The sequence below is a fragment of the Populus trichocarpa genome, chromosome 16, assembly GCF_000002775.5.
Source record: "Populus trichocarpa isolate Nisqually-1 chromosome 16, P.trichocarpa_v4.1, whole genome shotgun sequence".
Classification (NCBI taxonomy): Eukaryota; Viridiplantae; Streptophyta; class Magnoliopsida; order Malpighiales; family Salicaceae; genus Populus; species Populus trichocarpa.
The window spans coordinates 4,823,527-4,943,056 of NC_037300.2; the positions used below are offsets into that span (position 1 = coordinate 4,823,527).

A 119,530-nucleotide genomic window follows, 5' to 3' on the forward strand; every position below is an offset into this window, starting at 1 on the left:
TTTCTCAAAATTGAGTTTATCTATGCTTTTTTCCAATTACTTATGCAAGAGGACTAAACGACATTTTTAAAGTTGATATTCGGAGCACTAATTCATAAGGTGTTATTTAATTCCAACTATGATGTTGGTACGTTAATTAATTGAAGGACTTTAGTCAACATCATAGGCCCTTACATTAAGTATTATTTACTCATATACCATTTCAGGTTCGGGCGGAGCCGCAAAATAAAATAATGGAGCTAAATTTAGAAAATTATTCTAGAAGTCAAAATTTCATTTGTTCCATGTTTTGAGCTAAAATTATAAATATTGTTAGGGGCTAGAAAAAAATTTATAATAATAACTAGTATTATTATCTATAACTTCGTATATGTTGCTAGAAGTAGATATTTAGCCAACAATCAGTTTTAATATAATTTTATAAGGAACATAGGGTTATCTGAGTGCAAATCAACATAACTATTTCTTTATAAAATATTTTTTTAAAATATGTATCATTATAACATCTGATTGATGGAAATTGTTATTTTTATACTTCACGCATGAACATCTAATTTCACCTCCACCAGTATTCTTTGGATTTGAAAGTGCAAAATTAATAAAACACTCAACACCTTTACAATAATCTTTCTTATACAACTCTTTTGGTGAATCTCGATACATCCAAGAACGATCATCCATTACTTAGAAAACATATATAGAACATCGATGACAACATTTATTAATAATGTAACCATCAATTCAAAATTCAACTTTGGGGAATAAAAATAATTCACGATCTAATAACCTATTATCATTTATACAAAAATTTAATGTTGCGTTAAAATATGAACTAAATCAATCAAATTAACAACAAGTAATCGGTCATTTCTTCAATTCAAACTTATTCAGTCTAAATTCGTACCATTTAATTTGTTATCAATTCCACAAAAAATTAATTTTCCTAAAATTTCCAACTTAAAAATAAAATTGATAAAATATGATTGATACGTATTAAATAACCTATTATTTCTTCCAGTATAACACACCTAAGTTATAAAATGATTGTTACCTATTAAATAACTTATCATTTCTTCCAGTGTAACACACATAAGTTATAAGATTAAACTCAATTTCATCAAATTATAAATAAATTTAATTTTTCTCAAATCCTAGACTAACCCTAACATACAAATCATACTTGAATATAACAAAATTATCTATGAAAAGGCTACAAAAAAAACATAAATAAACAAGCAAACTACAAATATTACCAAAAAAAAACCAATAAATTAACCTAAAATATAAATTGGTCGGTTTGTTTACTTGGTGTAGGGAATATTTAGACAGTGATGCTGACTCTATTAAATGTTGAGTGGCTGAATTTATAAGGATATGGCCTAAATTTATAATAAAATAAGGGGAGAGACAACTATCTTTCATAGTGAAAGAAAAAGAGGAAGAATAAGAAGAAAAAGGGGATATTGAAGCTGTTGTTGGTTACACCATTTCTAAATTTACCAATTGATTTTCAACATATATTGGTCATTGAATATTTCCCTTGATAATTACATCAGAAAATAATGACATTATTTTACCAATGTATTAAACCCATTCTGGTTACTGACAGGAATTGCTTCACTGTTTCTCAAGCATCGTCAAGATTCCTTACGTCCGAATGATTAATTAGTTATTATTATTATTATTATTTTTTTTGTATAAAGAATTGTAATGGTTGTTTTTTAAATTGTTTTTTGTTTAAAATATATTAAAATAATATTTTATTTTATTTTTTAAAATTTATTTTTTACATCAGCAGTTAAAAACGATTCAACAACACTAAAAAAAAAAATCACATTCAAATTTAAAAAAAAAAAAACATTAAAACTCAATGACAAACAACTACGTTGCCTACCTCCAAATGATTCGGCCATCACATATAGCTCAAGACAGTACACATTTGAGTTCAGAATTTTGTCTTCAATTTTAATTTATTTTTAATTTAATGGGATTCTATGGAAGTGCAAATATATTCGATTACTGTTAATGTCTGCTATTGCTAATGATATCCACCTATATGCAAATGTCACAGTTATCAAAGAATATTTATATATATGCATTAAGGTTATCGAGGTTTGATTATATATAATACTTGAAACAAAGAAGTCTGATCTCCACTTGTTCGATGGTGGCTCATTAGAATAAAGAATCTAATGGTGGTTATAAAGTAATTAGAGGAGATTCTTGTAAAGTTTTTCTCTAATTTAAATTAACCATCATTGAGTATAGTTAAGACAAAGAACAAGGAATGCTAATCCACTTGCTTAGTGGTAATCCCATTTATAACCCACCCTTGTTATCTCTATTAATAATATAATTAATTCTCTCTTTGGTCAAAATCGTTGATTCTTCCTCAATAATTTAAGTTATATAGTTAGATATTCCCGACCTCAACTAGTTGACTCGTTAATCACTTGCTGCGTAATGGTTTGGGAAGAAATTAATTTAGCATTAAAGTTTTAAACTTTAGGTGAAATGCTGTGACGAATATTTAGTATGCTCATAACTAAAATGAAGTGAATCTCGCAACGTTTTTAAGTTACAAAACCTAGAAATTAAATAACAGAAGCTATATATAGAGAGACAAAGGAGAAAACCACCAGAGAGAGAGGAAATAAAACAAATTTGTGTTGTAAGGATAAACTTCCTTGTTTTAGATATAAACAAATTGAAGAAATTCTCAGTTATATAAGAACATATTGAGTCATTAATTAGTCCTAACAAGGGCATTTTTAGAAGAAAAAAAAATAGTTATGAGCAAATCACATGACTAATTCCAATCACATTACCTGGAAAAACTCATTGGAAGCATAGATTAGACACTAGCTTTATACAAAAATAAAATTGACTGGATTAAAAATATAAAGAAAAATTAATGAATCACTCCATTATTCAAGATAGATGAAGTATTACCTTAAAAAGTTATAATTACGACTCTTAGATTTTCAACAAATTAAAATTGAATTAACTTCATATATATACTCCATATATATACTCCATTGTTATCCTGTAAAAAAGCTATAAATCAACTAACATTTTCCTAGCTAGGTACGTACGTAACATGCACCTATATACTCAAAGAAAAAAAACAATCGTTCGAGGGGTGTGATTTACTGGTTAGATTCTAAGTTTGTTCTTTGAAGATCATCAATTCAAGTCTCATAAAACTCAAGGCTACTGGAAGCTTACATGGTCATTAACTTCAAGGTCCGTTGAATTAATCAAAGTAACTACAAGCTGCTAGACGCCCACATTAAAAAAACAAAAAACCAATCACGATATATGTCCTGGAACCTTCACGTACTTGTGGGATCACTCTCTCTATTTTACTCGTTTCCTTTTTTTATTAAAGTCTTTGATAGATCGTGAATCCTAGCTGAGGTAAGTTATACACCTTTTAGTAATGCACATCTTTCCCACACACAAACAAAGAAAAAGTTTTTCTACATATCCGCACGAAACCATTGGTGGTGCTCTGGTAGCTCTAAAGAAAAGAAAAGAAAAGCAAGAGCCAAGCACAATCTGATGTGGATTTGCAAAATCCAACAGGAAGCCTGCTTTTTTCTACGTTGCACTTAGGAGAGATCATCTGATCTCCACTTGGAAAGATGAATGCGTGCCAACAGGATCCATTTCTGCCCTTGTAAAATGGACACGTGGCATACGTCACATCCCATAAGAGGAGGAGGAGGAGGAGGAGGAGGAGAGACCTTTTTCTGTGGTGAACATGAACAGTGCCCTAGAAAGAGATAAGGAAGGGGCCGCCGGAAAGAGAGAAGGAAAAAGATCAATCCGTGACTACGAGAGGCCTCAAAGAAGAATGAGTGGTGAGCTTGTTTGGACCACCTCGGTTTTTGCTTCGAGGAGAGGAGAGGAGAGGCAAAAGTTAAAATTGCCCCCACAACCCAAGTGACCCACCCGCCACCATTTTTTTCACTAGCCAAAAGTAAATTATATCTGTTTATTTGATGATTACTGAGGATATTATTTTGGTTAATCAGATCTGTTTGTGCTTTTATATACTCAAATAAGTCTACTAAATGGAGGAACTTGCATAGTTTAAAACTAATTATGTTGTTCGTCAACGGATTAAATTTATATTTTATAATAAAAATATTTATACGTTGCTAAGAGCATTTTTAATGGAAAAAATCATTTAGAATAGCCAAATTATTGACATGAAATTTTGCATAGTGTAAATATAATTTTTTATGTGCCCTTCAATGAAAAAAATCATTTTTAACAACTCATTTGTGTTTTAATATTTTTAATATTAATGCTTTTGATTTTCTTGAAGAAGTTTAATTAATGAAAGAATGAATCTTTATATAATCTATTTAATGTTTTGGCTCTTTTTATAGATATATAGAAATGATTTTTGTTTAATAGAAAAGTCATTTTAGCTTTCATGTGTCTATCTTATTGGAGCTGCAAAATCAACCCAGCATTAGAAATATAAATTAAAAAAAAAAAACCTCATTAAAAAATAGATAAAAAAAAAACAACTTGAACGGACTCGGGTTAATCCATCAAACTCATGATCCTAGTCATGAGACAATTATAACCTCATAGAAACAAACCGAAATAAATCGCAAAATCTAATTCTCAATTAATCTAATGTTAAATGATGAAATTGAGAAAAAAATATCTTTAAGAAAAGGAGGGGAAACTTGAGTCAACTGAGTTACCTCTTTAAACTCATAATCTGAGTCATGAGACTACAATAACTACATAAAAAAATAAAAAAAAATGTTCAGTCCCCAATAAACATAATGTTAAAGGATAAAATTAAAATTAAAAAATAAAACAAAGGAGAAATTTTTTTTTTCTAGTGAATAATGTTTAGTGAGGAAAGGTATAGTGAAATCTTCTTCTCTTTAATTTTTTACTAGATCATTGACTCACGTTACGCTGCGGGTCAGATTATTTTTTTAACATGAAAAAAATGTCTAGGCGTTGGTAATGTTTTTTTCTAGTAAATTTTTTTTTTAACCGTGTGAGAATTTATCTAATATAACCTGGTTGACTTAACAGGTTCAAATACAACTCAGACAACCAGTGTCAATGTCGTTTGAATCAAAATAAATATTAAAGATGATATTTTTTAATAAATATTAGGACAACAATATATTGGATCGATTCGAGTCAACTTGAGTTAACCTGTCAATCTTTATGTTGGGTTATGAGTTTATATTAACCTCATAGAAAACAAATCATAAGCCTAATTTCAAATAAATTCAATGTTAAATGATGAAATTAAAAAAAATCTATTAAAAAAAGGAAAAAAAATAACCCGAGTCAACTCGGGTTAACCTGCCAAACCCGCAACTTGGATCATGAGACCATAATAACCCAATAGAAAGAAAATTAAAACAAATTATGAAGTTTAATCCCTAATAAACCTAATATTGAAGGATGTAACTGAAATTGAAAAACTAATTAAAAAAAACACATAAAAATAACTCGAGTTAACCTGTATTAATTGTCAAACCCTTAACCTAAGCCATGATATGAGAATAACCTCATAAAAAGTAAATTAAAATAAATCACGAAGTCTAATTTTTAAATTAACTCAATTTTGAATGATGAAATTAAAAAAAAAAGAATTCATTAAAAATGAAAAAAAAACTTGAATCAACTAAGTTAATTAGTTAAACCCGTAATTTAGATAATAAGATTGAGATGACTTTATAAAAAGTAAATTATAAAATTTAATCTATGATAAATCTAATATTAAAAAAGATAAAATGTAAAATAAAAAAATTATTCAAGTAAATAATATTTTTTTTTTTAAAATGATAGAGTAAAACCTCGTTCTCTTTTGGTTTTTTTAGTTAATTAATAAAGCTAATAATTTAGGAGGGCAGTAAGGTTAAATTAATAAAGTAAAATATTTGGTACACAGCTAGCATTCCTCGACCCTAGCTAGAAAGGATCGTGTAGATTAAGGAAAATCACATGAAGATATGGACAGAGTCATAGAGATCTCAACTCACAAGAATTTTAACTCCTCACTGTCCACCAAAAAGAAAAGGGAAAATCTTGACGGCCAAAGCAAGTCAACATCTATATATATCTATACACACACACACACACGCATTTATATTAGCACTTCACTGAACTATTTTTAAATAAAAAATAATATTTATGTACTAAAAATAGGTAAAATAATATAAAAAATATTTATGATAAATATGTTAAAGCGTCCATCAAATTTACTGTTTAAATTATATGACTAGAATAATCTGGTTAAAAATAAAAATAATTATGAAACCTTTAAAAAAAATATGAATTTTTTAAACATGTGATCCGAGTCATTAAACTTGAAATACTCAATTTAGAAAAATCATGAAGTCTAATTCCTAAAAAAATTAAATATTAAAGGATGAAATTAAAAAATATATATAAACATACAAAAGAATTTTAAAAGATAGTAATTCAAAAAATAAGGATAAAAATTATTGTCACTACTATTATTAAAAAATAATATTATTACTATTACTATTATCATTATGACCACTATCATTATTTCTATTATTATTAAAATTATTGTTATTACTATCATTATCATCATCATCATAATCACAATTATTGCTAACATTATTATTATTAGTAATAATACTAGCATTTTTATTAATATTATTACTATTTTAACAATCATTACCATAATTGTTGTTGTTGTTGCTACTGTTACTACTGCTTCTTCTATTACTATTGTCATTATCACTATTTACACAACAACTATTATTAGTATTTTTATTATCATCACTATTTTTCTTCTCGCTCGTAATATTATTATTATTATTATTAGTAGTAGTAGTAGTAGTTGTTGTTGTTGTTGTAGCAACAACAATATTATTATCACCACCACCACAATAACAAATATTATTATTATTATTATCATTATCATCATTATCATCATTACTAATTTATTTATTGTTGTTGTTGTTGTCGCAATAATATTATTATTTTTATTAATATTTTTATAATAATTATTACTATTATTATTATTATTATCATCCTCATTATTAATATTATCATCATCATCAACAACAATAACAACAACAACAACATATTATTATTATTATTATAACTAACTCTATAATTACTACTAGTACTATTGAAAAAATAAAAACTACGAGCTTGATTTGAAGGATAAAATTAAAAACTTAAAAACTTTGACAAAAAGATAAGGAAAATAATAAGAAATCAAAAGAAAATGGACCAAATTAAAATCATTATTATCATTGAAAAAAATAAAAATCATAAACTTGATTTGAAGGATAAAAGTTAAATTCATAAAACTTTGACGAAAGGGCGAAGGTTAAAAAAAAAATTAAAAGTAGAAGGATTGAATCAAAATACCTCATATATACAAATTAAACACCGAGAGTTAAATTGAAAACAAATAAAACTTAAACAAAAGGAAAAATAATTAAAAAACAGTAATCAAAACTAAAAGTTCTAAATCTCAAATAACAATAACAATAAGGACCATAGTATATTTACCGGGGTAAGAGAGAGAGATGGAAGAAGGAAAAAAATATCATCGGCGATACACTAGCCACATTTGGAGAACACACGCCGCTTATAATGGAAGAGGAGACAACGAGGAATAAACTAAGACAACAAAAGCTCATTTTTGACCGCCAGAAACCACCATACACATCACATAAAGTGTGTGGCAGCTCCAGCGCGCTAACAGCTTATTAAATATAAAATAATTATCTTAATTTCAAATTAAATTATTACCCTCAACTAAACTTACAATTAACAAAAACATCGAGTCTAAAAGACTCAAACGCCCATGATTACAATGAATTCAATGTCTTCAAGGGTACGTGTGTAATTCTACTATGTGTAAAAAAAATAAAAATACCTAAATACCTCTACTCGAGACCACTTATTTTCTTACTCTTGGATGTGTTCTTATTATTTTACGGTTCATTATGAATAGACATAAATACCTCAAATAAGTCAATAATAACTAATGCACCTTATGAAAATACCAAAATAACCCTGAGAGCATTTATTTTTTTTATGAGAAGAATAAAATAGTCCTTAACACTATAATGGTGAATAAAACAAATGTGAGAAGGGCTTCCTCCATCTGTTTTAGTTGTTTTGCTATCACGAAAACAACCGAGTCAAAGGGTAGGTCATACAGGTAATAAATTTTCTTCTTGCCGGCAAAGTTTCAGCTTAACTTCTAGCTCTTGGTAGCTCATCAACTACGGCAAGAAAAAGTTAAAAGTTTTCGTAGATTAACAGTTTTGAAAGATAATTACGGTGTAGCAGTTAAGCTTGGAGCTTCAAATTTGAAGATTTTGAAATAATTTTTGTAGGTGTATACATAGGAATTTCATGAACATTTTATGGTTAATATATATATATATATATATTGAAAGCATTATGTAAAGATTATCATACCCTTGAAAACAAAAATTTTCGAACTTGTAACCGAAGTTTTTTTTTTTCAAACTGATTTTTTTAGTAATTAATAAGTTGACTTGGGGACAATTTAGTTTTTTTATAAATATAAATATTATTTTTAAAACTGGATGGTGCGGCGACACACGTGCTAGCGAGTAGGAGAAGGATAAGTCATCATCCCACATCCAATCGCCACCTTCCGCAGCGGTCTTAAAAGTGTCTCGTCATCATTTTTTCAATGGTGCACCTCATGTACTTGATAGCGTACTGGTTGAGCTTTGATAAACTTTTTTTCTTCTCTTCTCTTTTTTCTCTTTCATCTCCTTGTCAAAATATAAATTTATCATTTTATTTGTTTTTTATCTGATTTGGTTTTCATTCTTTTGATTGCTATTTGTTTTATTCTTTATGTTTTTTATCGATTTTTTTAATCAATTTCATCCCTCATCATTCGATTTTATATTTTTATATATTTTTTAAATTTTGTCCTCATTCTTTTAATTGTTGTTTTTTTTATCCTTTTTCTAATTGAATTTTGTTTTCAATTTCATCCCTCAACATTTAATTTCAAATTATTTTTATATCAAATTTAGTCTTCATTATTTTTATTGCTATTTTGATTTTTTTTGCCTTTTTTGCATTTTTTTTTCAATTTCATCCTTCTGTATTTTATTGATTTAGAATTTTACTTTGTTATTTTTTAGGGTTTATCTTCTATAAAGTTAGTCCCAAGGTCAGTGGTTTCAAAGGTTAACACGAGTTGACTTTGATCTTATTTTTAGGTTATATTTTTAATTTCATCCTTTAAACTTTGATTTATTGAGAAGTGAACTTTGTGCTTTTGTTTTCACTTTTCTTTCTATGAGATTGTTTCAATCTTGTTCCCATGGTTGTGATGTTAGCGGGTTTACTTGAAATCTTTTTTTTTTGCTTTTTAAATTAATTGTTTTCATTTTCGTCCTTGATTATTGAATTATTTGATAATTGAGTTTCATAGTTTTTATTTAATTTGCTTTCAATAAGATTATCTTGGTATCATGAATAGATCACAAAATTGGCATACTAACCTGGATGGACTCGAGTCAAGTTTTTTTTTACCTTTTTACTTTTTCAATTTTTTTGTCAGTTTATTTATTATCATTGTATTTTTTTTATTTAAATTAGTTAAATTAGTCAGGCTCATTAAACCCATTCGAGTTAATGACCCGAGTCTCATTTGTATTTTTGTTTTTTTTAGGAACGCTTATGTCACCTTAGCATATGTTCTTACGTTTAAAAAGATTTGGGTTGGCCCACGGCGTGGTATGGGCCCCCTATTTAGTAAAAGCTACACATGACCAAATAGAAACACCTTCAATATCGGGGGTGTTTATTTAAAAAAAAAACACTTTCCTGAAAACTACTTTACAAATTTTCTTATGTTTGTTTAACTTTAGGAAAGTTGGTCAATAGAAAATGGTTTTTAATCGAAGAAAAAACTTAAGCCTTTACAAAGAAAAATGTTTTCCTTCTCTCAACTCTAGAAAACACTTTCCGGATTTTTAACAAAAAATAAATAAAGTGAGAGGACTAAATTATCTTTAAAATAAAAATTTATTAAATTGGGATGCAATGGCTTTTTTGTATTTTCCATATTAGTTTTTAGTGATAATCAAGTTGACTGGGAGCAATTTGGTATTTTAATAAATATAAGATATAATTTTTTTTTTAAAATAGTTGGCATGTGCATTAGACACATCATGTCAGACATGCCATCACATTTAGGCGGCTCGTCAGATCGTATATAGTGTCTGAAGGAGACCTTCCTTAATATGGTTAGAATATTTGGCAACCCCTTCCTCTTTAGGTGGCGTACTAATTTCTCTTTTGGCGTTGACAATATTTCTTTTACTTTCTTTTTATTTTCTTCTTAATTTTCACGTTTGACTTTCTAAAATTTCAAAGCAGCTCTTCAATTTGTTTTTTCCTTTAAATTTCATCATTGTTTTTATTATTATTTTCTTTATTTGAAATAATTTACAAAATAAGAGATTGTTTTTCAATTTCATCCTCCTTCATCTTTTTTATTTATTAAATTTTATTTTTATTTTTTTTTATTGTTATTTGTTTAACTTATAAAACTATTCTTTTTGTCAATATCACTTTCCTTTGGCCTTTTCATGTATCATGTTTGGCCTTTATTTTTTTAATGAACTTAAAAAAAATTAAAACATCAAATTTTTTAGTTTATTTTCTATATAATAGTTAAATACTGAAAAATATTTTTCATTAAAATTTAATTTTTATAAAAATAACTTTTTTAAAAATAATTATTTTTGGGGAACAAAGTGTAATTAAATCATATTTTATTGGTTGGAGCGGATGCAAAATAAGACAAAGGCCCTTGTCCCATCTTTCAGATCATATTATGAGATGAAACCAACGCAAACCTACCCCAACATCCAAGGACAGAAAAAGAAGGACGTGACCTTAATTAGACATCTTGTGCCCCACATTACGAACTGGAAATATCTAGGTCTACCAACAGAAAAACCACATGAACCGTCAGAATTTAAATAAATAAAATAACAATGCCTCGTATTATTTCTTTTCATTATTTATTTAATTTCTTTTTGTTGAGGGTACCTTCTAGAATTTGAGTTCCATGGAGTTTTTAAAGTTTTTTTTGTTTGAAAAAAAAAATATAAAAAATATAATTAATTTATTATTAATATCAAACATCAAAATAATCTAAAAAATCAATTTAAAGCTGAAAAAATAAATTTTAAAATGGTTCAAAAGCTTTATTATAATACCAAACAAGATCTAAGATATCTTCCTATAAAAGACCAATTGTCTGTCAAGACTTATGAGAAGTCATATACATTGCTCTTGCGAACACTCGCTTAGTTGTTTGTTTTTATATTTGAAATTATATTTATAAATTAATATTTTTTTAATATATTTTAAATCCGGTCCGTGACAGAGCTCGAAAGGATATTAGTTGAAAAGTGAGAAGAAAACAGGGATCAAATTGTAGAAGCTTTGGCGGCTATGCAAGCCAACTATTTATAGGAATTTCAATCCAACAAAGAAATGGGAGACACATGCATCGCCAGAAAAAGAAAAAAAAGGGACAAGAATACGAACCGGCATTTGTCCAAAAGCAAACCTTAATGCATCTTGATTCGTTCCAAAAGCAAACTTGGGCTAATTACTTTTCTAATTACATTACAACCTAATGATTAAGACTTCAGAACTGACCTTCGGTAGTAAACAATAGACTTCAGAACTGACCACATATATATATATATATATATATATATATAGCAATATTTACTTATCTAGCTAGCTCTACCTTAAAGCCAATGATCATGAACATGGCTGCCAGGATATGAATGGCATGGAAAAAACAGTAACAACAGAAAGATAATAATTGATGAATGTGATCTATTATTATTATTATTATTATCATATGTAATTTAGTTTTTAAATATTAAATTTTTTATATTTAGTTATCACACTCTTATGACACGAATCTCAGGTTTGACGAGTTAACTTGGTTTGGTGGATTAGCTCAGTTGACTCGGATTTTTTCTTTTTCTTAATTAGTTTTTTTTTTCAATTTCATCTTTTAATATTAATTTGATTGAGAATTAAACTTCATGATTTGTTTTGTTTACTTTTCATTAGATTTTCATGATCTCATGATACGAGAATAATGTTTAACGGATTAACCCGAGTAGTTTTTTGTTAACTTGGGTTGTTTTTTGTATCTTTTATTTAATTGATTTTTTTAAATTTTATTATTCAACATTGGATCGGTTAATAATTGAGTTTCGTAATCTATTTTTAACCTAATTGACTTATTTTTTCTCTCTTTTTTTAATTGACTCCCCCCCCAAAATTTTATCAATTAATATTGTGTTTAATTGAGAATTAGGCTTCATGATTTGTTTCAGTTTGTTTTTCATTAGGTTATCATGTCTCATGACTCGGTAATAGTGTTTAATGGTTAACTTTGCTTATTTTTCTATGTCATTTTTTTATTAATATTTTTACAATTTTCATCGTTCAACATTAAGTCCGACAATGACGATTAAGAATCGAGCTTTATAATTTAATTTGACTTTCTCTTTATGATATTATATTAGTCTCAAGACCAAAGTCACAGATTTGACAGGTTAAACCGGGTTAAATTAGGTCATTTTTTTATTTTTTTTAATAAGGTTATCTCAATCTGATGATTCGGGTCATGAGTTTGGTGGATTGACTCAAGTTGTTTTTATGTTATTTTTTTAATTGGTTTCTTTTTTTTAATCTTATCCTTCAATATTGGGCTGGTTAGGGATTGAAATTTGTAATTTGTTTCTTATGACCTGAGTTGCAAGTTTAACACGTTAACTTGAGTCGTTTTTTAGGTCCTTTTTTAATTGATTTTTTTTTCAATTTCATCCTTTAATATTGGGTTGATTGAGAATTAGGCTTAACAATTTATTTTGATTTGCTTTCTATAAAGCTATCATAGTCTCATAACCCGGGTCATGAATTTAACACGTTAAGTCGGGTTGTTCAAGGTCAATCCAATATATTGTTATTTTAATATTAAGAAAAGATATCATCTTGAAATTTTATTTAGTCAAAATTTGTTTTCACAGGTTGTACGAGTTGTTTTTGGACCAATAAAGTCAATCGGGTTACATTGAGTAAATCCTCACACGATTTAATTTTTTTCCGTTAGGAAAAAAATATTAGCAACATTTAAATATATTTTTTTACATTCAAGAAAAATTTGACTTGACTTGCAGCATAGCACAAGTCAATCATCTAGTAAAAACTAATTGGCCTCGGTGATTTACTATTTCAATTACTATATATTCACAAGTTTTTTTCTTTTTAATTCAGTCATTTCACTTTTTTTTTTAGAATTGGCTTTATAGTTTTCAATTAGCTTATTGTCGAGTTCTTATTGTATTAAAGAAACATTGTGATGTTGGGGCAACACTTGAGTTGCAAAAAATATTTTTGACTTTTTGTTTAACAAATGATTGGAAATAAAAGGACTATAGTTCAACTTGAGTCTTTTTTAGTACTCTTTTGTAACAAAGAGGAAAAACATAAGTTAACATGGATATAAAAGGAATAAAGTCTTAAAGGCCGTGTAGTTTGCAAGAATTAAAGGAGATGTAATGATTAGAAACTTAACAAGGAGAAGAATATGCACTGAGAAATCTGGAATTGGGACTTCACTTGATGGTTTATGGATATTTATATACCTATTAACCACACCAACTTATATAAAGAGACAATGATAGAATTGGGAAAATATTGTAATACCTATTTTAGTGATAATCATTTAAGATAACAGTCCCTTATGATTAATGATGCACTATTAAGTGGAAATGGTGATGTTATTGTTAGTGTATATATCATATAGCCAATCGGTTGGTTATATATGACTCTGACTTTGTTCATGTAAAAACATGTTTATTATTCATTAAGACATTTTTTATTTTTAATATTTATTTATGTTTGATTAATTAGTCTACAATAAATGTAAAGTTATTGAGATAAAAATACTTTGTAAAGAAAATTATAAAGTTGTTATAATTATGAGATTTCTATTGTATCAACACAATGTTTCTAAATGTTCATGGTTGATGTTCTATCAAAACTATATATTAATTGAAGTCGTTAAGATTAATATATATTATGTTTATTCATTTATCAAAGGAAACAATTATTCTCATAAGCTGAGATATGAAGAATACCTAGAACAATATGTAAGTAATTGTTAATTGACATGTACAATAAATTAACTCGCATGAGGATTCTATATGAAGAGATTACATGTGTCTATAGAAAGACTCGTGTGACAATTATGTAAGTGATTATTAAACTTAAGATCACTAAGTTATCTTATATAGAAAATGTTATGTTTTGATCTTGACTACACATTGTCATAATCAATAGTAACAAATAGGTTGATATGATGCATAACATTAAATATATGAAAGTATATGAATGATCAAGAGATGAATCATTGCCCTAGGTGAATTAAGGGTAATGTTTCACCTGTTCTCGAATAATAATAATTATAAAATTATTGCGTAAGATGAAATAAGATTTGAAAAGAGTTTAAGATTTTATTTAATTTGATAGAGTATAATATTCCTGATGAAGGGATAATAATTACACTGAGAAACTAGTCACTAAAAGGTTAAGTCAAACCATGTATGACTTTTCTAGTATTAGGGGAATCAACTTGATGTTCAAATATAAATTAATTAATTTGTTGAATTGATAAAAAAAATTATTTAATTTATTTAATCATTTTTTTATTTAAGATTGTGATTTATATTTGGACCACTTTATTAGGAACCTCATGGGGCGCATACATTAAGAACCATTGATAAAAAATTAAACTGGAATGATCAAATTAGTCAAGTGTGACTTAATTGAAAATAAGCTTTATAAATTGAAGACTAAATTGTAATTAATACATGGATTACAATCTAGACCTAGAAAAATCAATTAGGAACTTGATTGAATAATTTTTAAAATTATCTTAAATAATATATGTGATATTTTTTAGGGGAGTAAAGTAATGTTTTATATTTAAAAGGGTTATTATATTTTCGCTATAAATAAACTACTATGCCTCATATTCTTTGATGTAAGCTTTGATGTGATAAGGTAGAGAAGTATGTTATAGAACATACGGTACATAAACATATGAAAACACAAAAACAAAGAGTGAGAACTCAAAGGCGTAGTGACCCTCTCTCCTAGATGGATTTTAGAAGATTTTTCACTAGTAGTTCATGTGAATTACTGTTAAAAATCAAATACATGGATAACTTGTGATTTGCGACAACTTAGCATTGAAAAAGTGGATCAAATCTCAAAAAGAAAAATCTAATCTTAAGGTAATCTTCGCATAAATCCTAAACGGTCCTAAATTGTCTAAAAAAATTCTTGAAACTCCTGAAAAATATTTAAAATTATTGTTTCCGTTGCGTCTAAAAGTTTTGAAAAACCCAACAATTACATAGGTCATCCACTAAACATAGACATACTCTAACATGGTTTTGTGAGCCTAATTATGATAAATAAAAAAAACTGTAAGCATTTAACATTCAATATTAAGCATAAGAGTGGATGAAATAGTTTAGGGTCAAGGTATGTCTATTCAGACGTGTGCCTTCAGGTGTGTCTATCCTTCTACCAAGTTATGTTGTCTTGTTGGGCTATATAGACACCTCAAACTCAATTTGAAGATTATTGTGTTATTGGCTAGTTAGGTCAATTAGGTATTTGAGGAGTTGAATCACCTTTTTGGATTTAATGGAGCAATAAGCTACTTGACATGCCCGGACCCAAAAATATATAATATATATTCAGGTTTGGGGAATTAATATAAATAAATTTGAATCAATCCAATATATTATTATTTTAGTATTGAAAAAAATGATTTTCAATGAAATTAAATAGCTCCCAACAATACATGATTATCTATCTTTATATATAATTATATAGATAGCCTGGGTTTTACCAAAAACACCACTTAAACCTATTTCTAAACATATTTGTAACCCACTTTGTATCAGCCGGGGAAAAAATTGTGCAGTTACAATGTTACCACAAATAGATGGCACCTAGCAGTTATATAACGCTCACTACAGACCCCCTTTTGGACTAAAAAAAGAAGTGGAAATGAGATCTTCGATGTTGGATTATTTATAGTAATTGAAAAAAAAAACCTAAGAAAAACAAGGTTAAAAAGTGAGTGAGAGACTGAGAGAGAGATGAATAAATTATTGCAATAATATTCTTGTACGTACAGTGAGTGTCCAAAAGATTTGCATGAAAGCTAGTGCTTATTGGTTACTGGCGTGTAAATCCATTACACTTGGATGCATTTATTGCCCCCCCTCCCCCCCCCTCCCCCGCCTCTCTCTGTTTGCTTTCTTTTTGTTTGTTGCTTGAGATTTTACAGAAATGGCTCTTAACAAATGGGGTTTCTTTGCTTCTGTCTGAGACCTAAGTTGTTGCTTGCTTCCACTTCTGAGTATGGATACCATCTTCTCTGTCTCTCAAAGTTTGTATTTTTATCAGGATATTCCAGTTTTGACTCTGTTTTTTTTTTTTATCTGTTTTTTTATCTTGGTTTCTTCGCTGTGTATATATGTGGTTTATTTGGTCACTATCTTTGTACTCTAAGATGGGGCTCATTTTATGCCTTGTTTATTTTTTTATTTTTTATGCATAGAAACTCTCTTCTGTTTATGTATTTTCACTTCCTTTTCTTGTATTTTCCCTTTATTTGGTTGGTGTTTAATTGATCTTTATAGTAATATGATGATGATGATGATCTGATTCTAGGATTTGATATTTGGCAATTTCAAGTTTTTCTTAAAAGAAAAGAAAAGAAAAGAAAGTATCTTTTCTGCTTCATTTTTTCTGAGAAGATTTGGTTGACGAAGCTGAGATTTTTATGTTGGGGGATTGTGTTTTACGATGGAAAAGTATTTGGTGATATATAATTTATAGGAGTTCTGTCCTTGTATATTTTTTTGTATTTTTATGGAGTTGAATTCAGCAGAAATCTTGGAGAGAATTTTGATTAAAAATTTCAACTTGCAGGAATTAGTTTGAACTACTGTTGGGATAAAGACGATTAACGCAATCACAAAGGTCATTGCAGAGGGAATTTAATGACAATGAAAATCAAAGAACATGAAGGAATTGTCCATAATCCAAGTGGGCAGTTGTCAACAGTGCCATGGTGGTCTGCATTTGGGTCTCAAACTGTTACTGGTGAATCGTGTGGCCTATTGAAGGCTTTACCTGTAGAACAGTTTGCCATTGGAGGTGAAGCTGCGACTAAGCAGGCCAGGATGAGCACTGACCAAAGGCTAGATAAAGGGAATATTACTCAATTCACTATATTTCCAGGCAAATCTTTCTCCTTTTTTATGGTTTAGAATTTTTCATAGATGTATTTCTGATTGATTTGTTACATTTCTTTTGTCACTAGTTACAAATTTACAGCTTCAAAAGGCATAGAAAAACTGTGTTCTGTGTAACCTTTGGATTACAGCTGTATGCACCAGAAAGTTTTAGATACTATCTTGAATTACAAAATTAAGCAAATTTATAATGATTTTTTTCCAAAATTGATTGATATAAGAGTAACAGTAGAGTTAATAAAGTTGTTTCCCAAATGAGGACATAGAGCTTAGCCAGTAATTAAATGTCAAGTAGGATATAAGGTTAACTTTCAGTTTTCATTCACAGTAATGGGTGTGTGCCAAAATGTTGGAAGCAAGTAGTGGCAAGTTTGTTTGGAATCATCGTACGAGTCAAATTAGATAAAGTAGAGTGATGAGTGATATGGTAGATTGATCCATATTTTTGTAAAGAATGGCAGTTGTTAGTTTCTGTCTAGGCATGGCACATAAGGCATATCTATGTGAAAACAATGAACATTCGTACTAGGATCCAGCCAAAAAAACACCCGAGAAAGATAGATTATGAACAAGCTGGAAAATTTTCTGGTCAAATGTGTCGCAGCCATATAGCTCTGAACGGTGCCCAAAACTTGCAATATTTTTGGAGGATTTTCATAATGAAATGGATAAAATCATAAAAGTAGTTCATGTACAATTTAGGAGGCAGCAATGTCTTTGCTATGCTAGATGCTAGATGAACTTAGGGATAAAAGAATAACCTAAAGAAGATTTCTTTCTCCTATGATAAGGAATAAACTGAGGTAACATGAAAACAAGATAGATGATAAACTAATCAAATGCGTGCCAGGAAATAAATGGACTGTGTCCTGATGCATTTAGTTCTGTTTGCATCGACAAATACATGTATCACCAATGGGAAGAAATCATGATCAATGATGATTGCATCTCAAAGCCATTTTTTGGCATGGAGATGCGGAAAGCAGCACAGAAATGTTAACTTGAAATAGGAAGTGCTCGACTGGTCTAACATGTCTTCATCTTTCATGCCCAAAAGACAAGGTGGTATCACAAGTTAGAGCATAATTTCTCTTATTCTCTGTCTAGTAGTCCTCATTTGATGAAGTAATGGATAAGTTCTTCCTGAAGGATTAGATATTTCTTCCTAGCGTTTATATTTTCCAGAACCTGTTCAAAGACTATCTTCTTCCCATTTGATATCAGATATCTTTAGTGCGTATCTAGAACTTCGGCTGAGTTTTTTTGATCCATTAATAAGAAATAAAGCATCACAGATGGCAGTTCTGGTCCCTAGTTGATGCATCAGCCAATTAGGTTCCAATCTATCTACGAATTTTTTTCTAGGTACTTCCAATATGACTATCTGTTAACCAACCAGGTAATTTCTCATTCAGGTGACTGCAAAACTTCTGGTTATGGACAGAAAAATCTTCAGGCAGCCATTTCATTGCAAACAGCTCTGCCAGAGTATCGTGCTCATTTTGACCTAGGATTTGGTCAGCCTGTGGTGAGAATTTTATTTCCGTTTAGGTTTTATATTGCCAGTATTCAAACCTGATCTATAGTAGCTGATGGCTAATGGTTTGCACGTTGATAAAACTGTAGATTTGCACAAAGTATCCTCTTGTGGATCAATGTTACGGAGTATTCTCAACTTTTGGACCTCAAATTTCGGTTTGTGTTTCTTCTCACGAGTGAAAATATATCTTTTGCAATCATTTACTCATGTGAAGCAAAATACCTGGCATACTAATCTGTAATCTACTGATAGTAATGTGGTCCACCACTCCCATCATACCCCTAAGAAAAATCAGAAAAAAACCTGTGCCATAGATTATAGTGACAATATACCCTTTTCATATTTGAGTTCTCTTTTATTGTTGAAGACAACCAGCAACAATTAGAATTCTTGGAAATCAACTAATTCTATGCTTATTCATAATAATGTAGGGCCGAATTATGCTGCCAATGAGCATGACCGCAGATGATGGACCTATATATGTAAATGCTAAGCAGTATCATGGAATTATGAGGCGTAGGAAGTCCCGTGCAAAAGCTGTGCTGGAGAATAAATCGACCAACAGTCGTAAGGTATGATCTCTTGATTTGGTAGCTCAATCTTGCACTTCCTATAGGACTTGAAACTTGACATCATATGAGACTGACATGGTCAGACAAATAAAATCTTTCAAGTAACCAATGTCCCAATTCTTGCCCCTTGTACGTTAGTTCAAGTTTGCAATTCAAGGCAGGCTTTGGTATCTTCCCTTTGGAAAACATTTGACTCAATCTGACAGGTTTGTCAATGCAATACATTAGTATATCTCTAAATTAGCGACCACATTTAATCCATATATGAGATATTATGTTGGCTTAAAATGAGTGTCTGATTAATTCATTAGCCTGGTTCTTATTATGGTTTTGTATTGGAGATTCAACCATGCTCTCAATCTGCCACTTAAGGCTAGTGGAAAGACTCTTGTCTCTTGAAAGAAATCCCTCTCCACATTCTGGATCAATAATCAAGTATTTTTTTCTGCTGACAGCCCTATATGCACTATTCACGCCATCTCCATGCAATGCGCCGACCAAGGGGATGTGGTGGCCGTTTCTTGAATACAAAAGAGTTGAATGAAGGAAAAGGGACAATGGAGGCAAAGAAAGCTGGTGATTTTCAACCTTCTCAGGCAACTGGTTCTCAGAATTCTGAAGTCTTGGAATCAGGTGGAGCAACTTTGAACTCCTCAATGGAAGCAAATGGTGGTGGATCGATTTTCTCAGGATCAGAAGTGACTAGCATGTACAATAGGGGAGAACTTGACCTCCTTCAGATCAATCGTCTTGGGCCAACTTTCCATAGTTTCTCAGGCATGATGGACAGAGGACATGGCATTGTTATGCCCAGTAAGTGGGTTGCAGCAGCTGACAACTGCTGCAACTTAAAATAGCAAGGGAACAAAAATCGGGTTGGTGCTTGTTTCTTGAACTAGACCAGACCCCACCTTTGCAGGAACCTGCAACCTGATTATGGCTTGAAGTTGGACTTCACCATTTGGTTGTTAGGGCAAGTCGTTCTTGGCTCTAGTGCATTAATGGCATCTTTTCCATTCCATACAACCTTGCTGTCATGGGCTGGTTAGAGGTGCTAAATCCTTAATGCACTGTAAAATTTTTAGCAAATGGACAAGATAATAAACGGGTGTGTTTCCATCAATGAAACAAAGACTCTACCCAAAATTATGTTTAAGAATGATTGATGCTCTTGAAGCTTGATATCTACTCCATGGATTCCTAATTGTAAGAAATAACTAAGTATTTGTGTTATCTTCAGTATTTCTATTATTATAAATTTCATCTCATTTTGTATCTGCAAATTGATGGAACAGTACTATCGAAACAAAAGCATATAATAGCATTTAGTACCTTTTCTTGGCATGGCAATCTTGTCAGATGAAATTGCTACAGTGATACCGATAGGAACGAAAGTGGGCAGCTGAGGAAGAATTCTGGTCCATGCCCAATAACAAGAAGGCCCAAACCCAAAGGACCGAAACCAATAAATGCAAATCAAAAACCTTATCTTTCTTACTACTCCAAAAATATCATCAAAACATATTTCAAACCCTCCATTCCTTGTCAATTTGTCTCACAGAATAAAAATGTCAGCTTTCTCCGTGGCAGCTTCAACTATAACTTCCTCTCCATTACACACAAAGCTCTCAAAACTCTCCTTCACTCACTCACAGCTTCTAATCCCATCCTACTTCTTATCAAAACCCTTCCTTAAACCTCTAAAACCCCTCAAACTCAACAGCCAAAACTCCAATTCCCTCCCTCATTCCCATGGCACTTTTGCTGCCACTTTTGACAATTTTGAAGTTGAAACAGATGAAAACATCGCAGCTCAAGATGACCCACAAAGTGAAACAGACGAATTTGACCAGGAAATTGTAGAAGAAGAAGAAGAAGAAGAAGATGTGGTGGCGATCAAAGCAAGAGAAGAAGGGAAGCTTTATGTGGGCAATTTACCATATTCTATGACCTCTTCGGAATTGGCTGAGGTTTTTGAGGAAGCTGGTCGTGTTTTTGGTGCTGAGGTCTGACTTCTTTTGTCTTCTTATTACGTTCTGAATGTTCTTCTTTTCTTCTTTTTTTCCTTTTTCTCTGTCTATGGAGTATTAGACAAAGGAATAATGCTTATGATTCTTCTTTTTTTTGGGGGGGATTTTAAGGTTATTTGTGATCGAGTTACGGATAGGAGCAGGGGCTTTGGGTTTGTTACAATGGAAAGTGTTGAAGAAGCTAAAGAAGCTATTCGGATGTTCAATGGATCAGTAAGTGACTTCCATTTTTTTGGGTTGAGCTTTGTCTATGATTTCGAGTGCCAAAACCATGCCAAATTTTTAGTTTTGCACTGATATGATCTGTTATGAGGTTGTTTAAGTATATGTTGGGGAGGTGGATGATGCTTATTTCTCTAATCGATCGTGGTTAGAGTTAATTGTGTTTTTTGTCAATGAAATTAGAAGTCCATTTTGTTCACTTACCAGTTGTCTGCATTTCGACTTCTGTTGTCATTGCATTGAGCTGGTGCAAAACCGATCATGTGTTTATTGCCATCTCTGCGAACTGCTAAAAACGAAATGTAGGTTGGCTTCAAATTAATTTTCAGATGGTTAGCAACTTGTTCTGAGATGTGGTCCAATTCTGATAATGATTTTAGCTGTCAACTGCATCTGTGTTCGGTCTTTATCTGAATAGAAAGAATCCAAGCTCTGATTGGTGGTGTTAGAAAATGCTTTGTCAACTAAAGAGTTTCTTTATGGAAGTTTTGTCCTGAACTTGGTACTTAGCATAACTGAGCTCCTATCCTTGTCCCAAACAATGTTTTTTAATTCCTCATGTGTGTGCTTTTCTAGATGCGTGTTATCAAAGGTGAGAATCATGTTTATATTTGACTGCTGCTAATCGAGTACTATATGAGAAGATGAAAAATGGTGACAATGATGTTGGTGATGGTTGACAGCAAGTTGGAGGTCGAACTTTGAGGGTTAACTTTCCAGAAGTACCAAGGGGAGGTGAGAGGGAGGTAATGGAGCCAAGGATACGGAGTGGCTACAAGGGCTTTATAGACAGTGAGCACAAGATATATGCAGGAAACCTTGGATGGCGCCTCACTTCTGAAGGTCTTGGAGATGCATTTGCCAACCAGCCAGGCTTATTAAGTGCCAAAGTCATCTACGAGAGAGACACGGGGAGATCTCGCGGTTTTGGCTTTGTGTCCTTTGACTCTGCAGAGAATGCAGAAGCTGCTTTAGAAGCCATGAACGGAGAGGTAAGACCTGAACTGGCTGCTGTTGCTTTTGCATGCATGAATTATTTTGCTTGTCATTCAGTGTTTTGATCAGCTGATATGTAATTGTAATAGGAGGTTGATGGGCGGCCTTTGCGATTGAATTTGGCTGGAGAAAGATCCTACCCTCCTCCAGCTAAGGAAAACAACACAGAAGACAATCTTGAGAGCAGTGAATTGTTGTCCAGCATTGGAGCCTGAGAGAACCATGGTAATTCTGCGGGTGCTTAAATTTTCTGTTAGATGGAGCACTCTGAGAAGATATAGCCATCAACTTCCAAATCTTTGACTATATGGACCTCTTTTGATCTTGTTTTTCCTCCACAACTGTAGACAAGCCAGTTGGTACAAAATCCGTAGAATTTGATTAGGGCTGCAGTCCTTTGCTGTGCAATTTGAGTATTGTGGCTTGGATAGTAAAAATTTTAAATAGTGCAAATTAACCTATAAGACTAAAAGAACGGGTTACTTATCGAGTTTTACTATTTATATGAAAAATAAAACATCTTAATATATTTTTTAATTATTTTAGAACAAATTCAAGTCTTCATTTAAGCGCGTGACAAACAAACAAAAGGTTATAAGTTTGAGAGCTCTAAGACATGTCTATTTTCTAAATTCTAAATATTCTAAATTGTGATAGATGGCATTTCATCTATTTTTTTTAAAAATAAAAGGTGGGGCCAGGGTTGACCCTTTACTGCCTTTTTTTTCTTTATTTTTTTTATACTCTAAAAAAATATTTATCAAATTTATTTACTCTTTAATTTTGATATAGTATTTAAATATTATTATAAGTTTTAATTTTAATAATTTTTTAATAATCATATATTTTATTTAAAAATGTGAAAATTCAATTGAAATCGGTTATTTATTATTAGAATATTTAAATAGATTTAAAATATAATTTTATTATATTTATGATTTTTTAAGTTTTTAGTCACATAAGATGTGGATATATATTTTTTATTTTAACTTATTTTAATAATCATAAATTTTTTTAAACAAAATTAACACGTTAATAAAAAAAAATTGTAACTATACTTGGATTTAATAATAATATTAAAAATTTCCAATAAAAATAAAAATAGATCCTCTCCGTGTAGAGTAGAGCGGGCATAGAAGCTCGTGTGGCGTCTGCACTCTGCAGTGCTTTATGGTGAAACAAAAAAACAAGCGTCACCACGAGTTTTTGTTAAATTATGTATCTTTTAAATGGTCTGGATCCCTCAGTTGTTTTTGTTTTTTGGATAGCAGCAAATCCCCTTCAAGCATCCACCAAGTCAAAATCTGAACAAATATCGCTGAGGAGTCTGCAATAGAAACAACTCTTTGAGTTTATTTGCTGATCAAATTAAGCCATTTCCACCCTTCGTTAATAAGATATTGTGTTTGATTAGTTTCTTGAGATAAAAGAGATGCAGATAGAGAAGACAAATCAGAAAATAAGAAATGAATGTTTTTATATTTTGTTTGGTTATGGTGGATAAAACATAATAAAATAAAATAAAATCTATTTTATTTTTAATATGTATTGTTATCAAACTTACATGTGTAAAAAAATTGATATATATATATATATTTTTATTTTATTTTATATTGAGTATTGAAATTAATAATATTATAATAACTTTAATTATAGAACCAAGATTGACTTGACGAGTTAATCCTGGATCTAAACTAGTTCGAGTTTAAAAACAAATAGAGAAAAAATTAACTTGATTTGGGTAAGTCAAAAATCTAGGTTAACTCAAGATAAAACACAGGTCAAAAACACGTTGACTTCTTTGAAAAAAAAAAATATTTTTGACCAACCAAGTTAACCCTCCCAACCCATAACTTGAACCTTGCCTCAATCAACTCTTGAGTCAAATTTTAAAACTATAACAACAATCATTTTTATCTATACATTGACTCGAGTCAACCCGTATTAACCCTCCCAACCTTTGATCTGAGTTTTGCTCCGAATAGACCCCAAGTTGAGTTTTAAAACTTTAATAATAATCATTTTTATTCTTAAAATTTTAAAATTAAAAGTTTTTTATAAGAATATTTTAGAAAATAAAAAATAAAATAAATTATCTCTAAAAACATGTCTCATATGCTTCCGGTTTTAAAAATACATAAATTCACTATAAAATTATCTCAAAAAAATTTTCTTTTATATCTCATTCTCTTTAATCACAATAAATAATTTCAAGGGTCGCTATTGGCAACGTGAACCGCGACAGTATCCACCCATCTATAGAATCTCACGTGCGTTGTTGTTTCGGTACAAGTCAATGTGTATTGTCACATGTACAAGTGAATTTGCTGATCAACAGTTAACTGAAAAGTATGCAAGGAGAAATCCTCCCCATCCTAAACCGCTGGGCAGTTCAAAAAAAAAAACCGGAGAAACAAAAAACAGACACCTGGCAGATATGTAACCTTCATAAGATGATGCCAATGCTGTCGCTACAACAAGATATCATGAGATGGAAGCACTAATGGGAATTTTTCTTTTTATGGCTCAAGTAAAACCACTAGAAGTTCATTGAGAATCAAGATGACCTGAAAGAAGAGCATCTGCAGCAGAATCCAAATCTTGGGGAAAGAAAACCCTGCAAAACAACATATGTTTTACATAGAAAAATCTTTAAATCTAAAATAACTGTAGAAAGTAATTCGCCAGGCCCTGAATTTCCATTAACCTGGCTGCATTCACTATGTTCAAATCTTAATATTCCCAGAGAAAAGAATTATCGATTAACCATGATAGGAAAATAGCAAAAGATCATCCCATGATTAGTTCCATCGCTTAGTGAGTACTTTATTTGATGCCTAAATCAACAGCAGCGAATCCAGGAACTTCAGAAGGTGCTTACCTGCAGGTGTTGTGGTAAATGGTCCTGCTCATTTGTTCTATTTCAGTGATGCCTTTGCATCCAGCCACAACCTCAAGAACTTGCCTGGAAAATACACCCGTTTTGTTTCAAGAAACAGATGAAAAATAGTGAATCCAACTAAAAAACCACGAAGAAACTTTACTACCACAATTTCTTAATTGCTGTCCAGGATGAAACTTAGGTTGACTAGTATAAAAGCCACAATAAACAATCCCAACCTAAAGAAGCATGCATTTTTCATTTTTTTAAGGGCTACAGGTTTGAAGAAGAATGAGTACCAGATTCCAGGATTTTATCAAAATGCATCTGTGTGCACCATGGAAATACTTGTGCCAGCTGAGATTTCTGACCCAGAAGGATAATCTTTATATTGTCAGAGAATTCAGCTTATATATATCATCAGCCTTAAAGTAATTATAACTGATTTGATGTCAAGACTGCAATAATATTTGAAAACAGTTTCCATAACTAAATTGCAAGCCTCCCATTCTAAACACTCCGTCTATCCAACATATATAAACTCCTTTATATAAATGTTAAGAAAAGGCTTCTCATCTTTAGAAACAAAAACAAAAACATGAAATAATAATGTCGGATATGCCATTGAACAGCATGTTTCACTTACCGAACTAAACAAGGCTCATTACGACCTTTGACAATGCAATCCTGCTCATGCTTCTCTTTCTTCTTAGAAGGCCAAGTAGATTTTACAAACTTAATCCCAGCATGACTATTCTTGATTTCACAATATGGAGAATCCGTTTCAATCATCATTTTCTCAACAGGGATACCGCTCACAACATCAAGATTCTCAGGAGTTTTCAGAGAGCAACCATTTACACCTGTTGGTAGAACGCTAGTAAAGAACTATTCATGTAGTCATTGATAACTTGAAAACCAAACACCAAGAAATTCTAGCTAGTTAGTGACTAGGAAATAAGTAATAAATTCTCTTAAGCATTTAGTGCAGAACAGAAAAACTTAACTTTTAGATATTGTTTTTGAGACAACCTAGACAATGAATGCCTAAATTCCATCATGAGCATCTTTTTAATTTGGATAATTATAATATTAAATTGTATCTAAAGATTAAGAGTGGATGCCTAAGGAAAAAGGGCAGAAAAATATTGCACCCCAGTTTTTGTCATATTTGTTCTCTGATGACCACTGAATCTATATAATCGATGTATGGTAAACCCAAACCAGCAAGTCATAACTCTACATCTTACATAAACAAACCCATCAGAATCTTTGCAGCAAAAAAGGAGCATCCATCACATCTCTATCAGGTAAGTCAAGCAAGCTCCATTATTCCACATCTCTGACCAATTTGTTTGAAGAGAAAGCCAAACAATCTCCACAAGATACACTGCATCCCCTTTTCTAAGTCACCAAACACCATCTATCTACTCAGACTACCTAATATTTTACTTGTGCTATTTATGCCTCCTTATCTTCTTAGCATGTGTGTTACTGCCAAAAATGATCAGTTTCAAAGAACATGGAAAAGTAATCGTATTCCAGTCTTTAAAACCCTTCGGAATTCCAGTAACATTTTGGCCTCTGCAAGCAATGTCAAAATTTCAAACCAGGAATTTCTAGGGCCTTAACTGCATCCTCTGTAACTGCAATACCAATCCTGGTGAGGACACCAAACTCACACCACATATTACACGAGTAATGAACGGAGACGATAAAAGATGGCCTAGCCTGTCACTTTTTGGTTTGGGAGATTGAGCCCATCTAGGCCTATTCATTGTTTTGTTTTATTTATTTGAGTTATTTATGTTAATGGTTTCAATTAATGAGTCAAGCCCGGCAGTTGGATGTTTTAGGGTTATGCTACATCTTATGATACAAATAACTTTTCTAAATTCTCTCTTTTTCCTAGCTTTTCTTTCCTTACTTTTAATTCTAGGCTTCTTTATTTCTTTCTCTACTTTTATTTCTTTTATTTCTTGTCCCGCATCAACTTAAGTATCAGAGTCAAGTTCTTTTAATTGTTTTCACAATTAAACGATCTATGAGCTTGTTTAAATTCCTGACATTCAATCTGGTCAGTAAATTCTATATTTTGTGGGAAGCTTTCATCAATAGTATAAAACAAAAGTAGCAATCCATAAAATTTATTTCTTTTAGCCTTTCATTTACAATAGCAGATCTGAATATATATATATATATTGTTCATCTTCAACACAAGCCCATTCATCCCTAAACCCACACCTACCAGCCATCACCCGCAGAGCACACTTCTGACACCACAGTCGCTGCAGAGTCAACCACATCACAAACTCGATCTGATCATCTTCTCCAAATCAGAGCTACACTTGACAGGGTTAAGTTTCTCCAACCATGGGAGAGATGGTGGAGACATCAGACCCACACCGCAGATTACACGAGTACATAGACGAAAATGACGAAGAATGGTCTAGCCTGTTACTCTTTGGTTGGGAGATTGAGCCCCATCTAGGCCTGTCATTATTTGTTTTGTTTTATTTTGATTTGTTTTGATTTGGGTTATTTATGTTAGACAATTTTAATTGAAAGGCCAAGCTCAATAGTTGGATGTTTTAGTATTATACTATTTATATGTTTCTTTTTCATCTCATGAGACAGTTTTTTATGAATTGAATATATATCACATATTATTCCTCCTCTAAATTATCTTCTCTTTGTAGCTTTTCTTTCTTTCCCTGCTTTTTTTTTTATTGTCCCACATCAAATCCACCTAAAACCATTACAATCTTTTCTTTCTTCCCCTAATAAGCAGCACTTTATACAAAATTTGCATTTACAAAGATAAATGCATCTACCACGAATTTAGCTTCTTAAGAAGATGGCTTATAAATTTATCTTGCGAAATAATTCCTCATGTCACTATGTCGAAGACTCAAGCACCAAAAAGAAAAATCTAATGAAAAGCAGGGTAACAGAAACTAGCAGATGCAAAAAGTGTATGCTCACCTATATACATATTATTAAATGAAAGAAGTTTTCCGCAATCTTCTGCACTACCAGTAAATGAATGAGTGACCCCACCACTGAATCTGTAAATTACAATTTACTATGGAAATCAGTTCACTCCACATACATCAACCTGGACATATGCCATCAAAGGAAACCAGTTATAAATAAGTGAAATTTATTTATGTCCGAACCACATTTTAAACTATGCCTTTCATTTTTCACTCAACATCAACACATTTGGAGCATGAAATGGTTTTCCCTAAAAAGCATATTCAAGTTGAACCATTAACATGCAAATGATTGGGTGGTCATTTTTTAGAACAATGGTTGATATTTATGGATATAATTGATGCAGAACCACATAATAGAGTTTTTCGGACTGCTTATTTTAGAAAGAAATATAGGGTTTAATTTTAATATTTAGTTTCCTCATGTTTCCTACTTTTATGAGGACCTTTTATTTTATTAAGGTGCCTATAAATAAACACCATAGACAGATACAGCTTAACATTTTCAGTCTGTATGGCAACTAAGAAACTCTAGAGAATAAAAGAGAAACTAAACTGGTGATAAAAGGGAGGAGGAAAAGAAGGGAAATCAAATTTCTTTTGTTTGGATTTAGAGAAGTGAGAGAAATGAAGTTTTCAATATATTGATGGAAAAGAAAGGAAAACAGTTTTTTAGAGGTTACAATGAGCAAAATTCCGTCAATTTTTTCATTTCCTTCGCTATCCTCCCAATTTAGGCGAAAACTTTTAGTAAGTCAAAGGTCAGATTTTCCCCTCTTTTCCCTTCTCTTCCCTTCTTTTCTATTGATAATTTTAGCATCCAAACAAAGGAAAGTGGCTTAAGTTCCTTTACATTATTCTCCTTTCAACTCCTTTCACTCAAAACATATGCACTGTTTATTGATTGAAATAAAAAACCTAAAATTTTCTTCATGATTGAGTGTTTCTCTCTTGTTTTAGTTATCTCTTGATTTGGTGATGTTGTTGTGGTTCTACAACAATAATTTATGCAAAAGGCTACCGGGCAGCCTGAAAGAAAGGTGATAAAACAAAATTTGAGTGATGCAAGATTTTAGCCACCATTATCTGGTTCCTTCATCTACAAATAGAGCAAACTAACCTTTCTTTGTTACGTTCTACAATTTCACAGAAATCTGCCGCAGCCGCACGCATATGTAGAAACATTGGTAGCTTTGTGGCATGTGCTAATTCAAACTGCTTCTCAAAGTACCTGCTTGTTGATATGGAATTATGGATAAATAAAGTGCCCACATGTAATAGGAGTAGATGAGAATGACGCGCAACTAAATAACGAGGAGAAAAGAAATCCACAAGGAACATTTTTGTCAGCAATGACTTACTTCTTTTGAATATCTGGTGGGCAAAAATGAAGCCTGTCATAATCCAGTCCACACTCACCAATAGCCACCACCTTACATTCAACATCCAAGAACAAAGTGCATCATAAAGAACACTACCGATGAAAGTAGAATAGTATTACAGACAAGTTTTGAAATGTGGAAAATCAATGACAAAATTAAGACTAGAGATCAAAGTAGCAGAAAGTTTTCAAATTAATAGTATCATTAGAATCACTCTCGAAGAACAAGAGGCTACATAATGACACAGGATAACTCTTCTATGTATAGAATTTTCCATCATATTTAAGTCAAGAATAAATAAGTTTTGATGACTTGCTATTAATATCAACAATGGAAGGCCACATGCACAATTAACATGCAAATTTGTTTTTTTTTTTTTAAATAGGCATCATTATTCGGAGAATAATAAAATTCAGTGGATATGTGTTGGGATTATAGCATTTTGCATCACTCTCTTCTTAGAAAGAATTAAGTTAAAAATTAAAAATAAAATAAAAAAATCAGGCATCATTATTCGGAGAATAACAAAATTCATTGGATAGGTGTTGGGATTGTAGGATTCTGCATCACTCTCTTCTTAGAAGGAATTAAGTTAAACGTTAATTTAATATCTTTTGTGATCTAATTATATTAATATTTCACACATTCTCAAAATTTGTGATGCCTTATCATTGTCCTGTGAGGAAGACCAATAAAAGCATACCTTTCCTTTTTGCATTCCCTCTTTGGCCAATGACAAGAGAGCCTGAAAATGCTTTTCTGGATCCCCACTCTCTTCAAACTCCTGAATAGATTAAAAGAAAAGGAAAAAAAAAAAGAGCACCGTCAGGAACTGGAACATCTCCAAGACTCCAACAAAATCACAGTTTATAGATAAATTTAGAGCACATGAAATCACTACAAGTAACCAAACTTCAAGAATAGTAATCAACCTTACACCTTGTTGGGTGGACTCCAACCGTACAAAAAAGCCTTCCTGTGATAAACAACAAACTTTCAGATAAACAAAAACCAGAAACCCTTCTAATAAATAAGCAAAAGAAACATGTATTGATAAGAAGATAACAATTGCAAGACCATCAGTCTCGGAAATGGCAAGAGCTTCCTTCGATTCCTCAAGGGACCCACCAGTCACCTATGAACACAAACCCAGATCAATTAACATCATCTTAAAGCAAACTATTTCATTATCTACTAAAGGTTTCTGGTAAAATTTTCCCGTTTTGTTTTTTAACCATTTTTTAACATTTGATAATCTAAAACAAGTCAAAACGCACAAACGGCAATTTGATAATTAAAAACCAATAATACCAAAACTACTTCATTTAAGTTCTTAAAATTATCAAAAACGCATAAATAGAACTTCATTAGACCAATTAAGTTATTAAAATGATTAAAAGACCAAAGATGGTAAGGGTAACGAAAAAGAGAGTGCCGGAGGCATACAATGATTCGATCTACACCAGCGTTCCAAGCCCTGCTCAACACATTGGCTATATCAGCTACATGGTACTGCTTCCCATTGTAGATTCCTTTGAACATTCCATCTGCACGGCATTTTACACACGCACTGTTCAGTTTAAGAAGAAGAGAATAAGAGAGAGTGGAGTTAAAAAATATGTTAACAATGTGTTTGATGAAATGTCTGACTGACCTGTGAAGTTCACAGCTATATCTGCTTTTAGAGAAAACAACAAAAGAACACAGGGAAAAAAAAGGGAATGAATTGAGTAAAATTAGGTTTTTCGAGATTAGAGATAAAAGAAAAGAAAAGAGAGGGAATTATAGTTAGTATCACTCGCCTATCATTCGTATGGTTGCCATTGCTATTCAGAGACGGAACTTCCTGTTTGGTGGTGTCTCTGAAGGAGCACTTATTACTTCCCCTTCGTAAGCGACGTCGTTCACTGGCTGTCAAAATGGACCACTATTATACCAACAGGCTCTGTAGTTTAGGGCCCATGGCCCTGTTTAGCAAAGTTCTGATCTGTTCATCCAAATGTTTCGAGACTGGTTTTCCTGGCCCAATTTCTAAAAAGGTTGTTCGCATTCCAGAGAAATTATGGATAACAAGAGAAAGAACCTGGTCCGTTGGATCATAATCTTTTTTATTTTATTTTATTAACGGGTGTCTGAATCTTGTGCGCACCTCAACTAATCTCACGGGTCTTGAAGTTAACAATCATGAAAGCCTTCAGTGACCCTGGGGCTTGTAAGATTTGAACTGGTGATCTTTAAAAAACAAATTTAGAACTTGATCAGTTGAGCTACACCTTTCAAAGTTATTCAGATGATAATTTTAATATCACATCAAATGACGGGTCATTAATAGACAACTTGGATCCATGTTAAAATAAGAAAGTAACATTGATTACTGTACAATTAATTAGATTTAGAAATAGATCTAACATATACATATTTCAATCCGAAATAAATATTATACGAAACAATTTCCAAAGCCAACCCTTCAAGGCCTGTGGTCAAAAGAAAATGAAAATTTCCACTATCGTAAAAGACAATTTTTATGCCTATTGCTCGTTATGATGTGTATTTCTACCAGTAGTTTCAATTATTAATTGTTGCTTTCTTTGTTAAATTATTTAACTGTAGTAGTATTGTGATCAAGTGGTGTTGTTGAAAATTGGTATAATGGGCCTAAAGCATATAGTGATTTGTGGTTTGTCGATGAGTTCATCGGTAATAATTTTATAAATAGATTTATTGACGGACAAAGCGTGTAAAAATAAAAAACTTTACCCACTTCATTTTGTTAGCACATCTATCATTGAATATAACATATCACCGACATAAAAATAATATGTCATTCTATCGGTGATTTTTTTTTATCCGGTGGTGAATTTGACATGTAACCATCAAACAGACCGTTTGTTATTCTGTCGGTGAGTAAATAGTGGCAATTGTATTTGTAGTAATTCCTTTTCAATTTTCTGGAATATACCGACATACTATGTTCGTCGGTAATTCCGTCAGTAATAATGTAAAAATATATATATTTTAAAAAATCTATTAAATAGAAACATAAAATAATTCAAAAAATAAATTAATATAAAATTCAAATAGTTATTACAAATTTAAACATTTATGAGTTCAAATACAATTAATCTAGAATAAAAGCACTGGAGGAGGCGGGTCTTCACCTGGACCGTGGAGCAAATAAGAGGGAGTACATGTACTACCCATCTGTGATCTCATCTCCATTACCAATCGGCAGAGTTTGATTGTCTCAGCACTAAGTCGTTCATAATCAGTAGCAAGATGGGCCATCTGATCTTTAACTCGTTGGTCTAAAATCGCCTAAAACTCTTGAGTTTGAGTGCTCGGAACCGATTGCGAGCATCGAACTATTGAAACAGTATGGACGATCAGTAAGAACTCGGTCGTGGTGTTAGAGAGATCGTACACCCGATTTCTATTGGGTTCGCTAAATGATCCTACCTCCAACCACAATCTAGATCGAGATTTAGAGTGTGTTTGGTATTGCGGTAGCTGTTGTGGTTGTGGTTTGAAAAAAGTTGTTTTATAAAAAGTACTTTTAGTTGAGGTTGGTTTGAAAAAATAGGTGTTTGGTAAAAACTGTGGTTGAAATTGAGGTTGAAGAAAAAGTAGTTTAATGTGTTTGGTTAAAAGAATGCTTTTCAAATTATATATATTGATGGTTTTTAATTTAAATATTGTAGATTTAATTACTGTTATTACATTATGAAATAAATAATATTGATATCAAATATTTTTTATTATTCCATTAAACTATGTGCAATTTCATCACGTACGAAATATATCCAACAAGGACTATATTTTCCATGGTTTCTTAAGTGCGCAACAACAAAAACTGAATTTTTTGTTACGTCATCAAACGATCTCCTTCTAATTTTTTGAATAAAACACAATTACAAATAAAAATAAAAACTGAATTTTTTTAACTGGGTCGGACCCGGCAAGAACATAATTGGGCTTGCGATCAAATTCTGTAAATGTTATGTCATCAATTGATCTCCCTTTTAATTTATGTAGTGTTACTAAATAATATAAAACACTAGTTTTTCGAGTAAAATATATTTTTTTAAAAAAATAATTTTTTTTAAAATAAGTAGATATTCACCTGGCACTGTTCACGTGAACAGTGCCAAGGTGACTTATATTTAGCTGGACACCCAGGTGAATATAATTCACCTGGACACTGTTCACTTATATTTAGCTGGACACTGCAGACGTGAGAAGTAGCTCCCAGCTGCTTCTCACGAAACGGTGTTTCACCAAAAAATGTCCATGGGTCCCACATGAAAAGCAGGTGAGTTTTTATGTTACCAAACGTAATGTTTACGCGGTGAGCTTTAAAAGCAGAAGCTACCGCGTAAACAAACACCCTCTTAGATGGGTCGAAGGATCATCACTGTATCTCTCCTTCAACCTGATGTTATGTGTATCATAAAAAAAAAAAGTTAACAAATTCAAAAATATAATAACTTAAGAAAAAAATGATTGAAAACAACATACCATAAAGTGTTGAACTCAGCTATCCACGAGTTGTTATACCTTTTTTTGGTGGTCATTAATCTACACATGCATTTCCACAAAAAGCTCCATCAAGCTTAGTTCGTTTTCAAGAACCGTAGACTGCAAGAGAAAATCGTTGCTAGTTAAATATATTTATAAAAAAACAACAAATTAAAAAAAATCTTATCATCCACTTCACATGTGAAATGAACAGAATGGAACCGTTAGTGTGCGTGGTAACAGAACCGTGAACACTCTGTTTCTGGTTCTTTGCACTGGAGTATGATCGTCACACGGAACAATTGGACATCACATGCTGAATATATTCTGCCCACACGGCCTTTGAGACATATGGAAGTCTAAAATCCTTCCAAACCGATCTTTTTCCAACCTAGAAGCTCTCTTTCTTTCGTATATTTTTTGGTTTGTTTTTGCGCACTGTACCAAAAATCACACAACCTATATGTTGCAAATGAATTATCTGTTAGTAAATGAATAATAAAATTGAATAAAAGGATTAAATTTTTTTTATCTTCATTTCAATCTTACCTAGTTGCAATGTGATTCTCCCAAACCTTTATTGCAATAGCATTGTCAGCTCTATCTCATTCAAAATTTTCCTTATAGTTAAGATTTATACAAGAAAAATTTCATTAATAAGTTAATAAACTAACCGAATTAATATAATAAAAAAATATTTAAGTTAATATTAACCTTAAACCTTCTGAATTATGCATCAATCATATGTTTCCATTCAGGATATTTAAAAACCTGACACCATGAAACAATGAAATTTTCATCGATGATTTCATCGTTAATGTTATGATTCTGACAACCTTCATGTTTGTAAACCTGAAATTGCATTTATTAATTAAAATTAATTTTTCAAAAATTATTAGCATGTCAATGTAAAGGGAAAACAAACCTACATTGAAAGGTCGTTCTTCAACTAAGCCTAGTACATCCAGTTAAATGGATCCTATATGAAGGGTCCCCCCTTTGACATGGTGGCATCGCATTTGATGAGCCCGCATCGTGAGTGGATGCCTGTGTCTTAGGTACCTGTTCTTGGTCAGCACCTAACAACTCTAAGTCGTCAAAAGAGCTGCTAGAAAAACTAGCAGCTATCATGTCCGCACAACGTGTTATTGACTTTTTCTAGGCATCTACACAAATTAAAGGAATAAGGTATTGTAAACCATTCCTTCTTAAAAAACAATTGGCACCGCCTCCTCTATACGAGAAATTACTCAATTTCTAAACTGCAAATACACAACAATTTAAATTAGATTGCTACAAATTAGTTGATTTTATTTCTATCTATGTCAATCGAATAATTTCAATTATGTTAATTAACCAAATTTTCAATTAATTTTGCTACGACCATTTACGAAATGATCATATGAGGTTAATATAAACACATGAAAGGATATGTAGTATCAATATTTCACATTAAAAACTATTAACCAAAATTTCAATTAATTTTGCTACGACCATTTACGAAATGATCATATGAGGTTAATATAAACATATGAAAGGATATGTAGTATCAATATTTCACATTAAAAACTATTCAATTATCTTAGCTATTTTAAAATTTATTTATTTATGATGACTACTATTTTTTTAATTTTTAAATATTTTTTATTTTTCATGAAATTAAAAATTGTTTGTTAACACCAACAAATCAATTAGTTAACCATATTAATAAGAGAAAATTAAAATTTTTTCAACAATCTATATAAAATCATAAAATAACATAAACCAACAATCTATATACAATCATTAAAGAGCATAAAATTTTAAAAAAAAATTAAAAATTTCCAATAACATTTATACAATTATTAATAATAGAAAAAACTAAAAAAATTAAAAAAATCACCATTTACATTTATGCAATTATTTATATTAGAAAGATTTAAGAAAAAAAATTGCCATCAACATTTATACAATTATTTATAACAGAAAAATTACAAAAAAAAATTCCATTACCAGTTATACAATTATTAATAATAGAAAAATAAAAAAAAAACTCTCATTAACATTTATACAATTATTAATAATAGAAAATATAAAAAATATAAAAAAGAAAAGGAAAAAGAAGAATCTTACCTTAAAGTTTTCCCGAGCTTGAAAAGAGAACAAAAAAATCTGAACAAATCATTAAATAAATAGAGAAGAAAAAGAAAGGAGAAGACATACCTGAGCATGAAGAAGAAGAGAAGAGAAAATAATGGGCTGGGGATAAAAAGAGAGAGAGAAAAGAAAGGAAGATGAAGATCTAGGAGGAGAGAAGAAGAGAAATGTGCTCGTCTGTTATGATTTTAGGGATTTTGGTCTTTTAATTTGGGGCTTTTAACCGATGGTTTTACTGACAAATAATTAAATATTAATTTTTTTAATTTTTTGATTGGTGTATTCGTTTGTAAAGTCTAATTGAGATTTTCAATTTAATAAATTTTTTTTAGAAATCCACCAACTATTACTGACTACTTTTTTTTCTGTCAATGATTTTGTATGTATTGATCAGTAATAAACAGTGTAGTGAGAAGTGAACAGTACCTTAGCTTTCAGGAAAATATCGATGTACATTAACCATTGGTGATTCCATATAGTTGAACAATAATAAATTAGTGCAAGTGAGAAGCAAAAAGTATCTTAGTTCTTAGGAAAATATCGACGTACATTAATTGTCGGTGATTCCATATGTACTGAACAATAATAAACAATACAAGTGAGAAGTGAACAATACCTTAGCTCTCGGGAAAATATCAATGTACATTAACCGTTGGTGATTCCATATATGTTGAACAATAATAAAATAGTGCAAGTGAGAAGTGAATAACACATTAGTTCTCAAGAAAATACCGATGTACATTAACCGTCAGTGATTCTTTATGTACTGAACAATAATAAATAATACAAGTGAGAAGTGAACAATACATTAGCTCTAAGAAAAATACCGACGGACATTAATTGTCAGTGATCCCGTATCTATTGAACATAATGAAAAGTGCCAGTGAGAAGGGAACATTAATTTCTAATGCTCTATGAAATATATTGACGGACTTAATCCATCGTTGCATCAGTTTGTATTTTACAATTTTGTTGGTATTTCCATCAGTGCAAAACGATTTTATGTTATCAGATTGTATTTGTATTTCTTATATATCTATCATACAAATACTTAAAATCACAGCAGCACACACAATACAATAACACACCAGTTTTGTGTATAATAATAAAATCACATAAAATAAATGTTTTATTATAATTTAATAATTAATAAACATAATTGTCATTACATTAAAGTTAATTTCATCTAGAAATATTACATTACAGTTTATGGCATTACACATTCGTGTTGTGCAAATTAATCAGAATTGTCTTCTTCTTCAATTTCATCATCATCATATCCATCACAGTCTTCTACATTGATTTGATCACTATCATCATCTTCATTAACTTGTGTATGTCCACTAGTTCTCAAAATATCATTTAACTCCTCAATGTCAACATCAACAAAAGTATTCTTGGCAACGTGAAAAATTGAATTTTCTTCTAAGTCTTTAGACGGATCAACTCGATATGGATCAACTGACTCATCAAGTTGAAAAACATCATCTCCCATGGTTAATTCACAGTTGCCATCCTGAACAACTTGAACACGACCTCTAGGTTTGATTTTTAATACGGATAACCAATAAGCTCTTGAATGATTCTTTTTAAAGAAATGATTGTATATGTAATAAACTTGCTGGCATTGCTTGGCAAAAACAAAGACATCCCTTCAGGTAAAATGATTTTCACCTATTAGATAATTGTGTTGTGATTGGCTTTACTTAACCCATAATTTGACTTAATGGTGAACACTTGTGCAATGACCAATAATTTACTATGATTTGTGCACTCATCTCATAATGGTTCGTTAGAGTCTTTCAAAAGATAATAAAACCTGGCCGCGTCTACATTAAGTTCTTCATCTACTATTGGACATTGACCGGTATAACTTCGATTCATTATCATCGCATCCATAACCATATTCCTATAAGGATTATTATTGTTATATATAGCTCCATGCATGTTGCTAGAGCTAAAAGTTGACATAACCACCCTTTCTACCATGGTCTCATGAGGAACATATGATTCTTTGTGTGTAAACCAATACATGTATCTCTCCATGAACCTTTTTTTTTATATATAGAGGATGCATTGTTACAATATTTAGATTGAGAAACTTTTTATTTTTACACCTCTTACATGAACATCTAATATCGCCTTCACTAATATCTCTCGGGTTATATAGTGCGCAATTAATAAAATTCTAAACCCTGTTATGATAATTTATCTTACGCAACTCTTCGGATGAATCTCGATATATCCATGAACGATCATCCATTACTTATGTCAAACCTATATAGAATATTGATGACAACATGTAATAATTACGCAAACTAAATAAATAACAGAACATTAGTTTAAATCAAACCTATTCAAATTATTCTAATAGTACAACTAGATCATTATCAATTATATATCTATATAAATTCAAATTTTTATACATTTATCAAAAAATTCAACTCAACAATACAATTGACAAAATATAAAACGGACTCGTTAAATAAACCATTATTTATTTCATCACAAAACACCTAAGTCACAAATTGAAATTAAATTTAAAAAATTTACAAATAAAAATAATTTTACAAAATCTTAAACAAACTCTAACATGTCCAAATCATACATTCATACAATAAATTTATATGGAAAAAAAAGCTATAGTACAAGTAAACACTCAAACAAAATACATATACTACAAAAATATGCAATAAAAATCAACATTTTAAAATCGAGTTAAAATAAAAAAACGGGTAGTTTTGCTTACTTGAAATGGGGGTTCAATAAAATCTGAATAAGAACAAGGATGCTGGTAAACTGAGTTTTAGGGTGGTTGAATTTATAGTGGGAGGTTGATTTTTGATAAAATATGGGGTGTTTGTTGTTGAGAAAAATGGAGGAAGAGGAATGGGAAAGAGAGAGGGGTCGCTTGTCAGGTTATAAATTTAATTGAAGGATTTAAATTTGTCGTTAATTTTGTCTGTAAAAATAACATGTCATCGTATTTTTTAGTTTTTTTAATTTTTTTTCACTGTAATTCCCTCAATATATACAGATGGAATATTTTTATGAGTGTTTATTAAGGTCATATTTAGTCAGAAAAATTCACGCAAATTATCGACATAATATTTCCAATTGGTGTGTCTATGTGTATTTGGTAATTTTATGGTAGTGATTCTAGCCTTTGCCCAAAAATGAATATAGGACTCTTTCACTCCTTAACACCCTTGAACACATAAACATCTTCGTTGTGGGTCAGTCAACACTTGAAGCAATAGTTGAAACCTATTTTTTTATGGGATTATCATATGAGATTGTGCAAAAACAATAAGAGCATACCACATATATAGTTCACCAACATAACAAGGAACTTGGTTAATTAGCATGAACTTCAACCTTGGGAATAAACATATAAAAGCAGCTGTATGATTATCCTCCCATCAACATTGTAACCACTAGTATCTAGACCTTGCCTATTAATTCCCTATTGTTCCCTCAACACAGGCAAAGAGTGATCGTCTAATTAAACAAGAGCACAGAAAAAGATTGATATTCTTATAACTAAAGGAATATGAATACGATGTCCTCCCACACTAATAACAACTGCCTGCAGCTGGTACAGTAGTAGTACTGGATGCATACTGCCTGTCCACAACCTCAATCAGTCTGTTGGCTATGGCACTAGCATAAACACATGATCCTTCATTTATCTGCAACATTACAAGTACATGTCTCCATCAAAACCCCTCCTTTTTTAATTAATTGTGTGCTTATTAAACCAAGCAATTAAAATTTAAAGATGGAGGCTGATACATAAAAACTGACCTTGGTGTTGAACAGAAAGCTGTAGTAATCACCGATGAGGCCACCAGCAGCATGGTGGAGATCAAGCTGAAGCTCGTCAAGGACTTTGGAGACATATAACAAGCAATTAACTCTCTTTCTCTGAACCAGTTTGATTGTAACTTCGTCTTCGATTAGGCGGACATCTACCTCAGTGTCCTTGGACTTCCTCTGAAGCCAAGAACTTCTTAATGATCCGTTACTGTATGCTGACTGATCTGGTTCAACCTTGATGTCAGAATTATCAAGAACTTCTACCCCACCATCGTCTTCAGTCTTGCGCCATTTGCTTCTCTCTCGACCGCATCTCTTCTTCTCCACTAGTAATTTTAGCTCCTGAACCGTCCGAAGAAGTTCTTTGATATAATCAATTGCTTCTCCCACCACAGATGCCCTATCGTTCTACCACACCAAATAATGGATATTTAGCATCCAAAAATACGAACAGGGTCATTAAGAAGCAAATGACACCAAATAACAATGATCAATTAATATATATATATGGTAATTAAGCAAATGTAATAGAGCTCATAATGTGATATTAAGTAGTACCTTGGAAGGATTTGGAACCAAGTTCCTCAAGGCAGTGTACTTTCCATTCAAGTGTTCTCTCCTTTGGCGTTCCGTAGCGAAATGCTTAGTAACTTTGCCAGTCTTCTTAATTCCCTTACCAATGCAAGCCATTTCATCAGTAAACTCAAAAACCCCATCTCCATGATCCCCATCTTGGTAACTAAGGCCTCCACCACTTTGTCCATCCACATGATCATCCCCTTGGCCTCCACCAAACAAGGGCGTGGGCAAAGTATAACCATGCGGGGGTAAAGACTGAACCAATTCCCTAAACAAATGAGGCTGTGGAGCAAGTGTGTATGGGTCGAAACGCGCAGATGTGTTGTCCACCCCCATGAAGCCCAAAGGAGCCTTATGGGCAGGGTTTGTAAAGGAAATTGATGAATTAGGAAGCAAAGTAGATGTTGATGTGCATCTGGGCAAGTTGAAAAGATTAAGAAGATCAGGTGGCAAGGAGGATTGTGTATTAGCAGTAGCATCAAAGCTGCTATTTTGATCAAGTACTTGGTGCATCTCTTGGAATTGAATGATATTGGGATCCCAATTGGAGGAGTGGTCATATGATAGGAGTTGAGTAGGGTACTGTTGCATTAAATGGTGGTTGGTGTTGTTATTGCTGAAAGCCATGTGATGTTGAAGTTGGATTTCTTCCATGGAGGCAGCAGCAGCAGATTCTTCTTGGGGGTAATGACTGGAAAACTCTTCCATGGATAGTTTGAGATGCTCTTCAAAGCTATTTGTGGTACTGTTACCTGCCATGAGTGGTATAGCATGGCAAAACCCATCATCAGTAACATCTTCTACCATGGAGTTGTTGGGTTCAAAGCAAGCTGTCTCTACATACATGTTTAGGATGACAATATACCTTGGTTACCCTTTGGTCTCCTGCAATATATATTAGTTAGAACAAAAAATGAGACCCCCAGAAAGAAAGAAATGAAATGAAATGAAATTTATGAGTTCATGATGGAAAACAAAAACCCAAAAAGAAATCAAAGAAGTTGACACAGCTCGCTAGCTAGTACTCCATTGAAGAACTTACAAAGAAAAAGCTTGCTTTCTTGCTTAGCTAGTTTTGAGAGAGAGAGAGAGAGAGAGAGAGATGGAATTTTATACTCCTCCTATATAGGAAGGGGAAAGGAGGAGGTAGGAGGAGAAAGCGAATTGAAAGGTGTAACTGAATACTGTGTATTATATACAAATATTAATAAAATAATATATATTATATATTATATATTATTCTTTAGTGTAGGAATTCATATGAATTAGTTGGGGAGGGCGGTGTTCTTCAAGAAAAAATCTTCATCAGGATTGTTAACTATTTTTCATGTGATGATTTCCTTCCTTTTCTGTCACAGAAGGAAGGCAGCAGGTTGTTACTAAGATTCCCTGCAAATGGGTCCTACTCATTATCTGAACATGATTTTCAGTTTTTTTTATTTTATATATATATATAATAAGATAGATGGTTTTCTTTTACTCCTTTTTTACCCTTGCAAAGAGCAGCAGCTCAATGACAGGTTAGAAGTTGCCGTATTGCTATAATTTTTTTTAAATTTAATTTCAATTTATTTTTTATTAAAATTTAATTTTTTTATTTTAAAATATTTTTTTTTAGTTTTTGATATAAAAAATTAATTTTTTTAAAAATTAAATATATTATTTTTAATACACTTTCAAGTTAAAAAAACTTTGAAAATTAATCTCTATTACACTTCAAAACACCCCTTTATTTTTTAATTTAATTTTTTTAATGTTTTTAAATCATTTTAATTTGTTGATATTAAAAATAAATTTTTTTAAAAAAATATTATATCAATGTATTTATAAAATAAAATTTAAAAAACATATTTTTAAATAATCATGGAAAGTTTGTGGGATATTTGCAGGTGCTAATACGCTTATTGATTGCCTAGAAAAATACCCATAATTAAGAATCAATCGGGGGCCATACTTTGGAGTGCATATCTCTGTTCATCTGCAAGGCATGTACAAATTGATCACCCAAATCCATTCCATAATTTGTCCACCTCTCTCCTTAAAACGAAAGAGAAAGAGGACAGAAAAGGGTGCCTGCGTTATTATAACTGACCTCTTTTCATGTATTAAATTGACAGAAAGAATTAATTACTAAGAGCTAGGATTGATATTTTGATGATAGGTATTTTTTATTTAAAAATATATATTTAAAAAACACATCTAAAACACAAAAACAAGACACTGAGTCTCTTTTCCTCTAATTCTTTGTTTTTTAAATTTCAATTCCGTGGTTAACAAGGGATTGATCACTAAAAATGGTGATTTGTGTTTTTGTTGGTGGTCAGAAAGGAGGCAAAAGGCTAATAAATCATATGACGGTGGGGGGGTTCTGAGAATTGCAAGGGCTGAGCAACTGATAAAGGTGGAAATGTCAGGCAGGTTCTTCTGTTCTGTAGCTGTGTCAGGACACTTTTCTTTTTTGTAATCAGAGTCTGATGAGGAGGAGGACAGTGGTGTCCATCTCCTCCGCAGTTCACAGTACACTTTACACATGACCAGTTCATGGCTTCTACTCGGGAGCGTTGTGTACCTTATTTTAATGCAAGACATATACACGCACTAAAACTACTTAGAGAGTGTTTGACAGTGTGGTAGTGGTTGTTTTTTAAATAATTTTTTGTATTAAAATATATGCAAATGATGTTTTTTATTTTTTAAAAATCATTTTTGACATCAGCACATCAAAACGATCCAAAACATACAAACCATATTAAATTATAGCAAAAAAAAAAATTTTGAATTTTGTGGGAACGCGGTTTCAACCGCGTTCCCAAACGAGTTCTTAATCTGCGATTCAGCATGAGTTTTTTTTTTCATTAAAAAAAGCAGGTTCTTGAAAAAACTTTTTTTATATAAAAAAGTATAAATATAAATTAAAAAAACTTAATTATATTTTATAAATATAGGTAATAAACCATCCTATCAAAGCCTTAATAGGAAGAGCATGCCGTGATAATTTCAATGACACAACAAAATAGTATTTTTAACTATCAAGAGGTGCTATACGCGTCCCCTGAGAAACATCAGTCTCTCACATGTTAGAGTGTGTATTGCACGCATTAATCATTTTTTTTATTATATTTTATATTCATGAAACAGAATAAAAATACAAAAAATTCATCCAATTTTTAAAATGTAAAAAGATTTATTTGTTTTAACAATCTAATAATAACTACTACCCACAGTAACCAACTTGATAATTTGTATGGGAAGGCCAAAATTATCGTTATGTTGTTCAAGTAAATAGTGCCTATGAGTCTGTATGTAAAGATTTTTTCCAAAGCCTTTAATTCTACACGAGTCTCCTAACATATCTATGTTTTATTATTTCATTTATATATATATATATATAAATAAAGTTTTGGGTTTGACATAAATGTGATAATTTAAAGTGTGAAGAATATAATATTTTTATTGGATACACACACGTGTTCGATATATTTATGATTTTTTTTTATTATCATATAAAAAGCCAAATGGTAAGAAAAAACATGAGGTTGGACCTGCAAAGGTGGCATAACTGAGATGCTTATTGGCTAGAAAGGGTGCAAGCTAATTAATATAAAGGCCCAAGTTGGTCGGCGAATTATGGATAATTAAATTGTTTCATGGATGAATATATTTAGGTCAAATATAAAATATATATATATATATATATATTCACGCGAATTGTGGGTATTGAAGCGAAAGGATGGTAGTTTAGGTCGGAGGGGTAGATCGAAGGTGTGTTTACTCCATGTATGTGTGGTCCCCTCCACGATTCAATAAACATTCCACCTCTTCCATGCAAATTGCTACCTCAAGCTAACCCCTTATTTATCCTTCAATTTTGGGTCCATAAATTCATTAATCTTAAAATATATTTAATTTGATTAACGTATGAATTGGTTCGAAAGTATTAATTTTACACAAGAAAAATCCCAATCTCTTGTGTGTGTGTGTCTATAAATTGCAACCAAAGTAGGGACATATTCTGGAGCTCGTCTCTCTGTTCAACTGCAAGGCATATACAAATTGATCACCCAAATCATGCGCACCAAACAAAAACAGGACATGCTCTGTCTCCATTCAATAATTTGTCCGCCTCGCCTTTTTAAAACCAATGAGAAGGACGACGACAGAAAAGTGGACCTACTTTATTAATTATAACTTCCCTCTTTTCATGTTTTAAACTAGGATCGGTAATGTTACCTTTGGGTCGGAATTGCAATATGGCATCTGAACCCGATTTCAAACCAAACCCGAACCGATCAAGTATAAACTAAACCTGGTTCAATCAGATTTTGGATATCTATTGTCCATCTGTTGAGTATTCATTGGATATCCATACTTCAATTTTAATAGAAAACCAAAATATAATATATTGACTCGTATATAAAAGTAGGTGGATCCATCTTTTTATCTAATGATTTAAATATATCAATTTAAAAACCGCTCAAATTTGCATCAATCATATAAATTAACAACATAAATAAATAATAGAAATTCAGACATTAATATGCTAGTTGAGGAGGATGCATTTCAAATACCAAATAAAACAATATAGCAAGTAAACCTGTTAAAGAAATAAAAAAGAAACATTTAACAACAAATTCTTTAAATAAAACAGGTTCAATTTCAAGAAAACATTTCCTCATGACCACAAGTGTTTTGCAAGGGTGCTTGTTTCTTCTACAAAATCTATAACTTGCATAATTTTCCAATAAATAACCTCCAATTTCTAGAGATTGCATTTTCAATTAATAACATGCATTATATCTAATTTGTTATATAGATAATTGAACAGTAAACTAAAGCTTCAACGCACACCCATCAACTTCATCCAACATTAGTGACATGGTTTATATGAACAAAAATTCATATGAGAAGCAAAACATTATGTCAAAATTATAAAATACAAAATTTTTATTAGTATTAGTACCAATACTTGTAATAAACTCATTTATACCACCAACCAACTTTCAAGATGTAGTTTATTAGATCTGTAACTATTTAAGCCAATTTTAGAGCAACTAAATTTAAGCAAACCCTAGTCTCAATTTCTAAACTAATTCAAATCAGCTACATGGACTTTGCTTCTCTATTAAATATTTATTAAATGACATGGTACTTGAGCTTTTAAAAAGGAAGTTCAATAGAATTCAACAAACACATTAGATTCTAAAGTCGGATAGGTAAAGAATTAAATGTATTCAAATATAGACAGACTTTAACAACATCTGGGCCTTGATAATCTAGACTCAAATAGTTAGAAGAGAGTTATAAACCCACCTAAAGAATCAAAGACGTTAAAAATAACTAAAAGCAAAACTAGAAAAATCAAAAGATAAATATAGATCAAAATATTTGATCCCGCAACATATAACATTTACTCGGTTGTATTTAGTGAGTTTGTTTATTAATTTTTTTTAATTTAATCAAACGATAATAGAAATATATACACACATGAAACTAATTGAATAAAATAAAAGAGAAAAGAATATTATGCAAGGCTGTACTTATTAGAAATATTATCTAAAAAAAATATTATTTTATTCTTAAAAATAAAATCCATATATATATATATAAAATAAAAAAATTATATATGAATCATAATACTATCTTAAAAAAATAAATACGTACAAAAAAATTTCTTAAAAATAAAAATCTCGATTCAAAAAATGGCTAAATAAGAAAATAAAAAATCATAGAGGAGAGATATTAATTGAAACATAAATTAAAAAGTTATTAAAAAAAAGTATCACTTAAATTAGAAGTATAAAATTGGATAAAACAAACAAACAAACAAAACGACCCGAGTCAACCTGAGTTAACATGATAGACATGTAACCTTGATAATAACAGGCGAGCAAACTCAGGTTAACTTGCAAAACTCGTGGCTCAAGTCATGAGACTTGTATAACCAGATTTAAAAGAAATTGAATAAAACCACAAAGACAATGTTTTTTTTTTAAAAACAAATGTCAAATGATTAAATAAAAAAAGAAAATAAGCCAAAAAAAGAATGTCAACATGAATTAACTTTTCAAACATGTGACTTGGGTGATTAGACTGCAAATTCCATAAATGGAAAAACTGTGATATCCAATCCCCAACAAATTTAACGCTTAAAGATGAAACCAGGAAAAAAAATCAATTACACAAAATGATCTAAAACAAAATATTGTAATTAAAAAAATAAGAGTGAAAATCAAAATAAAAAAAAAATTAGAGGGCAACACAAATTTGTTGATTGAATAGTTAAACTAAAAAGAAAAATAAATTTAACAAAAAAAAGAAAATCAAAAGAATGAGTACCAAATTGAAAAAAGTAAAACGCCATAAAATTTGATTGAATGATGAAATTGAAAACCAATAAAACTTTAACCAAAGGGTTAAGGAAAAATGAATATAATAAATAACAAATTGTAATTGAAGAAATAAATTGAAAACAAACAAATTTTTTTATAAAAGGACTAAGAAAAAAAATTACAAATAAAAAAATAAGGGCTGAAATTAAAAAACCGAAAATAAAAAGGACCAACATGTAATTTTTCAGAGAGGAGAGAGGAAAAAAAAGAAACGACCATCAACGATAAACCACCCATCATCCGTATTCATGTGTTGCACCTGGAGGAAGCAGATGCAATGGAGCTTCCAAGGACACGACAAAAAGACAGGTTTGACCACCAGGAGATGCCACACAAGCTACCTAAAGGCCGCGGGTGCCTTCTATGCGTTGTTCATAGAGAACATGCGCCATCAGCTTTTTAAATATAAAAATTGATTATTCAATGTAAAAAGACCAAAATGGCCTCCATCAATCTAGAATTAACAAAAAAAAATCTATGTAAAAGGAAGAAATGCCCTGGGGCGAATGTCTCTTTTTTTCCCCTTATGAATCCAAGGGAAAAAAAATGTTTTTTTACTAAATTCTAAAAGGTCAAAAGATAGAAATACCCTTGATCCACAGTTCTAATTTTTGTTTACTTGGAGGTTAAATTATTCATTTTAATGTTTTGAAAAGTAAAAAAGATACATATGCCCCTGACAATCTTTTAATGACTGATGGGCCGTTGAAAAATACTGCATTACCCCCAACACCAAGGCATCCTATTTTTTGTTTAAATGGTAAAAAATGTAATTTCAATATAGCAATAAATAGTTTTTTGTATTTATGTGTACACTGATTTTCCTACATGTTTTAGAGTTTTGTTAACATTTTTTATGTTGAGGTGTGTGTGTTTATGTGTATTAATGTCAATGTATATTTTCAAGTCAATTTTTATGTCAATTAAGAATGTAACTTTTTATAAGTTCATTTTAAAAATACATCTCCATATAAGTCTATAACATGTAAAAAAAACAAAATCTCTTAGTTTTAAATTGAAAAATTTATAAATAAAAAAAAAATATTTTTTTCCACCAAACTAAGCACAAATAGTTTAGTTAGTCATATCACTCGCGCTATGTTGTGGATAGAAATTTAAGTTAATTTCTAATATAAGAGAAGAAGGTGTTGATATTATTGGTCATAGATGTGTTTTCTAGTATTATGATTTTTCTTGATTGAGAAATGGAAAGACGGTATTTAAGCTTACTATCATAATTGTTTTTTAAAAATATGAACTAGAAAAAAAGAGTTGTTAAAATCAATATTTGGATAATAAAACTGGAAGATGATCTTCTTAGTAAAAGTAAAAGATTGATTCACATTCAAATATATTACTCCGGTTATCCTTTTTAATTTATACATTTTCATTTATTTTATCTTAGATGTTAATTTTGATTACAAAAAACAAATGATTTTTTATTTTCTTATAAACATGTCATGTAAATACAAACTTATCTATATAAAATATAAGAGAAAAAAATTAATACAATAATCTTTTTGGAGTATTATGAAATTGAAAAATAATTAAAAATACTAATTACTATTTAAAAAATCACTAAAGTTTAATCACTAAATGAATAAAAAAAACTTATATTTATCCTGGTCTATTTTTTTCTAGCATACTTAATGGACAATTCCATCTTCATTGAACGCCCTCGCAAAGATAAACCTATTGATACCAAGACCGGTATTTTTTATGGTCGGCCAAACACTTTCTTACTCCATCTATTTTTCAATGACTTTCTATCTCTTATCTCAAAACTCAAATTGAATCGTTAAAAAAATGAACTTTAGAATCGAAACATAAAATCTTAAAATTATAGGTACCAAATAATGCATAAATTAAAACGTTTTGAGACAAAACTAAAGTTGGCCAACTCTTAACAATGGGCTTTGGTTTTCTTTATTGTTTATTTTGATCATTGTTCTTTTTATTTTTATTTTACTATAGTCTAAAATTATATTTATTAAAATTAATTTTTAATTTTACATCGAATAATTTTTGGACACTTTGTATACATGAGAGCATGCAAATTGAAAAAATCTTCATACATAACACTATGCTAATTTAACTTGGAAGTATGAAATAGCAAAAAAATAATAAAAAATCGCAAAGTATAAATAAACAGTAATATCCATTAAGGGTGATCAAAAAACCGATAAACCGATTAAACCGAGAAAAGCGAGAAAAAATTAACCGAAAAAACCGAATTGAAAAAAAAACCGATTAAACCGATTAGAATATTTAGAAAAAATTCCGGTTCGGTTTGGTTTCGGTTTTGTAAGGCAGAAACCGGTTAACTCAAACCGAACCGAACCGGTTAAAAAAAAGGTACTATAAATAGAAAAAATGATTTGCCCCCCAGTACCCCTAGCTACCAGCAACCCCCTCTCGCCTCTCCCTCTCCCTAGACTTAGAAACACAAAGTGACAGAGATCCAAAACAACCAGCCAATCAATTGAAATTTGAAACCAATCAAGCCTCTCAAAAACAAATTGATCCACTATCTAGTTGGCCTTTCCTCTTCATTTACACAAGATCACATGGTACTCCACTACTCCTCTATAGCGTTTTAGCATATGCATCTTGTCAACATTCTTTTATTGTCATTTTTTTCAGCCCCTTCTACAGCAAGACCATAATGATTAATGACCTTGCTGAGTTTTTTCTGGCTTTTTTTTTATGGTTGCAGACAAGATGTTGGGTCTAAAACGGACTGTAGATTCGAGAAGAAAGTTCTGTTGAATCAGTTTTATAGCAGATTGTTGTTGGTGGTGATGGGGGCACAGGTATGTGCATTTGTTTTGGTTAAATCTATCATGAGTTTTTTTTTATCTGGGTTCTGTGTTTCCTGTTGATTTTTAGTGTTGTTTGGGTTTGGGTTTTGATATTTTTTATATAAAAAAAACATGGGTTTTGTTTTTCAGCTTCTGGGTATTCTTTTAAATGCAGAGAAGATAAGATTTATTTGTTTAAGAAGATTTGGGGTTTAGATTTTAAAAAATCAGGTTTGGATTTTTAGCATCTGGGTATTTGAAAAATATAGGAAAAACCATGTTTATTTTGCAAGAAATTTAGGGTTTTGATTTATAGCAGAGTTTTGGATTTGGGATGTTGATTTTATTTTTATTTTTTAATTGAAATCAGTGGTGTTGATTTTTGGCTTTTGGTTGTTTGCACAATGCAGGGAAACCAACATTTGTAAAAAAGGCATGTTACTGACGAGTTCGAGATGAAATATAAGCGTATAGGTTTTCTCGGTTTTTTGAAATCAAGAACCGAACCGAAACCGGTTGGTTTGACTCGGTTTCGGTTCAGTTTCAGTTTTTTTTCAAAAAAATAAAAAACCGGTTTGGTTGTTTTTTATAGATAAAAACCAAACCAAACCGAAAATAATCACCCCTAATATCCATAGTATTATGGGTTAGGGTGAACAGCGATGGAAAATGTTCAATTCCCAAACAGTTTCTTGTGTAATAATGTAACAGTAATCGTATGTTAATTAACAACTAAGGCACAGATAGTGATATATATATATATATATATATATATATATATATATATATATATATATATATATATATATATATATATTTTTATGTGTGTAACCAAATTTCGATGAAGATTGGGAATTTTTTTCTGCGGGGGTCCTAATAATGATCTTTCGCTGGTGTTTTTGTACGACTTTTTTAAGGAACAGGAAATCCTGCAAAAGAGGAACAGCTAGTTCTTTGCCATGTTCCTGAAAGTTTTGGAAATTTTCTGTACAGATTATTATTTTCTTTTTTAAAGAAAAGACATCTCATAAACATAAAGACAAATTAATTTTCAGCTATATATATTTTATGAAATTTTTTATATTTTTTATTTAAAAATACATCAAAATAGTAATAATAAAAAGAACGTTCTTGATATCAAAACAATTAAAAAATATAAAAAAATTAATTTTAAATTAAAAAAATTCAAATTTTAATGAAATGTTATTTGATATTTGGACCGCATTCTCAAGATCACCATAAATAATTTCAGGTAAAATACTCTTAAAAAAAACAAAACAAAGAAAGCAAGTATAGGCTTGCCATAATGCAAGTACTGCCACTAGGTAACTAACCCAAAACAGATCAATACACAATCCCTTCAACAACCTCCACTTTATATATATATATATATATATATATATATAGCTAGGTTGGAAATCCAGGCAGGCTATACTCTATCTCTTCCACTTTGCGTGGAAAAAAGCTATAAAGGCAGAGTTGGATAATAACCCAAGAAAACTCCAATCTAGCCAGGATGTTTTACTTGACTTAAAACTGGCTTGTTCATGTACAATAAGCAATTAAATTCGTAATTGGTTCCCAATACCTAAGAAGTTTGTCGTAAATACGTTTCTCTGTCGGGGAAAGCTGGTAATAATTAATCTCTAAAAGCCAGTTCTATAGGCATCAAACTGGATAGTTTGTAGGAGGCAAGCTTGTTGCGTGCTGCCACTCCTCATATATATCTTTCTACCTGGCAGTTTCCCGGAGATATTATCTAAGACATTATTAACAAGGGCTGATGCCAAACCGTCGGAATCCCAGGAGAAATTCACAGGCTTTCACTGTTGCACACAACTGTACAAGCTCGGTACCGATAAGGAATCAAATAGCATCCATTAGATTTGGTTCTCTTAATGCACATCGTTGGATCAAGATAACAATGCATAACTTGTTAATTTCCCACTTAAACCTGAAGGTTGGCTGTTCTTCTTCTTCTCCCTCCAGCAGCTCGACCGTGAATAACCTGTTAACAGTGCAGGTGCACAGGATTTTAATACTTTTGCAGCATAGAATGACCCAGACTCACAGCTCAGCCCATTAGAAGGGATCTTTCTTTATGTCTGTGTTGGATTTTCTATCAAATGAACCGGCAAGTCTAGAGTACAATTACATGAGCCCAGTTCATATAGAGCCATGAAATTATTAGGCCCGTTGAAGGACCCTGGATTGGAAAGGCTATCTTAGTCTTAAGCCCCCAGCACTGCATAGTTCTCAGTATTGCATGTTTTAGCTAGTACATGGATTATGACTGTAGTTTGATAAACAACTTCAAAGGAGGAGGCCTCATTTTATATGCTGACGTAGCTAAGTTTATTAGGAAACTTAATTCAGGTGAGATTTCCACCCTTATTTACTGTAGTTTCGTGAGCCTTATTTCCAGAAGAATGAAAAATCAAAGTCTCCCTTGCATCTCGAACACGTGCCTTCTCGCATGATTTTATATCCTTCCATTTCTTTTATTCTAGTCAAGTCCCTATTGCCAAGTGGAAGTCGTTGAAAATCCGAAGCCACCTTTGTTGAAGCAGAAGATTACAAGTCCAACGCACCAAATATTTGATAAGAAGTTGCCAGCAACATAGAATAAAGGGAAAGGGAGCATTTTTCTATGACTAGTTACAAGCATATATATATATATATACATGATGTAGAGGCATGGCCCATGATCAACAAAACGCGTATAAACATGCCAGGAAGAACAGAAGATTTATAAGCTAAAATCCAAAATATTAGTTACAGAAAAGAATCTAAATACGAAAAGGGGTTGCTTGTCTCCAATATGGCAATGCCTGCCTAGACCCAAAAGGGAATCCATGGCTTTCCCAATCTGGATGCACTCACACGCATAAATTACACTCGATATCCTATGATTTCCCATCTCTCTGCCTCTAATAATCCGCTAAAGGCAGAGAGTAATAAATAAACCACACGCCAAAAAATAAAATAAAATGCTCATCGTAACAAGCTGGAATGAAGGACAGCTGATAGGTATAGACATATCGATCTCTAGACAACATCACCTCTACTTCCAAGGCCGCAAAATGAGCAGCACAACAAGTATGATGATCAGCAATATAATAATGGCATAACAAGTCCATTTCCTTGTATTTTTCTGTAGTTTCCTGGCAGTCTGCAGCTGCTGGGTGCCGCCTCGCACGAAAGAATTAGCTCTTTGCATGTTGCTCTCAATGTCATCCAATTGTTCACCTTGATGTTCAACCAATACTGCCATGTCCAAGAACACTTGGTGAAGCTCCTTTAGATTATTTTCCAAATCTTTCACAGCATCATGTCTTTCCTGAATTTCATTAATAGTGTCCAAAATCCTCCCTCTCCCTTGTTGTTGAATTGCTTTCTGGAGAAATGTCTCGCTCTCACCTGTATAGTGACAAAATTTTCAAATCATTAGACCATTGCAACAAATCTATCCCAATCTTGAAGGTCTCGAATTCAAAAACTCCCAGAACCAGAAACCACTGTAAATTTATTTGAATGGACTCCATTCATTAGCTGGTAGAGTAATTTAGTGCCGACCCAAGTGATGACTAGCTAGAATCTAATCCCACGAACACCATAGACAAAACTAAATGAAAAGATTTGCAGATTGAGTTTGTATGTACAAAAGGGAAAGGCTGCCAACGATCACCAACCAGTCCCCACTCATCATGGGTTGCTGCCACCTATATGAGATGAACAAACATCATCCCCTCGCACATGCGTGAACACTAGTCTAAATTCTCCCTCGTTCCAATTATCGCAAATCGTTTTTATACCAAGAAGAAAAAAAAAGTTGAGATCAATTTTACCATGCAAATAAATTTTGTCTCTTTAGCCGTATATCTAAAGTCAACGCTTTTAGGTTCTTTTATCGAATACCAAAATCGGTCCAAGAATTAACAACTAACCTGTAGAGATCAAGAGATCAATAGTCTTTTCATCAGGATTTTCCCCAGTCACTGTAAAATACCTCCTCTGCACAGTCTCTCTATACTCAGTCGATATCTTCTGCCTCAACCCGTTAAAACCATCCATCAAATCCTTCAACTTCTTCCTCAACCCATTCACCACCGAAGTCCTAGTCCTGTCCGAAGAAGACCCCGCTCCACACCCAGGAAGAGTCCGGTTCGCTGCGTTAGACCGGTCCAAGGCCTCTAACCGGACCTTGATCAGCTTTGCCTTCTTCAATGCCAGAGCAACATCGGCATCCATCTTGGACCTCAAGTCCTTGACAGCCCTAGAGTTGTGCAGAGTCTTACTTTGCTCATGTGCAGACTGAAGATTCCCATTAAGCCTCTCTAGCTCTTTCAGCTCATCTTTGATGGACTCTACATCTTCAAAGAACTTGTCAAGGTTAACCCCTCCAGTGGATGGCGCTTCAGACATCTGAATTACATGGTGAGCTGGGGGGGCTTCTTCGCTGCTAAAGCGAGAGAAGGAGCTGGAGAAGAGATCATTCATGTTTTACAGAGAGGATTTCAAGATTAGTATGAACTCAAGATATCAAGATGAGAGAAAAGAGAGAATTTTTATAGAAAGAATGGCTTTGCACAAGGTTTTTACGGGGTATGCATAAATTGTAGGCTGGCTGGCTGGGGAAGGCGGGACTGGTCAAAAGGTCGCTAGTTGAAGTTCAACAACGACTTTCACTCTTCTAAGGTGGAGAAGAAGCTGAAAAATGTACAATTTAATTTATTAGTGATATAGAAATGGAGTAAGGGAAGGGTTATCATGCCTATAGGAATTTTCTTTGTTGGTAGCTTTCCTGGAAAGTGAAATAGGAAGGAAAAAAAACAACTAGAAGAAAAAGACAGAGAGAATGGGTCTCACGGAGTAAAGGGTTTAAAGATTGATAGTGCAAAACGTGTGGATTTTTCGTTCTTGGATTATTTTTTGGAGTGTTTAAATGAGGGAGGGTTTTTTGAAGTAAAGAGGAGACTTGGTCGCATTGATTTGTAGTTTATCTGTCTCTTTCTTTTCATATGGTCATTCCTTTCGGATTCATTTTAGTGACGGGGAATTGGATTTGGTAGTTGGATAGAGATGTTTTCTACATTTTCTTTTTGATGTGGAAAATTAACGGAAGATGAACTTGTTTTTGATAGCTTGAATGGTAAAAGCAGGATGAGTTGTTTGAATTACCTCGAAATTTTTGTTGGGACATGAAAATGATTATAAAGTGTTCCTCTATTTTTACAATATTACATATTATAATAATATATAGTTGATTTTCAAAATATTTTTTATCTAAAAATATATTAAAATAATATTTTTTATTTTATTTTTTAAAATTTATTTTTAATATCAATACAATAAAACAATCTAAAATCTTAAAAAATAGTTTGACGCAAAAAACAAATCAATTTCTTTTTAAGAAAACACAAAAACAAACACTTTTAATGACATTCTGAATAGAATATTTTGTATGAAGTGAATGAATTGTAGATTTAAATCAAACTCCATTTTAAATTAAAAAAAAATATATAGCGTGTTTTTTCCCATCAAATAATGCCAAATATTATTTGTTTGTAATGGTTCCAAATAAAATGACCTAAAAAAGCTCTCAAAATAGAACAAAAAAACCCTCCAAAATAATATAAAAAAAAACTTCTTGAGCCCAGGTTTGGTAGCTTAGGCCTAATGTACAGCAGGTGGCCTAAAGAGACCACGCCCAACCCATGCAAGGCATTCACCCAAAATGGGTGCACACCCAGTGTGGCTAGCACCCTGTGGGCTCGGGCTCGAGAGCACACCCCGAGCCCAACATGCATGGGTTCTAGCAGCACGCCTAGACTCGTTTCCCACCTCTAATAGGCCCGAGCCCAACATTCGCCAGGAATTTTTCTGAGATCCTATGTATGTCCCTCAGTATTTTATATTGATCCAATACATATTATATTGAGTAGAATACAATTCAAAATATTACAAGGGTGAAATTATATTTCAGCCCCTCCTCTCCACAAAAAGACGAAATTCATAGGCTATAAATACATCATGAATCCTTCAAGTCAAGGGTTCATAATCTATTTCTTCTTAATATTTTCAGCATACATATTTTCAGAGTCTGTTTCTAAAATATCATTACACTTTCTTTCTATAAAGTTACTGACTTTACCACCGAAGAGTCTCCACCTCCATAAATAGAGACCTTTTGCAGGTACCAATTAATAACCACCTGACTTATCAGGCACTATCTGTTACTACTACATCTATCGATCATCTGACTTATCAGGCATCACCTACCATTACCACAACTATCGATCATCTAGCTTACCAGGCATCACTTGCTACTAGTTACCAACCATGTGGCTTTCCATATCAAGTCACCATATACATTAACTATGAAGAATGAATCAAATTGCTTGAACTAAAAGATCAATCAATTATCCAACACATCAGTCTTATTCCTAAGCATCTTGGATTTTGAAACTTATCAATTGATGTTGTTTATAAGAAACTGATCAAAAAGCCTTTAATTTCTAAAACTTATTTTTGACATTTACAAGTCATTTCACGGCATACAACAAAGACACACATGGGTCGGGAAGCACGATATATCTACATGTTACCACGAACATTTCTACCCAGCAAAACCTTCAATAACTCATCAATCAGGTACATCTCTTAACTCAAACCATGTTGGCAACCCAAGGTCAAAATCAGACCTTGTCACCCTAACAAGTGTTGGCAATTATGATAACACACTCGATCTCATCATCATCACTGTTGTAACACACTTGACCTCAGCACCATCATCATCAGCCATTCCTAACGCTTGTAGCTTGTTGCATTACCCAAAAAAGCTTGGGCAGAATGACCTTCAGAGAAATATTTTGCCTCCATGCTCGACAAGTTCCTCTAGGGATCACTCATGCCATTGCAATACCCGTGTCTATAGTAAGTGCACCAGACATCCTCCCCCTATTATCGCGGGATGAACCTCAGTTACCAATCCTGTTGTTTCACGCCAAACTTTTCAAACTCCTTGAAGCCTAACAAATCACCTCACGATGCATAATCTTCAATGGGAACAGTTTCTGTAGATTGATGGCACCTAGAACATATGGAACAGGGATCCGATCGAGTTACGCTAAATTGAGCTTTCATTTGTCAATAATCTATTCCATGTTGCTGGCAACATAAACAATTTATGTTTCTGAGCAATAGGCATTCTCTAAATATGCTGCCAGAAGTAGGACTGTATAAGAAACATCCGAAGAAGAAGACCATATTCTCCTAATCCCCCATACAATCATACATGGGAAGATGAGTAGCTAGCTTTGATGGTATCTAGTACGAAAGCTAGCAGGAAACAAAAACGTGAAGCAGGAACAAATTCCAACCTCCAGAATCAGAAATAACATCACTAACCTAAGTGCGGCTGACTTGGAACGCGCTCAATCCCATAACATAAAGGTCTTCCAACACACCAACTATCAAACCAGAGAGATATGCTCATCGATCCCATCACCATCTCGCCAGCAATAACCCTCCTTAAGCATGTCAAGACCTTTAATAATGCCTTTCCATGTAGAAGAAGCACCACGAGGAGCACTGTGAGAAAAAAAAATATCAGTGGCATGCAGATACTTTGCATGCAAAACCTTAACCCCAATGTGCCAGGCTCATAATTAAGAATACTCAAGCTTAACTCCATGGCAGTATTACACTCACGAGCTTGTATGATACCCAAGTCTCCCACTAGATTTCGACAAAGTGACCTGCAGGTCCCAATCGATCAAATGAGCCCCTTGCTTTCCATCTCTATGAGCCCAAGAAATTGGTGAGCACATTAAGCTATTTCATCACAAACCACCCTAGGCAACCATGTAGTCTACATGGAATACATAGGATTTGTACCCAGAAAGTAATGTAGCAGCCCAAGGGTTAAAACCATGGCACGAGCCTGATCAATAGTTGCTTTCCTAAAGAACATCACATCATCTGCGAATAATAAATTGAAGGCCCATTTGTACCCAGAAAGATCGGACGCCGTTCACCCCTTCCAAACCTCTTCTCATTTAACGAATACAGCTTCTCCATGCATAAAACAAAAGATATATGGACACAAGAGTCTCTTCTCCATGCATAAAACAAAAGATATATGGACACAAGAGTCTCCCTGACGAAGACCCCTCTTCGGTTAAAAAGGTTCGAGCTTTTGACCATTCCAAATAATTGAAAAATATGAATTAGTAACGCACTTCATAATCAGAGAAACCTTAAAGATCAGGAAAGCCAAAGTCTATAAGAATTTGTTGAAGAAATCTCCAATCAACTCGGTCGTAGGCTTTAGCTAATCTATCTTCAGAACCCTTCCTTTCTGACGTTTTCTACTCTCCCGAATAGTGTGAAGGGAACTCGAACCACAAAAATGTTATCAGAAGCAAGCCGGTCTGGAAAAAAGCTAGTTTGAGTTGGAGAAATTAAATCCCCAGACAGAGCAAAATCAACACAAGAGAGACCTCAGCTAAAGTTTACAGGAAATGGCCTGTTGTAAAGGCATGTTGAACCACAGAATAAACAGTCCCCCACCACATCCCTAAAGGTCTTATAAAAAATTGTTTACAACCCAACAGCACCTGCATTCTTATAAGAATTCGTAGCCTTTAGAGCGTTATTGACCTCATCTTTGGAAACTGGCCTTAGAAGAGATTGCATCATCTGAAGATAATTTCGCAGAATTTAGATCATTACAGCCATGAAGAGTGATACCTTCGTTACTGCAAAACAAGTCTTGAAAATAATAAGAAACTTGAGATTTAAGGCTGAACAGTGGTTTCCTAGAAATTATTCCCTTTTTATTTTGGGTAAAACTCACTTTCCATATGTTATAAAAATTTTAAAAAAAATTATTATATTATTTGTTGATTATATCATGTATTTTTAATCGTATTGATATGTTGATATAAAAAATAAATATAAAACAAATATTATTTTAATATATTTTTAAATAAAAAATATTTTACAAAATAATTATTACTACAATATCAAATAAACTCTTAAAAAAAAACTGGTGGTCTGCTAACACTAGTAGGTCATTGTAGTGGAATTCAAATGCATCTAAAAAAGAGAATAAAGGTGTATCTATATAGTACTAGAGAGTGTTTAAAAATATGATAATAGTTATTTTTTAAAATATTTTGTGCTCAGAAATACATCAAAATAATATTTTTTTTATTTTTAACATCAGCACATTAAAATTATCTAAAAACACTAAAACAATATTAATTTAAAACATTAAAAAATAAATTAAATTTTTTCAAAAATATTTTAAAAATACAAAAACAAACAATACTATCATAAACAGCAGTGAGGATAAAAAGAAAACCAAGATTACCAAATCTAAAACACAAAGCATTTGGCAAACCACAAGTTCCGCGGCAAATATAAAATTAAAAAGGGAAAATACATGATCACATGGCGGCACATGTCCTGCACGTAAGAAAAGTATCTCTTAATTTTGTTTTATTACTCTAAAAAGAATATACATTATGTATTAGGACATTACATCTATGTGCCCTATCATGTAATTGCAACCATGGCTGTGCCTGTACATGTCCCATATGACAAAATCGCTGCATTTACTACTACATGGGCGACCAACTCGCTCTGTAACTCAGATTTTGCTCTGTCTTTGATGTACTGTTAGTTTGACTTCTCTCTTATGATTAGTGGCAAAAAGAAAAGTACGTCTACAAGATATTGCAGTTAACCATCCTCAACCCAATAAGAAATTGTCTGCCAGCTACAACTTACAATGAATCATTGTTGCTTTTGCATGATGTTAGCGGAAGTGGGATACATTAGCAAATGGTTCAGCAATTGCCTTTGGTGCAGGTTTAGCCGCTTTTGGATTCCCAAACACATTCCAAAATCTCAATGTTTCATCACCTGCTGCAGATGCCACTGTGTATCCATCTGGGCTCTGAAAAAAAAATAACAGCAATGAAGAAGGTTATAAATTAATATGATCATAGTTTCATACTCTAACAGGCAACATAAATTTTTATAGAAATCTATGATTTAAAATCAGTTCATTATCAATACCTGAGTCATAAAGAGGACTGGAGAAGTGTGACCACTGAGCTCTGCCATCTTTACCATGGATGGATATTTCCATAGAATGAGTTGGTTCTCTGTAAATCCATGAGAGCTAAGCAATTCCCGCTCATGCTTGTTCCACTGAAGAGCGCAAACCTGTGAGCCGGTGTCCACTGAGTTCAAGCATGTGCCAGTCTGGGTGTTCCAAAATTTAATGTGCCTATCATTCCCACCTCCACCCGAGGCTAGCAGATTGCTCTGAAAGGGACACCAAGCAAGGGCTTTCACAGCTGCTGTGTGGTCCTCGAGCTTGTGAAGCCAATGCCTTGGTGAATTTGAAGAGGCCATAAATCTATCCCATATGAAAAGAAGGTTATCATTCCCTCCACTTGCTAATTGCTGGCCTGAAGCTGACCATTTCAATCCACAAACTTCCTGTCGGTGTCCCTCATATGATTCAACAATGTGTTCTCTTATTCTCACATCATTATTGATGACTTTAGCATCCTTTCCTCCAGTTGTAAGTAAGTGATGATTCCAGGCCAGTGACGTCACTCGCAATCGATGACCTCCTCGGAGTGTTCTTAGCTGCATTAATGACACGTTAATAAGAAATTATCAGTCAGATTATATCACAACTAAAAAAGAAATAAATGACTTCCAAAATAAATGGAAGAGTTACAAACCATTTGATTAGTTGCAGAGTCCCATAGCTGGACATTAGAATTGTCCAAGCCTACAGCAAGGTGACGTCCATCAGGTGCCCAGCTAATGCTAGTGACAGGACCATCTTCCTCATCAACAGTGACTACTTCTGAGATAGAACTATTTGAAGCGTTCCAAAGATACACGGTTGTCCCAAGAGCTATTGCAAGCACATTATTGTTGCCCCAATCTAACAAATTCAAGTAGAAATCATCCACTATGTCAGGGGCATCCAATGTCATTTCTGGTCTCTGCAAAATCAATTCCAAACATTCAATCAATTTAGACACAAAATTAGTCAAAGACAGGATATCACAAATAACAGAAACAATCAGCAACTACATCTGTAAACTATAAAAAAATCCCTATCAACTTATGCTATTGAAAGCCAAGCCCGTGATTCTAAAGCATAAAAAAGATGAGAACATGCATGAACCTGAGGAATGTGCCGCTGGGGCTTGACAGGTTTAGAAGAATGAACTGATGATGATGAAAACAACGGGATAGGGTCCACCAGGGTGGGTGGTTTGTTCTTGAAGGCTAAAATTCGCCTTCCGTTCATATTGAACGCCTCTGCCAAAAGCTTCTGGTATAGCGATTGTGAAGGTGGGCTTTCCTTGGCTTTCCTCCCTTCAGTGAGCATGTAATGCGCAAAATCCATGTCCATAGCTGACCTATTTGGTATAAATCGATCCAACTGTCCAGAACAAGAAAATCTGAATTAGAACCCAAAAAGAATATAATCATTCGAAACTGTAAGATTTAGTAATCTTCGACTTAATAAGAATAACAAAATAAATCAATTAAACCCAGAATCCCTTCTTTCTACGAAGCAATTCATCAAACAGATAGGCACAAAGAACCCACATACAGAATCACACACAAAAAAGAAAAAGAAAACCCTAACCCTAACCCTAACCCTAATTCTCAAATCACTTAATCAATTAATTGAGAGACACAAAACAACTCAACTGCAATAATCAGTGAAATTAAACAAAAGAAAAGGAACCGCATAATTAAATCCTTCATATATAGTTTTGTAGACTCACGTTTTCATACGATTTTTTCCGTTGAGGGTTTTCTCGAAGTGCGCTTCGAGGATGAAACATTCTAGTTGTGGTCGAAGAAGAAGAAGAATCCATGGTTCACAGAGAGAACAAGAAACACAAACAGAGCGAAAGAGTAAAACAAACGGAGTGACAGAGAGAGCAGATTAAGAGATGACGATGATGGTAACGAAAAGAAAGAAAGAAAAAGGGAATTAGCAGTGAGAGAAACAAAAAACAAAAGCAATTAAAATCTAATTGTAGCAAAGGAGAAATTAGAATGAGGGGAGGGGTGGAGGACAAGCAATTCATAGCGCGTAAATATCTATTTCTGGTAAGCCGGTGGCGCTAAACGGTCACTAAAATTTTGAATGCTTATTCTGTTTTATCGATTAAAATGACAAAACTGTCCTCTATCCTTTTCTTTCTTCATGGTCGTCTCGCTTCTTATTATTATTATTATTATTATTAGTACTGCTAGTAATGTTACTAACAGAAACTAAATTATGTGTAGAAATTATTGTATTTTTTTATTATTTATCCTTTTACAAATCATCATAGATTATAACATTAATTTTTTTGAAATTTTATTTTAGTTTTTTTTTCATCATTAAACCTTTTAAACCAAAATTAAAACATAATTTTTTTGAAAAAAAAGTTTGATTGAAAGTCACATAACCAAAGTAAAAATGATAAGTATAATAGGTGATGACTCCAAACTTCATACAAAAACTTTATTTTGATCCATCAATTTTTTCAGTTTATAGGTTATCGATTTTTTTAACTGTCAAAAATTTAATTTTGATATTAAAGTTCGTTTCCCTCATTTCTCAATTTTTTTGTGAGAGGAGAGAGAGGATTCAGATTCCATTATAGACAAGAAAAAATGATTGTTGACGATGATTTTGACCATCAAAAAAATTGAAATTGGTGTCAATGGGTTTCATTTCATAAAGGTAGTTTCACCTAGGTGTTTTTTTCCTTCTCCTTGCCCAAGGAGACAGATCTTACCGCATGAATGTTTTTGGGTTCGAGTTAAATTTTGTTTTTTAAGTTGTTTTTTAAGTTTTTTTGGAGCCATATATAGGTTTATCAAGGTGTTTTCTAGGTGTTTTGGTTGAAAAATAAGTTTTAAAGCCAAAACAAATCGAAGCCTTGTTTTTTCAGCAATCTCTTGTCACTAGATTCTTCAAAATATAGACGACAGGTTGTTTGTTGTCGTTTTTTTTTTTAACAAATGGGGCGGACAATCATCTGCCCTTATGGGAAATTAAAAGAAAAAATAAAAACATGACCCAGCATGCCTAGGTTGTTTTCTTAAGTCCCAGGCACGTTGGGCCACCAGGCCCACACACTTGACTCCTTTTAGTTTTTTTTTCTATTTTTATTTGGGTTAAAAAAATTTATTAAAACCAATTGAATTCATGAGTCGGGTCACATGATTGATGAATTAATCAACAACATCTAGGTTATTATTTGTTTTTTTGTTTAATGCCTTTTCTTCCCCTCAATTTAAAAAATATATATATAATTTCATTATTTGTTATCGATGATTTATTTTTTATTTTGCTCAAACCTAAAAAAATACAATATCATCATTTGTTATCAATTATTAACTTTTACTATCTCGGCATCACGTGCTTATCATGGTTTTTTTTACTTCTAAAAAAGTTGTTTCATATAAAAAATTATCATGCATTTTATTATTATATAATCAAATGAAAAATAATATCTGGAATAAGAAATTTATTGAATCCAAAGAAGTGTATGACTTCAATTGTGAGTTTGCTTGGTTGAATTAAGTTCAATTAGGTTCTTTTTAATTAAATTTTATTTTTTATTGATTTTATATTTTAATATTGAGTTAATTCAGAATTGAGCTTTCTGATTTTTTTTCAAGATTATCCTCGTACATTTTGCTAGTCAACTCATGTTTATTTTTTCTATCTCAATATTAGATAAATATGTTGTTCAATTCATGATTGAAATCTATTTTTTTTTAGAAGATATATCACCAATACCTGGATATTGTTTTTTGCACTTTAATTTTATTTTATTTTTGCTTTGATCCGCAAGATAGCATGGACCAATGAATTAGTAACTTATATATTAAATAACCTAGGACATTTATTGTAGCAAGTTCTTTTTGTTCTCAATTTTTTTTTAGTGTCTTTCTATGCCTAAATTGGGTTATAATTTGATAAAATTTATTAAGTTTCAAGCAAATTAAAATATAGGGGACTAAATTGTAAAACACACTAAAATTTCATTATCCATCTATTTTTTTATTTGAAAATTTATTTTTATCCTTCTACTTTCTCTTTTCAACCTTCATAATCCTTATAATTTTTAAAATCTAATTTTGATGCAAAGATCCATTTTTCTTATTTTTCAATCCCTGAGTTTGAGATATAAGAGAGAAAATTATCAATTTTCATTAATTCCAAACCCTAAAAATATCAACTTTAATGTCAAAAAGTTTCATTCTACAAGAGAAGTTTGATTGTGATTGTTTTGAACCTCAATATTGCTTGAAGAATCAATATTGCTTGAAGAATAGATTGAAGCCAAGAAAGAAAATTTTTATTGGGTTGATTTTGTGTTCTTAGACCATTTTCTCAATTTTTAACTTGATAAATTAGTTTTTTTAATGTTACAAGGGTGTTATTTAGGGGTTTATTGGCAAAAAGAAATTTTAAAAATAGGGTTTTGACCCAAAAACCAACTCATGACTTTTCAGCCACCATTGGCGGCTAAAATGTGAATAAAAGCAAATAACGTGTCATCTGTCTTTTTTTTATCCTTCAATTGTTTTTGCTGACAATCACATCTTTTAATTATTTTTAAGAAAAAATTTCTCTATTGTTGTTATCATATATTTAGCTAAAAATAAAATTTAAAAATAAAATTATTAAACTCAATAAAGTTCATAACCTAGGTTACGGGTTTTAAAGATTAAACCATTAAAAACGGGTCAATTCAATATGTTCTCATCTCCCTTTTTATCATTAATTTTTTTATTTCAATCTTTTCTTTTAATTCTTTTTTTTTAAATCTCTATTTTTTTATCATATATTTAAGTAAAATAAATAAATTAAAAAAAAAACAAAATTATTTAACCTAATGAAGTTTATGACTCATGTCACAATTTTAGCAGGTTAAGCCACAAAATAAAGCTTGATCCAATATATTATTATCTCAATATTTTTTTTAAAGCTACTTTGAATTTGTCTTCATTACATGTTTTGTGTTGGTTTTGATTTGCTTTTTAAAGGGTTATCACGGTCTCTAGATCTGGGTCGTAAGTTTAACAAGTTAATTATGTTTGACCCGAATTGATTTAATTGTCAACGTATCAAAAAAAAAAAAAAGGAGTTTGTAATCCACATTCTTGGATTATTATTTTTTTGGTTATCTAGGTTTTTTTGTGTTAAAAAAAATTGTTTGACTTGTAACGTGTCATAGGGCATTAACCGAGTAATGACATAATACCCTTTAAATTTATGAAAATGACAAAACTGACCTTTATCCTTTTCTTTCTAGTTTATACTCCTAGCTAAACACAAATTTCAGGGATTCTTTCTTTCCTTAAGCATAGTCATCCAAAAAATAACACTCGCACTTTGTTCCTGTAAATTCATGTGAACTTTTTAACAATTACCTATAGCCTTCTTGAAATAATAAATAAATAGGCTCCTCCAACTCGATATTAAATTAAATGAATTGAAAAAAATAAAATGTTAGGAAATAATTGTAAACTTTAATATTTTAAGGTATAAAATTACATTATAAAGTATATAGTCGGGTATTAAAGATACAAAATAGAAAAACACCGTTAAAATTTTATGATTAATCTTAACACATTTAAAATTCCATTGATCTAGGAGGTAGATTCGTTATTTGGCATCGTACACACCACAATAACCTATAAAAGGTCATCAACTATATAGTCATTATAGACAAGCCATGAAAATATTTTAAGACATTATTAAGAACCTCTAATAAATTAGTCATTATATTGTCACAACTACGATCACCATCATATAGGAGTGTTTATATTTCTTTAGTTTCAAATTCTAGCCATTCTTTTATATGTTCATCCCTTTAAATCATTCCAATATAACATGTTTCAAACTTCTTCCAGGTCCTTGATATATCTTTTCTAATATTCTCTTCAACGCCACATCTTTGAACCTTATATTAAAGTTATTGAAAAAGTATCACGAACAATGATGATGATACCCAATTAGCTCAAGCCATGTATGTGCCATTGAATTTTTAATTGTTACATATTTATCTGATATTATACATAATTTGATATGCCCACCTATGACATATTAGCGAAGTAAATCTAAAAGTCATGTTTAGTTAATCTTTGTCTCTTATTTGACCAAAGCATAACATCACAAAAAAATACCTATTTTTCTCGTTATAAGCAACTTCAATCAATAATTTTGTCTTGTATTTCTTATAAAAGTGAGTCATCAATACTTATCAATGGACAACAATATTTAAACCCTTTAATTGAAACTCCAAATGCCTAAAATACTCTTATAAATAATGTTTTATTGTCATTAATCATTTTATGATCCCACTTGACAACTATACTTGGATTTGATTCTATAATAGCTAATAAAACTCTAAGCAACATTTGAAAGGACTCCTTATATGAACCAAATAATTGTTTTAATACTTTTTGTTTAGTTGTTCATGCCTTATGGTATAAGACATCACACAAAAAATCCTTATATATGGCAGCTTGAATGGTAGAGATGTAAATACTTATTTCATCTTTGACAGTGGTCATCATCACATTATTGATAAGTCTTAGTCAATTTGATGATGACCTCGCATAACAATTGAGTTGATACATGTATGAGGTTCTTTGAATCAGAATTCTTGTGATGCCCCCATGTAAATACAATTGGCATGTCGGTTCATATGTATACTATAATTGCATATAAGTTATGGTTGAACGTTGCATCTTATATTGTAATGAATTCTTTATATGTCACCGCTTAACTACAGAAATTAATTCATACTTGGTTTGAAAAGTTTGTCTAACCTCCAACTGATTAGTTAAGCTTGAATTCTTACAACTTAAAGCCTAATCATTACATATCGTTTGAGCAAACCCACTAACATCCTCAAATTCAACAATGCCCAACTAACTCATCATCCCCAACTATGTCGTCACATTATTGTCATCTTCGTCATCACTTAGTTCAGAGTTATCATAACAATATAAAACAATTGGCATACCCAATCGCACTTTCATATCTATAATTTCTTATGTCAATGTTAGATTCACTGCATCACCATTGATCCTATCGATACTAGACAAACTAACTGCATGTGATGCTTATATAGTCCTTTGAGTGTAACTTGGGTTCAAATTGAACTCCATAGTAGAAGGGTTTTCTTGTTAAGTATATTATTCAAGTAGAGCTTTAAAATTTGCAACTCATTTTCTATGGCCAACTCAACCATTGAATTTAAATTTTCATCATTAGAACTTGGCACACCAACATAATGATTTAGACACACCCTCGTATTACATCCTCAAAATAATGTCAACTTCAATTTCAAAACAAATCCCACTCAAAGCCTTCATATATTAACTTTTTTAGTTCATTACAAGTGATACCAATAGAAATATCGACATTAGTACCGCTATAATAACATAATAATTTCTAAACCCTAACATAATCAACAAGATCATAATTCATAAAAATTTATTCCTAAATAACATTATTTATCAACTCAATTGGTATAATTTTAAGCTAATTAAAATAATTTATAGTTAATTTAACTAAAATCATCAAATTCCTAAACTAACAAAAAAAAAAACCAAAATCCATATCATAATCAACAAAAACCTAACTCATCAATTTCTCCCCAATAATGTAATTTATCAACCAATTGATGTATTTTATAATTAATTAACATAATTTATAGTAAATTTAATTAAAACCAACAAAAGCCTAAACTAACACAAAAAAAACTCTAACCTAACCCCTAACATAATCACAAATTAGCACAAAAAAATTAAATTAATAAAGGAGGAAGGTAGATTATACCTGAAATTATTGAAGCAAAGAAGATGTGAGTAGTGGTGGTGGCAGTGGTACTTGTTATCAGGAGTAAAGGAAGAGGGGGATGGGATGCAATGGGAAGAGAGGTGTTCTGTCACGCGCATGCAACCCACACTATATGCTATTTTGCCAGATCATTTTACAAAAACAAAATCTCTTGCCATAAAAACTAAAAAAAAGCAAATAGTTCAAAACAAACTGACGGTACTCCTTGAAAACACATAACCAAGGAATAGTAGATAACAATCAATGCAATTGTTGAGGTAATAATTCCAACTAGATTCAAAAGCCTGTTTGTCATGCATTCAATTTTCTTGCTACAGACTAGTAATGGTTGTTAATGGATCATCCAAAGACTGAACCGGTGAGAGCTGTTTAATGGTACACACTAGTTAGCTGATCCAGCAGCTTACCAACTCAATCAGTGGGCACATCCGTTATATTTTTTACATGTACTTTTTCTATTTTTTAGCAAAATAAATTCATAAAATACAAAAATATGAAAAGTCAACAGTCCAATGGATTCTCATTTCCATTCCCTCTGTTATTTTCAATGGTCAAAACAATGTCGCATGTTTAGTACATGACTAATTCCTTTTTTCTATTTCTATTTTGTGAAAAAAAATAATAATAACAAATACATTGATGGAATAATATACATGCCGAGGTTGCAAAAATAACTACAAGAGGGACCATCCTCTGTAACACCTAAAAACAACAAAGCTAGGCACACAAACCAGAATCAATCTGATGGGAGAACAGTAAGGTAGTAGGGATATCCCAGGCTTGTCCCTGAAGACTGTATTCTCTCTCCTACACTTTCATGATCGTTAACTGGTATAAGATTCCAATTCAAAACATAGTTTGACAAATCATATGTACCAGGGGAGAACACGCATATTTGAAGAGGAATTTCAGTTGTGGATAGCGGCTTGATTTGGACTCCGGTTGAGCTTGACCCAGACCAGATGAATGGAGAGACACTTTCTGGTAATAGTGACTTTCGAACATGGTTTCTGAGTGCATCAGATTCGATTTTACTGTCCTTCGCTAGAGACACATCATGCCACCCAACTTGGTTTCCAGAAGCTTCATCACTCAGCTGATCACTAATGCTGGTGGAATCAAGGGTCTTTAAGATTATAGATGCAAGAGCATTCGATGAGTTGTAGATAGTCATCCTAAAATTTATTTCGCAAAATGAAGAAGAAAAGTCGTGATGTCTGGTTCGAGGTCCATCAACTACCCATGATATTGGACTTGTGCTCGCAGTGCTGTAAATGGAAATAATAATTAACAACTAGATGATTGAAGAACGTACAGAAAAAACAGAACAGCCACTGCAAACCAGAAGCGCTTTTGTATATTCTTGCCTGCAATGACATGCATGATGAGAAAAGACATGATGTGCGTCTGCAACTCCAGGCTGAGAATTGCTTTTTAGTGGCCGAGAGATCAAAATAAAGTCCACTGCATTTTCAGCTTCCTGATACATACAAAAACAGAAGGCTCAAAATGACCAATAAAGAAACAAAGGCAGTGCAAGGAAATGAGATGACTGATCACAACCGAACATAAAATATTAACTGCCACTATTGTTGCTTACCTGCAACTTTGATTAAACAGAGCACCCAAAACAAAATAACAAAATCCTAGGCTTGACACTTACTACAGCTTGTAAAGGATGTCCAAAGTTGTCACTCAGAATTTTGACCAAAAAAAAACAAGGTGGCTGTGCAGCTGTGTTGGTGGTCTAGGTGGTGATAGTGATGAAAATGCTGACAGTACCAAAAACAGCCACCGCATTTGATTGTCATTCGGATATTACCAACCTGATTAGAAATTCCATGCTGCAACCTTTCATAATCGTGGAAACCAGCCAAAGGTGATTTGGATGTATCAAAAGGAGCTCCTTTGCTACCATCAGGAACCAAACTTACATTGCTTCCAATGTGAGGGAAAAGAGATGAGGTACTTTCTTCAGTACTTAATGATTTCCTACAACTCTGAAGACGAAGAATAATTTAATTGATCAGCTTAAAATGCGTAGCATAATTAGGTGAAATTTAAAGGGCCATGAAAATGAATTTACAGGGCATTGGCAAAACACAATAGGAAATATTATCCATGTACAAGTTAGCAGTAAGCACATCAAGCTTCGCACTAAACAACAGAACAAGGAAATAGAAGAAGATAGGAAGAAAGAAACGTTTAATCTGAGAGAAAGGAAGAGGTAAAAGGTCAAAAGGCAAGGGAAGGGCAATTTCAAAAATGCTTAACCTGAAAATGCAGATTCTTGTACCAACCTTGAGCACAAAGAAACATGAAAATGCTTGGCCAGCAATTAGAGATTGTGAAGGGAAGATTGTATCGATGGGTTGAAGCAGAGAAATTTCCCAGTGGCTTCCAATGGTTGATAGCTGATTAACCTGGATGCTCTCTGAGTTAGTTTTGTTGACAACATCCATGTGCACAAGGAACTCTTGCAATCTTGACGGATAGGGACTGATTTTAAATGACACATCCAATGATGGTAGTACCTATTGGAAAAGATTTTTAATGAATCACATTAGATAAGTAAAAAGTGTTTGATCAACAAAGAGAAATCACATGCATCACCAACTTAATGATAGTTGGTTCTTAACAATTGAAAGACGAACAAGAACAGTATCAGTATTATAATATCTATATAGCACAAGTATAAATTATTCTGAATTCATCCATGACAATATTTATCTTGATATCAGAAAACCCATTCAATATTTCGCACTGATAGCTCTAGAAGCTTGGTATGATCTCAAGCTATTATCGGGATTATAAATAGTATGAAGTATGAAGAAAAGCAACAAATCCCCATCATATTCAAGCACATACCTGCAAATTATAATGCATGCGTAGAATTCGGTATCTCATGGCACTTGATTGATCTCCCATCTCATAGTATATTACTACTTGCAAGGAGATGTTTCCAGGAACAGCAGCCCGAAACCAAAGAGGCCACAATAGTGGATTTTCCCCTTGCACTGAGAGATCCTGAAATACAAAGGCAACAGCAAGTATATAACTAAAAATGGCAAGATACCAATTTTATGTTAAATGCCACAAACCAATGCATAAGGTGAACTTCTGACCTCTGGAAATAGAAAAACACCATGAGATGCTATTTTTGGATTAGCAGGTGGGCTAACATTTGTTTTCTTCTCTAAGCATGCAGGAAATTCTAAATCCAAATCTTCTTGTTTCCCAATATTTAGGAATCTAGGATGGCTGGTCTTCATTTTCAAATTCTGCCAAAAAAGATTATAAACAAAGTTAAAACAGAAAAGACACTAGAAGCACCCGTTCATTAATGCATCTTACTAATAGACAGTATTTATGCTAGCATTTGCAGGAAAAATTAACAAAGCCTGACATATAGGCAAGTTGGGTTCTTCCTTTCACTCAAAGTTACCATGGTAACTTGTGGCAGTCTAAGAGATTAAGAAACTCTTTTAAAAAAATAATAATAAATTGTGGCAGTCTAGTAGATTAAGAAACTTTCAAACATAAATATTCTTTAAAAAAAAGGCCATTATCCAATTCGGGCACCATCAACTGAGGTCTTGGAATGAAAAATTTGGAAACCATCCTAACCTTTAACATTTTTGGATGAAGTGGGTATTCATAAGAATCAAATTTGTGCCTCTACAGCTGTAGATCCAAAACATTTACCAAGTATAATATTAAGACATTGAAATCATCAAATCAATCTTTAAAAGGTCAACATGATTCAATTTTCCAAATCACAAGGTTGCAATACAATAGCCAGTGGGGTCACAAATACAAGAAGCATGCTACCCAATGGCACACAAAGTACATTATTCATTAGGACACTAGAATGATGGGAAAAAAGCATACCTTTACAGAAACTTCTGATCGGTTCCTCAACTCTAAAACAAGATTCTGTAAATGTCCTGCATATGCCTTCTCAGGTAGAGCATGAATGAAGCCCTCAAGCTTGGGTAGACTCTGGACAAGAATGAATATTTTTAAAAATTGATATTCCAACTTAATCTAAATAAATAAAAAATCCAAAGGAGCAGTGTGGGGGGGCAGGATGTCGGTACCTGGATCACTATAAACTTCAAGTAATTGCCGGGTGATTGCTTAGCTTTCCTTCTTCCCTTTGCAATTTTCTTTTTCACATAATTAGACCCAAAACTATAAAAACCAACCACAGAACCTGACAATTTCCATCTGACACCAACAATTTTTAGAATGCCTTCTACTTTGGGAGTAACTGTTAGTTGCACCTGAAAGGGAAAATAGGATTGTCAAAACATGACTTCCAAAAATGACGGTGACTATTGAGCAAAATATATTAGGAGAGCATTGTATCAAAGAGAAGTATCTATGATCATCGACAAGAGGACAGTAACTATGACTATTGAGATAGAGAAACCAACTGGACTCTTACAGAGATAGAAGAACCAACTAGACTCTTATAGAGATAGAAAAACATCCACATGGAGAAATGTCAATATACTAAGTTTTGGTTACACTATCTTCAGTGCTATATTCTGGTTTGAAGTATTTTCCATATGGACTGCCTATGACAAATAATCCATTTTGGTTTGCACTATTAAAGTTTTGGTTTATCAAACTACAGAAAATGCGGGTGGACAAAGAAACAAATTCAAAGATTCAGGCCTTCCTCCAATGGCAGAACCTGAGATAAATTTTGGGGTGTGGGTGCCATTTATTATGTACTTGTGCTTACATAAAATTTTCATTGATTTGTACATTAATAGAGCATAGAAATGCATAAAAATATTATAATCTAACTTGGGACCATATCATATCCAATTTGTCATTCAAAGAAATTAAAACCAAGAAAGAGGACTAGCTCCATCCAAAATTGAAATTCAGTACAATATATTATAATTAGAATTGCAAAATCATTCATTCTTGAAAAAATCAAGAAGAAAGGAAAGAAATAAGAATTGCAACATTATTATATTTCTATTAGGGAAATAATTGCAAAAAAAGAAAGATTAGTAAATCAACTACAGCTTCGAATAGAAGTGAGAATGTTTAATTTGAATTCATTTGTTTGAAGAAAAGATACGAATCTATAAGAAAACTGAAAGTAGCGACTAGTTCTTGCATGCCTCAACGTCATTACTAGTTCTTATACCTTCTTACACAAATGGTCATTTTTGTCAAATATATTTTCCAAAACAAAATTATTATTTGGAAATCATCATTACGACACATTTGTTAACTTGATTTCTTCACGAATTTTTAAAGTGAGCAGCACACACTAATATTTGATTAACTGGCGACAATACCACTTACAAAATCCATGCAGTGAAATATCGCACAGAGGTATCGTACATATAGTGATGCACTTAATTCTCTCTTTCACACGCACCAGAAAACAGGGATAACACACCATGACTCTAAAAAGTTCAGAAAATTTCAAATGTGTTAAGTCACTGCAAATTCATTCCACAGTTCAAAGAAAGCACTCACCAAATTGGCTTCACCCCCTCCCAGTGAGATGTTGACCTCGGACAAGGAAAATGAGGAAGTGTCTGATATTATCTCTCTGCAGTAAGCGAGCAAAATTAAGTTAGCAGTTGTAAGAATGACACTGAATCCAGGAGCACCATAGGAGGAAACTGGCTTGAAAACAAACAAAATTTAGGTAAAGATTGTGAAAAGGTTTGCACAAATACCTCAAGTTTTCATGTTCTTCATTATTCCAGATTCCAGCAGTTGAGCAACTTGCATCTGCGTCAACATTAAAATTGTGATCACCTGTTTTCTTTTTCCTATGAATTTACCCTCATCCAAATTGACAAAAGAAGAAAGAGAAGGAAAGAAAATTTAGAGATAAACTGCTTGTAACTCACCAGAATTCGTTTCATCTGATGTTGCAGAAAGCTCGCATATCAAAGAAACACTAGAGATTGAAATAGGGATTTCCAGGGGGTTCTTAAATTCAATAGCGATCTTTATTGCTTCTGCAGTCACAAAATAAAAGAATGTTATACCACTAAAGGCAATACAACGGATGAGGCCCCTTAGTCCCTTCTTTTTTTTTGTGCACCTGGTACTGATTAACAATCTTACATAATAAATAAGCAATCAAAACCCTTTTTTTCCAATATTTCCTGTTCTCGGTAACAAACAAAACTAGACATGGACTCTCAAATTATTTTTCATGTATTGCTGACAGAACAAAACTCTTAAATAACTTGTATGCATTATGAATCTGAGTCTTCATCAAAATTCAAGTTCAAAACTAACATGCAGTCTCAAAATATTCTTCATGCACTGCAAGTATTATTCCCGACAAAACAAAACTCTCAATAACAAAATTCAAATCCAAACACCACATGAAGTGTCAGTGACAGAATTTCACAAGCTGTGTGCTCTTAATGACCCGTATTAAAAGAAAACCTCCAAATAATATTATGCATAGAAACTAAGAAACATTCAGTTTTGCTGCTGTACATAGCAAAAATAACCCTGAGTTGAACATAGGCAAAAATTAAGCAAGATCAAAAATTTTCATTCCTAACATATAGAATAGTGTATTTTATAAATTAAAGAAGATTTACACAATTTTCCATAGAACAATATCACCTTCATACCTCCAGCCACACAGATGTTTGATTCTTTATATTTCGGTAAAAGCTTTGATTGTAGTTCCAGCCAATTAGTCCTGACAGTAGGCAATGACGGGATCATGTCTTCCTCCAATGAACGCCAGACACTTTCTTTAACACTAGTCTGGTATGTTTAAAAGGAAAGGTAGCATCAGCTATAGTTGATCATCTAAACCACTTTCAGAATTCAGACAGTCTTCCAATTGAAGAGACAATAAAACTACAACTATGACAATCATAATCATAAATATATTGATAGCAGCAATACAAGATTTTGATATCTTCAAGAGATACTTTATATGAGCATTCATTAGGATATTTGGTGATGCTTACACCACCAACACACTTGATTTAGGTTAGGAAAACCTAAAAAGGATAGATAACAACAATACAAGATATTTGATATGTTAAAAGATGCTTTGCACGTTCTAGTGAAATTTTAATTAGTACTTGTGGCCATGCTTACAGCACCAACAAACTTGACTTCAAGTTATTTCTTAACCAACTTCATAAATCCAAAAGGTTTAGTGATAAAACCATGAGGTCATGTGCACATCAGGCTTAAGATACATAATGCACAGAATCAAAGATTCATGGAATCCCCTCCTGATAAATAGCATCATTTTTCAATGTCTTCCAGAGAGTCGGAGAGAGAGAGAGAGAGAGAGAGAGGATCTGTGTTCGGTGTATAAATATAGCAAATGCTAGGGCTGATGCATGTATGCACCCTAACAAATTTAATGATATCAATAAAACAAAGCGGAGAGCAGGAGAGGCATCTTAAAAAGCTATTAGGGAAAAGTGACATTTATAGATTACAGAGTAGTAGAACAACATACTGATCCAGGCAATGCATAGGTTCGATGGTCTTCAAAATCAACCTTAAGCGATGAGATGTTGATAACAGGCAACTGAAGTCTTAATACCTCAAATGTTTTCCCTGCTTTCTACATCATCCAAGATGAATTGTCAAACTCAGGGAAATGGGAAATGGGAAAAATAAATACCACCTATATCAAATTAGGGTTAGAGTCTACCATTTAGAAATAGCAGTCACCTGAACAATTTGAAGAAATTCTCTGAGGAATAACTCCTGTGTTGCCTTGGACTGATGGCTACAGGCCAGGACTTCCAACATATGTGTGAAAGCAACATCATACATCCCAAGAAAACCATAACACCTATGTTAAATAAGCCCTGTTAAAAAATTGTGCTTTGCAAATTTTGCAGGCCCAGCTTGTTAAACTTCAGTTGGATCAATTTGAAATAACTTACTGGCCGATATGGAAATGAACATGATCTTTGATGTAGCTCCATGGGGTTCCCTTATATACTGAGACAGCGTTTCTATATGTACGAATTGCATGTTTAATCTACAAGAGGAAGCGGCAAATATCTTCAGAAGCCGCATCATGCAATTTGCTATAATCAGATTTGTGCGTAAATAAAATAAGTACCTGGTCACATTTTTTATACCGATCACCAGAAAGAACAAGATGAAACCCATACTTGTGCAACATAGGTGGTTGGGACAACAAGTAGCAATAAGATGCTTGCTCAAGCATGACAGCTGAATGTAACAGTTCCTGCAAAAAGAAAATTCTCAGTAAAAAATAAATCCACCCTCATTCATTTTTTATTTCATAAACAGTGGGCAGTACCTCACTGCAAATGCGAAAGTAAACAGTGGCAGCCTCTTTAAATTGATCTTTCATCTTCAACATTTCTATCCACCAAAGACCACAGCGTGTAGCATTTTGTCGACCAGAAGACCCAAGTTTCTGTAGTAAACCAAATTCGATATACTTAGACAAAGTTGAAAGAGTACATAACTAGGTGGCATTTGTTGTTTGATTCACTTGACCGGAATAAGTTGCCAGATTAATAGCATCATGTGTAAATAACCAGCTCCATTGTGTTAGGCCAGTGGTCATATAAAGCTAAGTTAGCAAACTAACCACCCTTTCTCTGCCAAGTTACAAGGCCTAAAAACGAGTTGCATGTGCGTCATTTTAAATAGAGCAAAATGCAACCAAGAGGATTTATCCACAATGATGAAATAGCGTTCTTCCTTATATTGCAAGATCAAGGATGAAGCAAGAAAAAACACACATACTAAATAAGTGTTAAAAGCATTTTCCATGCAATTATCTGCTTCTTTTCTTGATTGATCCAACATAAAGTACGTAAGCCCCATCATTTCCTGCATGGAACCAATGAAACAAATGAAGAATGTCGCTAGAGGAGATGATTCACATGTTGAGATAATATAGTTTGAAGAAATATCAAGAAGCAAATAAAGGAACTTCTGGTAGGCAGGCAAAACACAAAGAATTTTCCAGGCAATGACAGACTAACCAAGCATTTCCCAAAACATATATGATACACATGCCATATAAAAGTTACAAGAGCTAGAGATGCTTCAAAAGCATGGATTTGCACTCAAACGTTCTGGTAAAGAAAAGTTTGTTTGGTACATTCACCAATTATCACACAGAATAGGACCCCAAAACAACAAAAAGCTAGAGTAAGGAACAAAAAGGCATAAATATAAATAAACCACTCCATGTTTTTCCAACAATAATCACACTACTATCCCAGATCCACCATATGAAATCACATAGTATTATTACAGCCTAGAAAATGGTCATCAAGAGTAGCAAACAGCAAATAATTATAGAAACAAAATTTGAAGATACCTGCACACCAGCATAGCGCTTCCAAGCTTTATCAATCTTATAATCTGTGGAAATAAGGCGATAGTTTGATAATGCCAGTTCATAATCTCCTAACATGAATGCATAGTCACCCAAAACTCTGATCTGAGACTCGACGGAGCTATAGGTATACCTTCAACAGTGAATGTAGAAACCTATATTAGGGAAAATTTGCGTAAAATATGGAGAAAGCTTTGGCATGAAAAAAAAAGAAGGTATTTTTTAAACATACATAGGTCCATTGGAGGAATCTGGTGTGTCTTCTTTCCCTTTTCTCCACCATAAGTTTTTAATTTGGTTTTTAAAGCCTTTCCTTGTAGCAGAAATCTAGCCATGATAAATTATGATTTGAGAAAGAAAGGGAAAGGAATCATAGAGACAATAAAAAAAATTGTATTAATAGCTTAGATTTCAGAGTAGTGCAAGTGAAAGCAAGCAAGCCCCCTCGTGAGAAGACTCGAAGCACAAAGGAATGCTGGAGATTCCCTACCTGCTGATTGAGCACACGAACTTTCTGCTCCATGTAAGGAATGATATGTTTAGATGATAATTCTTGTATTAAATCCTTTATCTGTTGCCAATTTGTAGGGTATATTTGTTAAAAGCTCTACAATAATTCACCCCAAAATAAAAGATAAGGAAACAAAAGAAAATATATAGTTTACACCATATGCTAACAGTGATAAAAGCAATTTACCTCATTAAAATCATCAATGTTAAGATAACAACCAAGATCCTGACTAGGTGAAGAATCAAATTTCTGCCAATGTCACAAAAGTAGATAAGGCCACCACCTTAATCTTGCTCATTGTGTCCAATAACTCAAGACAGAGAAACAAATCACGTGGTAAAATATTTCAAAGCATGAAAAGAATATATGATACAAGAAAGTAACTTACATAAGGAACCCAAGGATTATCTTGATGTTCTATCTGCTCATCTTGAGAAGAATTAATGCAAAGTAAATGACAGCCATTAAAGCCAAACGTATTTTTCATCTCTGTTAGTATTTTAGTTGCCCTGAAATCAAACAAATAAAATTTTAAAACCCATCAAAAAACATTCAGAGTTGTAAAGACTTGCCTAAAAGAGAGAAGAAAAAAATCTTAGCAGAGTGAAATGTAGTTAAAATGTTATTTAAAGGAATAAAATGCAGGATACAATACCAAATTAACAAATTGATATTACAAGTAACAAATATAAAGTTTGGCCCCTAGAGATATGCTTTTTAGCAGAAAATGGATTGAAACGGAAGATTCTGTTAAATGCACCGAGTCAAAAACAGGACAAGGCATTGACTCAGAATAATAACCACAAAGATTTAATTATACAACCAAACACTTGCCCCTATCTATTGTTCTTGTATCGTATACTTAGATAATACCTTCCAACATAAAAAGAAAGGAAAGAAAACCATACTTCTCTGAGGGACCATCTTTATTATCATGCACCAATACATAATGTTTCAAAATCTTTGGGTCCATTGCACCGTCATTGAGAAGGGAAGGCAACTTGTTAGTGTTGAAAAGGTCCACAAATTTGTTGATAGGCTGTTCATCCTTTGAAGAAACAACTGAAACACCTACATATCAAATTAGAAATAAATTCAGGAATAAAACCCAAAATGGTTTTATGATTACAGTAACCAAAACCTTGAAGAACTATCATCCCATTAGCCAAATAACCCATGTATCATGAGTGTGCATGTGTAGCCCAAAGAAAAAGGGGGAAATAAATAACAACCCCTCTTCCTATCAATTTTCAAAGCTTACATGCCACAGGGTGGTCAAAAGCCTCGTGCTCGGAAAAAGAGACAGTACGTACAAGCTCTTTATTGAAAATCTCAAACCAAGATGGTGAAATTTCAGATTTGGAGCCTGCACAAATCACAATTCAAATGCACCAAAATGATTCGATAAGTTAAAATCTTAAATAAATTTCATTAGTTAAAAGCATCTAAACTAAAAAAATTAAGTAGATGCAAAGGAGCAGAAAAATAGAATATAAATTCGCATCAAAGTCGATAAAAACATTCACCTCTGCAGAAAACAATTCAAATGAATAAGAAAAAAACAAGTTAAATGAAATCGTACACAATTGATAAAATAGCTACGTGTTGACAAATTTACATTCTCATACAGTGAACTTACTTGCAAGTACATTGCTAATATCTAGAGGATCAGTGGACAAATCCGATCTATCCTTCTCTCCTGCCTCAGTAATAACCTGCTTTAATCGCTCCTTCGCTACCTAGTTCAACAAGAACATAATCAAAATGCCAAAATTGCAGTTTAGTTTCATCGAGAATAAAATTGGACCTAATCTAAATTGTAAATCCAAAATTTAATTTTTTTAAACTACCAAACAAAACGACTACCACGATATCCGGCTGCTTAATATCAGACTCATAAAATAATCTCAATTTGAACTTCTGTAGCCTGTATGGCTGATCACTCGAAGTCCGTACAGGCACTGCATTTAACAAAACCAAAGGAAAAATCTCAACTTTTACTCTCAATTAGCTTCAAAAATTGGAGCATGAAATAGATAGCGGAGAGAGCGAGAGCTAACCGTCGATGTTATTGAAGTCGCAAAAGGGACTAAGCATTTCGATGAAGGAGAGGCTGTTTTTGAGGCAAGATTCTTCTACCAGGGGTGTACGGAGGACCATGACCACCGGAGTGATCTCCTCCAATAGCATTTTACCAAGTGAAGTCTTCGCCGGATCCATGCCGTCAAAATTACCGGGTGGCTCCCTCGCTGAGTTGACTCGGATTTGGTTTCGATCAGATCTCTTAATTCTTCTCTGCGTCTGGTGCTTGTGGAGAAGGAGGGAGCTGGTTAGCGTAAAGAGAATGACGGTGGCCCGTTTTGTTTATTAATGGACTGGACTTTTGGCTTGATGATCCACGGACTGTGCATCGACTTATTTGGATCCCCGTTTCACTCTCTTTCTCTTCTTTACTTAGGGTAGGGTGCCATGGTATTTTCATTCTCTTTTTAGTAAATAAAACGTATTACAGTTACAAACTTACAATTACAAATTACATTATATTACAATTAAAATTACAAATTACATTACAATTGCAGAAAAACAAACCTAAATAAATTCTTTTTTGGATCAAAAAATTTATTTTTCAGTTTTTTTTTTATTTAAGAGATAAAGTCATCAGATTCTAGTTGTATAAAAAAAAATATTGGCTAACACCGATTCTGACCACTAAGATGATCAATCTTAGTGTAAATAGGTTTCATTCAATGAATATAGCTCTATTGGGTTGTTATATCACCTTGAAATTGCATGGGATAATAAATCTTATCTCAAAAAGTTTTTAGTTTTTGGGTTGATTCTTCATTATTTTTTTTTATCATTTTTTGGGTTTTGAAGATAAAAAGGGGTTTATTTAGATTTATAGTGTGTTTTTTAGGTTTTTTTTTGTCAAAATAGTTTAAAATGAATTTTTAAGTATGAAACACCCATTGATTTATAAGCGACATGTCACATGATTTATATAAAGAAAAAATGGGGCGGACGACATGTTATCTTCCTCTTATAAAAAATATTATCAAAGCCCAGGCACATGGACCTAAGATGGTAGACCCGCGCACCTTGGCTATTCTTATTAAGGTCGAGGCGCACTGAATCACCCAAGCCTGTGCGCCTAGGATTTTTTTTCTAGGTACTTTGTTTTTTTATTATTATTAGCTTAATTTCATCCTTCAATTTTTTTATTTTTTTTTATATTACCTACTTGTCTATAAAATAAAATTAAGAACTATCAAATATTTGTACTTGTTGGATTATAAATTTTATTTAATTATTTTTATAAATTTTAAGATGCTATAATTATAATTTTTTTTTTTGTAACTATTGCAAGACAGAGTAATACATTAAAATATTTTCATTGAAAATTACAATTATTTTTAATCAAATTGAATTATAGTGATTTCATTATTTTTTCGATCATGGTAATTATTTTTAGAATTATATGAGATTGTTAGCATGTGCTATGTTGCGGATCATATCAGTTTTTTTTAGGAAAAAAAAATAAAGAGGTAGACATTGCTAACATATTCTATAGTAGGGAAAAAAAATTAAATAATGTGGGGATTAACCTAATGTGACCTGATCAACTTGATTAGTTTAAAGACAACTTGAATAATTAAAATAAATAAATAAAAATAAATGTTTTCAAAATCAAACACCAACAAAATGATAAAAAGTTTATGCGAGACCGTGAAAACTAATTTAAAATAAACCAAAATATTGAATGCTAAAAATGAAAAAAAAATCAATTGAAATTGAAAAAAAAAAACTAAATGCCATCAATGTTTCATTGTGTCATATGAGAAAGAACAATGTAGATTCACACATTTTTCTTTATTTTTTTGTTTCAAAATTGTTTTCCACTTTAATGCCTCGATTTGTTTTTCTTTTATTTTTTTCATTTAACATTGCTTTTCTATGGGATTGGTTATAGTGATTTTTTTTTTGTTTGGGAATATTTTGTTGCTCGGTTTAGCAAATTAAAATTCAATTTTATTGAATTATAAGAATTAGAGTTTCAATGATCAAATTTAAAACTTGAACAAATATTAAGTCCTTTTTGTTTGCCAACACCAGAGGCTGATTTGTATGGTCAAGGTAAGTTTTTTTTCCGGTCCCTCAACTTTTTTTTAATTAGATCCTCTCAAATTGAATTTATTTGGGAATTGACTCAATAGTTTATTTTATTTACCTTGATACGGGGATCTTGTATTATCAAAGGAAAAAATTGGTGCTCCATTTTGCAAAATAAAATAAAATTTAGCTAATTTAAAACAACTAAGTGTCAGGGGACCAAAATTGAAACTAAAATAAATATAAGGACTTGATAAATAAGTTGCACAAAGAGGCTATTAGGTGCAACGCACGTGCTAGCATGTGGGAAGGCTTTGTTATCTTCCAATGGCGTGTGAGGCTTTAGACGACGGCCTAACACCTCCTTTCATGGCGACATTCGAAGTGTCTTGACGTGATCTTCCTGGTAGTCACGCATGTGTACACAACAGCATGACAATTGGGTTCTCGTGAACTTTTTCTTTCCCTCTATTTTTTATCTCTTCTCATCAGGTTTTCGTTGCTCTGTAAAAAAATTAAAGGTGTCTTATCATTTGTTTTTTGTATCAAATTTAGTACTCGTTCTTTTGATTATTATTTGTTTTTTTTTTACTATCCTTTTTAGTATTGATTTTTTTCCTTCAATTTTGTCCCTCATCAGTTGGTTTTAATTAGTTTTTATATCAAATTTAATCTTCATTCTTTCGATTGCTATTTTTTTATCTTTTTCTTCATTGATTTGTTTTTTCAATTTTATCACTCAACATTTAATTTAAGTTTATTTTTATATCAATTATGGTCTTTATTTTTTTTATTGGTATTTGTTTTGTTTTAGATCCTTTTTTTATTGATTTTTTTTTCAATTGCATTTATTAGCATTTGGTTAATTAGAAATTTTGCTCCGTGATCTTTTAGGGCTTTCCTTCTATATGGTTACTCCTAAGCTTATGACTAAGGTCATTGATTTCGCAGAATATCGCAAGTTGACCATGGTTTTTTTAGGTTCTTTTCTAAAATTGATTGTTTTTTTAATGTTATCATTCAGAATTTCATTGGTTTGGAATTGGTCTTAGTATTGCTTTTTCACTTTTTTTTATAGGCTCATCCTGAACATATATCCTAGGATGCGGGTTAACCCGAGTCTTTTTTTTTCTTTTCAATTTTGCCCTTCAACTTTAGGTTGTTTGATGATTGAGCTTCATGGTTTCATTTAATTTGTTTTCAATGGGGTTACCCTGATATCACAACCAAGTCACGAATTTGGCATACTAACCTAAATGGGCTCAGGTCATTTTTTTTACGATTTTAAAATTTCTTCATTTTTATCCTGCAACATTTGACTTGCTTTAAATTGGCTTTAAATTATTTTTTTTATTTTGCTTTCTATGAGGTTATTCCAACCTCATTTAATTTTTGCTTTATTATCAAATAAGATCATGGAGATATTTTAAGAATATGTGGAGGATATCTTTTTGTGATACTAACAAACGTTCATTTTTTTAGTTCATCATTATTAATTTCTTTTGTTGTTTTATTTATTATTGTTGCACTTTTTGTTTATATTATTAAATTAGTTGAGTTTATTAAATTTAGTTGAGTCAATTTAGTCAAATCTTTTTTTTTTCATTGGAAAACATATGGCTTGGCCTTGGCATAGAGTAAGCCACCTATCTAGTTTCTTTTTCTGTAATGTATCAATGTACTTTTTTTATATAGAAATGGAAAGTATATCTAATTATTGACAATTATCATATTATTGTTTAAATCACAAAATAAGATGAGATAATAATTATGTATGAAATAAAATAAATTATTCCATCAACAGAAATTTTTTTATTAATAATTATTGTCCCCGTCTATAATAGATAAAAATTCTAGTGTTAAAAAAATATCAAAGACTGGTGCAATTTTTTTTATTTCACTAAAATTTAATGTTTGAATTTTATAATTCCTTAATCAAATAAATTTTAATTTCAATGTAGATTTTTGAAAATAAATCTAAAATTACAATTGGTTATTTATAGGAAAAATATGAAATACTTGACAAGAGAATTTCTTGTTTAAATCGTAAGAATCTTGCTTTTTTTAAGCAAAAAAGGGAATGTCATATCATATATTTATATATTTGTCCTACAATAAATACCTATTAGACAATGCAATTACACTATGGTGGAAACTTTTCAATTTGATTTTAAACCCAAAAAAATATCAAATTGATTTTTTAGCTACAACTTAAATATTAATAATATCTAAAAGAGTTTAGGTTTCTATTATAGACAAAGACACAAAACACTGTAAATTGAAACATTGTTTTGACACTTTTATCTTTCTATAAAAAATCATTGAGCTTTGTATAGGGATAGGATGGTTTGTTCTCAATGGTCAAAAAGTCATTTATGAATTAAACGGGGATAAGAAGATCTTTACATATTTTTTAGCATGGTAAAATTACTTAATTTTCTGTAAAAGTAAAAAATCATAAATCTGGATCTTGGAGGTTTATGGTCCTTTTTTTTTAACAGTTGAATTACTAATTTTACCTTAAAAGACAATTTTTATAACTTATATCCAAGGGCTCTACATCTTTTTTGTAACAATCTAGTTTGTTGAGGGGTTGTTTGGTAATTAACTAAGCATAAATATTGTTAAAAAAACTTGGTCGGCGCATGCGATGTACGTACACCGGGTGAGTTATCTCTGCATCTTCTCGGTGGCACATGAGATGCCATTTAGTGGTTAAAAGGTGGCTTCCAAGGTGGTGTTTAGATCATCTTAACTTCCCCTCCATCCATGGACGACGTGTGTTTCAAATTGACCTCTGGTTTGATGCGTGTGTTCCTAACTGACCTTTAGTTTGGTGCGTGCGACCTTTTTTTTTTGTCTCTCATCCTCAATTTCTATATTGACCTTGCAAAATTCAAAATCAGCTCTTCAATTATTTATTCCTTCACATTTGGTTCCTTTTATTTTGATTATATATTTTTTTAAATGATATATGAAATTTGATTTTTTTTTAATTTTATCCCTCTTTAATTTTTTATCTTTCAAATCCGGTACTATTTCTTTTAATTGATATTTGTTTTATTTGAGATGATTTTTAAAATTTTATTTTTTTTTATGATTTCATCATCCTTAAGTTTTTTTACTACCAATTTGATCATTATTATTTTAAGCTCATGTTTTTTTTTTCCAGTTCCATCTCTCAAGGAGATTCGACTCTAGTTATTTTTTTTATAGGATTTTTCACTAATTTTTGTAATTATCCAGGGTATCTTGAGTCTTTTTATTTTTTATTATTTGTTAGATTTAGCTTTTTCATAGATTTTTTTCAACTAAATCAAATTAATTGATTTGATATAAGCATAAGATGTCCATCCCATGATTTTTTGTTAAGTTGCTTTATAGGTCGTTGCACTAACTACATGTATGATCTTTTTTGATATTGTCATAGAGCCTTTTGCAATAGCATTTCAAACATCTCGATAAGTTCTTTCTGGTGGTTGAGCGGTTTCTATGGCAAAGCGACTCTAGGTCTCTAACAAACTTTTCTTTTTTCTTATTCCAAATATGATACTGGAAAATTATTTTTTGGGGGTTAATTATTACTTTTTTTGAGTTATTTATGATTTATTTTTTAAAAAATCATATAATTAAACTAACCATGCTTATAGAACTTGGTCGAGTAAAAAATCCAAATCTTATATTTTCCTTACTTATTTAAAAACAATAGTGTCGCCTTGATTTTTTTTTTTTTACATTTGAAAAAATTTAACTTGGCCTGCTGTGTAGCATAGGTCACCAATCTAATTTGCCAAATTATTATCAACTTTATGCCTAACTTATTTTTTTAAAATCAATCTTAATCTTCAATTATTTTGATTTCTCAATAAGAACCTATATTGTAATCACTTATTAAAAAACAATAATCTTTCTACAAAATATGGATGAAAGCATTAAAAATAGATGGAAGCTATTGATTGAGAAATTTATAAAGTTTAAAAGTAAAATTGATGAAAAGCATTAAAATTATGAGAATTTAATCATTGAAACTGTCATTTTTCTTTTAATTTCTTTTTTGTAAACAAAACTGAAATCATAGGGAGAGAAATGTAGTGTGAAAAATGGGTTTGGTTGTTTATTAAAGGTTTTTTAGTTTGGCAAATTAGGTTTTGGATTTTGAATCCATGTATTTCTTTTTTTAATTATTGCTTATGTTTCTGTTTAGCCTCTAGAGATAAAGATACAAGAATATCCTTTTCATAACCTTCCAAGAGCTTCTTCTTTTTGTTATAATTGTTCTTATTTTAGCTCATTCTTGTTGTAATCTTTCCTAACTTCTCAGTAACACATCTAGGTCATAGAACCACCATAACAATAGTTGAATTGCAGCCTTGATCAACCCTCTACATTTTCTTTTCCACCTACCATTACCTCCTCATCAAGACCATTTGAAGAGTGTTATTGTTCTCACTTTATATAGCAAGCATCATTGATAAAGCTAAAATAAAAAGTCATCCAAGGAGCAAGAATGTTATAGATGGAAAACATCCTTGCTAGTTATTCTAGTTAAGAAGCCTAGGTTGAAAAGCATGGCTATGAATGCTCTTAAAAATCACAAAATGGGATTAGCTATTGTAATTGAAACTACAATCACAAATAATTCAACTTTATATTAAAATAAGGTTTTAGCCATTTAATGGTTATGATGTACCACGATTAATCTAAAACACATCCATATAATCCACCACGTCTTCTCAAAATTTAATTAAAGTTCACAATTTAACCCAAATTCTTTATCAGGATCTTTTAAGTTTTAACATTTGATGTCGATCAAAATAAAAAAAATATTTGTATTTTCATGCATTTATCTAACAGGCTATTTAGAACCTTCAGAATTCAATTCACAAGTTAAATCAATTTCTGTGTTTGAAATTCTTTTGAAGGTATTAATTTGAATTCCAAATATAATTCAATAAAAATGACTAAAAATACAAATCAGATGGTCTCCCCTCTAATTTGCTCACGTTATCGAAAAATTGTCAAATAGCAACAGAATTACCGATTAAATATTTTTCATTGGTAATTTTCAATATTGACAAAAAAATTTTATCAAACATTACCAGCACCATTAATATATTATGTTGTTAATAACTAATGAAATTGCTAACATAATTAAAAAAATTAAAAAATCAAGAAATATTATGTTGGTAATTCTGTTGGTAAAATAAAATATCATTATTTGCTATTATTCCATCGGTAGTTTCCGTCAAGAATTTCATCGACAAATTTAAAAGTGTTATAACCAATAGCTGCCCCCATCCCTTTGTTCTTCTCCTTCTTTTTCCTTTCCCTACAAAAAATACTAGCCCATTCCCTCTATTTTGCCATAAATCTAGGCTTTATTCTCACAAATTCAGCTACCCAAACACTCAGTAATGTTTTAGTTCAATCCTTTTTTTTTAAATATTCCTTAAACCATGTAAGCAAACCTGCCCATCTATGTTTTAGGTTGATTTATTGATATTTTATGTAGTATTTATAGTTTGCTTGTATATTTAAGTGTTTTATAGTCTTTCATATAGAATTTTTACTGCCTTTTTATGAAGAATTTTTATTGTATTAAAATATGATTTGTATGTTAGGGTTTGTTTTAGGATTTAAAAAAAATTAAATTTGTATGTAATTGATGAAATTGAATTAGATTAACACTATGGTAAAAAGAAGATGAGGATTGTGTTGAAGTAAAGTAGCTATCGGTTTTTTCAGAGGAATGTGATTTGCGGAGGTTGGGCTATCTTATGGATATAGCTAGAGAAAGACTCTCGGTTGGAATGAAAAGGGGAGAAAGAGGTGGCCTACTGTGTTGCTATGATAAAAGAAAGTGGTTGTTCTCGGTGACAATGGTGTTTTCAATTCATCAGTGGCATGAATGGTTATTAGTGAGGGTTGATTTTTAAAGAGAATCAAAGATAAAGCAAATAATGGTCACATGTTTTGTTTCAGTTTTTAAGAAAATGAGTTGTTATAGATAATGTTTTTCTCCTTTATCTTGAAGGTGATATAGTTCATATTTAGGTTTTTTTTTGTTCTAAATATAGAGATTGGTGATTTTTAATGGGAAGAAAGAGTCCATATTTTTATCTTTCTTTTTGTTAAATGTGAGTGTGTGCTGGATAGTGTACATAGTATAATGGCTTTTTTTATCTCTTTTTCTTGGTTTTGGTGATTTTTTAAAGAGTGTTTGATAAAGTCAAAACTAATTATGTGAGGCTTTTTTTGTGTGTTCTCTCATTGTCCTTTCTATTTGTGTATCTAACCACCTATTTATACTATCAAGAATATTTTTTTTTCACACCTAATCTCTAAATTCTTCCATACCCATCTATTTTCCTAAATTCTTTACAAACTTCTCCATTGTCATTCTAGCTTCCAATATTTTCTAAAATTTTATTTTTTTAACATGGTGTTCCCTCTCTTTTTTCTTTTACAATTATTACCTTTTATACTAAACTAGTCTTTATTTTTTTTTCAATTACATTTTAATCAATAAAAAAATTTTCTTTTTGTTTGATTGATTTTTTTTCTTTTTTTTCAAAAAAATTGTAAATACAAAAACAATAAGTGAAATGGTTGAAAGTTATGAAATGACCAGAAATTAGCCAAATCACGTCGAAATAATATTTTTTTTAGATTTTGGTATTTTTTTAGATTTTATAATTTTGTTTTTGAAAATATGTTGAAAATAAGTGTTGAAAAATAAGTGATGACAATATTCTTAAATCATTCTTTCTTGTATTCTCATATAGACTAAATTCTTAATAACTTTTTTTATAGACAACATCATTAATTTTCGTTATCCCAAAATTTATATCTTGTTGAAGCTTAAATTTTCTAATTATAATATGAACAATTTGTCATATGGTTTAAAACACAAGTAAGTATGTAATAATTTGTAACTCTAACGAGAATACATTTACTTAGCTTTTTTCATTGACTATCAATTATCTTTAACCAATTGTATAACATGAGATGCAATGCTGATAGTTTGAAATTACTATCTCTGGTTCTGAAAGAAAGATTTAGTGTTATAACTGGTGTTTCTTTAATTGGTATAAATACATATAATAATAGGTTTTGTGTCAAGTGATCAGCTTTTAACGAGTTTGAAGTTGATTATTTATGACAAGATAGAAGAGGTGATTGAATTAAAGTATCACATGGTGTAAAATGCAATCTTTTTATTCAAATACTATTGACATGATACCGATAAAGGAATTATAGTAGATCTTGACCATCGTTTGATCAAAATGAATAAAATAGGTAGACTTGTTAACATCAATGATTTTTTTGTATTCGCTAAATAATGCCAGCAAATGTATTACGTATACACTCTTTCCTTTAGAAAAGATCATAATAGAGTTGATTGATTATCCGTTATGAAAAACAAATCTAAGAGTTGTGTCCAAGTTGTTAAAGATGGTAACAATGAAGTAATTATGAGATAAGATATATTTCAATTGGATGAGTTAATTGATCTATATTGAGTTGCTCTATCTACGAAGTTAGAAGAAAATTTAATTTTTTATGTCGCTGAGAATACTTGTATTTATATTGATGTTGACGAATTAAATGATATGTTAAGTACTAATGGACATATAAAAGTTTATGAAGCCGGAGAGATCAATAACCTATAATTCAACAAAGAAGAAAATGATGATAGACATGAAGATGATAAAATTAAATATGAGGAAAATTTAGAATAAAAAGGATTTGAATTGATTCTAAATGTAAAACATCATTATACAATTAAAATATTTGTTATTACTTTATATTACATTATATTTTTTACATTCACCAAGCGTTTATTATTGTAGTTTTGGTTTGAATATAATTGTTGTTATTGTTGCTGCTATTGATGTATAACTAGGATGGACAAGGCATTATAATAAATATTTTTAATTTTTTTATATGGAATCACCGACAATATTTAAAAATAATTAAAAATTATAAAATACCTATTAGCAATTCTATTGATGATTACCATAATTGTAAATCATGATGGACTCACCAACAAACGTTAAAATAGTTAAAGAACTATAGAGAGTTGGGGAGAAATTCATCAAATTAGAACTGACCAATGGAATTACCAGTGCATGAAAATTCATCGGTGAATTACTTCCTCACCGATTGATGTTACAATTGTCGAAGATTTACAAAGAATTTTGGAAGAAATTCATAAAATTAGGACTAACTGACATAATCACTAATTGATGAAAAATCATTAGTGAATTTGGTAGGTATTAAAAAAAATTCAGAAAATTCTTGAAATTATCGATAAATTCACCAATGAATTTAAAATTTATGTCGATTAGTCCATCATTAATTTGATGACATGTTTAATCACTGATGATTTTTTTGACGAAAAATTTCATCGATGAATTAAAACCTGATATGTTGGGAATCCCTAATTATCCATCTTTTCCCATAAATCTCATCATTTCATCTCTCTTTCTCTCTCTATTGTAAGTACCAACGATCGATGTTCTCTCTCTAGAATCGGTGGTTGCGCTCTCTCTCTCTCCCTCTCCCTCTCCACCACTTAAGGTTTGATCTTGATGGTTTTTTCTTGTTTGGTATGCATATAATCAAATTGTGAAGAGTTGATTATAATAATTAAAAATATTCACAATAATATTACTAAGAAATCACATTATGAATTTTTATTTATGACTTTTTATAATTGTTTTATGAGAAAATCTTATTCGGATGAGATATACAATATCTAAAACAAATGAAAGCTCAATCAAAACACCTTGTAGTTCAATATTTGAAATTAGAATAAAAGGAAATTTATGGGATGGTTGGGCCTTTTTAGGCTACTTCTCTTTTTATATTATTCTAAATTATGTTGATTTTGATACTTTATTGACATACACTTACATATATGGGTAAAACAATTAAATATGTATATTACATTTATATCCTTCCATAGCAGATAAATTAAAAAGTCTCCCATATGTGAGTTATACATTGCTTTTTTTTTATCGGATCAATAGCCTTTTCAAGGCCAACCATGGGGTTTAAATCATGAATGATCATTTTTTATGTTGTCATTGTGTTTATTTATATTTTTTTATTTTTGAAATTTGAAATTACTTTTATATAAATAGTGAAACTTATGTTTGTGGGTGATGGTTTGGTTCGAGAATGTGCTTTTTAGAATTTCTAAAAATTTTTAGGTTGGATCCCATATAGGGGAGATGTTGCTGAAATTTTGTTAAAAATGGATAGATGCAGTAATACAAAAACCCATACATCATAGATTAAGAATTAAATTGAACATGCTTCACTATTTATTTATTTTTGTTTATTATATTTTAGTTATATTGTTTAGTTGCCAAGAAAAAAGTTCAGTGCTAAGAAGAATCGCTTATGCTTCTGCAAGTAGTATTGTTGGTAAGCCTACAATTTATTTAGGTGCTAATCATAAAAGGCACATGTTGCACCTGTTACCAACATAGGCTTGTTTGATACGAGTCACGGATCTGGCATCCCATATGCCAGGGAACCTTTTTCTAGCAAGCTTATACAAAATACAAGTCGAATTACATGGTTTTTTTTTTTCCTCAAGGATAACATTAACTAATTTATTAAGTGTTTATATAGTTTTTCATTAATTAATTGATTTTCAAGTTCATAAATATAGAAGTTTTTTTTTTGGATTCGAGGAAACCCACCCCCCGGAAAGCGCACTTTGTGGGCCCAAGTGAGTGAGTAAAACCCCGGCTGTCCCAGGCTCTTACAAGAGGTGCACGCCCTGACTCGAACTCGAGACCTGCTGTGCAGATCTCAAGCCCTTTGCCACCATGCTACACCCCTTGGGGACATAAATATAGAAGTTGCTCACACGATAACATCAATGATTAAAGCGTCGATGGAAATGCCTTTGTTTCAATAAAGTTAGCTTAGAGATCATCATTAATAATACTTACGATTGAGTTTTAAACATGAAGAAGACCTTTTAACTCATTCAAAATATGATTCAAAGTTGTGGTTAGAGGTTGGAGCAACCGATGGTTCTGGTAGAAATCAGGTTTACAATATCTCTATAACTACAACCCGACATATAAGGGCAAGTTTTAGTGTCTTAACTATAGGCACTCTATAATCCAACCTGTGATAGACATCAGTAGCCATTCAGGAGTTGGTTCAAGAACAAATTGATGTTGTGAAGGTCGATTTGAGTGTCAAACTGGAGGCAGAGGATGAAGAACGAAGTTGGAATCAATGAGAGTAGATAATGGCATACACATCGATTTATTATCCTATTATTAATGGACCTCTAGGAGATTTCCCCCCCTTCCCTTTACCTTCACCTCTAACTTATTTTCCAGTATATTAAGATATTTGTAATTGATTTTATAGTTAAATTAATAATATAAAATATGTTCTTCAATTTAATTTAGTTGTTTAATATTGTTTAATGTCAAATTATTTTTATCCAAACAAACATGTATTAAAAAAAATTGCTGAAATATTGATGGAATCACCGATTGACATAAATATTCTGTTGGTAATATAGTCCAATTTTCCTTGGAGAATTTTAAAGAGTTGTGAGTTATTTTGATATTGGTTGATGGATTCACCGACTGAATTATCGATAGACTTAAAATCTCTGATGAGAAACCCGTCTCCGACAAATTTCCATTGATAATTTATATGTCAATGAGAATACAGCTTAATTGCCAATGAAATATTATATAAATAAAAATCAATTTTCTGGTTATGTCAAGGAATTCGATTCTAATAGAAATTGAAAATTATTTTTCAAAAATACCCCTTCTTTTTTTCATTATAAAAACCTTAACTTACATCTTTTCTTTCCCCCACTCTGTTTTTGTCTCTTCTTCATCAATAAAAAGGCTTTGGACACGAAAACAGTGGCTATATCCCCTATTGTTTCTACTTGGTCCAGTCTATTAGGGACATGTTCTAGTCATGGAAGGGGCAAAGATAACGTTTTGGCACCTCCTTCCAGTTCTGATTTCACAGAAGCATCAATTCCATAATCACTATGCCCAATACTAGTATAACAAGTATTTATTCTATAGCGCACCCTGATAGGGAATTCCTGTCTTTGCATCCTAGCTTCGAATTTTAGTGTGCACGTTTGTCATCCCCGCGGTGCATTACCTGTCTACTGGGCTTGCAGGGTGCTCAGTGGGTCCAGAAATTAGTCGTGGTGCGTGCAAGCTGGCCCGGACACCCCGAGTTATAAAAAAAAAGTATTTATTGTATAGCCCTTTTCTAAAAGAATATCTTTACAATTGATGCTCTTTTCTTATAATGCAATCTTTAATTTCATATTTATTGTGTGCATGAAACTTTCTTTGTTTGCTTTTTTTTTTTAGTTTAACGTGAGTGTCCGGGCCAGCTTGCACGCACCTCGACTAATCCCACGGGCCCTGAAGTTAACGACCATGTAAGCCTCCAGTGCCCATCATATGAGCAACCACAGGGCTCGAACCTGAGACCACAGAGGGAGCAAACCTCTTGATCCCAAGCTTTTACCACTGGGTAACCACCTAGATAGTTTCTTTGTTTGCTTTCTTATTTTCCTCGATTGATGACGACTTCCCCCATTATGAGCACATATTTATTTCAATAACTAAGGATCTACCTCTCAATGTAAATATAAACTTGTAATGAAAAATATTTATTGCAAAAAACTAATTTATAATTTTAATTAATATTACAATTAAATTAAATTATATAATTTAATATTTTATTTTAAATATAAAAATTATAATAAGTTATTTATTATTTTATAAATTATAATAGCACATAGTACTGTTCCAAAAGTTTTATTAGAGCTCGTTTGGATTTATATTTTGAAAATTTTGATTTTTTTGATTTTAAATTAATTTTGATTTTAATATTTATATATTATTTTGATAAATTAATATTAAAAATAATTTTTTTTAAAAAATAATAAAATATTATTTTGATATATATAATAAAAATATTTTAAAAAATAACTATAATCACATAAAAATGGAAAAGAAAGAAAGGAAAAGAAGAATGTTTCTCGCACGCGCAAACTGCGAAAGTCCATGCAAAGCCCCACAGTTTCACTTCCCCGGTGGGTTGCAGAGTAACAGCTTTCCAATGTGTTATTGCCATTATAAATAAATAATTTAATTAATGTTTCTAGCTCGTCGCTCACACGGTGCTCCCTCTTTCTTTTCCAAACATCTCTTACTAGCCGCGCCTGCGTTATCTTCAACAACTCTCTCGTACATTCATCGAGACATCTCAACTCACGCCATGTCACGCCGTCCTAATTTCCAAGGCGGCCGTCGCGGAGGCGGAGGCGTTCCCCGTCGTGGTGGTGATAGAGGACGGGGACGAGGAGGACGTGGAGGAGGACGTGGTGAGCAGCGGTGGTGGGATCCTGTTTGGAGAGCGGAACGATTGAGACAAAAACAGAGTGAGGTATTGTTTTCTAAATTAAATTCAATTTGTATTCATTAACTGTTAATAACTATCTAGTTGGTTTTAGGGTTTTTAGGGTTCTAGACTCATTAAAGATTCAATTTTCGCTAACTAGATTTTTTTCTGCTAGTTATATTTATATTTTTTTAAATGCATTCTTTTTCACTGTGGTGGTGAAGATGGAGGTTCTTGATGAAGATGAATGGTGGAGTAAAATGGAGCAAATGAAGCTTAGAGGGGAGCAAGAAATAATAATGAAGCGTAGTTTTAGCCGCGATGATCAGCAAAAGCTTTCTGATATGGCTTTCGAATTGGGGCTTCACTTGTAAGTATGCTTAACTTCCTAATTTTTATACTGTATTGATATATATTTACAAGAAGTGAACTATATAAAGTAAATAGCTTGATTTGGTAGTGATGTGTTAGGAATTTAATATAGAAATGCTTAAGAAATGGTTAGGATAATTACACTGGGTAAGGAATATTGTCAGATATTCAAATTTGGTTATTTGTATTCACACGAAGTTTTTAGAGGACTATTAGGATTCGACTGTTGGTTGAATATCTTTTTGTTTGTAGGTGCATAGGGTGTGTTTATGTCTGGAAAAGAGCTTTTTTTTTTCAACATTTTGTATCTCCATTTTGTAGTTCATTTCTTCATGAAAACATGGTCAGTATTTAAAACTAGAAAAGTTTTTTCTGAGTTTGAAAAAAATATCGGAGAACATGTTTGCTAAGTATATTTTTTATTATAATATGGTAGCTGGTAAGTGGAGAAGTTGAGATACTGCTTTTTCTGAAGTCAAAAAAGAAAATTTGGAGATCAGTAAGACTACAAAAGGATACTTTTAATTTTCTGGAAAATTGGAAAATTTGAAAAATCTTCTCCAACGAAAAAGATTCTTGGCTTTTTATCATGTGTCTGTACTTACAATATCTTCATTTTGTACTTGTGGAAAGGAAGCCATGCATACAATAAAGGCAAAACCCTTGTCGTTAGCAAAGTTCCACTACCAGATTATCGAGCTGATCTCGATGAGCAACATGGATCCACACAGAAAGAGGTAAAAGCATTGAAGTTTATAAAACTCAAATGTCTTTTCAGGTAATAAGTTCTCATTTTTTAATCTTTCTGCAGATCCAAATGCCTACAGAAATCGAGAGGAGAGTTGGAAATCTTTTGAATAGCTCACAAAAAGCAGCGGCTGGAAATGAGTCCAATGCAACTTCTTCTCAGGGAGGCAAACATGCATCTCTTGGTGGTAAAATAGTGAAACCTGCTTCCATGTTGGAAACAGATGCTGCTAAGGAGAAACAGAGTATTGAACTAAAGCAGAAGCAGGATAAATTAAAGGTGAACGCATTAGGCTTTTTGTGTGAGGATGTTTTAACTTATCATATACTTAACTAACCAAAGGCATTATGCACTTGATTATTCAAAGTTGTTTACAAGTGGCTATGTTGAGATGTAAAGGTTTTTTATGTTATTGGTTTCACACTTTCAGGCTAGTAGCAGCGTGAAGGAAATGCAGTCTTTCAGAGAAAAGCTTCCTGCATTCAAAATGAGAACTGAATTTCTGAAAGCAGTTGCAGAAAATCAGGTGCATTTTTCTTTTACTTCATTTTGGCAATCTTTCTCTGATGCATCACATGTATGTGGAAAACAATGTGTTTTCCTCAGGAGTCTCAGAACATTCATTTATTTTCAATTTAACTAAGGCCATTATCTGGTGGAGTAATCAAAAGCAACTTGATTATAGCCACCATATGTTCAGCCTTCAGCCTATATTAGTAATGTATCAGAACGCAATGATGATGTAGGGCCATGCTTCGGCATGATATGCTGTTAATATTCCTAATTGATTGTGGCAAAGGGATGTGCCTTTCGCACACCTGCTGGTTGTGCCTGAAGTTTGGCATATGGTTATTACACCTGTGGGCTTAATATAATATTTAATTATGATTAAAAAAAGCTTTGCTCTTAATGGAAGCTAACAGAATGGTGTAGTGTTTCTTTTCACTGACACCAATTGGTGGATTAACTATTTAGTATCCAATCAGAGTTAGTTGAATTTCCTCTGTTTTGTGGTTCATCTGCTTTCTCTCTCACGTTTTTATTCCTCTGCCCCCTCCTTTCAACTTTTTGAAGAACCATTTTATTTAAAGTTTGACCTGATGAATGTGTCATAAATAATTATCATTATATCTTATTTCTGACTAAATTCCTTGCTGCTTTTAGTGCTAAATTCTTATCTAATTTTCATTGTTTTTGTGTGGCATTGGCAGGTATTGGTAATTTCAGGGGAAACAGGTTGTGGTAAAACAACACAGCTTCCTCAGTATATATTGGAGGAGGGAATATCATCTCTACGTGGTGCTCATTACAACATAGTATGCACACAACCCCGCCGTATATCTGCCATTTCTGTTGCTGCACGAATAGCATCTGAAAGGGGAGAGAGCCTTGGTGAAACTGTTGGTTATCAAATTCGTCTGGAAGCATTACGGTCTGCTCAAACCCGGCTCCTTTTTTGCACCACTGGTGTGTTACTCCGGAAGCTGGTAATTGATGATACTGTGCATTTCCCATTTGTTATGGCCAAGCTTGAATAAACTTGTTAATAGGAATTTTATTCTTCAGCTTCCGTATCTATACTTACCCACTAACTACAGGTTCAGGATCCAAATTTAACTGGTGTGAGCCATTTGGCAGTGGATGAAATTCATGAAAGAGGAATGAATGAGGACTTCCTGTTGATTATTTTGCGCGACCTTCTTCCTCGGCGTCCAGATATGCGTCTTATTCTAATGAGTGCTACCATTAATGCTGACTTGTTCTCTAAATACTTCAGAAATGCCCCAACTATTCATATCCCGGTATTTTTGTGATTGTAATCTTCACTCTATAGCAGTGGAACACTTTTCTTTGAGGGTGTTCAATCATGTTTGAATGTTCCTATTATTCATTCAGTTATCGTGATATATTGGCAGGGATTAACTTTCCCTGTATCAGAGTTCTATCTAGAAGATGTGTTGGAGAAAACTCGCTATGAAATTCAAGAGTTGGACAGCTTTCAGGGGAATTCAAGACAAAGAAGAAGAGAGCAATATTCAAAGAAAGATCCTATAACTGAATTATTCGAGGCATGTTTAAACTCATTGAACTATATATTTTTTTATTTGTACCTCTCGCTCTCTCGCTCTCACATGCTCACGAGTGGTAAATATACTGTCAGTATAGCAGTTCTGTAAAGGAAGGTTCATTTCGTCAGTTTTTTTTTTTTTAAAAAAAAATTCTTATAAAAAAGAGGGATTTAATTAGTTTGATTTCAAGTCATGTGGTTCATCTTGTCCCAAAATGGTTGCTTAAGTGATATCACTGTTTCTAGCTTTGTATTCTTGGTGATTCTCATCACTATCCACACCCTACATGCATCCTCATTTTTTGTTGGTGGATCCCTTAAACTGCAATTGGAAACAAATTGTCAAATGTGGACAGTTGACCATTAGGTCTTCTAGGACACCAACTACATAGTTTTCCCATAGATTGGCATCAACTAGAATCAGTTACAGAACTGCTATACATAGTTTTCCCATAGATTGGCCTGTTTGGAAGTGTGGTTGCGGTTGCTTTTCAAATTGCTTTTCATTTCGAAATGCATCAAAATGATGTTTTTTTATTTTTTAAAAATCATTTTTGAGATCAGCGTATCAAAACAATCTAAAACATACAAAAAAAATTTAATTTTTAGCAAAAAAAAAAAAATGAATTTTTTGGAAACGCGGGTTGGCCCGCGTTTCCAAACGCTCACTTAAACAGACAGAAAAAACACAACGAAAAACAAAAAGTTGTATTCTGGAGATCCTGCATTTAAGTAATTTTCTGCCAAGCATGCTTGTTGTGGAAGGCAGATTGGTCTAATGAGAGTCAATATTTGATATTATCTCTATGAATTAGGTGTGGCCGTTTATACATGCATTGAAATGATTACAACACTTGTATTAGATATGATTCTCCAATTGCAGCCATTGCTTTTGTGACCATTTGTAAGTTATTGTTGTTATTATTTCTGGTTTGTGCTAGAGAGGATATTCCTACACCATCTTGGTTATTTTAAGTGTTCATAGTTGAGGAATTAGTTCAGCTTAAGAATTCCTTTCTGTGGCTTTGTTATTTCCGACTGAGATATTGCTTTGCCTTTGTAGGAAGTTGATATTGGTTCTCAATATAAAAATTACAGTGCATCAACAAGACTTTCTCTGGAAGCTTGGTCGGGTTCACAGCTTGACCTGGGTCTGGTTTGTATTTTGAGAACTTTACTACTATATTAATGCAAAATTTATTGCGAACCGGAAGCTTTTTTCTCGGATATCTGTGCACATCTGGTTATTGTTAATATCGGAAGATATTACATGCTGTACTTACACCAGAACTGGTTCTTATTTTGCTATATCATTTGTTAATGCTATATATTTTTTGCTGGTCATATAAATCAATTTATAGCTTGGGTAATTGTAAATAGACTTTTATTTGTTTTTCATAGCATTATAATTATGTTTGAAACTTATATTCTAGGTGGAGGCAACAATTGAATATATTTGTCGTCATGAACGTGAGGGAGCTGTTCTTGTTTTTCTCACTGGCTGGGATGAGATCTCCAAGCTTCTTGAGCAGATTAAAGGAAACAAACTTCTAGGAGATCAAAGCAAGTTTCTAGTCCTTCCCCTACATGGTTCAATGCCAACCATAAATCAACGTGAAATTTTTGACCGTCCTCCCCCTAACAAGCGGTACTAATCTTTATGTTAATGGTTGCACTAATCTTTAGAATATCTGTTTGTTTGCCTGGTCCATGTAATTAGAGAGCATTAGCTGAACTGTTTGTAATTACTTGCAAGCATTTTTAAATTTTAAATGATCTTTCCTCCCCTGAATTCTGAACCTTCCCTTCTACCTTTTGCAGAAAAATTGTTCTGGCAACAAATATTGCAGAGAGCAGTATTACCATAGATGATGTGGTGTATGTTGTAGACTGTGGAAAGGCAAAGGAAACCAGCTATGATGCACTGAACAAGCTGGCTTGTTTGTTACCATCGTGGGTTTCAAAGGCTTCAGCACACCAGGTATTCACTTGGAATCTCGAAAGAGTGGTGTATAATTAATATTCTCTCATTTTTAAACATAAAACTAAACTCCTCTGTCACACCATGACAAATTAAAATCATTCTTGTTTTCTTGGTGTTCTGAAACAATTTTAGAGACGGGGGCGTGCTGGCCGATTGCAACCAGGAGTTTGTTATAGACTGTATCCAAAAATCATTCATGATTCAATGCTTCAATATCAATTACCAGAAATACTGAGAACACCTTTGCAAGAACTGTGTCTGCATATAAAAAGTTTGCAGCTTGGAGCTGTTGGATCGTTTTTGTCAAAGGCTCTACAGCCACCAGATCCTCTTGCTGTGGAAAATGCAATTGAACTACTTAAAACCATTGGGGCTTTAGATGATAAGGAGGAGCTTACTCCACTCGGTATGTGCAATTTGACTATTTTGTGTCTACATCTTATATGCATGCCTTTGGGATATCTGCCAAGTCTAATTTATCACGCCTGACAGGTCGTCATCTTTGTAATCTCCCTGTGGACCCGAATATTGGGAAGTTGCTTTTGATGGGGTGTGTCTTTCAATGCCTCAGCCCTGCTTTAACAATTGCAGCTGCTCTTGCACATCGTGACCCATTTGTGCTGCCAATAGACAGGAAAAGGGAAGCTGATGCTGCAAAAAGATCCTTTGCTGGTGACTCTTGCAGGTTATTAAACATAGCCTGATACTTCTTTCTGATAGCATTTTATGTTTTGTGATATGATGGGCTATGTTTATGCTGTTAAAAAGAAAGTGACAATGTCTTTAATGCAGCGACCACATAGCACTTGTTAAAGCTTTTGAAGGATACAAGGAAGCAAAACGCAACCGAAATGAAAGAGCATTTTGTTGGGAGTATTTCTTGTCCCCTGTTACTTTGCGGATGATGGAGGATATGAGAGACCAGTTTCTGAACTTGCTATCAGACATTGGCTTCGTAAACAAATCCAGGGGTGTTAGTGTAAGCTACTATATTTTCAATTATTCATGTTCCAGACAAAAACTTCCATTTCTGAGCCCATGATGTGACCATTGATTTATTCTGTCATTTGTGCATAATCCCCACTTTCCACTTCTTTCTTTTGCTACGCAATCCAATGTCAAGAGACCAGCAGGTTCGTAAAGTCAAATGCGTGTGTATGATTTTTGCAGGCTTATAATCAATATAGCCATGACATGGAGATGGTATCAGCAATCCTTTGTGCTGGTCTTTACCCAAATGTTGTGCAATGTAAAAGAAGAGGAAAGCGAACAGCATTCTTCACTAAGGAAGTTGGGAAAGTTGACATCCATCCTGCATCTGTAAATGCTGGGGTCCATCTCTTCCCTCTGCCTTACATGGTTTATAGTGAAAGGGTGAAAACAACTAGCATTTATGTCCGAGACTCAACAAACATTTCAGATTATGCTTTGCTTCTTTTTGGTGGTAATCTCGTTGCCAGCAAAAATGGAGAGGGTATTGAGATGCTAAGAGGTTACCTCCATTTCTCAGCATCGAAGAGTGTATTGGATTTGATACAGGTAACGTTTCTCAATAGGTTTCCCTTGAGTTTATGTTTCCTATTTATAATTTATATTAAAGTAAACACAATATTGTTTGGTGTGTCTGCAGAAACTGAGGGGAGAACTAGACAAGCTTCTGAGTAAGAAAATTGAGGACCCATGCCTGGACATTAACGTGGAGGGAAAGGGAGTTGTATCTGCGGTGGTTGAGTTATTGCACAGTTACAATGTAAGGTACTAAATTACCTTTCAACTGAGGACTTTCGACCTTTTTCATAGGATCCTGCCATTTGCATGTAATATTTTTGGTGATAATAATTGATATACAATTTTTGCTTGGCGAAATCAAACAAGATCTTCTTAAGTGCCCGTTTCAGTTTGCAATTTAGCTTTAATGTAACCTTGGGTCACCACCATTGCACAACCGTACTCGACACTATAATCCTGCTTGTTTGCCTGGTAGAAGTAGAGCTGATGATGTGCTTTGCAGTTGTTAAAACTATGGCCACGGAATAAACTGATTTATTTTAATCCTATTTTTAGATTGTTTTATTTTAGGAAAGGAAAACTTTTGCAACCTCTACTGCTGCTTTTCTCTCCCCATTTGCTTATTGCTTCGAATTTTCCTCATCACAGCATATATAATATGGATTCAAGCCCCAGCTTAAGTAATCCTTTTTAATCAGGAAGAATTTAAAATTTTAGTTTTCTATTACTATGAACTCACAAATTTTTACGTTTAGCTTGAAACCAAGGGAAGTGAATAGTCATTTTATACTAGTTTTTTTTTTTCATTGGTTAAGGAATAAATCGCATTAGATCGTTGGTGGAGACCAAGGCTTGGTTGCATTGATAAAAAGGATAATGATATATGAAATATTTGGGTATCGTTCGTAAATAGAATATTACTTTATTTATTTTTATATGAAATTGGAGTAAAAAAATTAAAGTTTTATGTTTAAATGTAATATTTCTTGATCCAGAAAGGTTTTTGATTTTTTCAAATTTTCTCTAAGTTTGAAAATCATACTAGCATATTGATTTGCTCTTGGGTCAATACCAATTATTTTTTTAGATGTAAAAAAAAATATAAAAAGTATAAAGAATATAATAAGTGTCTTGAGTTTGATGTCAATCCAACTTTATTGGGTCTTGCTTGGTAGGGCCCATCAATTTATTTTCTCTTTACTATATGAAAAAAAAAATTATACTAGAGAAAAGAAAAAAAATTAAAGAGGCAAAAAAATAAAATTAGACCTATCTAGGTCTAGCTGAAAACTAGACCCAATAGCGTGGGGTTTGGCTGTGAGCTAGATTCAATACCTATACATGTTGTAAATAAGTAAGTTTGACAGATGCTTTCAAAAAGGTTTTTTTATCCCATATTAGAAATATTATATCTTATTCTATTTTATTCTTTTAAGTTGAAGTATTTAAACCAAAAAAATTTATTATCCCACATTAAAAAAACATAACTTTTTTATTGTGAACATAGAATATATATATATATATTAAAGGGCTTCAAATCTTACATTAAAAAAAATAAAACATTCTTCTAGTATTTATATAGTGAACTTTAAAATGAGTTAGTAACCAATTGAAAAATATGAAAAAAAGAAGTCTCTAGGTGGGAAAAAAAACACATTTGACAAAAAAAAGGTCTCTACTGAGTTTTTGTTGCGTCACCCGAGTTTGGGGTTGACCAGTAGGTCGACTAATTTACTCTGGGCTAATTACAGGGCTGGATTTTGAATGAAACAGGCCCGGTCAAGGTCTCGAGTCACTTGGAAATTTTTTTAAAAAATATTTGATGTTTTAATATTTTATATAAAAAAAATTAAGAAACAATTCATGTGCATATATGTTATATATGGTATAAATAATAAAGTTTAAAATATTATTTCAAAAAATTATTTATCCCACATTAAAAAAAATATTATCTTTAACATATTATACGGGTTTAGATTTATCATTTCAATGTTTTTGACACAATAAAATTACAACCTTATTCTTGAAATAAAAAATACATATGCTTTTTGCTTATGAGTATTTTAGTAATTTTATTTTATTCAAAATAATGCAATTACTTTGGTAATCTTGTAAACAAAAAATATTACTCCTCAAAAGTTTTTTTTTTTATCATTATATTTTGGTTTGTTTTAAAAAAAAACCATTTAGAAGTTGCTCAGGGATGTTATTGTCAAAACAAAAGAACTTTTAAGGACTAAATTGAAAGAATCTATATTTTGAAGATAAAAAAACTTGAGGGACCAAGAAAGAAAATCAAGTGCAGATCCAGTGCTTAGTTTATTTGTTAATGATTTGGATTTGGATTTGACACCATGAAAAATCATTAAAAAAATACTTTGTTGTGTTTTATTGTTTTTTTTTAAAAAATGTTTATTTATTTATTTTAAATATTTTATAATGATAATGAAAATTTATAGATTGGATAGCAATATAATTTCATAAAAAATCTCAGGAAGAAATATAAATATCTCGTTCTAAAAAAAAAAAGAAAGAAAGAAGAAGAAGAAAAGGCTTCAATTTCCCCCACTAATATTTTTGAGCATATAATTTCTATTTAATCAGGTCCAGTATCTCAAAGCCCATTGAACAAAGAACTACCCCGATAACCTAGAGGACAAAATCGTCAACCACAAAATCCAATCACCACTATATATAGATCCATCCCAAACCCTAAATGACCCTGTGGTAACTCACCCATTGCAGCCGTTCATAACCCTAAAGAAGCGATACCTCTCTTCGAAAACCAAAAATGACAACCCGCTTCAAGAAGAACCGGAAGAAGAGAGGTCACGTGAGCGCTGGTCATGGTCGTATCGGAAAGCACAGGAAGCACCCTGGAGGTCGCGGAAATGCAGGAGGCATGCACCACCACAGGATCCTCTTCGACAAATACCATCCTGGTTACTTCGGTAAGGTCGGTATGCGCTACTTCCACAAGCTCCGCAACAAATTCCACTGTCCCATTGTCAACATCGACAAGCTCTGGTCCATGGTCCCACAAGACGTCAAAGACAAGGCAACCAAGGATACTGTGCCCATGATTGATGTCACTCAGTTTGGTTACTTCAAGGTTCTTGGTAAGGGGGTTTTGCCTGAGAAGCAACCCATTGTTGTCAAGGCCAAGCTTGTGTCAAAGATTGCTGAGAAGAAGATTAAGGAGGCTGGTGGAGCTGTTGTTCTTACAGCCTAGGTTATGTTCCTTTCCAAGATTTTGACTTGTCCTTAAATTAAACGTGTTTAGTGATACTTTTGGATCCTTTTATAATTTTTTATGTTTTTTCTGTTGGTAAATTGGGATTTTGCTTATCACATGGCTCTGTCCTTTGGCTCTTTTTGATCCTTTCATTTGTTTAGTTGCTTGGATTGATGGTTTGATGATGCTTGTTATGCTGTGTTTCTTGAAAATGCTTGACTATGCTTGTTTTAGCAATGATGTGTTCTTGAAAATGCTTGACTATGCTTGTTTTAGAGATGATAGACATGGTTATGGGTGCTTTTTTGTCACTTGATGACCAAAGGTTAGGTGTACAAATCATAGTCCTGGAGTTGATTCGTCACTGAATTCCTCATGGTAATTTCATCACTGGGACAGTCAATTGGTATCGATTTCCTTATTCCGTGCTAACATGTAGCTAAACAAGCTTCTGTAATTCGGGCCTGTTTGTCTTTGCACCAGTATCCCTAGAACATTTGTTTCATACTAGCTTGCTATCTTGCAATTTTAATGTTAATAATTGTTAATTCTTACATTTTTATTTTGCATTTTTCATGGACTCGTGTTTCACCCTTTGTATTCGATAAATGGAGATTGAGGGGTGGAAGTCGAGTAGAAGTTGCAATTTTTATAGCATTAGTTTTATTGGTTTTGTAAAATTTTGTCCATTTTTGGTGGGAATGAGTGGTTGAAGTGGAAATCTCAAGTCCCCATTGCCCAGAGACTGAGGAGTAAAAGTTGCAAAGCTTTTAGTATTGGGTTTGTTAGGTTTATCAAAGGTTTTTGCTCATTACTGGTGGGAGTGAGTGGTTGAAGTAGAAAATTTTACTATAGCCATTATTCATAAAATATTGAAGAGCTAGACAGAGGCAATGTGAAAAATTATCATGCTGGCACGTTCAATTACAGCGCTCCAGTGATCAGGGATTCCTTAGTGTTTGTGGATGCTTTTCCTAGGAATCCACACATCACTTATCGATCCACCGCCCTAGGCAAAGAGTTCAACAAACTCATTTGCAAATCAATCTTCCACCCTTGGCATGGCTATTTCATGACTTGCACCTAGCAGGGCGTGTGTTTCATCTTTGTACTTATTTCTAATCCTGTTACATCCAAGTGAAGATCCGTTGCAAGTTGCCACTGCAGAGATGGTGTCTGCCACGTTACTGATTTAAACGTCGCCCCTTAGAATTGTGTCCCTGTTGTGAGCCATTTTTATCAGTGAATCCACCTGGGAAGTTAACTTTCACTTAGCAGTAACTCCCGCTATCCAGTTGACAACGATCTTGATTTATTCTCTCTTGAGAGAGTTTGATGTCTACGAAACTGATAACAAGGCTGGAGGGTTCAGAAAACCCTCAAGGGCCAGCTTCGATAAGGCTAATTAAGGGGTGTTTCCTTTCGAATATGTCTAATTGGTAAAACTCCATAAAAATATGAACATGTTTTAAAATGATAGGATTCCTCTCATGGCCTTAGATATTTATAGCTTATGTAACATGCATGTATATTGAATAATATTTTTTTTAAATAATTAATATTGACATATTGGATTAATTCAAATTATTCTTATAAATTTACACTTAGGATTATGAGACTGTGATAACTCTATAAGAAGCAAATTAAAATAAATTATAGAGGTTAATTCATAATCAATTTAATATTAAAAAATAAAATTGAAAAAGAAATTAAATGAAAAGAAAACCTACCTAATTAACTTTAATTAACCTGTTAAATTCATAACTCGAATTATGAGATTATAATAACTTTATATAATACAAATAAAAAAAATATAAAGTTTAATTTCCAACCAGATAATATTGAAATATAAAATAAAAAATAATTAAAAAAAAAACTCAAGTTAACTCCAGGTTAACTTGTTAAACCTGTGATTTAGATTATGAGACCAAAATCTAAGTCCTTTTGGAGGATTATTATTGGAGAGAATAAAAACTTGTGAACTTGAGTTCACATCTGCAACTCCTTTTGCTTATTAAAATTTATGTGTTTTTTTCTTTATTGCTATCTTTAGTTTCTGCCTGCATCAGTTGGTATTAGAGCCCAACGATCCCAGGTTTATTGCAAGTTGTGTGCTGCAATCTTTTGGAAGAGAATTTGTTTGCTGCTGTGTACGCTAACAAATCATGGTGGAAAGAGGTCGTGGAATAGGGCGTGGTCAAAAAAGGAATAAAGAGCCCCCTTACAAGAGAGAAACATCTAGGAGCTCGTCATCGAAGACATGCAAAGGCAAATCGCAGAATTAAACTATAGGTTGGAGGAGAGGGACCTGCAAGACTAGTGACAATGTGACCATGACCAAGAGAGTGATCATGAGTCCCTGACCAGCACTGAAAATCTGAGACGGATTTAGAGGAGACCACCCTTTGAGCGAGAAGAGAACAAAAGTGGGGATTTTGAATTTCGTATCAAAATTCCTGAGTTTTCAGAGACTTTACTAGCAAAAGAATTCATTGACTGGTTGAATGAGATTGAACGGATTTTTGAATACATGGATGTGCCTGAACATCCACGAGTGAAGTTGGTTGTGATTAGATTAAAGAGTAGGGCATCTACTTGGTGGGAGCAGTTGAAGAAGACAAGGGAGAGACAAGGGAAAGCTAGAATCAATGACTAGGACAAGATGAAGAAAAAGATAAGAGAACACTTTCTCCCTTTTGGCTTATCACAAACTTTATATCAGAGGTTCCACATGCTGAAACAATGAGGTAAATTTATCCATGACTACATTGATGAGTTTTACCAATTGGTTTCAAGGAATGATTAGGCAGAAACAGAGGAGCAGTTGGTGGCGCGGTACCTCAGTGGTTTGCATTTAGAATGTATTATGTCTTCGGTCTTTGTGGACAGTGTCAGAGGTGTATTAGATGGCTTTAACGGTGGAGAAGCAACCTAGTAAAACCTGAGTCTAAACATTTCTTAGTTGTTTGGATTATCTAGTTGTAATACATTTCAAACTATAAGATAAATTCTCTTTACTACCCACAACAAATTTGTCTCTGAAAGAAGCTATTTACTCTCGCAATAATGTAATTTTATCAATCGAATTTAGCTAGTTATCCAAGGAATTGTCATTGACAAAGTAATTATGCAAGAATTTTGCATCATTAATAATGCACGAGACTAAATCTATACCAAACCTGTACTGATCTCTAGAGTTTAATGTAAATGTATGTAAATTAAATGTTTTACTCTATTTGATCACTTTTGTTAGGTATATTAAGTTATTAAACTTAAACTCCTTTATCTATGCAATTCTTATTAAATTGTGATGAAATGTATGGATGAGTATGCATTAAATACGATAGTGAATTCAGAAAAGTGACTCAAAGAGATGTTTATATTGGTTATATATATGTTATGATTAATGATTGTGATTATGATCTATAATTAGTAGATAACTAGGGACATTTTATTTCAAGAGAAACTTTGCTGAAATTTCTGTTGAACTTATTCTACTAAAAAAATTCTCAACTCATCATGGAATGTATAGACTGTTGTCTCATTATGTTGTTCCCAATTAGATTTAAATTGTGTATGATAAAGTTGGGGTGGTACATGTTCCCTATATCAATAGATATAATATTGACGCAAGCATTACTATCAATGATTATATCATAAACTTTCATATTTGCATTAAAACAGGTGAAGAAAATGCTGCAACGAACCTAATCTTCACTCGTATCATGAACAACACCCAAACTTCTCTGAACGATAAATAATTCACCTTAATCAACATAAGTCACTTCACTTTCTTGATCTGGTTCATTCAATAAGTCTTCTTCATGAATAGTCTCTCCCTCTATAATAACAATAATTTTATGGTTTAGACAATCAGAAGCATTATATCCATATCCTTGACACTTGAAACACTTCTTTGAATTAAAGTTTGAAGAACCATCTCCTACATTACCTTTATTAGGAGCCATAAAAATAGAAGGTTTTGCTGTCAAAACTCCATTGGAGAATGCAGTACTACCCTGATTGGAAGAACCCTTCTTATATGCTAATTTCCATCCAGTATTTCTAACCTTCTTATGCTATTTTTCCATATTTAAAACAAGTTTTCTCACATTATTAAAAGTTCAATAAGGTTGCAATCGAACCACATTAGAAATTTCAAAGAACCCTCCTTATATGCTGATTTCCATCCAATATTTATAACCTTCTTCTGTTGCCTTTTCATATTCAAAACAAGTTTTCTCATTCAAAACAAGTTTTCTCATATAATTGAAAGTCTAATAAGGCTACAACCAAACCATATTAAAAATCTCTTCCTTTAACCCACCCAAGTATCAAGTTATTATTTGCTCTCTAGGCTTAACAATATCACATTTTAGCATGAGTAACTCAAGCTCCATTGTATGCTCCTCTACATACAGGGGTAATGATTTCATGGTACCCTAGGGGCAATGACTAAGGTCGGTTGACTAATTCTTTTAGCTCTGAAAGGCAGTTTAGCTATATACTCTTCTGGCTACAAACCATTTATAAAGGCCACCTCATATATGGTTAGGGTGTTAGGTGTATTGTCCTCAAGGGTTTGAGGTAGCCTCTCTCTTCGATGGGGTTCCCTAAAGGTATCAGGGGAAGGACTTATCTAGTGTTGGGAACTACCTTTCCCTTTCTAGTGGATGTTGGAGTTCAACCCCCTCTAGTCTTAAGGCTTAGTTTAATGGACCTTTGTCCTATACTATTTTCTCTAGTTTTTGGTTAGAAGCTAAACTCATACCGGAGGAAACAACATCCTTACTCCTGGGTTGGATCTAACTCTTTCAGAGTCTATTTTTTCTAATAAGAAGAAAGAAGAAATAAGAAATAAGTTTAAGGTGGAGAATACCTAAAATAACAAAGCTTCTTCTTGACATAACAAATCCCACTTAAAGCTTCTTCAACAATTTGTTTTTTACAGAGAAATTACAAGAGTAAAAGTAAAATAAAAGAATGGAAGCGATAACAACTAAGGTTATAAGAGAAATAACTTTTCATCCTCACTGTTGGATAAATAAACATAATGATTCCATAAATCTCTAAAAACCAACTCAATTACTGTATTGATTACACGTTGCCGTTTTGTTTTCTAAGAGACTCTTTTTCAATAAGGACAAACCATTTGGCCATAAGAATCTCAACAATTCTACTTGGGACAATGTATCTCATATGGAAGGTAAATAATCTCTCATTAAAGCTGACAACCTTTCAAGTCTTTGTGTATATAATACACAAAGACTTGAAAGGTTACTGATGAATCAATATATTTTTTAAAAATTAATTTTTAGCCTAAGTCCTTGTTTAAAAGGCCAAAAGCCATGGTGATAACTCAATGATATGTTAGTGAGGCTTACAATCATAACTAAAATACTCGAGCTTAGCAGAATGCTAAGCCTATATGATATAGATCTAGCTCGTTTTTAGGCTCAATGCCTTTTAGGCGTGGTTAAGAGCATAGCCTAAGTGGGTATAGGTCTACCGAGTTGCTAAACCTAACATCCTTATATTCAGCTATGCATCAAGCCTAAACAAACATGGGTCTGACAAGCTGCCAAACCTGATATCCGTAGGTTCAGCTACCTGCTTAGCCTAAACATACATGGGTCTGGTGAGCTGTCAGATCCAATATCCTTGAGTTTAGCTAAACGATGAACCCAAATGGACATGGGTTTGCCGAGCTTCCAAACCCAACATCCTTGGTTTTATCTACGTGCTGAGCCTAATTATACATAAGTCTAGCAAGCTGTCAGATCGAATATTCTTGGGTTTAGCTACACACTAAGCCTAAATAAACATGTGTCTACTGAACTACCAGACCTAATATCATTAGGTTCAGCTACTCGCTAAGTCCAAATAGACAAGGGTTTGACGAGATGCAGACCCAACATCCTTTAGTTCAGTTACGTGTTGAGCACAAGTGAAAATGGGTCCAATAAACTGTTAGACCCAATGCTTGAGGGCTTGGCATCGTGCTAAGCCTAGGTGGGTATGGGTCTGGCGATCATTATAGATCTTATGTTGGATCATAAGACTTTGTTTGTTTATTCTTATGATTTTGAACATAAAATGTTAATATCAAGGATATTCAACTCTCCACACCTCTTAATGTATAAAAGTCTTCTAAAAACCTACCATATTTTCATCGTTATTAATATGGTGTAAGAGATATTTGTCTCTAATTTAATGTTGTGTAAGAGATATTTATCCATCATCAATTCTATCAAGAGAAAATGACTCTCTAACCCCTTCATTCCAATAACATGACAAGGTTTAGGGGTTATAAATACCCCTGAACCAACCAAGTAAATGGTTCATAATTTTTATTCTTTAAGTATTAATACTTTTAAATTTTAGAGCATTTATCATACTAAAATAAGAACAAACATTCTTGTTCTTGGAATTTAAAGCTTATTCTCTCATTTATTACAATCCATTTACTTAAAAGTCATTTATTTTATCATCTAAGGGTCTTTAAAACCTACCAAAACGAACTGTTTTGCAAGTGATGGGCCTTCTACCACCAATCATCTGCTTCTTGAGCTCTGGAGAAGAGAATATTGATATGAACATGTGATCATGCATTGTCCAAACACTTAAAAACCTAATTCCTAAGCATATTGAATTTTGGAACATCATCACAAATATTGGCGTTTGAGGAACTCTTCAACTTAGACACTCGTAGACTTGAATACTCATTTAACCCCATTGTTACAGTGGAGTTTGATACCTTTCTGAATTCTTAAGATCCACCGGTAGAGCATATTGGGATCAACAAAGGCTTGATTGTTTCGACAAAATCTTTCATTTGGAATGTTACTAGTGGAAAAGTAGCAGATGTTTGGTTAACTTAAAAAGCCTTATCTAGAAAATGATATTAGTGGAAAGTCAGTGGATGCTTAAATAACTTATAAAGCTTGCTTTAGAAATCTTAATGTGTTCTGGACACATAAAAATGGTTTAATTTTTATGAGTAACTCGACTTTCTCTTATAATATTGATTTCATAGAAGTTCTTCTGGAGTGGGTTATAATTGGATTCTCAGCTATAACAGGTCTGAGCATTCAATAAAATATTATTAACTCGTGGCAATTCAACTCGTCTTAGGATTCCAGTAGAAAACTTGTTAGTAAGAAAGAAGCAACGAGAGAGACGATTATAATAGTGGCTGGAATTATTGGTTTCTCCATTTTGATGTTTGATGTAGCATCTAATTATTTTGTGGTTAGATGGAGGAGAGCCAAGAATGCACCAAGAAATGTTGATGCAAAAGGAACAATTGCAAATGCCTTTACGAATCTTGAAATTGGATTGATCTTTGTCAAAAATATTTCCTTACCAAGAATTAGTTGTGGCTACCAATAACTTTTTTGATCATATGAGGCTAGGCTGAAAAGGATCTGAACATGTTTACAAGGGGATATTGATTGATCTAGCTAGCTAGTCTCATTATTGTGAAGATATTTCTTTCAGAATCTATAAATTGACAAAATCTTCATCAATAAAGTAAAGATTATCAGTCATTTAATACATAGAAACCTAGTGTAATTCATTGGATGGTGTCATGGTGAGATTGCGAGGAAGAGTGAAAATAATACGAACTATGAGTTAGAAAATAAAAGGGCAAAGTTTCGGCCACTAAGATAAGGGAAGAAAGTTTCGGCCAAAATAAGAGAAAAAGGGTAGAAGTCGAGTATGGAGAGAAGAAAGAAAGGGTGAGAAAAGAAGAGAGTGTAATTTTTTTTGGAAAACACCTTAATTTCTTTGCAAAATCTGATGATATTAAACATATTTTATTTTCTAAAATGCCTATAATTTTACTCTGATAACTTGAAATCTTGTGTTTCTAATGTTGCTAAATATTTTTTACAAGAATTTAATGATATCTTTTAAGGTGAAATTCCAAGTGGATTGCCACCAATTAAGGGAATTGAGCATTAAATTGATTTTGTTGCAGGAGCATCTATACCTAATCAACTAGCTTATATGAGTAACCTAAAAGAGACTAAAAAACTCTAAAAACAAGTGGATACGTTGATATCTAAAGGGTACATTAGAGAAAGTATAAGCCTAGGTGCAATTCTAATATTTATAGTACTAAAGAAGGATAATACTTGGCGTATGTGTGTTGATTGTAGAGCAATCAATAATATCACTGTAAAGTATCGACATCCTACCTATAAATTAGATGATATGTTAGATGATTTACATAGTTCTGTCCTATTCTCTAAAATTTATTTAAAAAGTGGTTATAAAAAATTAGGATGAGAGAAGACGATGAATGAAAAACTACTTTTAAAATTAAATATGGTTTAAATGAGTGGTTAGTCATATCATTTAGACTTACTAATACAATACTTTTATGATATTAATGAATCATATTTTGTGTGCCTTCATTGGTAAGTTTATTGTAGTATATTTTGATGATATATTGATCTATAGTAAATGATTAGATGAATATATAAGACATTTGAGACAAGTTCTTGATGTGCTTAGAAATGAGTCTTTGTATGCTAATCTAAAAAAATATGACTTTTATATGGATAAAATTGTGTTTCTTGGATATGTTGTTAGTGTAAAGGGCATAAAAATGGATGAAGCAAGATTAAGGTTATACAAGAATGACCTACACCTAAATCAATTACATAAGTTAGAAGTTTTCATAGTTTAGCTAGTTTTTATTGCATGTTTGTTAAAGACTTTAGTACACTAGCTACACCATTGACTGATATAGTTAAGAAATCAGTAGGATTCAAATGGGGTGACGAATAAGAGAATGTTTTTAACTTATTGAAAGCAAAATTAGTTATGACACCTTTGTTATCATTACCTGATTTCGATAAAGCTTTTGAGATTGAATGTGATGATTTGAGAATAAGTATTGGAGTTGTTTTGACACAGGAGAAAAAACCTATCATTTATTTTAGTGAGAAACTTAATGGTGCACTCTTAATTATCCAAGTTATGACAAAGAGTTGTATACATTAGTAATGTCTTTGAAAACTTGGCAACATTATATTTGGCTACGAGAGTTTGTGATCCACATCGATCATTAGTCTTTAAGGCACTTGAAAAGCTAAGAGAAGTTGAATCGACGACATGTCAAGTGGATTGAATTCATTGAGTCCCATATATGATTAAATACAAGCAAGGTAAGAAGAATGTGGTTGTTGATGCTTTATCGTGAATGTATGTTCTTCTTAATATTCTTAATACTAAATTATTGGGATTTAAGTATATAAAGTAGTTATATCATGATGATGTTGAATTTTGCACCATATATAAGGCATATGAAGTTTTGGCCAAATAGAAATTTTTTAGGGATGAAGGATTTTGTTTAAGGAAAATAAATTATGTGTGTGTAATTGTTTTATACGTGAATTGCTTGTAAGAAAATCTCATGGAGGGGGATTAATGGAGCACTTTAGAATTGCTAAAACTTTAGACGTATTGTATGAATATTTTTATTGGCTTAATATAAAAAGAAATGTGTAAAGAATATGTGATAGATACATTACATGTAAGCATGCTAAGTTTAGGATTATGCCTCATGATTTATATATACCTTTACTTGTACCTAAGGAACATTGAGTTGTTATTTCTATGAATTTGTTTTAGGGTTGCCTAGGTCAAAGAAAGGAAGGGATTCGATTTTTGTTGTTGTTGATAGATTTTCTAAGATGACTCATTTTATATCTTGTAATAAAATTGAAGATGCTATAAACATAACATATATTTTCTTTAAGGAAATTGTTTGACTATATAGTGTTCATATAAGCAATTTGTCAGATTGAAATGTTAAATTTTGAAGTTTTTTTTGGAAGATATTACAGAGAAAAATGAATACTAAGTTGTGGTTTTCTACTACTTGTTATCCACAAAGTAATGGACAAACTAAAGTAGTGATTAAGACTTTAACTCAATTGTTAAGATCTATTATCTAACAGAACTTGAAAAATTGGGAAGATTGTTTGTCATTTATTGAATTTATATATAATCATAATGTGCATTCTACTACTAATTTTTCACCATTTGAGACTGTTTACGGTTTTAATCCTTTGACACCATTAGATTTGATTCATTTACCTGTTGATGAAAAAGTTTGTCTTGATGGTAATAAAAAAACATGAGTGGTGAAAAATTTGCATGCTACGGTACAACAACATATAAAGAAGAAGAATGAGCAATATGCATATAAAACAAATAATGGAAGGAAATTTGTGAGATTTGAATCAGAAGATTAGGTTTGAGTATGTATTCGAAAAGAGAGGTTTCATAAGCAAATGAGATCTAAGTTGATGCAAAGAGAATATGATCCTTTTGAGATCATTAAGAAGATCAATGACAACGATTATAAAGTGGATCTTTCAGGTGAATATGAAGTTAGTGCTACTTTTAATGAGATTTTACAATACACATGACCTAAGGTGAACTACAAAAAGGCAACAATCTAAGAAGAACAAACCTTGATAAGTTTGATTCATATTCAAGATGGGCTTGAGGATCATGTGTTTCGATCAAGGGAGTAATTTCAGCATCCTAATCCAACAAAGTAATCATGAATTATCTGGGAAAAGAAAGCCTAATCTATTAAGCAGATTTAATTAAAAGGAAAACCCTACTCTACCATGGACACTAAGGTGGCGACAAACTAGGATTATTGGAACTGGAAAATTTCTTAGTCTATTTTTCAAAAAGAAACGACGGTATGAAGGGATTTTACATCAAAATAATTATTTCTCTTGTATTTTTTAGCTATTAGTTGCGGCACCATATGATAAAATTTCAAAAAAATTATTTTATTATTTTCATGTTATTTAGTTAGTTTTTGGGTTATTTAGAGCCTAATTTTAAATTGCACCATGTGTGATAAGAACTGTTTGTTTTTGGTAAACCACAAGAGAGATTTATTGAATAGAAGAGTTGATTATTAAATAGCCTTACAAGCAACTGAAAAACAAAAAACAAGCACACCGACAGTGAGCAAACTAAAGAATAGATTAACCTAAACAAACTATCCCTTAATAATAGGAATTATTGAATATATCCTAACTATCAAACCGAAATCTTAGTGAAATAACATCTTTTGTTAAAATAATTGCTACCAGCAATCAATTTACATTCTGTAGTGAACACATTCCCAGTAAGTTTGTTTCACAACTTTCCAAAAGCATCCAACTTCAAAGGCTTTGTCATCACATCTGCAACTTGTTCCTAAGTATTGTAGTAAACTAATTGCACAATCCCGTCTTATATGAGTTCAAGAAGAAAATGGAAACACACATCGACATGTTTGTTGCATCCATGCATCACAGGATTTTTAGCAAGCTTGATTTCTGAACTATTGTCATAATAGATTGTTGTAGAGTTTCTTTGAGTATGACCAAACGTCTCCAAAATCCTTCTTAGCCAAACTGTTTAATGACCAAGATACTATACCCGAGCTCAATAGAAATACATATCCTAAAGTAATTTTTCTATCATTCAAATCTCCTGCATAATCACCATCTATGTATGCAACCAAATCTTCATTTCCTCCATTCTTGTAAAACACTCCATAATCAATTGTTCATTTTAAGTATCTTAAGATTTTCTTTTGTTGCCTGCAAGTGTATCTTCGTAGGAGGCTCTATGTACCTGTTAATAAGGCTCACAACAAACATAACATCTGGCCGTGTAACAGTTAAATACACAAGACTTCATATGATCTGTTTATAATAAGTGATGTCAAATTTCACCCCTTCTTCATCTTTCTGAAGCTTTTCTCCAGGAACAATAGGATTATAAACAAAATTGATTTTATCCATTTCAAATCTTTCCAATACTTCCATCACATATTTCTTCTAATTAATAAAGATGCCATCATATTTTTGCATTACCTCAATACCAAGAAAATACCTCATCTTCCCCAAATTAGTCATATCAAACTCAACCAGCATGGATTTTTTGAACTTAGCAAACATTGACTCATCATTGCCAGCAAATATGAGATCATCAACATATAAGCTTATAATCAAAATTTTACCTCCAGCATTTGTCTTGATAAACATAGTGTATTCATAAGGACATCTTACATAGCCTTCTTTCACAAAATATGACTCTATATGATTGTACCAAGCTTGTTGAGTTTGTTTCAGTCTATAGAAGGCCTTTTTTAGTTTGTACACCTTTTGCTCACTACCCTTGATTTCATATTCGCGAGGTTGTTAAACGGACACTGCTTTACTAAGTTCACCATAGAGGAAAGCTAATTTTACATCCAACTGATAAATACTCCATCTTTTTTTAGCTACAAGTGCAATCACCAATCAAATTGTATCTAAACGAGCCATATGTGTAAACACTTCAGTGTAATCAACTCTATGTTGTTGAGCATAACCCTTTGCCACCAGTCTTGCCTTGTATTTGTCTACTTCCCCGTTCTCATTACGCTTTGTTTTGTACACCCATTTCACTCTAATTTTATTTCCTCTATTGGGTAAGTCTGTCAATTCCCATATGTTATTCTTCTTTATTGCCTCTAATTCAAGATTCATAGCATGTCTCCATTTTTTACTCTTAACGGCATCTTAAAAAAAATTGGATTAACAACTACAAACATGACCAAATTGGTTATGTCTTTTTCTTCTCTAGAAAGTCCATCTCTACTTTCATATTCCGTCATTTAGATAAGTTGATTTCTGGTTCTTTTGTTAGGTATATTAACTGAAATTTTGTCAGTTGACTCATCAAAAGTAGAACTTTCAATTTTTCCTTATGTTTCTCTATTGATACCTGCTTCACTGTCTTCAACAATGACATCTTCATCTTGGTTGTCTCCCCATTCTAAATCAACTTCAATTTGTTCTTTATGTCTCTTATTCCAATTCCAGTGTTTATCTTCTTCAAATACAACATCTCTACTCACAATGATCTTTTGAGAAACCGGATCATACATTCTATATGCTTTTGATTCTTCACTGACGCCAAGCAGGACACAACTTATACTTTTATTATCAAGCTTTGTTCTTTTACTGTCGGGCATGTGGACATGAGATACACATCCAAAGACCCTAAAGTATTCAACTGATGGCTTAACTCCACTCCAAGCTTCTTCTGGTGTTTTATCTTTCATTGCAAGTGTTGGACATCAATTTAACATATGTATAGTCTAGTTGATTGCTTCAGGCTAAAAAGTTCTTGGAATTTTTTTTCTCAGAGAGTATATTATGAAACATATTTATTATGGTTCTATTTTTTCTTTCTGCAACTCAATTTTGTTGTGGTGTATATGTAGTTGTCAATTGTCTGTTGATACCATTCCCATCACAGAAAGCATTAAATTCTTGAGAAGTAAATTCACCACCACGATCAGTATGTAAAGTTTTTATACATGAGTTTGTTTCTTTTTCTACATGTTTCTTAAAGCTTTTGAAAGTATCAAGAGCTTGGGACTTCTTTACTAAGAAATAAACTCAAGTTTTGCGACTATAATCATCAATAAGAATGATCAAATATCTTTTCTTGTTGTTTAAAATAGGTATGATTGGTCCACATGTTTGTATGTACTAGTTGAAGAATCTAAGAAGCCCTCCAAATGCTTTTCTTTGGGAATGGATCTCTTTGTTGCTTTCCTACTAGATAGTCTTTATATAGCCCAGAAGGACTATTAAGTTGTGACAAACAATTCACCATTTTCTTCTGCTCGAGAGTCTTTAAGCCTTTGAAGCTTAGATGTCCATATTTACAGTGTCATAATTGAGTTGTGTCTTCTATGGTTATGCTGAAACAACTTGATGTATTTGTCAAAAATATTGTAGGCAATATAAACATCTTGTTGGAAGACATTACAGTCTCCATAATTAAACCCTTCTCATAATGATAAATTTTACATCTTCCATGTTGAACATTTTTACTAGTCCCTTCTTTTGCAGCTGGCTAATACTCAGTAAGTTGTTCTTTAGCTCAGGTATATGAAATACTCCAGTGATGGTTTGTGATATTCCATTTGACTAGAACCTCATGTTGCCTTTTCCCTTCATGGCCATATTTGAGTTATTTCCCAGCTTTATTGATTGTTGGAAACTTTCATTAAGATCAATGAATAACTCCTTCTTACCACACATATTATTGCTACAACCTGAGTCAAGAAACCACACATCCTCTCTTATTGCTTGATTGTTATCCATGTATGTCATTAGAAGCATCTCCTTTTGAGTTTCAGTAAAATTAGCCTCCTTCTCTTTGCTTGGACATTCAAATTAATAATGTCCTAACTTATGGTAGTAATAGCATTCCACAATGGACTTATCATAGCTTTGTGTGCCTCTCCCTCTTCCTCTCAATGAAATCCACCACAGCCTCGTCCTCTTCCTCCTCTTGAACGATCTTCATAAGTCACTTTTAAAGCTTGCTCTTCAACCGCAAGGCCATTCATGCGTTGTTCATGCACCAAAAGACTACTTTACATCTGATTAGTTAAGGTGTCAATGTCATTTGAATCCTCAATTGAGCAGACAACATAGTTAAATTTAGAAGTCATGGATCGTAATATCTTCTTAATTACAACAACATCTCCAATGGTCTCACCATGAATTCTCATCATATTGACTATGGTGAGAGTTCGAGCAAAGTACTCATTTCACTGATTCTTCTTCTTTCATTTGAAGAACTTCAAAGTCCCTTCTAAGAGCTTGTAGATGTGCTCGTTTAACCCATGCTATTCCTTGGTACTTTTGTTTCAAGGAATCTCAAATACTCTTTGCTATATCTTTGTTCAAGATAGTCTCTAAGATTGACCTATCAATCGCTTGAAATAGATAATTCTTAACCTTTAAATCCTTTAGCTTCTGATCTTCACTGGCCTTCCTTTGTCCTTTAGTGAGATCAACTTCCTGTGCTGTTGCAGGGATCCCATGGTCCACCAAGCTCCAATATTCCTTAGACCGTAGGAAGTTCTCTTTGAGCATTGCCCA

The 119,530-nt window shown here is 32.2% G+C and overlaps 9 protein-coding genes across 16 annotated transcripts; 4 read left to right on the forward strand and 5 right to left on the reverse strand.

Moving 5' to 3' along the window:
* The first annotated feature begins 16,218 nt into the window (after positions 1-16,218).
* On the forward strand, positions 16,219-20,818 carry LOC7469937 (nuclear transcription factor Y subunit A-10). Of its 2 annotated transcripts, none has more exons than XM_002322738.4 (6): positions 16,219-16,522; positions 17,098-17,409; positions 18,839-18,951; positions 19,050-19,118; positions 19,395-19,535; positions 19,991-20,818. In XM_002322738.4, exons 2-6 carry the CDS (start codon positions 17,169-17,171, stop codon positions 20,390-20,392), a joined length of 966 nt encoding a protein of 321 aa, XP_002322774.2. In that variant the 5' UTR covers positions 16,219-16,522; positions 17,098-17,168; the 3' UTR covers positions 20,393-20,818. The 2 variants fall into 2 exon arrangements, with proteins under 2 accessions (XP_002322774.2, XP_002322775.2); XM_002322739.4 differs by having other exon boundaries at positions 16,220-16,552.
* Positions 20,819-20,989: 171 nt separating this feature from the next.
* LOC7488081 (33 kDa ribonucleoprotein, chloroplastic) lies at positions 20,990-23,191 on the forward strand. The gene is made up of 4 exons (XM_002322740.4): positions 20,990-21,541; positions 21,677-21,778; positions 22,471-22,779; positions 22,873-23,191. Exons 1-4 carry the CDS (start codon positions 21,005-21,007, stop codon positions 22,996-22,998), a joined length of 1,074 nt encoding a protein of 357 aa, XP_002322776.2. The 5' UTR covers positions 20,990-21,004; the 3' UTR covers positions 22,999-23,191.
* Positions 23,192-24,988: 1,797 nt separating this feature from the next.
* On the reverse strand, positions 24,989-31,985 carry LOC7488082 (uncharacterized). Its single transcript, XM_002323339.4, has 12 exons — positions 31,845-31,985; positions 31,697-31,717; positions 31,489-31,589; positions 31,120-31,177; positions 30,975-31,018; positions 30,746-30,826; positions 30,022-30,092; positions 29,781-29,891; positions 28,650-28,732; positions 26,311-26,527; positions 25,665-25,748; positions 24,989-25,400 (listed from the first exon to the last, which is right to left on the reverse strand). The coding sequence occupies exons 1-12, from the start codon at positions 31,864-31,866 to the stop codon at positions 25,331-25,333; spliced, it is 963 nt and encodes a 320-aa protein (XP_002323375.2). The 5' UTR covers positions 31,867-31,985; the 3' UTR covers positions 24,989-25,330.
* Positions 31,986-40,022: 8,037 nt separating this feature from the next.
* Positions 40,023-42,274, reverse strand: LOC7469938 (transcription factor bHLH91). 2 transcript variants are annotated; one of them, XM_024587592.2, is made up of 5 exons: positions 42,134-42,270; positions 41,936-41,976; positions 41,071-41,843; positions 40,501-40,920; positions 40,023-40,385 (listed from the first exon to the last, which is right to left on the reverse strand). In XM_024587592.2, exons 3-5 carry the CDS (start codon positions 41,797-41,799, stop codon positions 40,269-40,271), a joined length of 1,266 nt encoding a protein of 421 aa, XP_024443360.1. In that variant the 5' UTR covers positions 41,800-41,843; positions 41,936-41,976; positions 42,134-42,270; the 3' UTR covers positions 40,023-40,268. The 2 variants fall into 2 exon arrangements, with proteins under 2 accessions (XP_024443360.1, XP_002323376.1); XM_002323340.3 differs by having other exon boundaries at positions 41,071-41,976; positions 42,134-42,274.
* A 10,736-nt stretch (positions 42,275-53,010) lies between these two features.
* LOC7469939 (syntaxin-121) lies at positions 53,011-55,007 on the reverse strand. The gene is made up of 2 exons (XM_002323341.4): positions 54,229-55,007; positions 53,011-53,701 (listed from the first exon to the last, which is right to left on the reverse strand). The coding sequence occupies exons 1-2, from the start codon at positions 54,779-54,781 to the stop codon at positions 53,346-53,348; spliced, it is 909 nt and encodes a 302-aa protein (XP_002323377.2). The 5' UTR covers positions 54,782-55,007; the 3' UTR covers positions 53,011-53,345.
* Positions 55,008-59,680: 4,673 nt separating this feature from the next.
* On the reverse strand, positions 59,681-68,308 carry LOC7469940 (cell division cycle 20.1, cofactor of APC complex). Of its 2 annotated transcripts, none has more exons than XM_052447823.1 (5): positions 68,196-68,308; positions 61,506-61,766; positions 61,051-61,320; positions 60,371-60,952; positions 59,681-60,248 (listed from the first exon to the last, which is right to left on the reverse strand). In XM_052447823.1, the coding sequence occupies exons 2-5, from the start codon at positions 61,734-61,736 to the stop codon at positions 60,108-60,110; spliced, it is 1,224 nt and encodes a 407-aa protein (XP_052303783.1). In that variant the 5' UTR covers positions 61,737-61,766; positions 68,196-68,308; the 3' UTR covers positions 59,681-60,107. The 2 variants fall into 2 exon arrangements, with proteins under 2 accessions (XP_052303783.1, XP_002323378.2); XM_002323342.4 differs by lacking the exon at positions 68,196-68,308 and adding an exon at positions 62,119-62,470.
* Positions 68,309-68,710: 402 nt separating this feature from the next.
* On the reverse strand, positions 68,711-80,477 carry LOC7469943 (uncharacterized). 4 transcript variants are annotated; one of them, XM_002323345.4, is made up of 28 exons: positions 80,155-80,477; positions 79,964-80,055; positions 79,734-79,833; positions 79,356-79,460; positions 79,003-79,165; positions 78,483-78,603; positions 78,281-78,343; positions 78,074-78,154; positions 77,816-77,910; positions 77,566-77,716; positions 76,983-77,069; positions 76,528-76,647; positions 76,324-76,452; positions 76,142-76,239; positions 75,924-76,047; positions 75,706-75,813; positions 74,852-74,990; positions 74,108-74,218; positions 73,931-73,985; positions 73,725-73,800; positions 72,317-72,502; positions 72,108-72,218; positions 71,342-71,497; positions 71,085-71,243; positions 70,517-70,750; positions 70,043-70,216; positions 69,584-69,696; positions 68,711-69,484 (listed from the first exon to the last, which is right to left on the reverse strand). In XM_002323345.4, the coding sequence occupies exons 1-28, from the start codon at positions 80,312-80,314 to the stop codon at positions 68,953-68,955; spliced, it is 3,843 nt and encodes a 1,280-aa protein (XP_002323381.2). In that variant the 5' UTR covers positions 80,315-80,477; the 3' UTR covers positions 68,711-68,952. The 4 variants fall into 4 exon arrangements, with proteins under 4 accessions (XP_002323381.2, XP_024443483.1, XP_024443485.1 ...); XM_024587715.2 differs by having other exon boundaries at positions 79,961-80,055; XM_024587717.2 differs by lacking the exon at positions 79,356-79,460.
* A 13,831-nt stretch (positions 80,478-94,308) lies between these two features.
* LOC7469944 (DExH-box ATP-dependent RNA helicase DExH1) lies at positions 94,309-101,690 on the forward strand. 2 transcript variants are annotated; one of them, XM_052448058.1, is made up of 16 exons: positions 94,309-94,678; positions 94,858-95,003; positions 95,643-95,742; positions 95,817-96,032; positions 96,184-96,279; positions 96,965-97,240; positions 97,352-97,555; positions 97,670-97,826; positions 98,889-98,977; positions 99,255-99,469; positions 99,643-99,802; positions 99,938-100,211; positions 100,298-100,490; positions 100,598-100,784; positions 100,976-101,344; positions 101,436-101,690. In XM_052448058.1, exons 1-16 carry the CDS (start codon positions 94,388-94,390, stop codon positions 101,565-101,567), a joined length of 3,105 nt encoding a protein of 1,034 aa, XP_052304018.1. In that variant the 5' UTR covers positions 94,309-94,387; the 3' UTR covers positions 101,568-101,690. The 2 variants fall into 2 exon arrangements, with proteins under 2 accessions (XP_052304018.1, XP_052304019.1); XM_052448059.1 differs by lacking the exon at positions 94,309-94,678 and having other exon boundaries at positions 94,860-95,003; positions 95,639-95,742.
* A 2,328-nt stretch (positions 101,691-104,018) lies between these two features.
* LOC7488083 (60S ribosomal protein L27a-3) lies at positions 104,019-104,665 on the forward strand. Its single transcript, XM_002322742.4, has one exon. It carries the CDS (start codon positions 104,106-104,108, stop codon positions 104,544-104,546), a length of 441 nt encoding a protein of 146 aa, XP_002322778.1. The 5' UTR covers positions 104,019-104,105; the 3' UTR covers positions 104,547-104,665.
* The last annotated feature ends 14,865 nt before the right edge of the window (positions 104,666-119,530 follow it).

Bases quoted from the DNA above. Each gene is read 5' to 3' on its own strand.
- LOC7469938 (XM_002323340.3), bottom strand. From the start codon at position 41,937: ATGTATGTAGAGACAGCTTGCTTTGAACCCAACAACTCCATGGTAGAA. The intron at 40,921-41,070 runs GTACTACTTAAT...TTGGTGTGGTAG, and splicing joins TGGTTCCAAATCCTTCCAAG to AACGATAGGGCATCTGTGGT. The intron at 40,386-40,500 runs GTCAGTTTTTAT...GTAATGTTGCAG, and splicing joins GCTTTCTGTTCAACACCAAG to ATAAATGAAGGATCATGTGT.
- LOC7488082 (XM_002323339.4), bottom strand. From the start codon at position 31,866: ATGGCAACCATACGAATGATAG. The intron at 31,590-31,696 runs GTCAGTCAGACA...AATGCCGTGCAG, and splicing joins TATAGCTGTGAACTTCACAG to ATGGAATGTTCAAAGGAATC. The intron at 28,733-29,780 runs GTTAGTTTGCTC...TGTAATTTACAG, and splicing joins GTAGAACGTAACAAAGAAAG to ATTCAGTGGTGGGGTCACTC.
- LOC7488083 (XM_002322742.4), top strand. From the start codon at position 104,106: ATGACAACCCGCTTCAAGAAGAACCGGAAGAAGAGAGGTCACGTGAGC.
- LOC7469937 (XM_002322738.4), top strand. From the start codon at position 17,169: ATGACAATGAAAATCAAAGAACATGAAGGAATTGTCCATAATCCAAGT. The intron at 19,119-19,394 runs GTTTGTGTTTCT...ATAATAATGTAG, and splicing joins CTTTTGGACCTCAAATTTCG to GGCCGAATTATGCTGCCAAT. The intron at 19,536-19,990 runs GTATGATCTCTT...TTCTGCTGACAG, and splicing joins AATCGACCAACAGTCGTAAG to CCCTATATGCACTATTCACG.
- LOC7488081 (XM_002322740.4), top strand. From the start codon at position 21,005: ATGCAAATCAAAAACCTTATCTTTCTTACTACTCCAAAAATATCATCA. The intron at 21,542-21,676 runs GTCTGACTTCTT...GGGGATTTTAAG, and splicing joins GTCGTGTTTTTGGTGCTGAG to GTTATTTGTGATCGAGTTAC. The intron at 21,779-22,470 runs GTAAGTGACTTC...GATGGTTGACAG, and splicing joins TTCGGATGTTCAATGGATCA to CAAGTTGGAGGTCGAACTTT.
- LOC7469939 (XM_002323341.4), bottom strand. From the start codon at position 54,781: ATGAATGATCTCTTCTCCAGCTCCTTCTCTCGCTTTAGCAGCGAAGAA. The intron at 53,702-54,228 runs GTTAGTTGTTAA...GTCACTATACAG, and splicing joins TGATCTCTTGATCTCTACAG to GTGAGAGCGAGACATTTCTC.
- LOC7469944 (XM_052448058.1), top strand. From the start codon at position 94,388: ATGTTTCTAGCTCGTCGCTCACACGGTGCTCCCTCTTTCTTTTCCAAA. The intron at 97,556-97,669 runs GTATTTTTGTGA...ATATATTGGCAG, and splicing joins CCCCAACTATTCATATCCCG to GGATTAACTTTCCCTGTATC. The intron at 100,491-100,597 runs GTTATTAAACAT...TCTTTAATGCAG, and splicing joins TTTGCTGGTGACTCTTGCAG to CGACCACATAGCACTTGTTA.
- LOC7469940 (XM_002323342.4), bottom strand. From the start codon at position 62,211: ATGGATTCTTCTTCTTCTTCGACCACAACTAGAATGTTTCATCCTCGA. The intron at 61,321-61,505 runs GTTCATGCATGT...TTGATTTTGCAG, and splicing joins CCCAGCGGCACATTCCTCAG to AGACCAGAAATGACATTGGA. The intron at 60,953-61,050 runs GTTTGTAACTCT...TCATTAATGCAG, and splicing joins ACTCTGCAACTAATCAAATG to CTAAGAACACTCCGAGGAGG.
- LOC7469943 (XM_024587715.2), bottom strand. From the start codon at position 80,314: ATGGATCCGGCGAAGACTTCACTTGGTAAAATGCTATTGGAGGAGATC. The intron at 79,461-79,733 runs GTAAGTTCACTG...TGATTTGTGCAG, and splicing joins TATTAGCAATGTACTTGCAA to GCTCCAAATCTGAAATTTCA. The intron at 76,453-76,527 runs GTACTGCCCACT...TTCTTTTTGCAG, and splicing joins ACTTTCGCATTTGCAGTGAG to GAACTGTTACATTCAGCTGT.